The following is a 144,179-nucleotide window of genomic DNA, read 5'->3' as shown; positions in this document are numbered from 1 at the left end:
CGAAAGACTAGTCAGGAGCTATTATTAGCTTTTTGTGTACTGGCAAAAATCTAATTACCCAAATTCAGATAATGACTGAAATCCTTATAAAAATCCTTCAAAACTCACCATCCTGAAAGTTCTATGCCACTTTCCAAAGAAAAGTCAGATACATAAAAAAGAAATGTATAGTTCTTTTCCTTGTGTGAAAAAAATTTAAACATGGTTCAGATATATCAAAAATTACAGGGCTTCCCTGGTGGCGCAGTGGTTGGGAGTCCGCCTGCCGATGCAGGGGATACGGGTTCGTGCCCCCGGTCCGGGAAGATCCCACATGCCGCGGAGCGGCTGGGCCCGTGAGCCGTGGCCGCTGAGCCTGCGTGTCTGGAGCCTGTGCTCCACAACGGGAGAGGCCGCAACAGTGAGAGGCCCGCGTACCAAAAAAAAAAAAAAAAAAAAAAAAAAAAAAAATTACATAGTACACCCCCATCCATCAGTTGGTGTTCATACGGATGGTCAGTGTGAGAAGGCTTGGAAGCTGTTTTCAGTTTAAGATTTCCTTTGAAAACCAGACTTACTCCAGAGTTTTTCCTTGCCGTAGGGTAGGGTTTTATGTGCCCCTTTCAACTAGAAGTCACATAAATGGTTTGATCCAACCACAGCATTTCACAGAGAAGAAAACTGGGGCTTAGAAAGAAATGGTTTTGCTGAGGTCCCCAGAGCGTGAGAGAGCCAGGATGGGCCTGGCTCCCAGCTCCTGGACCACACCATGCACTGTTTGTTTGCTGGTAGGAGGCATGAAACGCAAAAAAGATGGCAGAGAAGTGCAATAAGCCCCGAACTGGCAGCCAGGACACCTTGGATCCACTCTGCCTCTCCAGGCGTTTGTGAAATGAATGTTTGAACGAAAAGCACTAATTCCATCATTCATTCAACAAACGTGAATTATGTGTTTACACTCCGCCAGGCACGGTGTACTCCGCAGTGAGGCTATAAAGCCACACGTGACCTGGTACCGTCCCACAGTCCAGGAGCCAGCTGGAGAACACAGACCGTACATGCAGAACTGCAAAACCAGTGTTCAAGTCCTGTCTTAACCTTTAAGATTCCTTCCAGCTCAAATAATAAGTATTTCATCATCTATTTTTAGCTGCACGTTGTAACAGGGAGCCTTTCTTTCTCCCCTGTATAGATTTGAGCATAGCCAGCTGCTGCTACTCTTGGATGATTCTGTTATGAATTTTCCTCTAGTTTTGCTTTCATAGGTAGGGTCTTTCCTGCTTCTCTTCCTCCTGTGGTGAAAATTGCAGTGTTCCTCAAACTTTGCCAGATCACAACCCGTCTCAGAAGATAAGTAGTAATATTACGTATTTTATTTGTATTTAGTAATGACATCACACATTGTGATAAATGGACCAGGCTGTTCCCAGCCGGTGGCCCAGTGGCCGGAGAGTCACAACAGGAACCCATTGGTAACACACCAGTATGCTGAGCACGACAGTTCAAAACTTCACAACTCTCTCCGTTTTTGTTAGGTCTTTTCTGTTTTAGGCCTTTGTTGTTTGTTCATTTTAGTTTTGAAAGTTCCTTCTCCACAGGACCTTTGATGCCTTTTCTGATGCGATTATTTTTGTTTTCTGTCATTTGAGGCATGTAGCTATATTTTTCCTTCCCTAACATATTCACTTTCATGCTTTCTCCTGCCCAGCCACTTAGATACCATATTTTTGTTTTAAAATTTGAGACTTGATGCTAAATACCGTTTACAAGGGCGTAAAGATAAATGTGTAATAATAACAACAGAAAACTTTAATTGGCACCATGCCTGCTACCCAGTGGGTATTACAGTTATTTTGTTTCCTTTGAATGTCTATTCTTTTTTCTGTAAAACTTTACCCATTTGTTTCTTCATTTTTGAGTGTGCTTTATGTTGTTCCTACATCATTGGTCTTTCTTTTCTTCTCCCCCCCTCAGAGTTATTTCTACCCCCTGAGCAGAGCCCCAAACATCAGCAACTGAAGTGGAAAGAGAAAGGGGGCTTCAGAGGGAGCTCTTTTCGGAGAGTCTTCTAAAGGGGCCCACAGGGTACTTAGATCCTTGAACGCCATCCCCTTATGTTAAAATTGCAGGAGGAAATTGAGGCTCAGAGAGGTTTAGTGACCCTTCTTAAGTCACAGTGTCCCTCTGGGGCAGAGTTGGGACTCAAAACCTAAATCATCCCAGACCAGAGTCTATTTTCCATTTGCTTCTTTCTTACTGCTTCCCAGGACCCTTCTCTTTTCTCCCCAGGGCCACTCTTCTTTCTGGTCCTCCATCTTGGGGTCGGGCCCACAGTTTACTTCCCCTCTTTTCTTCCCTTGCCTTTTATTTGAGAATTTACTTTCTGTTCTTTGCTATTTTTTTTTAATACCTTATTGTGGTTTCTCCTTTCCCATTCACTTGAAGTTGATTTAGTTTAAAGCCTCACCTTGCTTTTTCCCTTCTCCTCCCTTTTCTGTTTGGAGTCTGTTGTTGGATTGTAGCTTTCCCCATTCTTATTATTTTGTGCCTTTCTCTACAATTTTATTGCCTTATATTTTCTTCTCAACTCTCTACAAAATTAATAAAAAATGAAAAGTAATGTGTATTAATCATTTATTATATACCAAGATTTAACATGGTGCTACTTGATTCTTTAAATGAGTGGGTACTATTCTTATCCCTATTTGACAAATGAAAAAATAGCTTGTCCCAGATTAAGAGATCAGCTGAACTCCAGGCTCTTCAAGCTTGGGGGCCCATGCTCTTATTGGTGACCCGTAGTTTGCCCACTTTCTCCCTCTCTGCCCTCCCCATCTCAGTGCCTTGTTCTGAATTGTCCTTCTTCCCTTATTTGGGAAAAAAAGGGAGGAAATAAGGTAAGAAATTGACCCTGAATCTGGCCATGTCTAGCGTATACTAAGCCTCCATATGTGTTTTTCTTTTGATTAAAATTTAGCTCTCCTATGTCCCAAGAGAAACAGTTCCAGCACTTCTAGGGGCTGTGGCTCCCAGTGTGTGTGCGGAGGAGGGGATAATTTTGTGTGTATGTGGGGACGGGCGAGTGTGGTCTGTCACCTGAGCATGGGATCCCACTGGATACTGATGGGCTCATGCCTTTCAGTCTAAGAGAAACTGTGTGGCTTTGACTAAAACCCAGGTATCTGCACCATGAAGTCAGGCAGCCCTGGCCCAAAATCTTCCTCCTCTGGATAAGTGACTTGCCCTCTCTGGACCTCAGTTTCCTCAACTGTAAAATGGGGATACCTCTCAGGAGCGTCGAGAAGACTGAATCGTAAAATCACTGCAAAGGGTGTGGCACACAGTCCATGGCATGTAGTAAGAGTTCTATCTCCCTTGGAGACTAGAAGCTCATCAATGCCTCAGAAGCCCCTCATCTCTCAGGGCCCTCCACCAAGGCAGAAAGTCAGCCCTTATTCCTGTAGACTCTCAGGACAGCACCAGGGACCCGTACCCAGGATTGCTTGATATTTCCCCAAACCAGAGGTCATGCCCACAGCTCTGCAGTCCCCTTTGGGCTGCCTGATCCCCTGGGTCAGGCCAGTTGGCTGTGGTCGGGGTCCTCTAGTATGCCCCACGGCTTTCCAGCATGTTACACAACTCTGGGCATAGTTGGCCAGCTGCATGTGGTGATTTTCCTCTCAGGCTGGCACAGACCTCTGTGGAGCAAGGGAAAATCTGACCCAACGTCCCTGCTGAACTCTGTCATGTGTTCCGGTCCTAAATCATGGGAAGTCATCCAGGCCAAACTGCCCGGTGACACAGTGCAATCACTCCTCTCCCTTTACTGACCTCTTCATGACCCTCTGCTAGGTTGAACCGGCAATTTTTATTATTTCATCCTTAATAGGAATTGGAGCATTTTATTACTTTCAAAGTTTCAAACGAAATTCCTCGAAAGTTAATATAAGTGGAAGCAGTATCCTGCAAAAGAATGAAAAGGCCGTATCTGGACTATGGATCCCCAAAAATGATCCCAGCAGCTGGTAGAAACAGATTTCTCCTCCATTCCTCAGTCTGCTCTCCCCATCCTGCACTGTTTTCTCTCTCTCCCCCTCTCTCTCTCTCTCTCACTGTTTCTCTCTCTCTCTCTCTCAGTTCCCCTTCTGCTCAGAGAGTCCTTGCAAACCTTGCTTCACTATGGGATTCAGCTTGAGTTGTCACTAGATCCTTGGATCCACATTAAAATTTTTCTTCTTAGTCTTCTATTTTCTTCTCCTCCCCCTTGTAATTATATATATTTTTTCCTGTTGCTACTCCATGTGTCCTAAGGTAGAAAAAACTTCTAAACTTTTTTAGCAAATGAGAAGTTTCCAAACCCACAACTGTCCTTTTCCTCTTGAAAGTCATTTCTTGATATAAAACACAAAAGAGTAAAATCAACAGACTTGAAATATATACACATGAGCTATTCTCTAAACCCATAATTATTCTTACAGACTTCTTTTTCCTTAAGTATATACTTAACACAGGTCAGTTTCTAGATGGCAGGATTAAAATATCCTTTGCCACACTACTCTGCATATAATTGATTAGATAGCTATTATTTGATACTTCTTAGAAGTCACTTTTCACATGATAGTCTTCTAATCCCTAACAAATACTACCTGTAGCCCACTCTATTTCTGTCTTCATAATATTACGTTCAAATATCAACTCCCAAAGGTTAATTTAAAAATGTTCTTTAGGCAAAGTTCTAATAGATATATAGAGAGAAAGAGATTAACAGAAAGAAAGGGCTAATTTTCAGTAAGCTTTTCAACATGTCAATGCTTGTCTTAGAATGGATTTAACTAAGTTATAGGCTCTAACCAGTATAATCTCATTTTAAACAAAATGCGCAATATGAAGTTCCACATAATTTAGGTAGTGACCATTCACTTTAGAGTATAGAGTTTATTCATTTAACTAGATTACTAACTCATGGTAAATTTCAAATGTTTCAATTTAGTTTAAATGTCATTTTTGTATATTTTAGGAACATATCTGTTATACTATTTTATCTCTGTTATGGATGGTTTCAGCAAAACTAAATATTTAATTCTAAAATCATTTTTGAATGGTTGACTGTATTTAATTCAAGTTTCAAAGAGAGGGTTCCATTTGAGGCAATTTCTTAAAGTCAGTAGGATGTGTCTAGTAGGTTCAGAAACACACTCACCAAACACATTTTAAAATGTGAACTTCATCATTATTCACACTGAAATTAGCCAAATATTTAAATAAAATGTATTTTGTCATTTTTCTTCCTTCTTTAAGAGCGAGATTTACTAACAATCTTTTCCTTGATTATGTTTGTTTATAGGAGCAAGACAGAAAGATGGACGAATCTTCTTGAATCAGAAGGCTGCCTTGTAAGAGCACTAAGAATTTATCTGGAAACCTTCCTCTACATATGCTATTCTTAGTTTTTGCTTCTATAAACCAAGTGTGTAAGTTCCTATATTTTTCTGAATAACCCTGTTAAGACAGCTTGTGTTATTTTAGTTTTATGAAGCTGATTGAATGGTTGCATTTTTCCTGTGTAAAACGATTTCTTTTTATACTTTAATACAGAATATAAGCTTTCCCTTCATCTTTCCCTCCTGCATTTGTGACTAGGCAAACAATCTCGTACATGTTCTCATAGTTCAGTCAAAACACACAACAGAGTAGGATTGGTTCTGTTGTAAACCAAATGAGCAAAAAAATCAGTCATTTGGATCACAAATCTCGCTGCAGATTCTTGGACTGTATCAGGGCTGGCTGGCAGAGTTGTAGCACTTGTTTGGATTTAAATATGATGGGTCTGCATTTTGGATCATGCCTAGTCATTCTCTTGGTTATGTTTTACATGTTCTTTTATTGGGTTTAGCATGATTTCAAATGTGATTGTGAAAAAGTGGTTTTAACTTTTGTGCCTTGTTTTAACTTTCCCATTGGTACAATGCCATGACACTATTTGTTGCCTTAAAATAGAATGGTTTGAAAGACTAGAGAGCCAGTGGTTGCATTTAAAGTTAAGTTCTTAGTTTCAGAAAGGTATAAAATATCTACTTCTCTCAGAATCCAACCTCTGCTATGAGTGTAGAGGATTCTTTTTCTTCTTCAATGATCCCTCCTTAGTTGCACACTCCTGTCTCTCACGGATTATTTGGAGTCTGAAGAGTGACCTGTTTGGGGCAGTGGAGTAGAAAGTAAACTCTGATTTGGTGGCTCTGATTATCTCCAGCCCCAGCCATACCCACGGCAGTGACCTAGGTTTATATCACTTGCTCTTTATGGTTTTAAGAGATGTCGAGAATCCAAATCACAGAATCTTTCATTGACATTCAATACTGCCTCAGTTGTAGCCCAATTCTGAAGGTTATTTTAGTGAGTGTTCATGGTGAGTTTTGAAGTTGATTGAACAGATAAATATTTAGCTCGTCATAATAATGAGTCAATATATATTCAACAAGTGTTACATTGTAATATTTCTTTACTTTTTAAAACAATAACTTGAAGGTTCTCCCAGGCTTTTTTTTTTTTTTAAAGAATCTCCTCTTATTTACTTATTTGTTCAAAGATAAAGCATTCTGGTAATTTTTTAAAGCTTAATTTTGATTTTAATGATCATCAATATTGGTTTCTGCTTAAAACATCTTCTTGAAACCACAGAATTTTATACTGCTCATAACTGAAGGTGTGAGTAGAAAAACTAAGAGACTGATTTTTGTATGATTTACGTAATCTCATTACTTTGTATTTATGCTTTCCATCTCCGTTGGACTCTTTAAAAAAAAAAACTCAATTTCACATTCAGGAACTTCCTTAAAGGGATCTTACTCTGAAAAGAAGTTCTGTTGGGTAAAAGGAAGGGTTTGAGGCAGGAATAGTCAGTTCTGATCACAATTCAATCAATCATTGAGCTGATGAGCTATGACATGAAGCAATAGCCTCTCTGAGACATGGAACATGAAATATGAAACAGTCTCTGTGTTTGGAAAAGATGCCCTTGTGCCATATTGGGGAAAGCATTATTCCTTTGTCATAGAGGTCTTCTTACCCAAGTACATCAACAGATTCACCCCAGAACTTGCTTAATTTTTCACCACTGGGAAATTTCTCTTACAGCATCAGCCCTTCCTCATTTTCAGTAGCGATGTGCTGGGCAAGAGGTCACCTAATATTGAAACAAGAAAGTAGACTCAATCAAAGATCTTAAACTTATAATACTTAAAGCAGCACCGTGAAGTCTCAAGTATTTGAACACATCTTGTGAAGCTCAGATAGGATTTGGTAGGTAGAACCAGAATTGATAAGACTGTTTTAAAATGACATGTGACTTAGGAAAACCCAGTGCTCGTGTCAAGTAGTCAACGGCTTACCAGGTCTTCAAAATGAGAGACATCTCCTTTCCTAGAACACGTGGTAGAGTTCTTACCTACCAAGGGTCTGGGAGGCCCATAAGCTATTTATCACTATTTATGATTATTTATCACCAGCAGATCTGAGCCTTAAATTCCCACATTGAGGTAAACTAGGACAGAAACTTGGAAAGAAAGGAGAAATTTTCATTTGTCGGTTCTATCAGAGAGGCCGTGTCCTCTGAGAAGCTGCTGTGGATGTAGTAAATGTCCAAGTGGTTAAAATGTGACTTTAAAATAGTATTCTATGAACGCCATATCATCTACTGTTAATTTGATGGCTTTCCATTTCATCAAGCCATAAAAAACCAAATCAAACCTGCCGGGCCATTTACTACCTCGAGTGATAGGGAGGAACATTTTTAAAAACATGAGGTAAACCTAAATCCCCATTTTCATTGTTTTATTTATTGCTTGAGGTTGAATTGATATTTGAATAAAACAGTTGTGCCCTTCCTTTTTCAACCAAAGTTAAGTAGAAAAAAACCAGGAGTCTATGAAGTCTTCCGACCCATAAAACCATTACCCTACCAGTGTCCTTTTAGCTACAGAACTACTCTTTTATGGCTCATGTACACAAAACCATTACTAAAGCATGTAGCATTTCCCATATAGTGCCTGGAGCTTGAATCTAATTAGCATTGCAGTCTGGCATTTGCCGTTTCCTCTCAGGGTTACATGTGTGACTCCGTTTTCCATATGAATCACAGGGCATTGTGTGTAGAAATCTTGACCCATTTCCTGTTTTTCCCTGTTGGTTAAATGGTAAGGTTGAGATATGCTCCATTTGAATTGTTTTTGGAAAACTGAACAAATTTGTGACCCGTACGAAAATTTAAGTCGCCAGAATGTATTTTTCTTAAAAAGCACTCACTGAAATTGCCCTCAGGATGAAATGAAGCCCAGATATGCAGTTAGTAACTTAACATATAGGCTCTCTGTATGTCTGCCTCTGTCTCCGTATGTCTGTATGTGTATGGCTCTCTGGATATTACTGAATAAATAAGCTAAAACAAATTACACTTTGACATCTGTATGATAAATCTTAAATGTTAACACACATTTCAAACCCACCCTTATATCACTAGGAAATATCTAGAGATATAAATTTCTTACTTTCAGATTTGACTTCATCATTCTAGCCTCTTAAAGAGATTTAATGCATTTTAATTATTTTCATATTTCATAGAAATGGAAGTCAGTGTTTGCTGCAAACTGAATGCTCATGCTACCTGAAATAATACTTTGGAGTGCAGGACAGTGTTGATTCTTAAGTAGATTGACTATAATCTCATGATAAGTTTATATTATATGTGCATGAGAAAACACATTCAGTAATAGTCTCTGTTTAAAAACTATCACGGTATACATTTTCCAATGTGGTGCTTGAGGAGTTTCGTTCTACAGTTTACAAGGTGTAGGTTTGCACCCCAAATTCTCAGGGTATGCTGTTTTACCCAAATACTTGAAAGAAAAAGGTGCCCTGTATTTTATCAGTACTGTTGAGGGGAAAAATTATGTGTAGGTTTGTTTTACAAAACTACTTATGAAAATCAACTTCACAAATTATGTTAGGCTTTTACATAATTCCTAAGGAAGTATACATATAGATATGATACATATTTTCAAGAGACTCTTTCTATATTCTTAACTAACTTCTGGGTCCTAAGTAGACCTCACAGGTGCATAAAATCATTAATAAAGCATGTAGCATTTGCTAAATCGTACCTTGAGCTTGAATCTAATTGGAATTGCAGACTCTGGTCCTTGGGGGTGGGGGGGGGAGTGTCCATCTGTGTCACGTGTCATTACAAGGCCCAGGGGAGGATTCTGAAAATTGGACTCATTTGTATGCCCCTTGTCTCAGAAGAGAACTAAATGTTCACAGTAACATTGTTAAGCTGTTAACATTCTTGTTTTATGTTGCAGCTAGAGCATATTATTAGTTATTTTCCTATTTGATTCATAATGGTGCAGAATAAAACACACACACACACACAAAATACATCGAATTTGATTTCTTTTTTAAAGTTTCCTACTTGCTTTTTATAAGCTGGTATTAATGGCAGAAGTGCTATCCAGGGCTCCCTGAAATTACTTGTCATCCCTGTATCTTTTTCTAGAAGGTGGTCCTTTCTTTTTCTCCCCCTTTGAAGATGTAGGTTTCTATATTTACATTGACGTCATCTTATTGTACAGTAAAGACAGTGATGGTTGAAAAGAATGTGAAGACTGAGGAAGTTAGGTCCCAAACAGAGGAGAGTAAATTGTGTGGTAAATGGAGAAAGACATTGGATAACGCTGAATTATACCCCTGACTATGAAAAAAGCCAGTGGGAAATGGAAAGAACATGAACATTTAAACTGCTCTCAGGATAGAAGTCTTCGTGGAAGAGTTCCTACTTGAGGTCTGATGTGATTCAATTATGGAATGCAGTGAGCATGGCCACTGGGACGGTGAATCCAGCCCAAAAGTTCTGAGAATTACTTTGTCAGTGGATTGCATATGGAGAGAACTACTTAGACAAGGACTCTGTGAGACTGACTAGCTTACTTACCTTTAATTGCCAGCATTTGTGATTGTGCGATCTTGTGTAATGGTCCTTTATTTTGACTCTTTTTGAAAAAAAAAATGTGTTGTTGGCTTTTTTTTTTCCAGTAAAAGTAAATGCAAAGAAAACATGCATTCTTTCTCTTTATTTTAACTCAAGAAAAAGCTCTGGACATTTTCATTTTCTCTGTCTTCTAACAAATCCTTCCTTTAACTAAAATACTCTATTATAATGTTTCACATCCAGGTTGTATTAGTTTCTCTTGCTGTGGGAACCACAAACTTAGTGGCTTAAGACAACACAAATTTATTATTTTACAGTTCTGGAGGTCAGAGTCTGGTATGGTCTTTCCCTGTAACCCGGAGTATTTCACCTGATCAACCGAAGGCATCTAACTGCTTACATTTTTAAGTAGCATTGTGAGGGGCACCTACCAAGTTGAGAGATGCTCCATTGACACCAAAGAGTAACCCAGACAACGTGCGTCCCTGAGGGTCCACACTGAGACCCAGAGGAGTAACTGTGGTCTGTCCCCTTCAAAACCTAAATATCTGAAGCACACATTTGGAGACCCACTGCCCAGGGAGGGTCCGTACTGTAAAATGTCAAGCACTAGTGGAAGTCACTATAAACTTTAAGATTGAAGCCCCCAAAAGATTTGAAACCACATTCCACAAGAACATACATCCAGAATCCCTTACATATGTCCAGGGTTTGGGGGTTGTAGGGCAAGAAATTAAGTTGAGGGCTGTTCTAGGCCTTGTATTTTCCTGACTCACCTCTGGCTTCCAGCTCTTATTTCCAGTGAATTCTCAAATTCCATTTTGCCTCAAGTGTGCATTCCTTTACTCTGCATTGCATTACCCCACCAGGCTTCATTGCAGGACACTCATCCCGTCCTGAGTATTCCAGACTTGAGACTGTATATGTGGGGCAGGGTTTTGCCGAAGGCTTAGGTACATGGGATGGAGATTTGCAGGTGCTCCACCCCACGGCAGCCAGCTGCATTAGCAAACACCTCAAACCTGAGCACTGGCATCCCTGTTCTTATACAGTCCCTGCCATCTCTGGCACTAGGTAATCTTGCTGGTTGTTGAGTTCATTTGTGCTTTAGCCATGCTGCCTATGGCCAGAGCCCTCTCCCTCTCTTCACCCTCTGCTTCCTCTGCTCCTTAGCTTACCGGCTCAGAATCCTCTAATTTCCTAGTATTTCTTATATAGAGCAATTTAACCACCTAACAAAGCCCTACTAAAGCAGATCCACTGCACTATGTCCAGAACCATTGTTCTAGTTATGTATTGCTGAGTAACAATCCACCCCAAAATTTAATGGCTTAAAAAACACAAAAATCGGGCTTCCTTGGTGGCGCAGTGGTTGAGAGTCCACCCGGTCCGGGAGGATCCCACATGCCATGGAGCAGCAGGGCCCATGAGCCATGGCCGCTGAGCCTGCGCGTCCGGAGCCTGTGCTCCGCAACGGGAGAGGCCACAACAGTGAGAGACCCGCGTACTGCAAAAACAAAACAAAACAAAACAAAACAAAAAACCACAAAAATCATTTGTTTAAGTTGTGAGTCTGCAAATTGGGCAGAGCTCGGCATGGAAGTTTTGCCTCTGCTTCAGACAGCAGCGTGACTTCCAGGGAGAATCAACTCACATGACTAGAGAGCTGATGATAGCTATCAGCTGAGAGTGCAGTTGGAGCCAGCCAAGGGCCTCAGTTCCTCTTCAGCTGGGCCTCTCCTTGGGCTGCTTGGGCTTCCTCAAAACATGGTGGCTGGGTTCCAACAATGAGTATCCAAGAGACAGGAGCAGATGCTGCCCATTTTTCATGGCCTAGTTCAGGAAGTGACACAGCATCATTTTTAGCATACTCTATTTGACAAACAATCACAGAACCCAGATTCAGCGGGCAGGAACACAGTCCCAGCTCTCAATGGAAAGGGTGTCAAGTAATTTGGAAACTTGTTTTAACCACCATCCTCATTAAGGGGTGTTTGTAAACAGATCCTTTTTTAAAAAGGAGTTTTAAAGTTAGTTCTTAGATTAGTGTAGTCTCGGTCAAAGATTTTAGAAAAAATCTGGAATGACAATGGTCTATACAAGATTTGTTGGGCATGCTTTGTGTGTGTGTTGGGAGTATGCTGGAATCTCAGAGGGCAGAATTTCACTGCTGTATTTCCAGCATGGAGGGAATCAATGTTGTTTAGGAATGAATGAATGCCTGCTATATGCCAGGTGCTCTGATTCATGAAGAGGTTCGGATTTCAGGAAGCCTTTAAACATGGTGAGAATGCCTGATACGCTGATGAAGCTCTCCAGTCTAAGCCTTGTCAAATGCACAGAGATTGAAAGAGGAAACTGGCCAGCAGCCACAAAGAGGAGATCCATGCCAGTGACCCAGCATGGGGCAGACAGGGAGCAAAGAGGTCTAGGTGTGAAGAGAACCAGAAAACCAGTGCAATAGCAAGAGACTGAAAAAGAAAAAGCTGTTTAGTTGTGTAGGGGGCAGGTAGCTGCTGAGGGCAATAAGGGAAGGAGTGTATGGAGAAGTAGCATGGACTAAACCCTTTGGTAGCAAGTTTATCCAACAGAAGTGGTGTGAAAAGATAGTCATCAAAGACACAGCAAAATCGTATATATATTTTTTATGCTCCTTGAAGTTACAACGCAATCAACAGATTGTCCCTTGAGTGTAATCTTCCCTGAAGGCTTATATACCTTCAGTGCTACTGGATAGAGAGGGAAAACAGGTTTTATTATACACATATGTATATTCCACACAAACACACATTAGATACAGTATTGCAGCATAACATTATTATATATAATATGTGACATACTATATATTATTATAAAGAGAGAATTGTGAAATAATATATATTACCCCAACCTGTAGTTGTATTCAAGAAATATTAACTACTACAATATACCTCTCCATTATAACATTTCTGCTCCTGAAAAATTCAAGTTCACTCCTATACAGGTTGTTTAAAAATACTCAGACCAAACCATTTATTGGGATATCTCCTGTTTATAAAAATAGTGAATGTTCTCTGAAGGATATTTAGAAAATGTTAAAATTTCTAAAAACTGAAAAGTAGGGAAAATTCTTAATCACTAAACAAAATGCCTCCAGAAATAAATACTTGCAAGTGTATTTGATACTTTACCTGCTATTTTGTAGTCTATTTTTTTCTTCATAAATTTATAAACCTACCTCCTTATCTTCCAGTATTCTTAAAGGAATGATTTTTAACAGCTATATCTTAAATTTCTTTATATGGCTGTATCATAACATGTTTAATCAATCTCATATTTTTAAGTACTTAGTTTTTATGGTTTGGGGCTATGAAAATAAATGCTACAATGAACATCTTTGAACAAAAATCTTTCCAAGTATCTCTGATGATTTCCTTGAGATAAAGTCCTCTGGGTAGAATTACTGAATAAAAGGACATAAACATTCTTAAAACTTTTCACACAGATGTCTCCCCAACATCCACCCGGAAACATGCAAACACCTCATTTAGAAACTTTATATTTTAGCACTTTTACAAAATTATCCTGACGACTGAGGGATGAGAAGCTCCTTGTGATTTGCTGAAATACATATTTCCCTGCCGAAAATACAAACTCTTACTTTCAACCCCCCAACAATCCCCCCAGATACACACACACACACACACACACACACACACACACACACCGCTTCCAAACTTTAGGAGAGACCTGTGGTCTTCTTATGACTTTAAGTGTCTTCCTTTTTCTCAAGAGCAAGGCTCCCAAAGTGTGACCGCCATCAACAGTGTGCACTTTACTTGGGAAACCTCACCTGTTTCAATGCAAATCCTCAGCACACTTCAGGCCAATTGAATCCAAAATGGGGGGGAGGGGCAGCAATCTGTGCTTTGACAAGCCCTCCAGGTGATTCTTCTGCACACAATTTTGAGACCCACTGCTCTGGACCACAGGGCACTGGCAACCACCAGCTGACCTCTTTCTTGGAGGGAAGCCAGAAGGCTGATGTCCTGAGTGGAGAACTACGTTCTTCACCCACCACGTTAGTGTATTCATCCCCACAGAGATATTCCCCTCCCCATCCTCATTTTCCTCGATGATTTTTTTTTTTTTTTTTTTTGCAGTACGCGGGCCTCTCACTGCTGTGGCCTCTCCCGTTGCAGAGCACAGGCTCCGGACGCGCAGGCTCAGCGGCCATGGCTCACGGGCCCAGCCGCTCCGCGGCATGTGGGATCCTCCCGGACCAGGGCACGAACCCGTGTCCCCTGCATCAGCAGGCGGACTCTCAACCACTGTGCCACCAGGGAAGCCCCCTCGATGATTTTTTTAATGGAGACAATAAATGCCTGTTTCAGGGTTTTGGGGAACATTAAAAAAAATAGTGCTTAAGAAATAAAGCAAAGGTACACATACAAACATACACAAAAACAAGAAAAGCAAAAACTAGGGTCTTTGGGCTGGTTGTTTTTTGAAATAACAAAACATTGGAAACAATTTCAATACCTATAAATAAGAGAATAGGTAAATACAATGAGGCTTATTAGTACAGTGGAACAGAATGATGTCATTTAATGAATGAATGGGAACCACCTGTATCTGCATGAATAAATCTGAAGATCAATGCTGAGAGACAAAATCAAGTTGCAAAATGACAGGTGCAGTGTGATATCATTTATATAAACTCCCAAGTATATCAAACAAAAATGTCTGTTTTATGATTACACAGAAACTTCCTAAGAACCAAAAGTCTGGATAGAAAGATACCAACTTGAGGAGAGCGGCTAGTTCTATGGAGGGAGGAAGGGAGATCAGGGAAAGACAAAAAAGGGGCTTTAACTATACCTGTCTATTTTTTTTTAATATCTGAAGTCAAGAAGGACTTCCCTGGTGGCGCAGTGGTTAAGAATCAAGGGACCGCAACAAGCTCAGTAGTTGTAGCTTGCAGGCTCGGTAGTTGTGGCACACGGGGTTAGTTGCTCCACGGCATGCAGGATCTTCCTGGACCAGGGCTCGAACCCGTGCCCCCTGCATCGGCAGGCCGATTCTTAACCACTGCGCCACCAGGGAAGTGCCAAACCTGGATCTTAAATGCATAGATGTTTCACCCTCTATTTTCCATCTGAAGTATTTTGTAAATAAGAAAAACATTTTATAAAAAAAATTGTGTTTTGACCAGGAGCTTTTGTGAAATCATGTTTACTAAATTGCTTATCATAAGAAAAGAAATATTGCTTTTCTTCCTTTTTGGCAAAGTTAATCTAGCCCTTAGTTTGTTCCTTTATTTTTTTCTTTTGAGGAAAACGTTAGAGCACTGGGCCATGAAGGACATTGCTTCACTCTGGAGGCCCTGACAGACAGCAGGCTCTGTCTGCTTCAAATGTCTCCTTGGCCACTCTGAAGGCAGTCTGAGCATCCTGAAAGTTACAAACGTGCTGACGTCCCTGGGGAATAGCTCAGTAGTTACTGAACACCGGCTGTGCTATGTGGAGGATACTAAGGACATATACGTGGACCTGAGCTTGAGAAGTTCACCCTTCATTTGGGAAAATAGGCTATTTACATAATAAAAAAATTTTAATGACATAAGGAAAGAGAGAAGGGCAGGTTGGTATGGTTAATTCACAAGTGGTGGTATATGTAATAAGTGTACCTGGGAAGCAGGTGGCTCAGTAGCTGGCAGTTTCTATGCATAGGAAATGCAGCGGAAGCTGGGCTTGGGAAGATTCATTTGGGCAGAGGGCAGGTGGAAGGATGAGAGCCAAGGAACCAGAACAGCTGAATGCTGTTGTGTTTGGAGAGTGCACGTGACAGGAACAGGAGGTGTGCTGTTCGTTAAGACTAGTACACATGAGGCTGGAATAAAATGTCGAACTGGAGTGGGGAGAAGAAATTGATTTCCAGGCTTACGAGCTTAGACTGGATCCTGGGTACATGCTTAAACTCTAGAGGGAGACTCCAGGGTTAAATCCTGACTCTGCTCTCCATCAGCTGTGCGATCTTAAACAAGTCACTGAATATCTCTGTTCTTCAGTTCTCCAAACACAAAAGGTGTATAATAACAGTTTCTACCTTATAGGGTTGTTTTGAGAATGAAACGATTGGATACCTATGAAGTGCCTAGAGCAGTACGTGTTGCCTAACAGGTGTAATATAAAATGTTGAGTAAAAAGGGTAGAGGGAGACTGTGGAAGACTTTGGTTAAGCACAAATAATTCTAATTTTTAGGTATTGTCTTCTCATCCCATAAGTGCTTTGTATTCACCAAGGCCCCTCAGATTTTATTAAAGAGCTGACGTCTTCTTCCCTAATTGGGAAATATATTAGAACGTGTCCACTCTTAAGCATCTCTTTGTTTCTCAATCATTTGATTCATCTCATACTGAAATCTTACTCATGACTGTGTTTACATGGTTGATCCTCAGGCAGATTGAGTGGAAGAAATATAAAAAAGTGGGGATAGGTACCTCAAAACAGAATGGAGGTGACTCACTTTCACCAACAAAAGAGTCAGGTAATTTAAACCTAAAGCCTATTCTGAAAAGAGAACGTCCAAACTTTTACATGTAATCCTAGATTATGGCAGGAATCTTTCTAGTAAAAATAGAAGGATGAAAATAGCATACAGGTTTATGTGATGTTCCAAGTCAACTGTGAATAAATTAAACTTTTATTAATAGGAGGGTAGCAAAGGATTACTAACTCATTCTAGCTTAACTGTAATCCCATTATGGAAGGTAAATGATTACCTAATGTACCTCCAATGGCGGACTTTTTATTGATATCAATTTTTATGTTCTTCTCTAATCTCATCAAATAGCATATGCAATTGTGTGGTAGACTTTCTGAGAATGTGAAGTGTCTGCACACTCAAGCTGAAGACAAACAGATCTGACTCCATTTGGGGGTCTGAGATGTCCTGGATAGTAAAGGAAGCTGATGCACAAAGAAGCCAATTCTGGTGAAACAGTAGATGAAGAGAGGTGAAGAAATCATATGGCCTCCTTCAAATTTCACCTCCTTGATGATTTTTTCTTTATCTTTCTCCTCTTTATGCTCTCTTAGGATTGTGAACACGTTTCTTTTACAACATTTATTAATTGTACTAAAATTATTTGTAGTTGTATTGTTTTCCCTAATTCACTGAGTTTCTTGAGTTGAGGCAACCCATCTAAATTTTTTTAACCTAGTATATTTCTTGATCCTAATAGACTTTCCACATTGTAAGATAATTAATTAAAGCAATTAATAAATTGTAGGGGAGAACCCATCATATAAACTGGAGCTAGATTTCTTCCATTTTCTCCTCCAAACCCCTCTCTACCCTTTTCATCTTTGTGGATAGTCTGGGTCCATAGAAACTCTTGCCCTCTGCCTTGTGGCTGGTCTCAGCCAATGGGTACCATAGGCAGGAGATCCAAGGGAGAAAAGAAAGTGAAGTCAGGATGTTTGTTTCCCTGGTTCCCTCCAGTGGAGGTGGTGAGGGCTGCTTGTGTCCCTTAATCCAAGGCCACAGGTCCACATGGCTTAGGCTCTTTGGGTTCCAGTGATCTCCCTTGACCTTTCCTTCTCCCTGTTGTTATGAGCCTGGAGGTGCTGTTATCACCCTTGAGGTTTCCTTATATCCTGCCCTTATCTTTCTAAGGTTTATTAAGCTCTTCTCAAGTTACCCAGTTTGGATGTGCCATCAGTTTTATGCAGTGGCCCTGTTTCCTACAGGGATCCTGACAGAGAAAAAGAAAGAGACAGTGAGGGTGAAAGTGACTAATAATACGCAGAAGTTTAGACACAGAGATGATATCCTGCCCAAGTCCTGAAGAAGGATAATGACTGAGTTGAGATGCAATCTTCTTCCCATATTTTCTTCGTTCTCAAAAATGTTGTACATGTCACTTATGATATGGAGTCCTTCTTACTATTTTCTAGAACTTTCTACCGGAACCTGCTTATTTTAAGGCTGAATTTTTTATTCATTCCATGCTTCCTCATGGAAATACTTATTCTTTTTTCTTGGTAATTATCACATTCACAGAGAACAAAAGCAAAGGAATTTGGTAAAGAAAGGATTGGTGAAATCTGAAGTCAATTTAGGCAAGTAGAGAAACGGATGAAAGTCGTGTTTTTACAAAATATGAGAATAATCTTACAATGTGAAAGTAGCGATTTCATGATAAGCAAATAAATAAGCCTGGTAATCTTCCTAAAACCCATTTTCCTCATGGATGAAAGTCCAGAAAATAGATTCACTCCATAGAGTAGTCATAACGTAACACGTTGCTTTTTGTCAGGAGTTCTATTGGACCACATATTGAAAGTGAATATTAGTGAGCACTTATTAAGTTCTTGCTGTGTACCAGGCGCTGGCGCATAACCTTACCTCATCCTCACAACAACCCATGAGGAGAGGCTCATTTCACAGATGTGAAAGCCAAGAGGCTTGGCAGTTTATATAGCGGGACTATGTGGAAGAGGTGAGATTTCAGATAGACAGGAGTATCTTACTCAGAATCGCCCTCACTACTGTCCTCCCCTGCTTCCCACTTTCCTGGATGCTGCATGTGAGAGGTTCAGATATCCTAGCCATACTGCACCAAGCCCTGAGAGTTAGAGAAGCATGACCACTGTGCTGTCTGACTAGTTGGAAGGTAGAGGTAGAAAGTACATGTAAACAAACCCCATTTTATTGAAACCGATCATAGGTAAATAAGAACATTGCACACCACATCTCTAACATTAAAAACAACATTGATGGACTTCCCTGGTGACGCAGTGGTTAAGAATCCGCCTGCCAATGCAGGGGACACGGGTTTGAGCCCTGGTCCGGGAAGATCCCACATGCCACGGAGCAGCAAAGCCCGTGCGCCACAACTACTGAAGCCCACGCACCTAGAGTCCGTGCTCTGCAACAAAGAGAAGCCACCGCAATGAGAAGCCCGCACACCGCAACGAAGAGTAGCCCCCACTCGACACAACTAGAGAAAGCCCGCGCACAGCAACAAAGACCCAATGCAGCCAAAATTAAATAAATAAATAAAAATTTTAAAAAATTGATGAAAGTGGGAAATAACATTTATCAAATGCTACTGTGTGCTCAACACTATACATGCATTATGTCAATGAATCCTTAAACCAACCCAGTGAACTAGGGATTATCATACCTCTTTTAGAGATGACAGATAGAGTCATATACCCAAAATCATTCAACCAATAGGTAGTAGAACTGGAATTCCAAGCCAGGCCTCCCTGCCCCACTCCCCTGCTGGACCCACTGTCTCAGCTGACAACTAAATTAATGCAGAAGAAGCAACAAAGCTGTGATCAATCTGAGTATGGAACAGACTCTTAATGTCAGGATAGACATCTCGAATTCTGTTCCTCCTCCCCGTACAGGAGTGCATTTAGGCTATTTTGAATGTGTTTTAAGGTTTCAAATAAGTTTTTATGAATTTTAAAATATATTACTTAGTGAAAATAGAACCAGATCATTGCCAAGTGATCTGAGCCTTCCTTTCGGGTTCGGGGGTTATTATTATCCCTCATTACTATCACCCTCACCACCATCTTCACTAGCACCATCATCTTGGCTATGTCCACACTTACCACTTCCATTCAACCTTCAACCTCCAAGTTCAAACCAGGGCAATTAAGCAATAAAAAGAAATTAAAGATATTCAGAATAGAAAGGAAAAAGTAAAACAATCTCTATTTACAGTTGATGTGATCTTTTATATGGAAAATCCTTCTATCATAAGATATTAGAATAAGTGAGTTCAGCAGGGTTGCAGGATACATGATCAAATACAAAAAAAATTGTATTTCTATATACTTGCAATGAACAATCTGAAACTGAAAGTAAGAAAACAATTCCATTTATAATAGCATCAAAAATAATAAAACACTTGGAATAAACTTAACAAAAGAAGTGCAAAACTTATACTCTGAAAATTACAAAATGCAGTTGAGAGAAATTTTAAAAGATTTAAGTAAGTGGAAGGGTGTCTCACATTCATGGGTCAGGAGACTTAATATGGTTAATACGGTAATAGTTCTGAAACTGATGCACAGGTTGAATATAATCCTTATCAGAATCCCAGCTGGCTTTGTAGAAAGTGACAAGCTGATCCTAAAATTCATATGGTAACTCAAGAGACTCAGGATAGCCACAACAATCTTGAAAAAGAACAAAGTAGGTAGACTCACAAGTCCCAATTTCAAAACTTACTACAAAGCAACAACAATCAAGAGAGTGTAGTACTGGGATAAAGATAACATGCAGATTAATGGTATAAAACTGACAATCCAGAAATGAGCATTTACATTTATAGTCAACTGATTTTCAACAAAGGTGTCAAGACAATTTAGTGGGGAAAAAATAATCTTTCAACAAATGCTGCTGGGACAACCAGGTATCCTCATACAAAAGAATGAATTTGGGCCCCTACCACACATCATATAAAAAGATTAACTCAATATAGACCAAATACTTAACTTAAAGCTAAAACTATGAAACTATTAGAAGAAAACATAGGGGTAAATCTTTGTGACCTTGGATTTGGCAGTGGTTGCTTGGATATGACCAAAAGTACAAGCAACAAAAGAAAACATAGATTACTTGGATTTCACCACAATTTAAAACTCTTGTGCTTCAGAGGACATTATCAAGAAAGTGAAAAGACATCACACAGAATGAAAAAAAAATTCGCAAATCATATATCTGATAAGGGACTTACACCCCAAGTATATAAGGAACTCTTACAACTCAATAATAAAAACAAATAATCCAATTTTTAAAAGGGCAAAGGATCTGAATAAACATTTCTCCAAAAAAGATGTAACAATATGTAATGGCTAATAAATACATTGAAGGATGCTCAACGTCATTAGTCATTAGGGAAATGCAGATCAAAACCATAGTAAGATATCACTTCATATCCACTAGGATGGTTATAATCAAAAAGAAAGATAATAAAATTGTAGCTGAGGATGTGGAGACATCAGAACCCTCATATACTGCTGATGGGAGTATAAAATGGTGTAGTCACTTCAGAAAACAACCTGGCAATTCTTAAACAGCTAAACATAGGGTTGCCATTTGACCCAGCAATTCTACTCCTGGGTATATACCCAAGAGAAATGAAAGCATATGCCCACACAAAAATTTGTACACAAAAGTTCATAACAGAATTATTCATAATAGCCAAAAATTACCCAAATGTCCATCAGCTGATAAATGGCATATCTACATAATGGGATATTATTCAACTGTAAAAAAGAGTGAAGTACTGATACTAGCTGCAACATGGAAGAACCTTGAAAACATAATGCTAAGTGAAGGAAGCCAGTCAAAAAAGACCACGTAGTTATAAGATTACATTTATATGAAATCTCCAGGATAAATCTATAGAGACAGAAAGCAGATTAGTAATCGCCTCAGGCTGGGAGATTGAAGAGATTGGGGGTAGGAGCTAGGGGTACAGATTTCTTTTTGAAATGATGAAAATGTTCCCCAATAGACTGTATGATAGTTGTACAACTTTGAAACTCTACTATATTTATATATAATACAAAAAATTGAATTCTACACTACAAGTGGATGAATTGTATGTGATGTGGATTGCATCTCAGTAAAGCTGCTATCCAAAAAATGCACATTTGTTGGTAGCACATTCAGACCTGCCTCCAGGGATGAAGCACCTTTCACGGAGGAAGGACACTTGGCAAAGAAAAATATCGAGACCTGTGAGTGTACAAGGACTTCTGATGCTGTCAGAGAAAGAGACCTAGAACTACAGAGAAAGGACAATGACTCTCAGAACTTTGTAGCATAGCTTAAAGCTTTTTAGCCACTGTTCCAGGCTTGTCATTTTCATAACTACTATTTGTATTCTTTTAGGAGCAAATTTTAAAAACCCAAACAATCTGGGAAATATAGTGGATTCAGAGAGCAGTTTCTGGGGTAAGGCTGCTTATATTTGAATTCTAGTTTTACCATTTCCTAGCTGAGAAAAGGTCTCCTGTGGGGTAAGTTAAATGTCTTCTGTGCCCTGGTTTCTCCATCTGTAATTGTGCTGTCCAATTCAGTAGCCATTAGCCACATGTGGCTATTGAATACTTGAAATGAGCTAATCCAAATTGAGATGTGCTACAGGTGCAAATTATATATCACATTTCCAAGACCTAATCCTCTCCCCCAAAATAGAATATCCTATTTGATATGATAATACTTTGGATATAGTGGGTTAAAAATAAATTATTAGGGCTTCCCTGGTGGCGCAGTGGTTGAGAGTCCGCCTGTCGATGCAGGGGACGTGGGTTCATGCCCCGGTCCGGGAGGATCCCACATGCCGCGGAGGGGCTGGGCCCGTGAGCCATGGCCGCTGAGCCTGAGCGTCCGGAGCCTGTGCTGCACAACGGGAGAGGCCACAACAGTGAGAGGCCCGTGTACCGCAATAAATAAATAAATAAATAAATAAATAAATAAATAAAGTTCATGTCACCTGTTTCTATTTTTTGAATATGGCCACTAGCCATTTAAAATTGCTTATGTTTATATTTATTAACATTTATATTACAAACCTACACTTGTATTTATGGTTATTTTTAAACAGGTTTATATTTATAAACAGAAGTCAAAATTATCTGTTTACATTATATTTCTATTGGACAGTGCCAGTCTACAACATGGAAGTAGTAACGTTCCCCGCTAAATGTGGTTGTTGTGAAAATTAAATAATTTTTAATATACGTAAAATGCTTAAAAATCCCTGACCCTTACAAGCACTAAATAAGTGTTAGCTTTAAAAATGTATTTGAAGGTGGTCAGGTTCAAAGAAGCAGAGGGCAACTTGCCATGGGCAGTACATCTGTGAGAGACAGGGCATGACAGTAGCGCTTTGTAGAAGAACAGCCAGGCTAAATCCTTCAGGTCTGCAAGGAGAGGCTGACTGGGCACAGGGGCTCATGCCAGAGGGTCGTGCAGTTCCCAGACAGCCATCTCTGCAAAAGTCAGCCGTCTGGACACTGGTGTTTGAAACAGGTCAACAATAAGGATGCCAAGTAAGTTTTTCTGGCTCCAATATGTCACATAAAATGTGAAATATCACCCTACTCCTCTAAAATTTGTCTCATTTATCTAGAAAGGAGTTAATGTTTGTTCTATGCTTCAGGTTTCTTTTTTCTTTGGAGCATGTTAGAGTTGGTAAGTACCATCCATTCTCCAAATAAGTGGCCATATTTGACTCAGCCAGGCAGATAAGCAGTTGGGAAATAGCATAACAGTAATACCCGTGACACTGCAGTCATCACTCTTAAGTAAGCTATTATTTTACGTAATAACTAAGTTATTATCACAGAAGCAGCTGTGATTTACTAAGTGTCACATGGATGAGGTTCCTTAGCCCACAGCCTCTTCAGCTCAGTGCCCTGGATCAACTTGCTTTTGCTGCAGCATGAGTATCTCTACAGAACGCTTCCTCCAAGGCCAACGCCACCACCACCATGAGTACCCCTGAAACCCTCCTGTTTTTATTCCTTCTTCTCTTCTCAATAACATAACAGTACGTGTGCAGGTCCAGAGCTTTATAAAAACTGGGCTTAGAGCTTGTTTTTAAGCTTGCCGGTCCTTATGAGCTTCTGACTGCTTCTGCTGTTATTTTCAATAGCGTATTTTCCAAAGGGCTCTGACCACCTATTAGAGCATCTGGCCTGCTCTATAGAGCTTCAGAGGCTTAGCTGTATATGTGTCTGGGCTCAGAAAGGGGCAGGAACAGAGAAATATGGTGCTCGAAATAATGGAAGACAAAAGCAATTCAATAGGAATTCCACATATTTATTTCATCACACATCATTTTAAATTTACAACTAGTGGTGCGCTAGCTAAACTTCCCGTGTGTGTGTGTGCGTGTGTGTGTGTGTGTGTGTGTGTGTGTTTAATGGACAAGTGAGCACCTGTTATCTGTTTTGGGCCTGTCGCTATCCAAACATGTATCTGTTTTATTAGTAAATATTTGAAAATGCTTAACGTGGCTCTTTTAATTTGTACAAATAGAGACACTCTTTTCTTGATTTCATTTTTTAGAAGTCCAAATCCATCAGGTTCTCAAAGCATTATTAAATTCTCTCAGCCATTCTGGCTTTTGTAGACTGCAGTCCAACAGACTGGAATTTCCACCACAAAACAATTGAGTGAAAAATAAAATGATGAATATTTGAGGATGTCCCTTATAAAGGACAGTGGACCACATTATAGTCTCAAAGAGATACAGCACAAGAAAAAATCAAATGGAGTTCCTGAAATTAATATTTCTAATTCTGATATGCTGAGTCCGACATTTTTGTAAGCCAGAAGGCAGAGGACTGATTAGCTTTCTTCTAGCGATCTGACTACATGGCCAGCAGAAAGAAGAGATGGTATGTGTTCATTCTGTGTGCCTCTTACCTCAATACTCAATAAAACTAACAGAAGAGATAAATATTAATTCTTGAAGATGGCTGACAAAAGCCATTAAAAGTCTTATCCCTTTCCTCCCTGCTCCCCTCTCCAAGAAAAAAAGGTCTGTTTTTTCCTGATTGGGCATGTTTCATAGAAACAAGCTGTGTAAGGTTCTACCAAGGGCTTCATATACATTGACTGAAAATTGTTAAAACAAAATTGTGCTCTCCTGAATGTGTGTCTGTGTGTCTTATTTTTTACAAACAGTAGGTTCTTCTTAGGGCAGAACTATTTTCATAGTACTAAATGTGATTTGAGAGAGATACAATAAAACTAAGAATGCTACTAAAAGTGTCACATAGGTTGGCTCACAATGACACTGTAGGTAGTACTGAATGATTCAGGCCCAAGCTTAATTATGTGAGGTTTTTCATTGTTTTTTACAAAACTCTTAAATACAGGTAAATATGTAAACACTGTGCTCTCAGGGAGCAAGTACTTAGGCATGTCACGTCATATCCCTTCCGGGGAGATGGATTCCAGTGAAACAGCCCCATCAGTTTCAAAACCAACCGCTGGAACTACTCTCTGGTTGAGGAGGAAACACCGCCTTGCACATGTCAGAGTTCTCTTGGTGCAGCGGGAATTCAGATCCCGCTATTAGGCTTTCTTTTCTCTTCCGAGAGACATAACCTCTGCCTGTGGACAGCCTTTCATACTTTGTCTCAAATTGCCTGCATAATAACAATAATAACAAAATTACACACATATTAAAGTCACCCCACACCCGTCAGAGCCAAGTTATTGAGTGAACACTTGAAGCTTCTGTTTCAAAGCCATTTGACAAAGGATGTGAGTACCAAAGACGACTAGCTTTCGTTCCCATGAATGGGGTGATTTTTTTCTTCGCATTTCTTTTTACACCAGCAGATACACTCCACGTGCCTGGGATATGGGAGTGCTGCTACTCATTCTTCTGGAATGAGGGACCAAATGCCTCTCAGCTTTCTGCAGAGGCTGCTAAGCTTTGTAGGCCTTGCTATGTCCCCCACCCTCATTCCAGGAGCCCCACCTTTGGAGTATTCCCCTTTTGAGAAAGGAGCAAATCCAACTGGATTTAAGCTGAGAATGCTGACAGGGAAACATCCCCAGAGCCCTGGCCCAAGTGAAATGTGGAACCTAACCAGTTAGCCTTGTGCCTGGGCTGCTGGTCACTGCATTTTGACCATTGCAAGGTTGATTTTCTAAAATGTATTAATGGAGGTTTATTCTAGACATAGGTTAATAAATTAGCAACAGCTTAATGTACAATAATCTATGATCTTTTCTTCTGTAAAAACATAACCTGCTCATATTTGTACTTACATCATCTAGCATTCCTTACATGGATCATGAAATGAAAAAATAAATAAAGAAGGTGCGTAACTCTGCCCTACTTATCAAAGGAGATCATGTAAAACATGGTTCTCTGCTTTAAGTCTACAGATTCCCTTCATGGTTAAGTGTGCATGTCAAGGCGACCTCTACACCCACCACAGAAAAGTCAGTGCTCCCCAGACCCGAAGCAGCCTACTTCCTCACTATAGTATTATTAGAATAATTGTCACAAAATTCAAAGGGCACAGTGTAAATGAAAAGCTCTAGAGTGGATAAGGGGTTGGGAAAACTACATGGACAGTTATATATTTCGTTTCTGGGACACTAAGTACTCTACTAAAAGCTTTTTTTTTTTTTTAATTCAAAATCCCAAAATCTTAAGCTTGAGTCAAAACTTAAACCAGGTCAAGTTGCTGTTATATGGATTACCTAAAAATTGTGATTCATTTGGGCTCTTAAACCATGGTAAATGATTGTCAGATGTTCTGTTTTGAACTTTCTGTCCAAGAGACAACTGTGAAGATAGCTGATAGTAAATATGCATCTAGTGTTTTTGCTGAACCTGTGTGGTAATTCTTACAGTAAATCAAATCCCTTTGTTGCCTTGATAAATTATTTCTGGGCTAGAATATGATATTATCTCCAGAATCAAATGAACTAGTCATTACAGTTTCTTGGTATCCTAGAAACTAACTTTTTTTTAGTCTTATCAATTATTCATTTACTCATTTAAAGAAAAGTCATGTTTCACTGGGTTTTTACCATTTTCCTTTAATTTCTGTAACGGAATGCGCAAAACTGGATGCAAGTTCCTGGTGAACTGGGGCTGGCCCTGGAACATTCCATAAGCACTGCTTCTTACCTGTATGGAACTCCATCCCTGTCCATCTGCAGGCACACTAAGAAGGGGTACTGAGAAAACTGCACCGTGGAGATAAACTCCAAGCCTGCTTCTGCTTCCACACCAATTTCCAGGCCAGCTTTCACAAAAGAGGAGTCCACTGTGATGTCACCAGTTATTACCACAGTTACCCTAAGAATTGAGCAAAATAAGCTGTTAATCACATTTAACTGAGCTGAACTAACAGACCACAGGGTCTGAATTTCTCATGCTGATAACTGGAAAGAAACACTTAAGGGATTAATAGGTGACCTAAATGTGTTTAGAATTCTGTTGGTAACCAGGAACTGGTTTGTCCCAGCAATTGGGCAGTGAAGTTTTGCCCTATTCCTGAGTCCTCCCCCAGCCTTCAATTCTAGATGTGGGAATGAAATGTCTATCAGGCATTAATGTTTGGTATGGGCATACCAAGAGCCATGATGAAAACATGCCTGGGACCTGGTCCTATCAGGAAGTCAGAAATACCTGTGTTATCTTAAAACAAAGTCTAAGCTCACCCAGAAGACAGTTGATGTTTACAACAATTTTCTTGGTAACTATCTCTCTGTTGGCTTCTATGTAGCTACCTCAATTCCATTTCATTACTTTCTCCAAAGGGTCTCTGATGACAGAAGTCTATGGTGGCCAAGATATTTGAAAAATACAGTATCACAAAGAACCCTTCCTACAGCATGTATATTGGGTGCCCCAGAAAGGACAGATGTCATAGGTTCTCCAGTGATCACCTAGACAGATTGGATTGACTCGGATAGAGGCTTGGATGAAAATGAAGAGGATAAACAATCCTAGTAGAAGGCTTACCTCTAGGACTACTCTAATTTAATTGTAGACTTTAGATGAAATCAGAGCTGTATGTTCGTGCTCTTTTAATAGGCTACTAATTTTTGCTGTGCTTCTCACAGCACACCTGCTGCTATTGCCAGTGTAAAAGTAGGTCAGAGGTGGTATCATTTAAATCCCTGAATCCTTTTCCCTGAATTCATTAAATCCCTGACTACCTTCTAATATCTTACACTCAACAAAGGCTTTAGAGATATTTTTTAAATGAACAAATGGAAAATTGAAGATGAATTGGCTATAATGTGGACACTGGCAGATACTTAGGGATATCGTGTCTCTTTTAAAAAGCCAGAAATTTTTGTTGTAGCTGTTGTTGATTTCCTTCTGAAAATAATTCAGTTCAGTTTAATTTGGGTAAACTTCTGTCTAGAAAATACATCAAAAAGATGACCAAGGGGCTTCCCTGGTGGCGCAGTGGTTGAGAGTCCACCTGCCGATGCAGGGGATATGGGTTCGTGCCCCGGTCTGGGAGGATCCCACATGCCGCGGAGCTGGGCCCGTGAGCCATGGCCGCTGAGCCTGCGCGTCCGGAGCCTGTGCTCCGCAACGGGAGAGGCCACAACAGTGAGAGGCCCGCATACCGAAAAAAAAAAAAAAAAAAAAAAGATGACCAAGATGACTGATGCAGTGGGAAGCCCTAAATTATATTGCTTACCACTCTGAAACCCTCTCCCATTTCTCATTCTTTGGTTCCTTTTAGTAACACTGAGGGTCACCTTTCATGTTAAATGTGCCACCTTTTGATTTTTCTCAATTCCTTCATCCATTGTTCAAAATAAACTAAAAATCTAATTTTAGCACTCCTATCTCACTTCTGCCCCACTGTATTTTTAAATATCCAAAAAGGTAAAAATCAATTGCATTTTCATGTTCTTTTCTTCAGTATTACAACAAACAGAAGAATAATTCTTTTGATTATCACATTGGTTCAAAGACATTGTTTTAAGTTCAAAATAAAACACTTTCATTTGATCTGATGGGTCAATTAGAAAAACTAAAGGAGCAGAGAAAATTCTGTTTAGAAAAATGAACACTAATAAAAACATTTAAGGACTCAATGTTTAAGAATTAGATTCTCACAAAAGTGATCATCTTTTTATTTTTCTCCACGGAAGACAGCAAAAGAGGAAAGATTTTAAATCCCAACAAGAGGTATAAGCTAAAAAAATTTGCTTAAAAGTGAAGTCTTCTGACAGCATTGTCAGCTACTAAAGTGGAATACCAAGAGAAGATGACCATCTCATCCACTGTGCAAGCTGTCCATGGATGTCTTTAAAAGCAAAAAGATCCTTGGCTGAGTCATATTAGGTACCTAGCTGCTCATAAGAAGCTATGGAAAGAATGACTTCCCATGGTTACTCCCTACTCTACGATTTAATGATTACAAACAGAAAGCATAGATTTCAAGAAGTCGGAAAGTTAAACAATTCCAAAAACATATCTCTGCATATAGAGAACAGACTTGTGGTTGCCAAGAGGGAGAGGGGGTGGGGGAGGGGTGGACTGGGAGTTTGGGATTAGCAGATGCAAACTATTATATAGAGAATGGATAAACAACAAGGTCCTAGTGCATAGCACAGTATATTTAATATCTTGTGATAAACCATAATGGAAAAGAATACGGAAAAGAACTATATATATGTATAACTGAATCACTTTATTGTACAGCAGAAATTAACGCAACATTGTAAATTAACTATATTTCAATAAAAATTTTTAAAAACCTTATCTCTGTGGTTCTTTGTATAGAGTACTATACATATACTTACCGATTTTTCACTCGGGTCTTAGACTCACGATACCACAGGCTAAACTCCATTGAACCTGAAATATCAATAGCCAGACCACCCTGGACATCCATATTTGCCTTAAGTCCAGATTGCAACAGAAGCTCCTAGAAACAAAAATACAGAATAATAGTTAGAAGAAGAAGAATTAGAAGGAGGAGGAGGAGAGGGGGAGGGGCACAATGTAGCCAGCCCCTTTCCAAAGGCACATTCAACCTCCGGCTGTAGGTAATACCATTTGAGTTGTGTTAACATTGAAGTCTTTCTCTAGGCTTGGAAACACATTCTAACCTTGATCACGGAAGTAGATTATTGATTTGCTAAATTATTTAGTCAATTCAAATACTAAAGAAGTGAAGTGTCAGTTGACAAGGGTGCTTTCTTTCAATCTTTGCCTCACTTTGGGAGGGGCAATGGTTCTCAAAGTGTGGTTCCCTGACAAATAACATGAGCATCCAGGGAACTTGTTAGGAATGGAAGCCCCATACCTACTGAATTAGAAACTCTGAGGGTGGTGCCCAGAACTCTGTGTTTTAATAAGCCCTCATGTGCTTCTGTTGCACCTAAATTTGAGAACCACAAGACTAGGGAAAATGAAAGCATATCCATCAGAAATCCAGTGTGGCTTTGGAGTGGGGGTGAGGGTTTGGGATAGATGATCTCTTGAAGTCCTTTACCACTTCCATAGTTAAATGCTGTGTCAAATATAGTAAACTGCATCCTGCTGGTAAACGAAAGGCAGGATAAAAACGGCTGGTGCAGTATACAAGTTCCAGGAATTGCCTAGGAAAGGAAAGCTAGGAAAGTAAGGCAAGGCAACTTAACTAAGCCATAATACCCTATTGTTTGACATTTGGAATGACATCAAAATAACAAACAAGACCAACATGAACTCCACGGCATATTCCAGAGGGACAGCACTCATTTACAAACATAGTCCATCCTCAGTAATATTGTAGTTGTCTGAAACCCATTGTTTTATGCTGTTTGCCAGCATTTACCCTTTAAGTCTTGCAATTCTATGTACATTAGATGGGGCGATGTTGGCTGAAAAGTTCTCCAGCTGGATTGGAATCAGATTGCCTTGGGACAGTGTTTGAAATGATAACAGTTCTGGGAAAAAGGCTCAGTACCTTTAATTTTGATATTCCTCCAAAGATCTTAGGTCCACAGCAACTGGCAGCATGCCTAACTTCTTTACATAACTGCCCTATTCAGACCAAATAAGCCATGCTTTCGCCAACTATTAATGCCGCAATTTCACTTCCTAGAAAGTACTGTGTTGATCATGGATCCCCCTGAATTTTCTCCAACTTTCGAAAGAGTGTGGCAAGAAATCTCAATCATAGAACTTGTTTTACTAGAAAAGTCTGATTGTGGCATGAAACTACCTTCAGTCTGAAAGACACTTGGATGAAAGCATGAGATTCTCAACACAGAACTCGGGCCACATTAGGAGACAGCCCTAAGGATACTTACTGCTACATTAGGTCCAGAACAAAATGTGGTGGTGGTGGGATGCAGGGCTTACCTCAGGCATCATAACTGATATGAAGGAAGACAAATTATCCTGAGAAAACCACGATAATCATGTCCCAATTGTAACCTATGCCCATGAGCTGCAGAACCAAGATGTGAGTTCTGCATTTGCACTGTTATTGTCATTGTTTCCAAACTGGCCCTATTGTATGCCCTGCCTCAAAAGTACTTCCTTATTTGGATCATATTCTCTATTCCCCATTTGAAAACTATCATTTTGTTAGTCCCTAACTCGGCAGAGGTCTGTGATGTGGACTTTAGCCTTCCCACTGGCCACACATTACGTGGATGTCAAAACACACCAACTGCCATGGAAAAGAACATTTCACGGCTATTAAACAAGGTGCCTTTTGTGGGGAGAGAGCATTTCCACTGCAGTGTGGGTTTTGAGGGGCGCCTTGGCTTTCCGAGAATATTCCACTTCTCTCCTGGGGTGGGGATCGTGGAAGAATTCTTATGCATAGTCACAGAGGAATTTGTTTGCCCCCCCCAGCAATAGAAGGACAGACCACTGACCCCTGTAGAAGGACAAACCACTCTTTCCTTCGTGAAAGGGGCTAAACTACATAGTGCAGTGGTTCTAATTTTTTTTTTTTTTTGCGGTACGCAGGCCTCTCTCTGTTGTGGCAACGGGCTCAGCGGCTATGGCTCATGGGCCCAGCCATTCCGTGGCATATGGGATCTTCCCGGACCGGGGCACGAACCCGTGTCCCCTGCATTGGCAGGCGGACTCTCAACCACTGCGCCACCAGGGAAGCCCAGTGGTTCTAATTTTTGAGGGGTGTTAAGTAAGTAGAACTAACAGCTTTTGAGCACCTACTGTGCCCCCAAAGCTCTACATTTTGTATCTCATTTAATTCCCATACAAATCTTCCATGGTGGGCATTATATCTGAAGACTGAAAAGAAAAATTAGGCTTGGAGGCTGCATGTGGAGCTAGAATGAATACCCAGACTGTCTCTTGTGGGGAGACTTTTCTACTACCATACATGCATGGCTAGCAGGAAATCATAAGTGTCATTTGTCTCCTAGTGTGCAAGGAAGGCTGTTCTGAGAAATATTGCAAAAAAAGATAAAGCATAGGCTTATGTCCTTGTTTCACCAAGAGGACATGTTTATTTAAACTCTTGTTTATGAACCAGAAGAATAAGATACTGGAGCTTTGTATTTATAGCTAATGTGACCCCTTTGATCTTTTACTTTTGGGCCTAAAGGTGTTTCTTAGAGCTCAGACACTGATATTTTGACAACTCATCCCATTGCTCCCATTCAGGAAAATATGTTCTCTGCTGGCTAAAGAGGATCCCCCTGTTCATCTGACTTTATAGACATCCTTCTCTGAAGAGTAATCCAGTTAGCTGCAAAAAGAGAGCAAGAGAGTAAGCACAGAGTAATTCCATCTGCCCTGGCGTTTGTGATGGGTCATCCACTGCCAAAATTTCCTTCAATGTCAGCACTTGACCTAGAGTGGTATGTGCCCCTGAAGCTAGGATGGCATTACTGGAGTGTTCTGCAGAGCCAGGGAGACTCAAACAGCATATTTGTATAATAAACCCAGATCTGCCAAATACTCCAATCTAAATTACACTGGCATTGGGCTATGTTCATAACTAAGGGAAGATCTTTCTCTTAGAATATGCCTGCAGTACCCTAGCTTAATGAAGACAAAAATCATACAAGATAAATCTAGATCAGGGGTTGGCAAACCATGGCCTACAGGCAAATCTGGCCCACTGGCTATTTTTGTAAATAAAATTTTATTGGAACACTGCCATGCTCATATGTTAATATATAATTTATGGCTATTTTCACTCTACAATGGCAGAGTTGAGTAGTTGCAACAGAGACCATATGTCTCACAGAGCCTGAACTATTTACTTTCTGCCCTTTACATAAAAGTTTGCCAACCCTGACCTAGGTTATTACTTATCTTTGCATCAAGAGTTATACCCCGATTCAGACTATTAGGCGTTGCTGTTGGGTAGGAGAGTACATACAGGTGGTACTGAATTGTTATTATTCCTGCATCTTAAAATGTGGACTACTTTCTCAGCACTCTTATGCCTTCTTCAGAGATTCTTTCATTAAGAATACACCTCTCCAGAGGTAACACTTCAATGGAAAAATGCTGATGTAAAATTATAATATAATTTGAGAACAATTTTTCTTCTGTGACTTTGAGGATTAAGGGGCATGAAACGCATTGCTGGTTGTCCTTCTTTTCATTCATATTAACAGAAACACAGTTTTGTTCAGAGTGTCAATACAACCATTGAAAAACTATATTTACCAGCTTCTCTTGCAGCTAGAGATATCCATATGGCAGTTTGGGTCAATAAAAAAGGACTTCTTTTTGTAGACGCTTATCTTTTGTAGAAATAGATAGTACTTGCAGGACAGTTCTTGAAAAAGAGTCTCAGACTCTGCTGCACCTTACCCTTCTCTCTCCCTTCCTGGAATGAGGAATTAGTGCTGGAAGTGCAGTGGCCATCTGATAATCATGAGGGGACAAGCATGAGGTTGAAAACCACAAGTAAAGATGGCCAACCTGAGGAAAAAGAGTCTGGATCCTAACAATATCTTAGGGTTTCCATATCAATCCTGGACTACCTACTTCCAAATACTTGTTACATGATAAAAATCAAACTATTTGGTTAAGCTACCCCAAACTGGCTTTTTTTGTTATATACAGCTATCCTGAACTGTTATGAGGAATAATAAAGATAGGGAATTAGCATCTAGTTTCAACCAATGACATTTTGGTGGAGTTTTAGTAAATCTGATATTTAAGGTCACTCCCAGATCTTAAAATCTATGATTTCATAACCAGAATCCAACAAATCAAGATCCTCAAATTATCTGGCAAAGAACAAAGCTGATAAAAACTGTGAATCATCTGTTCCAGATGCCTCACTTTATGAGTAGCAAATCCTGGTTTAAAGCTATTGAGTAACCTCCCAAGAGCACACAGAAGGTAACTAGTGAAGGCAAAAGTCAAAACTAGGCTATTACTTATGAATTTATTAAACAACAAAAGCAAACTTCCCAAGCAAGTCCTATAGTCTATAAATTTTAATCCAATCTCCTCATATATCATAAATATAAATCAGAGTGCAAGTGATCACTTTAAGGATTTCCCATAAGATCCTTTTTTAGCAAAAATTCCATTTTTATATTGTTATGCTGAGTAAGGCAGGAAATGTCAAGCCATTAAAGAAAAAAATTTTAAGCATCAAACACTCAAACTCAAAGGTTATTCAGATTAACCCTTTTCTGTTTCTCAAAAAATTCCATGAGGCAGCCCACTCCCATCTCACAGTAACTTGGTCACCTAAATCTTACCACACAGAATATAGTATTGTCGTACCTTAGTACAGTAATGTAAGATTTAGGGGTGAAGCAAACTGAAAACTATTCTGAAGAATGCAGGTCAAGTGAATGAAAGTAATCCTATTCTTTAACAATGAGTGAACCATTGTAAGGTTCTGTGAACATGAGAATTTGGGGCAAAGAGTCTCCATTAAGCATGTGGTTGGTGTCAGTGGTTGCTTGTGTCTCTACGAATTTGGCAGGGATGATGCACTATTTGGATCTTACCACTGTTGTCATGATAAATGTCATCAGTAACTATGAAGCCATGTAGTTTAGCTCTTGCCTTCAGAAATCACCTAAGCCCTTGTGCCCGGGAAAGCCAAGTGAAGAGATAAGGCCATCTCTTCTCTGTTGAATCCTAGGTTATTTTCTCCATAATTTCTTGTCTCTGTTCACATCGGTTTCCCACCACTACCGCCTTTTAGTTTTATTGAGATATAAATGACATTGTATTATACTCATATTATGTTGAGTATTTCTTCTTCTGCCTCAACAGTGAAAAGATGTCTTAATCAGATAATATAGACAAAAGAAAACACATTTATCTGTAGCAAAAGAGAAAAAGAGAAAGGGCAATAATACCAAGAGGGTCAAATGCTTTGAATGTGAGTTCCAAGGTGGGTGGAACTTTGTCTTGTATCCTCCAAGCATGGAGTACATTTAAAGCATGCCTTTTACATTCAGTAAACAGTTGCAGAATGAATTACCTGGGAATGATCTATTAGCAGAATAAGTCCTTTCACCACACTCATAGGGTCGCTAGATGCTGACAGCATTTTGGACATCAAATCACTGTATCCACTGAAAAAAGTGACAGGTCTGAGCTGAACATCAAAGAGGAGGGCTGACAAGCCAGCATAGGAGTCAAGGTTCTCCTCTCCTTCATCGGGAGTGGCTGCAATTAAGGACTCCAGTCCTTGGGCTTCAATGACCACCTAGAGAAAACGGATATAGCATTCATGACATTAGCTCCCTGCCTGTTCTGTACGTGATGATGAGCTATAACTAGAACTTTCCCAGGGGTCAAAAACTCAAACATTTGCAGTTGCTAGGCAAAAACAAAACAAAAACAACTCTAGGCCTGAATATGAGTTCGTTTTCTTCATTTAATCCTCACAGCCACCCTTTGAGGTTCATATGATTGTATCCATTTTGCAGATGAGGCCAAAGAAAAAGCTCAAATGGCAGAGGTAAGTCTCAAACCCCTTCTGTCTGACTGCAAAGACCATGAGCTTTCCATTTAATGGCGTCATCCTAGAGACAGTCTCTGCAGAACTGTCATATGTGGTGGATCGGCTATCTTGTAGAGCCCCTAAAAAGAGGTGGAGAAGTGTTGGGACAGTGTGCCCTATGAGAGGGTGTGGAACTCTCTAAGCCATGACTCACCCCTTTCCACATAAAACTTTCTCCAGTAAATGAAAAGATGATGAACGCTATGAGGAGCCTCACACCCTGATCTCCACCACACACAGGAATCCTACAGATTCTCTGTCCTCCACACCCAGCACCTTAGCCACTGGGCATTTGGCATTTCAGAATGCGTATCAGAAAACAGATGGCGATTCCTCAGGACAGAAAGCATGGTATCCTAACTAGAGTCCTACCAAAGGTGTAGTAATACAATATTGATAGGAACTCAAGTTTATATACATTGTATCATTTTTAAAGCTTAAATGAGCTTATTGAGAAGGCTAAAGTTTGATATGCATAAAAACTAAAAAGAAAGTATATTTCACAATTAGGAAGACTTTAGAGATTGTCACCACATTTGGGGTAAAACTAAAGGGACGGAAGTCAGCCAGTTGTCAAATGCCTACACTTTATTCTTTTCTCTCTTAGCAATATTGAAAAAATGTAGATTGACTCTTTGGAGAACCATATTCTATTATGAAAGCTTTTATTATGGGGAATCAGTCTCTTCATAGAAACACCAAGAGAAGGAAATATATTCTATAAATAAATATCTGGAGCTCCAAGGAATATATCTATGGATAAAAATATTTTTTAAAACATACATGAGAAATACTGGCATGACTTCAATTTTGTGACTATGTGTACCTTTGAAAAAACTATGGATGTTTGGCAAGTCCAGTGACTCAAAACACATAAGTTTTCAAGTTCACGTCTGAAACTCTCTCTGGGACTGTAAACCATACAGCCTCTTGCAGATGATGGAATCATGGGCGACATGATAGAGTCACCATTAATTTATGCGTTCTATAGTGTTATCATTAGTATATATTTTATTTTACTGCACACTAACCTCTTACATACTTTAATAAGCAAAATTAATGAAAAATGAGATACCTGGATACTATGAAGAGGATTTTTCCTAACGTACTGAAAGATGTTCAGGTTACTTCTCCTTAGAATGCCAGAACCAGAGTAAAGAATGTCAAGGCTATAAGTAGATGCCGAATGGGGACTACCTAAGGACAAAAAAAAAAAATAATAACCTGTAATTTAACAACAGTTCCAGCAATACTGAGCAGGGGATGGAGCAGGGAGGGAGAACCCCTTTTTGGGTTACGTACGTTCTATGTAGCCAGTATAGGCAGAAGAGGATCCACTCTTGGAGAAACGGTCATAATTATGAGCAAACATTTCCTTCAGAACTCGACGGACCATTTTGCTGTAACACATAAAAGGAAAAAGCTGCACATTCATGGTAATGGCTGTTTCCCAAGTCAGATTTGGAAAGAACCCAAATCCTCAGTGGAAAAAAGAGGGGGCCAAATTTTCCTCATGCCACTCCAAAACTGGGGAGGTGCCAGCTGGAGTGCCAGCATCAGGATTAGGGCTTTCCCCTTCATTCCTCGGATATTTGAAATTCAGTTTGGTATCAAAATGACAGCAAGGCGAGGACAGCCAGCTATGAGATGGCTTAAGCTGGCTGATGGACACACCTCAGGAGTGGAAAACACATGTTCTTTGAATCATCGTGGTTCTATTGTTAAATAGTATATACTTTTAAGGAAAGTTGTACCAAACTGGAGAGGTTGCCCATTATTTCTTTAAATGTTTTCCTACACCCTCTAATGTTATCACTGGCTAATGATATATAACAGCAAATTCCCAGGAATTTCTTCTATATTTGCATAGTTTTCAATGAAAGAAACATCTCAGTAAAACCCAATAGTCTCCTGTAAAGTAAGTCTTAAACCTGACCCCATACCTCTATATTATCTACTTAACTAATTAGTGTTGAGATATTTCCATTCCTGACTACTTAACACTAATCATATCAGTAATAATAAAATTATAACAACTCAGCAAAAAAGAAATCAAAATAATCAACCAAAGAAATCTGGACCTAGTTCTGAGGTAGAACATCACCGAGAGGAAGAATGGTTATCTTATAGGTTTTTCCCCCAGTATCACTAGATTATAAGATTTTAGCCTGAAAAAGGAAAGATGAAGAGTAGTCCTCAAATATTCAAAGGGCCTGCATGTGGGTGAATGATTAGATCTCTTCCACTTTGCTTCAGGAATAAAATCTGGGCCAATAGAAGATTTCAGTTATGCAAAGCAGTAATGGAGAGAGTCTCTAAATGATGACACAAGTTCCCTCAGAGGTGGTGAACCTCCCACCACTGGAAAGGTGCAAGCAAAGTCTGGACACCACCTGTCAGGAGACTAGACCCCCGCACTGGAGAGAGATAGCAAGTGAAGGGGCCTCTCACGTCCCTTCCAACTCTGATGCTTTCAGTTTCGAGAATCTGACCTGCAGTGTTCGCGACGGCTTCCTCATGTTTCCCAGGCTGCTCTCTACCCAGCTGCTTCCTCCTTACTGTCCCCTGAATCACTAGGTTCAGAAGACAATGGCAGTAAATACACCCAGGATCTCCCCCACAGAGTCTCACAAAAGCAAAGCAATAGAAGAGAAATCAAATCCACTTGACCAGGCACACATGGCTGCGGAGAGAATTTGTTTCTTTTCGGCATCTCTGATCTGCTTCGCCCTCCTTCCTTACTTGCCCTGCTCCTTTGTCTGTACTTACTCTTCCTGTTTCTTTTCCCTTCAGTCTCGCTCCTTGTTTCTTTCCTTCGATCTTTCCTGCCTTTTTTTTCATTTCCTTTCTCCTTACCTATTTCCCACCTCCTCCCATGTCTGTTTCCCTTTTCAACTGGGAACACTCAAACATGATCCTTCCTGAAGGCAGTGCTCGGCATGTAACTCAGGGGAAATGAAGATTCCTTCCCTGGCCCTCTGATTTCAGTGAGGAAAAGGGACAGCAGTGAATTTGGGAGAAGAGACTTGGGAACTGGAAGGAGGATGATTCCAATAAGTAACTGAGAGCAATGAAGTCTGCTGATTCCATTCTTCATATTTTGAATAGTCCTAAAACATGGGTCATGTCTAAGGTTTTAAACTCAAATGGTAAATTCATTTAACCTGTGATAAATGAGGCTTCAAAGATTCCTAACATTTGGAAAGTTAAGATGAAAGACCATTTGGTGGGAACCTACCTCATTTTACGATGCTAGCTATAAAAATAGTCCTACTGAAAATACAGTTGGATTTTAAAACATTGCTAACATTTGGCAATATAATGTTACCAGACCGAACGGGAGACCTAGAGTAAAAAGATCATACCCAGAGTTCCAAATCACAGTGCCAAAGTGAAGTTGTTTAATCCGGCCCTCCAAATAGTTTTGGCAAACTCTTTGGTTTTATGCAACATAACCCAGCATAAAGACCACACCATTATTATTAGCCACACATGTACCACATCAATATACAAATAAGCTTGGATAAGCAGAGACGGGGCACTGCTTCATACCTTGCAGGCATTTCAAAACGTAGGATGTCTTGGACAATGGAGAGCATGTATTTATTCATTTCTTTGGGAAGCTCCCCAATAGAGAGGAGGATGTTTTTTACTTCCATGTAGGATGGATTGTTATCTAAAATGATGGCAGCTGCAGTAGTGCGCACAGTCTTTTCGTGAACTTTATGATTCTGGTGGTATATCCTGTTCATAGTCTTCTTCACCTGTTCGTAAGATGTTCAAGCTTAGTTAGTGCGCATCTAGATTTTTTAAATTGATATCGTGCAGGAAGAGTTAACGCTCATAAAATAGACATGTGTTCCAATATTTCCCATATTCTTTTGCAGTTATGTTGGGGTCATAGTTCTGGCTAGTGGACCATGAACAGAATCACTGTGGGTAACTTCTGGGCCAAGGCAGTTAAGAGCTGGTGTATCTTATCCCTCTCTTTCTTCTACTACGGTAGAGAGCTCAGGGCCACATTTTCCTTTAACTACTTTAGCCATAGAGTGGATGAGAAGCTGAGATTTTTGAGTCTTGTTTGTTATTGCAGCATATCATGGTATTCCCTAACAACCACAGAATTTTCAAAGATACGACTGCCACATGGCAAAGGGGCTCTGGAGAGAGATGGCTATATGACCCCACATTTCCTTACAGTGAGGTACCTCAGAAATTTCCCTTCTTTTTTTAAATTAATAGACTATTTTTTAGACCAATTTCAGGTTCACAGCAAAATTAAGCTGAAAGTATAGAATTCTTATATATCTCGTGCTCCCCAGCCCTCCCCTCTCCCCCCAACATACAACCTCCTCCTGTATCAACATCCTGCATCTCAGTGGTACATTTGTTACATTTGAGGAATCTATATTGATAGATCATTATCACCCAAAGTCCGTAGGTCATATTAGAGGATTTTCTTTTTTCAACAAAACATTAACACAAAAGAAAACTTGCCAAAATAATTACATTCTGTGGCAACAAATAATTTCATTGGTCACTAGCACTGCCTAACAATATGCAGTGCTTGGGGTTCTGTATCAGGCATTTATAAATATTTCTTTCAGTTCTACTTTCCTCTGCCTTTTTCTATCTCCCACAAATGTTGACCTTGTTCTCAGGTATATAGGAATTAAGAATCACCTAAGCAAAAACAACTAGGAAAGGACAGAGCCGGAATCCATATGTTGGTCTGTCTATCTCCAAAACTCATGACCCTAATTACCACACTTTGCAGCTTATCAACTTTGACACAAAACATAGTTGCAAACTGGGAACATCATTCTCAGCAGGCAGTTTATCTTACACTTTATAAACATTCTCTGCCCTAAAAAAAAGTTTAGTTGGGATGGCTTCCTGAAACTGCAGCTGTAGGAACCAACATGGTAGTACTTAAGCCAGGTTATTCCAGTGTCAAAAAATTTAAGAGCATCTTAAATCTTGTGGAAGTAAAGACATTTCAGAAAAGAATTTGTTTCTTTTTTTTATTATTATCATTTGGAGTACTTTATTGAATTTTGATACTAATTTTAAGAGGACCACTTGACAACAAGAATTCATCCTGGGGAAGATACTTTGAAATCATATTTAACAGGGAATTGCTGAAGGAACTGGCATTGGTACCCAAGAGGAGAGAGGACTTTGCCTCTATTCGAATACTTGTAGAATTCTCCTGCCAGAGGGGAAGCCAAACTAAGACAAATAAGTGTTAGTCACGGGAAGGAAGATATCACCTTGATATGAGCAAAAAAATTGGACAGTGTGAGTTGTCCAATAATGAAGAAGTCTTGTGAAATATTGAACTTCTAGTCACCAGAAACATTCAAGTACAGGCTGCATAACCATACTGCAGAGATGTTTTCCCTAACTTTTCATGTACCAGTCATTCTGGACTTATTTTTTTTCCTGGAATATTCCACCCTCTTTCCCATTTGTGGGTCTTCACCCATATGCTTTCCCTGCTTGAAAGACTCCCACTTCTTTCTCATATTCTATCCAACACACATATCCTTTCTTCTGCCTGACCGTTTTTCATCTTTTAGCTTTAGATTCAGCTCCCCTTGCTTTATCTTCCTTTCACACTCTTGACTTCCTATATCTTAGCATTATCTATTACATTTGGTGATAAAACAAGAGAATGTGCCTCAATATTTATGCTTCAGGATATAGGACATTATCTATTCAAAATGTGAGGCTGCTTCAGAATAGCCTTAAATCCAATATAAGAGTTATTTCTAACAGGAAAGAGAGATTGTTAGTTTGGAAAGAAAAAATAGGGTGACTTCAGAGAAGTTTGCATGTGACTTGTGATTAGGCATGCTTTTTTCCTTTTGTGAATGTTGCAAACATTCTTGGAGAATTTACCTCATCAGTTATGAAAGGGGCATCATATCTCTGGAGAGTGGTGGTGGCGAGGTGGCTGAGAGACCCCTCTCCTGTCTCTGCGTACTTCAGAAGGAGTGGGATGCCTTCCGGAAGCCGGGCATTCTTCAGAGCCAGCAGGTACATCATTTTGTCCTCCTTTTTTTCTGCTTTTTCAAGTCCTCCCAAGATTAACTTCTTGGCTTCTACCACTCCCTAAAAAATCACATTCTACATCAGTCATATGCATAACCATATATTAAACAAAGCTTGGGTTAGATCAGCTTCACTCTTGTGTCCAAGATAACAGCTTAAAGTTTTAGAAAGTTTTACACTGGTTGCCTGACTGAGGCACACAATGAAAATGAACAAGTAAAGCTTGATAAAGGTGGTGTTGTTTTTTAAAAAAATACATACATTAACATATTAAGAAGCAATGAGTATAATTAATAATGGGCATATTTACTTTTAAACACATTCTGAATGTATAAAGTCATTTTTAAAATTCCCTTGTGAAAAAAAATAATAAATAAAAATAATAATAAAATAAAATTCCCTTGTGATCGATTATTCCTAAAACTGCCCATTCACTGAAATTCTAAAATAATGGTTAGATGGTGCCTAAATGGTGGCACACACCTTTTCCTTAGTAACAACTTCGGTGAAAGCACTTAGCACTCAACTGTAAGGTCTTGTTTTAAATGTTTAAAAAGTGCTTGTTTCCACTTGATTCCAAATTTGATTAATGCTGACATACTGTTCAAAAAACTTTCCTTGAATGCCTTTTATGCAGCATGTACTTTGCTAGGTACTTTTCAAACATATTCTTTAATCAGAAAAGGCCTTTTAGTTTTCTGGCCTAGAAACTATGAACTAGCAAGTTAATAGTTTAATGGAAAAGCAAATTAGAAATAGGGACTTCTAGGCTCTTATTTTACCTTTGCTGCTACGTATGTTTTAGGGGCTTCAGTATCATCTGTAAATAAAGGTTCCTAAGATCTAATTCATCTATAGGATTTATAAACTCTGAAACCAGGCTACAGGTACACACACACGTGCACACACACACACACACACACACACCATGGGAGAGATGGGGGGTAGGGAAGATATAAAAGGCCCCCAAAGAGAATGAAGATGCTAAACTTCAAATGTAATTAAAGAAATACCATTTCTCAACTACCGGATTGATCTTTAAAAATACAAAAGTTTGATAACATACATTGTTATTGAGCCTACAGGGAAATAGGCATTCAGGTGGAAGCATAAAATGCTACAATTCCCATGGAAGATAATTTGGCAAAAGCTAACAAATCTGCATTTTGATCCAATACCCTGGCCCTGAAGCTATATCTCCAAAATTAAGAGAAAGTGTGCCTAAGATTATTCATTTAAGCATTATTTGTAATAGTAAAAATAGTGGAAACCACCTAATGACCGACCATACATGGGAGAATAAACGGTTGTGCCTCAGTGTAACACACAATAGAGTACTAGGCAGTTGTAAAAGGAAGGAGGAAGATCTCTGTGAACCAGTATGGGGTGATTTCCAAGGTATGTTGTTAAGTGGAAAAAAGAAGATGCAAGAGAGTGTATATAGAAGGCTATATTTTGTGCAAGAAAAAAGAAATAAAATGTGTGTGTACATCTGCTTACTGTTGCAAAAAGAAACAGAAAGGAGAACCTAAAACTAATGATACCGCTTACATAGAAAAGGTAGGTGAGAATGGGTGGGAGGGTAGGAAAGGGAATGAGACCTCTTTGAGAATACTTTTAAAATAAAGTCTTGACTTTTGAATCATGTTACTATTCCATATGTTCAAGAAATAAAATGAAGCCAACAAGGATGAAAGGTGGCTAAAATTGATTTCAAACAGAAGCAAATGAACATGATTGTATATCAGAGTAATAACATAACTAAACAGAAGAGAATAAAAAAGAATTAATCCAAACAATGTTTGAACATAGTCCTCTGACTGTATACCTTTAGTGAAATATATTCTAAGGTCAAAAAGACTGTGATGAAGTCTTGAACTTTATTTAAGTCAGTTTGGTTTTTGTAATGACGTTGGTGTAACAATTCCAAAATTATTTTGTACATGTTTTAGGATTGAGCAAATGAATCAGGATATTAACATCCTTGAGAACCAGGGTTCTCACTGTGGGAGAAGGAAGGTATAATTACGGAATGACGGAAGGAGAGGAAGAACCCTGTAGAACTGGAGGTAGCAGTATGAACTCGCAATTTAATAAATGTAAATATATGTATTTTGTCCATTATAAGAGCCTAGATGCAATGGCACTCAAGTAATAAGAAGTAAAGGTCTTTAGGGGTAAAATGTCAGATGCATGCAACTTACTCTCAAAGGGTTCAACCAAAATAATATAAAATGAAATAAAACAGAATGAGATAATGCAAAAATGACAATGCGTTAACAATTGGCAAATCTAGATGAAGCAGGTACACAAATATTAATGGAATTGTGCTATTCTTACAACTTTTCCATAGGTTTGAATTTTTTCAAATATAAATTCGGTGAAAAAAGAAATTAGGATACAGGGAGATCAAAATGTAAGCAAAAAACAAATAGAAAAAAGAAATAGAGGTTTAGTACTCATTGTGACCTGTGTAGCTGCCATTTAGACTGTCATAGCGCAGTAGCTTTCATGCCAGTAAACGCTGAAAAGCTATAGCACTCGATAGCTTCGCAGGTACCTTTTGGACAGTAAGGTATTGTGGATTGTGTGCCCAGCAGATGCCTTACATTTGTATTTAGAATACATCATTTTCTTTCTATCCAGATGTCTTTGATATGGGCAAAAGATAGATGAGTATTCCACAGCAGAAAGTTGAAAAGAAAATTTGAACATTTGCTATGGTCCATTTGGTAGCCAAGTCTCATTATCTTCAAAGATGCATTTTTTTAAAAAGTTGCTCAAAAACATTAACAAAACTGAATGACAGTGATGGATCGTTTACAGCTATACTCATAAGGTAACTTTAAAGATGTGATAACTAGGCTGTCCTATTATTGGAAGAACTTTAAATGTAATCCTTTGTTTTGCTTCCTTCTCACTCTATATGCCTCCCTTGGGTAATCCCATTGTCTCCTAAGGTTTCAGTCACTCTCTATTCCTGGTCCTAACTCTTTTTCTGGGCTACGGATGGATGTGGCCATCTGCCTACTGGACAACTCAAACTGGTGTCCCAAAGGATTCAAACATAGCCAAAACATAGCCAAATTAATAGCTCTACCCTCCTCCCACCCCTAAACCAGGTTCTATAATAAATTTTGCTTAAGTGGTTCACATCACCATACATCTAGTATCCTAACCTGGAAGCTTAACAGTCACCTGGATTCTCACCTCTTTCTCATTCCCCACATCCCATCAGTCACTAAATACTATTGATTCTATCTCCTAAAGGGCTCTTGAACCTGTCTCCTTCTCTCACCGTACAGCACCTACGTTAATTCAGACCTTTATTAATTTGTGCCCAGGCTGTTGCAAACATTTCCGATCAGATCGTACTGGCCCTAATGAAGCTGACCCCCAGTCTATATACCATTTTGCTTCTTCCTAGGTTAAAAAAATCGGCGTGTGTCATTCACCACCTAAAAACCACATTATTCTCCCTTTTCTCTACAGAATGAAGTCAAGACTCCTTAGCTTGCCATTGATAGAGATCCAGCCTACCTCTCCTCTCTCTTCCCTTCTTTCCTTCATCAGCACTCCCACCTATCTGCCCCACAAACATACATATTTTTTGCTCCAGCCCCACAGAATTTCTCACTGTTCTCAAGCATACCAGGCTCATTCTGAGTTTGGGCTTTTTTATACATTATTGTATCTCTCCTAGAATGTCTTTTATTCCACAAAACTATCTCTTCACCTAAAAACCTCTTCTAGGCTAAGCTATTTGATATTATTACTTTGGTGACAGCTTCCCCAGCACTCCCAAACAGAATAGTTTGGTGCATCTTCTGTAGTACTCACAGAGCACTCTTTTTTTTTTTTTTTTTAATTTATATTTGGCTGTGTTGGGTATTTGTTGCTGCATGCGGGCTTTCTCTAGCTGCAGCTAGTGGGGGTTACTCTTCACTGCGGTGTTTCTCATTGCGGTGGCTTCTCTTGTTGCTGAGCACAGGCTCTAGGCACGCGGGCCTCAGTAGCTGTGGCACACAGGCTCAGTAGTTGTGGCTCACGGGCTCTAGAGCACAGGCTCAGTAGTTGTGGCGCATGGGCCTAGTTGCTCTGGAGCATGTGGGATCCTCCCAGACCAGGGCTCGAACCCGTGTCCCCTGCATTGGCAGGCAGATTCTTAACCACTGCACCACCAGGGAAGCCCCAGAGCACTCTTTTTATATTTCAATATTATTATTTATCTGTTTGCATTTGATAGACAGACTAGGAGTTCTTTGAGGATGGTAGAATGTTTTATGTATCTTTATATTAAGGCATTAGCATAATGCCTAGCACAGAGTAAACACTCATTAAATACTACTGAATGGATGTTTTCATATGTGAGTTTTGTGTTTAGCCAAGATATTTGATATATGATTGCTGAAGTAAACCAGCCAACTCAAAAAATTATGGAAATTGAAAAATATAAGAAGTCATAGTCCTTTGATGTCATAAAAACCATACAAATTTGATTTCTGCCCCAATGGTGGGTAGCATGGTAAATGTTAAATAGATTGGTCCGGAATTATAGATACAGTAAATGAGATTGGATTTGCACTTACTTTGAGTTTGCAGCCTTCATTCTGACACAGCTTCCTGACAAGGGCCCCAATGATGATCATAACGGATTCTCTGATGTCATTGCTCCCAAAGGAACCTTTGAACTTACTCTATTAGCCAAACAAGGATAAAATAGTTTACCAAAACATTTAAACATTTCCAAGGGATATTTTAAGTAAAGAAACAAAGTAGCCAAAGCCTGAGGAAATTGTTTTTATGTTCCTAGGTTGCAAACTCTGAATTTTGCTTTGGGGACACTTACAAATTCACTATCTAGCTTTGGGTTCAAGCGTCTTAGAGTCCTTCCAGGTATTTTTAACGTGGATCTGTGAAGTCCTGAGAGGTTTATGGACCGGGCTCATTGGGTCAGTGAATCCAAGAAATGGTCTGTAAAATTTTATGTATGGGTAATGAGGGGTTTCACTGATTTTATCAGATTTTTCAAACAAACCCATTTTCTAAAAAGATTATGAACTATTCCCCTAAATCATAAGTGAATAAGTGCACTTTTTGTTTTTAAACCTTGGATCCAAGAGAACTCTAGCTTTTGCTTCCAATATAATTTTTAATATCAGAGGAATTATATCTTATATATATATAACATGTATAAGATTATACATTACACAAACATGTATAAAAAATGAGAAATTTCTGAAATTTTGTCCTATGTTACATTATATGATAGGTGAACACAATCTTTAAATTTCCATAAAGTATAGTTTAAGTTATTTAGAGGAATTACAGAGAAGACACTATGTGAAATAATCTACTGTACAGTTGATGATCAACAGAAAGAAAATAGTCCAAAGGAATTTGAATATGAATAATCAGAAGGCTCTAGTTTCAGCCTGTATTCTGATGCTAGCAAATTTAATTACTGCCTCGATTCCTAAGAGCAGCCAAGAGCCTTTATTTTTGCAGTTTCCATTTGACTTACAATGAGGGCCCTCAGGAGTTCTTCATCAGGATGGGAGGCAAATCCACAGGCATAGAGAAACCTCTCCTGGAGGATAATGCTACTGTCGCTTTTGAAATCCAAAAAGTCCAAAATGGCATCTAATGAGTCTGGGGTCTGAGCAGAGGTAACAGCATCCACCAGCTGGGGTCTACGAAAAAGGCATAGTCATGGATATCAATGTTTAGGGTGCTTAAGAAATTATTTGGAATCGCTACCATTCATAGACCCCATTGGTTTACGTTTCCTAAAGAAGTGAAAACATTTTTACTTAAACAAAAGAAAAATGAATGAATTTCTCCAAAGACCCTTCCCCATTTTATTTGAAATCTCTCCCTTAACTCCCCTCTTTCTCCTCAATGTATACTCAGAATATACAAATTAATTTTACTGTATTAGCCTAAGCCTAAGCCAAATATAATTTGGAGATTTATAAATAAAATCATATAAATAGTATTATAAATTAGGTTCAAACTCTTTTCTGTATGGGTCATATATAAAAGCTATGGTCCCCAAAGTCAACTCTTTCTCTAATTAGCTTTGCAAATATATACATTTCTCAAATACATAACTTAACTAGGGCAGTATCATTTAATGGAAAGATGGGACATTCTTTTAACTTTCACTTATATCCAAGAGAGACGTTTTTGCTCATTTTTTAAAAAATAAAAAGCACCATGGTATAGTTCAAGTTCAACCACAATGATTAGTTGTGAGCAGAGCGAAACTTCTGCAGGAAAGTGCTAGTTACATATTCTACTCATCAAGAATTTTTGGTTGGCTGAGTCTTGGGATGGTAAAATTTCTGAAACTAGTTGCCATACTAATGAACATATTAGGTATGTACTGACATATATTTTATTCCACATTCACATAACATACCATACATGTATTTAACATGTTATACTTTTTTAAAAAGATATTCTTGCACTCTACCATTTTGATCCTAACAAAAACCCTAGCGAATGAAGCAAACTGAGAGAGAGGTAATACTTATTAAGTGTCTATTATTGCACTAGAAATTTTAGGTGTGCAACCTCTTTTTGCTTTAACTTCTTCATCCGTAACATGGGGCTAAAAACAGTAGTTATTTTAGGATTGCTGGGAGGATTAAATTACATGATCTATGTAAAACACTTAGAATAGCGCTTGGCACATTGTAAATGTTCAATAAATATATGCTGGTATTAATACCATCACCTCACTGAACATCTCTATCAGTTTAATACTAATATTCTCCCTTATATATAAAGAAACAGAGATAACCAGTCATTTGTTCAAGGTCCCATAGCTGGTAAAAATATAGCTAGGATTGGAACTCAGGTTTTTCTGACTGGAGTACACGGTCTTTAATTACAGTGTTTCCTAAAGTGTTTTTCATGCGATACTAGTCCTACCAAATGCTTTAAGAAAAGGGATTTTCAAAGTCCTGTAAGTTTGGAATATGTTTAAGGAAACTTATACATAATATTATCAGATTAAAGATGCTGGATATTTCTGTAGCAGAGAACTGTTTAACTTGGTTTCTCCCAGTGGTTTTCAAACTCAGTTGCTCACAGAAGCTTTTCCTCTTGGCATACTTGTTAATATTCTATAAGTTATAAGATACACATAATAAAAACTTCGGGAAACGTTACATTCCACCACCCTGACTTTCACTATCCTACAATAAATAGAAGGAATTATTCTCTGTATTTTACAGATGTTGAAAGTGAGGCTCAGGGAAGCTAAATGTAAATGACCTACTTAAAGGTTGTATGCTGTTGGAAGTCAGAATTTAAAACTAGGTCTTCTGATATTAGTGCATCCTAGTATCTTTTCTACCGTACTACGTTATGTGTGTGTTACCTATGATATGGTACAATATTGTGTAAATAACCTGATTTAGAAACTATATCATGCAATCATACAAATTACTGCCACCTTAAAATTTTTAGGATACAAATAGGCTAAGGCTTAGTGTAATCTCTGTTCTAAGTAGCTAATTTTTGCACTATTCTTGTCATATTTTTGTTTTTGATAAAAAGATATGTCACTCTAAAGTATATTTTTCCTAAGTTCTATGATTAAAACAGAGTCTGAGAATTTATGATTTTGCATATATTTAACTTCTGGTTTAAATATTTATTTTTGAAGATAGTATCCAATTAACTTTGGTTTGTCATATGGAATTCATATCAATTTTTCTAATGTCCTCAAGATGAGTAAATAAATACAATCTAGAATAAACAGACTTCTCAGAAAAAAAAACTAAATTCTCTTATTCTTGGGTAATTGAGTCCCTTGAACTCAGTGACTACTGCTGCTCTGTGTGTGTGTGTGTGTATGTGTGTGTGTGTGTACATGTGCGTGTGTAACTTGGCCACTTTCTACTTTTTATTATCTTAATGGCTAGTTTCCACTGTTTGTCAAATTAACTGAGCCATGTTCTATATCATCAGTTAGGATAATTCGTGTCATATGGTTGACTTTGTAGTTACAGACAAATTTTATATTACAAGACCAAAACACTTTTACTTAGAAAGTGTATTTGTATTTACAAAGTAAATTTGGTAATTAAGTCAACTCTCTTTACGGTGCATGTCAAATAAAGCATTCTCTCATCAAATATTCAAATAATGTACACATTTCTTTTCTCTGGATTCTTTTGGCTGTTTACCTCAGTACTCAATTTTCTTTTTAAAACACGGCTTCAATGGGGATGATCACATAAAAATGAAAGCACATTTTCAATTGAAAAAATCATATTCGTTTTTCGTTTTTATAATCAACTCTGAAATCTTTTCGAGTGTAAGTGAATAGCTAGGGAACACAATTTCACAACAGTGAGGCAGCACATGCACGGTGGTGTCACAATGAAGCCCTGCCCCCCCCATCTATGTACCAATCCAGACCTGATGTAAACTCATGAATACTCAAAAAACAATGTTCACTCTGAGTCACTACTGAAAACTTGTTATTGCGTGTCTGGTCAATTAACCACTGCATTACTGCACTGAGGTATAACTGTTCAATGAAAATGCAAAACAACAAAACAACTGATTGGAAGGTGAGGCAGTTGGTTAAAAAAGGATCTTACTTGCTTAATAAACAATAACCCAGTAGTGCTTTCCCACAGACAACCCCACACAATGTTCAGGGCACTTACAGTACTTCCTTGTTTTCAGCCTTTAGGATTTGGAGGATCTCTTCTTTCTTTGCAGTCCTGAGGTGCTTAATAAAGGTCAGGAAGCTTCTGACAGCCTCAGCCTTGGAGAGGTTGTCAGGCTGCAGGTGTTTTCTGATGGACTGCCAGTGCTCCGAGAGCTGCAAAACATGGTCACAGGCCCATACCACATTCATAATTCTGAACATCCACACTTACAAAGGATGTTCTTTCCAGAAATAAACTTTCCTTTGTATCTGACAAGCCAAAGAAGCTTTTTGTGTCTTAGCTCAATATATCTGATCGTCCCCTGTCCGTACCACAGTCCTGTGGTTCTCAGAGGCTAACACAGAGGCCTGCTGACTCTGTGTACAATTCCCCTGTAGGAGGACTGTTTTTGTCTATTAGCACTTAGCTCAAAGGACCTCAAGCTTCTGGGCATATGGGTCATTCCATGGTTACAACAAGGGAATTCTACCTGAGGCCAGACTTTGACTACCACAGTGAAATGATGCCAAAATTTCATTAACAACAGGATATTTTGGATGGGAAAAAAAAATTAGAACTGCTGAAGAATTGTGTCAGGTTTCTGATGTAGTGGAACCTTACTGAAAACCAGTTTCTGTAATAATTTGAGCTCCCTATTCTCTTTATTTTACTGCTGTATGAAGTACAAACAATAGTAAATAGTTTACAAACAATAGTAAAACATATTGCTGGGGTCTGAACTGTACATTTCATATATCCATGTTAAGTAGAGTATTATTTAGATAAAGGTAATTCTCACAAACACCATAATTATGCTACTGTGGTTTTAAAAATAGTAAATAGTTCTAATTAATGACATCCTTTGGCTTAGAAATAAGCTAAAAACTTATTTTTCGTGGTTTACCACTTTTCCCCAGTTGTAAAAGAATGTATTAAGTCTCATCAGTGACCTCTAACTCTGAATAATGTCCATGCTGCCAGTTTTTAAATTACTCATTCCTTCCAATAAGCAACAGATATGTATTTTGCTCTTCTTTCAAGTTCCTTTTGGTTACCTAATCTTAAGAGGATATTCCAAAACAAAATTCCAGTTGTACTTAGCTGAAGATTTACTGGGTCATTTCTGAGGGCAGAGAGCATTATCAATGTGAAGTCAGATTTTTTTTTTTTTTTCTGTAAAGGGTTGCACTGGTGACATTATACTGAAGTTGGAAAACAAATTCCTCAAAGACATAAACCTTTCCCACAATAATGAAGAAATAGTTATGAAAAATCTTAGATGGCTTAGAATGTTGGATAACTGTGGGGGAGAAATTAACAGCCTAAGAAAAGATGATTGGTTTCATTAGTCACCTTTCTAAATAATTTCCATCTCATATGACATTAGAAAATTACACCAGAACATGAGATGATTTATGGAAGAAAAACAAAAGAAAAAACCAAGTGTGAGAACCATTATTTTTTGGTCTCATTTTGGTTTTCCCTTCATTCAATTTTGGTCTATTTGAGAAACTAGCAAGGAAGTAGTGCCTCACACTTTAAGCAAATTATGGTATTAGTCCTTGACGTGTCTACTTTTCTCAACACTAATAATAGCCAAGGGTAGAGCATCTTCTGGTAGCTACAAACAGAGCCTGAAGCCAAGGGTTTGCTCTCCTGACAAGAGGTGAAGTAGTAGGAAATGCTGGAACTCAGAGCCATGTCTGTGGCCATACATCACACATGATGCATGCAATAAATGAAATTTCTCTTTACTGGATTAAAAATGTTACGAGATGATCTACTCTTTGCCTTGGGGATATGCTACCTCATTTCTGGCTGTAACTGTACGGGAGGTTGGGGCACGGTACATCAGTGTTCCCAATTGAGACAAAGAGTTTGGTATCCTGTTTTAGTCCTCACAGCGATTCTCAGAACACGGAGGTCAATAAAACATTTCACCTGTGGACATATTACTACCAAATGGCAGAACTTTCAGGATTCAGACCCCTGTCTGTGCTCTTGATGCCATGCTCCCCCTTAACTTCCTGAGGTCCTTGTCCCCACTGCATTCTAAGTGCTGCTTTGAGAAAGCTCTCCTCAAGTCATAACATTTTTTATTTGAAATGAGTGGATGGTAATCATTGGTTAATTACTGTTGTATTATGCATCACCTTAGGTGCATATTATTAGGCTACTGCCATTATAACTCAGTGGTGGCTGGTAGTTCTTTGTAAACTTTCTTTACAAATTAACTGACGCTTCCATTGGAGACAAAAGGAAAACAGAACTTTAAGCCACGATTATTCCACGATTTGGCCACACAACGCAGTTGCTCACACTTACAGAAGGGCATCCTTTGCACTCGCTCTCAAAGACCTGGCCCACAATGGGAATGGCCGTGTATTTCGAATCAACTGCTTTAATGATGTCTGCAACCTGCTTCCCAGGCATCAGTCTTGGGCCTGCTTCCGTTGTCTTCAGCTCTAATTTCTGCCTGCATAACCAAGGAAGAGAAATGTCACATCAGCAGCATTCTTTTGAGTGAACAAGCTACTAATTGTCATTCTTTTGGCAAACAAGATACTAATTTATTCAAATTCTGTAAGGCCATGTCTTTCAAACAGTGATCTCTCCAGCAGTAACAGAAACCTCAAGACAATTATGAAATTTTTCTGGAGCAACAATTTTACTCAAAGATTCGAAAATTTAAGTTTGGAATTTAAAAATATTATGACAAGAGACTATAAGAAAGAAAATTTGCCTGGATATGTGATGTCACCTCTTTTGGATTTAGCCCAGCTCTCTGAAAATGATGTCTTCGGTACAACCACGTCTCACTTATTAACTAAGACAATTAGGAAATCTTGTTTTCCAAAACTGGCCTCAATAATATTTTTATCTGATATGCTCTTTCAGAAGCTTGCCTCTCTCCCTTTAAGAGGTGGAATCTACAGCCCTCTCCTTGAACATGGGCAGGACTCTGTGACTGCCCCGACTCATAGAGGACAGTAGAAGTTTCAATATGTGGCTTGTAAGGCTAAGTCATAAAAGGGAATTCAGCTTTCATCTGGCATGCTGGCAGCACATACCTCGAGAGAATTGAGCTGCCACGTAAGAAGTCTGGCTACCCAAACCTGCCATGTTGAGAGGCCACATGGTAATAAAGAGAGATGCATAAGGAGCCTCAGTAGTTTGAGTCTCCCAGCCCAGACACCAGATAGGTGAGGGAGCAGCCTTTGAACCAGCTCTGGTCAGTGACTGTCTGCAACTGCACAACAGACACCAAGAGAGGCATGCCTAGCAGGACCAAGGCAAGTGCCAGGATTGTGAGTGAGAATAATAAAGCGATTGCTGTTTTTTTATACCACTAAGTTTGGAGTGGTGTGTTATAGAGCAATGGAAACCTGATAAACCTAAGTAATTAAAAATATTAATTTTATATGAAAATATATGAAGACAATATGGATATAGTACAAAGTAGAATGCAAGGTTCTAATCCAGAGGAGACTTCAATAAAATTTCAAGCATTTATGGTTTGAAGCATTTCTCCCAAGATTTTGCAACCATGGACCTCTGACATTAGGGCTACTTCAGAAGAAACATTTGCGAAACAATGACACAAGATAAAACTTACATTTAATGCTAGAGATGTTCTTCTGAATTAAAATTTGAAAATAATACATACTCTTAGATTTGAAATTCTAGTTCTTTAGCCTGTGAGAACTATTCTGACCAGAGAAATTTTCTCCAATTGAAATAATAGGCTCGAATATGTAAGTACTATAAATCACATCAAAAATCCTGTCACATCACTTTAGTATGGAACTTTTCTCTGCTTATTAACAACAAGAACAAAAAATAATCTTGAGGCAAGAACTCACAAATGCCACCATTTTTTAACGCTTACCATTAAAATCATTTGACAGAGAAATTAGAAAATAAATGAGAATGAATCAAGTAGTTTGCCTTTTCAAAATTTAAATTCTATTCAATAAACAATTCATTTTTAATGAGATTCTATTTAAAAACATTAAGGATTTATTACATGCCATATATTACTGTAGATAATATGAAAAATAAAGATGAACAGACATAATCACTGTTTTAAAGGAACTCAGTCAAAATGAGGAAGCACTACATATACATGTGCATGTATATACACACATATATTTTTTACAACCAAGTATAATAATATATCAAAGAACAGTAAAGAAAACTTAAATTCTAACATTATCTTACTTTGATAATATTTTGCCTGCAATTGTTTGTGGAAAATTCAGCCTCAAAGCACGTATCTCTTCTGCGAGCACAGCTACAACAAAGCTGTCTTCTATCTTATAGGTAGTGACAGATGTGGCTTTCGAAGTGACACCCAAGACCTAAATAAATAAATATATGTGGTTGTAACAAGTAATTAGCTTTTTATCTTTGAATCAAGCCAAAGAGTGAATTATCTTCATCTTCGCAAGAACTTCCCCATCACCCACACCTACAATATATTAAGATAAACCTATTCATTTGATATTATATAAAACTAATACCCTAAACTAAAAATTATAAATGTTCCCAAATTATATTGTTACCTTATTCACCTATTATTTTTAAATAATCTCTACAAAAGGTAATTACTTGGTTGCCTCAAAGAAAGTGATAGCAAGCCTACCGGATTTAGGGTTGTAAATCCAGACCTCTCTGTTTTGCATGAATCCAAGGCCTTAATTTTGATCACCTTATCTTGATGAGCCTGGTAGGTCACTTTACAATCTCCAGAGATATCTACCTAAAAAGAAAAGCAAAAATACAATGTTTGGGATTCTCACATGGACCATTTGAATTCCGGTGGGAAGTGGCTTGAAAATTGGGGTTCTAATATGTCATGGGGGACTGCCTTTCTGCCCAGGCTGACAAGTTAGGAGGGCAGAAGAATTCAATGTTTCCTGCAGCGTGTGGATTCTTTTCCATTCCCTTTGTTTGAGTCTTATGAGTGCCTTCGTATTGCCCCAGGAATAATAAAGGATTTCCTACTTCTCTCTAATGTCTAATAGGAACTGGACAAATGGCCTGGTCATAATCAAAACCTCTCGTAAATGGGTAATTGTGTGGCAAGGGGAATTGACTTTTAATGCTGTATGTAGGCTGTGTGTATGTGTGCGTGTGCGTCTGCGTGTGCACACATGCTTTGATGAGCTGAGTATGATTCGAAATCCTCAAAAACCTGTGGGATTAATTCAACTCATTATAAGTCACATCAACAGTTTGAATGTAGGCAAATGTATCTCAGTACAGACTCAGTTTAGCGTCTCTGAGTCTTCCCTCTGGCCTCTACAAGCACCACCCCCGGTCTTCATTCTAGAAAGCTAACCAGCATTCCCTTGGCCCAGCCTTGCCATCAGATTTTCTTACCCACTGATGGACTGGCTGAATTCAGACAAGACAACTTGGACTCAGCTTTGCTTTTGACTCCAGGTATGGTACTGAAGGAGTCACTCAACTTCCCTAGTTCAACCTCGGTTTCTTCATCTATAAAATGAAGAGGGTTTGTATAGACCAGTGGTTTCTCAAACTGACAATACATCTACATTAGCTGAGAAACTGTTAAAATACAGATGCTAATCTACTTAATCAGAATCTCTGCAGTGAATCCAGGGAATCTATATTTTTAATAAGCTCCCCGTGGGATAGTGATGCACAGTGATGCCACTGGAATATTCTCCAAGGTTTTTTGCATCTCTATCATTCAGTCATTCTATAGGTCTCTTTAGTATGACTGATTCTAATTCCTTCTACCTTGTATTCAACTACAAATTGGGGTAAACGGCAATTCGTTTCATATGTAAATGAGATAACCACCCAAGTCACCCTTTCTAAGCATTACCATAGCAGTGACTTTGTTTTTTACTGAATTTCTGCAGATAGAAACCCATATAAACAATTTTGGTAACTTTATTGACAAATACGTTTCTGGATCCTTAATAATATTAGTAAGTACCTCATTGGTAGTTCCAGAGCTTAACTGCATCTGAAATAGACTAGCCAGGCCTCTCTTGAGATTTTCTATGGCTACTGGTTCATCTTGATATGAGTAGAACTCTTTGACCTAGGGAAAAAAAAAAAGGACAAACATAAATAGAGCAAAAATGCATCATTTACCAGATTTGGTTAAATAAATAGCAGGGAAGGTTAGATTCTCATCCCCTATCAATTCTGGGAGAAAGGGATCTGTTAGTCCAAACCTGGGACTTCTTTTTATGTGAAAAGAAGCTATTTACATTACTAAGAAGCTAGACCATCCAAATACGATATTTCAGGAGACTGCTAATGAAGGCTCTGAATATGATGAGCATAACATAGGGAAGGAAATTGAGCACCGATACGGGGTGGGATTTCTGTGAAAACCAGAAGGATTGCCCAAGGAAGAGAAATCAGGAACATTCTCTTCAAACATGTCAATGTACCCTCTACCTGTGATTCTGCTTGAAACAAAAACTAACCAAGGTTTAAAGTAACGTCAAAGAAATAGATTCTTGGAAGAGAATGGCAATCCCCATGCTTGAGACTCCTGAGGCAGCACAGCCTCTAAGGGCTATGATAAGGGCCCACACGTGGCCCAAATGCCCGTGGTCAAAATTCCAGAGGATTGATGTTCTGCCCTCCATAGCATTCATGTTGGCCTTGGGTATAAGGAGACATACAAGGTTGGAAGACTTGAGGTTTAGGGTGCTAACACTGCATGGCCTGCCCCACGCACTGTTTTGAGTTTCTCTTTAGAAGGTGGGAAAAAGAGGTTGGAATGAGGAAGGTGACTGTGATTCGGCTGCACTAGTAAATGGCTTATCTTAGCTTCGTTTCGTCCTTGAGATTTATAGGCACAGAGGTAATAACAATGTCTCATACCATTCTGAACATTTAGCTCATGTTTAGGAAGCAAGGATAAAAATACAAAGAATTTTCTGGAAAGTAGGCTGTCATTTCTTACTCTGTTTTGACTCCAAACATGTCACATGATTTAGAAATGGAGAGGTTGGATATAGCTTCCCTGTAAAAATTCCCAAGGTCTATGATAATTATAGCTGGCATTTCTACCAGAAATATCCTGAATGCCTTCCTATTTCTCTTTAAAACCAACCATGACTTCTCAAGTAAAACTGAAAGCTCAGTCATTATGCAATAAATTCAATTAATACCAATCTGAACAACTTAGTGTACATGAAAACTCCCTCATCCCTTAGAAGAAGAAAATACTTTGCCTGAATTATCCTAACAAGTGCCTCAAGTTTTCGATTTTTATTTTCTACATATACTCTGCCTAGCGATAGATTTATTAGGTACTTCATCTGGCAATCAATTTTAGTCATTACAGTGGATGAACCTATAAATGTTGGAATTGTGTTTGTCCGGCTTAAAAAGGAACTGGAATAGTGATCTCAGTGTCTGAAAATCCATGGCATCATATTCTCAAACAAATCACTGGCAATTTCTCAGAACCAAGGCTGAGTTTCTGATGTTGTATTTTGTAAACTAGGTCTTCTTTCCTTTCAGGAATTATAGTGTAACTTTCTTTTCAACTATTTGAGAGTATGGAATCTGCACATATCAGGACTAATAGAGCTTCACAACTGGATCGCTTGAGCCCATACACAGTCAGAAGGGCTTACTGGTAGCAATACACACATGCCTAAGGCCTGTGACTTTTTTGGTCTGAGCCTTAAATACTTCAGAAAGTGAGAGGAGCCATGAAGTGGGAAAAATGCTTGTACTATCTATCATCAGTATCCTCACTTTGCTTCCAAGCTACAAAATATGCCTGAACTATTTATAAAGTTTTACCTAAAATTTCAGGAAACCCAGGTCTCAAATTTAATCTTTAGACTATGCCTAAGGTTAAATGCTCTCCTGCTACTCCTACTTCTTTTGATCTTGACTGCTAGATACCTAAGAAAATGGTATGCTGAATTTTTTCCTGGAAGGCTGAGCAACGTAAACTGTGAGAGAGAAAAAGGTTTTTTCATTCCTTCTATTAGCTTTTATTATTTCCCTAGAACTAGAAAAGTGGACAAGTCCCCTATTCCTTTGTCTGCCTGCTACATTTGGGGCCTAAATTCTCTTCCTTTAGTACAGAGCAATGAGATCCAAAGTGAAGACAGCACTGGTATCCATATTAGCTAAATGTCAAAACTGTTAGAATCGAGTAGGGTTTTGATAATTCAGAAAATAATAATAAAATATCAGAACTTGGAAGTTTAATCCACACGGCTGACACAACAATAATCTCACATTCATTATTTCACAACAGGAACTAAGTCAGTTTTATTATATTCAGGCCATAAAGCTGATTACTTCATTCAATTCTGAAATGAGCTCTGAACATCCAAGAGTACAGGACTCTTATCTAAATTCACAGTCCCCAAAACTGCCAGAGACCGGCAGCATCATAGACTAGTCACAAACTAAGACTTTAACCCAAGGAAATGAAACATAGAGGGGGAAGGGTGGGTTGTGGGAAAGGAGACTCAGTGCCTCTTCTGGGATAATTTTGAGGGCCAATCTCCCCTTGGAATCAGTAGGGATTATACATTTCTTTTCCTTAGGAAAAAATTACTTCTATATATTCCCTTAATTTACACACTCGTTAAGAATAAGAGAAAGCGAATTTTCATTAACTGGTCAAAGAGCAAAAATAAACACAAAGGATCTCAGCAAACAGAGATTAATCATTTTATCTGGTCTACTTAGCTGAAGCTATGTCTCTTTCATATGTATCTAAGACAGAGCATAGCTAAGAAATGGTACATTGGAAAACAGACAAGTGAAGAAATCTATAAAGAATTAGAAGGTTTTCAAGGTGCCACATTTCTTTTGGAGGTTCCGTGTGTGTACAGGAGCCACACTGCCAGATTCAGAGAGCAAATCAATGTCTAGGAACAACACAAAATAAGGGACAGACTCGGCAGCCACATGATTAATGTAATCAATACTGAGCAAAAACCAGAAATAGAAGTCTGGTAATATTCTAGTTAATTGGATTAGCATTCAACACTGTAACTTGAGGCGTCTTTTGCATGTCAGTCTTAACCAGAAAACTGTCAAATTTCTGACTTCATCTATGATTTGTAGATAAAACTAGAGTCATACCCAAACATTTAAGTAGGGGAGATAAGTAGGCATGGAAAAAAATATGTGCAATAAATATGCATCTAAGTATTTCCATGAGATATCTTTTCCAATGTAAATGTGGGAGCTTAAAACATGGGGCTCTGGGAGGACAAAAATACATGCTGATGAGTATCCTTGAAATCACAGAAATTTCTTAAATTGAGCCTGGGATAGAAAATACTCGTTGAGAAAACAGCAGTACAGTCTTCCCTTTCATAATTTCTCTCATAGTGAAATGCAGTGATAGTTTAAATAATGATCTTTCTGACAATGATGTGGCTAAAAAAGTCCAAGTGGCGTCTTAGTCTCCAGGGTCATGTTTTTTCCGACAAGTACTTTATTGTGTAATTGAAAGATACCACAATGTACTTTGACCTGTAGCTGCAGTAAATCATCACAAGTAATAGCTCCTGTAGAAATGGCATGTTGGAGTCACTGAAATAATGATGTGGCAGCTCCATACCAGCCTTTGAACAGGGAGGGCACTGAGTGCTTTTGTATGTGTAACAAAAGACTTTGTACTCAACCGCTACCCAAGGGGCTATAAAATGATTGGTTTGTCGTTAAGATTATAAATGCAACTAATAGTTTATAAATCAAGCATGTTGCCACATTGGAAGGCCAGAGATGAAAATAACAGTATTTCATGTTGTTAATAAAGTTGTGCCATATGAAAATCAAGTGAGTTAATAGATACAGTGAAGAATAAAAAGAAGACTACAAGGCAGCCAGACTTTTTTTCCCCCCAAATACATTCCAGCTCGAAAAGACAGTAAAATATAAAGGCTTCCGGCACAGAAACCTGTTTTAAATCCCAGCTCCACCACTTGCCAGTTGTGTGACCTTAGGCAAGTTTCTTTACTTCTCTTAACTTTGGTTTCCTCATCTATTACAAGAGGATGAAAAAGCAGCACCTGCTTCCTAGGGCTGTCATGAGGAAAAAGAGAGAATTCATGTAATGCCTTCAGTCCGTGCAGGCATTAAGCACTAAGTATGTTTTAGCTATTATTAAGCAAACAATAGGCACAGACTTCCTCAAAGTCTGGCTCATTTTAGCCCCATATAACCTTATTTGTTCATTCCTTTAATTTACGAACATTTATTGAGTTCCCACTATGAACAAGGTGCTGAATATACAAGATAAAGACACAACTGCCACCCAAGAGAAGCTTACTCTGAATGTGGATGGTAGACAAGTAAAGAGAGAATTACAATACACTGTGATAAATGCTTGGATAGAAAAAAGCTCAGGGGAGTATGGGGTTTGGGAAAAGCTTTCAGAACACCAAGTTGGTCAGTGCAAGGCTTGGTTCTGGGTGCTTTGGGGAGGAAGGGAGTAGAAGGGCTGGAATATAAAGAGGAACAGCAATTTTCTCCACCAAAACCCATAATCTAACAATGAACACAAATGACCAAAAGGAAAGTAATGAGGGGCATGAGTGAGCTATAAAGTGCTAAGAGGGTCCTGAAGAGGAATGGTTATTTCCAGCTGGCTAGAAGGGTGGGAACTTTATAAAAGAAAGGGCCTGCAAGCAAAGCCTGAAGCATGGTAAGTATTTTAACAAGTGGAGAAGGAAGAAAAGGATTCTTGAAATGGTGATTCATGTTTGGTTGCAGGAGAGTGATGATATAATAATCCTTCTTGTGAGTCCCTTTTTAGTACTTTATTAAAAATGAGCATCATGAATAGCAAAATATTTCATGTCTGAAATTTATATTTTGAAGTATTTGTTTTCACTTTTAGTTTGAATCTAGAAATTTTGGATCTAGAGAAATTTTAGAGATTTGTAGTTTTAACTATAATGATCCCTTTCTGTTTTTCTACTTTAGTTCCTAAAAGTAAGCTTTCATCTTATACTAATATGTTTTTATACATGTCAGTATAACATCTATACTTTTCATAAACCCACATATGTAATGCTTGATAATTCACAGATCAAAATTGCTTTTCAATTTCAAACATACTAAGACCATTTTAATAGACTAGACTCAAACCATAAGAAATGCACAGTTACAGAATTTTCAGAGCAAACTTCCAATGTATATTATAGTGTTCATTCATTACCTTAACATATAAAATGCTTCTCAGTCGTAGCTATAAAATAATCTAAATGTTTTTCTAAAGAATCAACTCTATCTTAGAAATGCCATACCCCTTCAAAAGCTTCAATTTTGTACTTAATCCAGTTATTGGTTTCTTATGACAAGTTAATATTATTATCTAAGTTAGATCATTTCATTCTCATAATTTGTCTACTTTCCTGAATTTATCCAATCATCTCTGATGACCTATTGTGTTACAATATCTTTTGGGTTCTTCCTAATTTAATAAGGAATGTACCTTTTAATTATGCCTCTTACCAATAAACATATACTTGATCCTATATAAAGATTTTTCATAAAAATAGGGAACATAAATGGCTAGGAAATATAAGTGAATCCAATGCCTTGATTTACTTCTGAAACATTTAATTTGCAACTTCTGTTTATTAGTTCTTGAAAAATTCCATTTTCCATAAAAGTAGTGACACCATGATCACCTAAAATAATATCTACCGAAGGAGAGGAAAATATGAAGTTGGAAAAAAAAATGTGGAACTCCAAAAATCACTTTTACCTTTCCATGGACTAGATGAAGGAGCACAGGTCTTTGTAGAGCTTCCAAGTTTTCCTTTCTCATGATTTGGGATGGCTTTTTTCCTTTGAAAATGCTCTTCTCTCCTCTCTGTTTATTCACATTTTCAACCTTTACATCTTTTATCTGGAATCATGGAAAGAAACCTATTAGAAAAACTTCCTATGTCTGTTTCCATCAGAGTCTCCTAGAAAATAAAATGGTAAAGCAATAAACAGGGTTGGCCATAATTTCTTCTGTCATTCTCAATTCATGATTCATAGGACCTAACTATCAACTTTAAAAGAATGGAGAAGGTATTAAAAATTAGATTTTTGAATTAGGTAAAAATACTGACATCAAGGAAATCTGTGACTTCAACTCTACCCAATACTCTGTAATGGCCTATATGGGAAAAAAAAATTTTTTTAAGAGTGGATATATGTATAACTGATTCACTTTGCTGCACACTGAAACTAACACAACATTGTAAATCAACTACACTCCAATAAAATTTTTTAAAAATTAAAAAAAAAAGAAATCTGTGACTTCAGGCCTACAATAATTGTGGCTAGAAGATAGCTCTTTTATGTCATTGTCACTCTCTTCATTTATTTTGAACTGCTGCTGTTTGCCTGCTCTCTTCACTTTCTGTACCATTTGTTTGAAAGGAACCCTGCCCCACTGTACTTTATTTGTACATACAAAATTAAAATGAAGAGTCTGATTACTGAACAAAGAGGTACAGAGTGTTTTCTGCAAATTACTGTTCTATTGAGAAATGGCTTAGTGAGGTGGATGATAAAATTTTGATCCAACTTGGAAAACACACACAGCTATTAGAGACAACCAAAGAAGCAAAGATCACTTGATAAACGTATTGCAGTGACAACTCATTATAAAGTATATCAGTAACTACTTATCAGTGACAATGAAGCAAATCTTGGTCCTGTGTACCTGTTTCACACTGACATGTAGAAGGAGAGCTGACTATACTAGAGAAACTATTGCCTTTAGGTCCTTGAAAAGCAAATGTGGACTCACCATATATTGAAACTGGAACAGGCCCCAAAGGCCATATAATTTGAATCTCTTTGTCAACACATAAATCTAAAGCACCATAACTGACCAAACACTGCCATTCAGGGGAGCACCTCGTTCTGTCCTCAAGAAGAATGCAGAAAAGGTTTACTCCCTCATTGGTAACTTTACCTGTTGGATCAAGGAACTCAGAAAAGTTGGAAGGTCACAATTTATCTCCTCCTTCAGTTAGAGTGGTCTCGATTGCTTTACACATAACATGGATTCTAGACTCCTTAGTTTCAGAACACTTCAAATGGATTCTAGTTTAATGTGTCTATTAGTATGACACATAGAACTGGACATCATACTTCAGTTACTCACCCATACACACCTTCGTTTGCCTGCTTCAACAATTTGGAAAGATCAGATCACTTTTGGTTAGCAAAACCTTCAAAACTGTATCTCTACTTATTTCAGTGATGGATAACAAATTCAGTGACTATATGACCAAGAGTACAGACAAGTGCTGTTGAATGGTACACTTCTCAAAGACTGCTGACATCTAATCTTTGCATCTCTCTGGTAGAAAATGCCCACCATAATTTGGATCAGTTGGTCGTCATCACCATCAGGACTCCTCCACAGTAAGACAACATCCACATTGGATGAAATTCGGTAGCCCACGCTGTCTTGGAGGTTTCCTTTGCCCCGATCAAGAAAAACTTCAGTGGAGTATGTGAGTTTGTATAGCCGGTCATTATTTAATGAGAGACCAGTTGTGTGACCTGCATAGAGATAGTGACACAAGTCAAGTCTTAGCTGTAAGGCACCCATCAGGCCAGGGACTGTGCTATCTAGCACAGTGGTACACAGTGGGAGCTTATGTTTGCTAATGGAAGTAAATTTTTGCTAAGTGAAAAATTTCTACTTCTCTACCTGCTGAAATTATTAGCTTGAACAACAACAAAAACCACAACAAAGAAATAAGCTTCCATTTCAGAAAACCTTAGCTTGTATTCTTAATCAGTAATCAGATTATCTAAATATTGCCCTGCTTGAACTATAGAATATTTTTTAAAGAAATATCACTGTATTGCTTTAAATTATATGAATATGATTGCTTCCCTGCCCCCCACCCCAGCTTTACTGAGGTATAATGAATATGATTTCAAGTAGAGATGCAGCCAGAGATTGCTTTATAATTTAATAAAAAATATTTGTTATTAACATATCATTTAAATACAAGAGATCAAAGCCAAAGTAATTTTAGTAGTTAGAAAGCAGTCCCTTACATTGGATATTTTGAGTATTTAAAGAATATCCCTCTAATGCACTTTATCCTATTAATTTAATTAGTAAACTTTTAGTATGAATGTACATTTCAAGGCTACACATATGTAAATTTAAATTAGCTATTCCTGAATAAAACAATGTTTTCCTACATAAAATCCTAGCACAGGCTTTAATCTGGCAGGGACAATTTAATGTCAAATAGTATACAAGTCAGTATTATGACCAAAAAAAATTGATATTTGGAGGAGTTCATACACTCTCCAAGTCAGTTTATTTTAACCCAAAGAAATGTAAAAGAGTAGGATCAAGTCTTTCCCAGAGATGACTTGCAGTTTATGGTTATACAAAGTCTTTGTATGTTTTCTATCCATAGCTCGCAGAAGATAGTAAAAAAATGACTTCAGTATACATTTTTCCTCAGTGCTAACAGGGTAGCATTGCCTAGTTAACTATATAGGGAACCATATCTTTTTTTCCCTCAGGACATATGCACGTGGGAGAGGGACAGGAAAGGAGGTTGAGATGACTAGGACAGAAGTGAGGCAGCTGAGAAAGGAAGTGAAATTACTTGGAAATCCAGAAATTAGTAGACCTCTGAAAAGTCTTTACTATTTACTGTCTCTATCACCTACTATGGCGTCTACTGCCCAGAGGAAAAAAAGGTCAAATACATTGTCTCTGATAAACTGTTCTAAGTGTTTTATACACATTAACTTATTAAATCTTCACAAAAACCTAATGGGGTGGGTACTATTATTAGCCTGATTTTATAGATGAAGAAATCGAGGGACACAGAGATTATACACTTTACCCAAGATCACCCAGGAAATCAGTGGCGGAGCCTCTAACACCCTGTCTGGATCTAGAGACCATGCTCTTACCTATACTATACACATAAAACCTTTAGGTTGAACTCTTCCATTCCTGGGGAGTGAGCTAGGAATTCATTCATTCATTCTTTCATTCAACAAGGATGTACTGAGCACCTACTGGGTAGTAGGCACTTTTCTAGGCTCTGGGGCTATACCAGTTAACAAGCAGACAAAATTTCTACCTTTGTGGAGTTTACCTTTAAATGAGGAAGGGATGGAAAATTTAAAAAGCAAGTACATAAACAAATTGTAAAGTATGTTAGAAGTGCTAATGAAGAAAAATGAAACAGGAAAGGGAACTGGGATGCTAAGGGAAAGAGCTTTGTGAGAAGGTAATACTCTGGGCAGATACTTTAGGTTAGCCACATGGATGTCTGTGGAAAGAGCACCCCCCTTCCCTCCTTCCCCACATTCCTACCCAGCCCCCGCCCCTCTGCAGAGGGAGTAACAAGTTCAAAGGCCCTGAGGAGAGTTCATGCAGGTGTAATGGAGGAACAGCAAGGAGGCCAAAGAGGCTGGGATTGGCTAAGTGAAATACATAGCAGAAGGAGATGAGGTCAAATAGGTACCCATGGGTGGCTGGGAGACTTGGGGGGATATTTGCATAGATTTAGAATTGGTTGAGTGACATGAGGAGCCACTGGAGAGTTTTGCGTGGTGAAGTTATACATGATCTGACAAACCTGCAAAGAAAGGTAATAAGGCGTTTAATAGGAATCAAGAAAAGCCAGGAGAAGGAAGTGTAGGAGGGGGTCTCCAAGTGTGTACACAAAAACAGGCTGTGTCCAAACACCAAGTCAGGCAGAACCTCAGGTATGAGATACAGAAGGCAGACAAAGTCAGGAGAAACCTTGCAGGAGATGAAGTCTGGGACTCCCTCTAGCCTCCCTGATCTCCACCTCTTCTGCATTTTAACTGGGGACACTGTTGCAGGGTCAAACACTGGCTTTCTGACCAGGAAGGTATTTTGGTCAAAGAGGCCTTCTTTTTATGACACCTATCAAATTCCACGTAGGGCAAAAAGGAAATACATGTTGTCTTATCTAATCCTCACAGCAAGTCTGAAAGGTAAGCAGTATATGGCAGCTGAAAAAAGCTGACTCCACATTTAATCCAACATAGCAGATATAATGCAGAATTTGATGTTGGAATATGCTAAAATTCAAGTTTTGTGTACTACCTGAAGGTGTCTTCTGATTAAAATAGCTATGAAAAGTTTGCAGTAAAGTAGCCTCTCTTTAATTCCAAAGCTTTCCAAACTATCATGTTCTTTTTTTTTTTTTCTTTTACTTGACTGGTCAAAAGAACGTGAAAAACGACAATATATATCAGTTCCTGACTATGATTTGGAAGTGATAAAGCACAGGAAAGACTGGGCTTTGTTCTCCTAGAACTTTTTCCTACCTCTTTCAACAGGAGATAAAGCCTAAAATGGTTTAAATAAGTGCTGACAGTGCTGAAGTGTTGTCCCTTTTATCCTTTCCTCTTTGATAATTATTGATATTTCTGTTTCTGTTATTCAGAGATCCGGCAATACTGGGCAGTGGGGGCATGTCCCATTTGTATTGGTGGCTAAATTTCTGTCTTAAGGTGTTGCTCTGTAGAGTATGCAGAATGGCAATTGGAACTAATGGTAGATTAAACAAGAAATCAATTTTAGCCCCCAAAGGAGTCAGTACCTCTTCAAGGTGCCCCTTCAAGTGGAATTTTTAGTCATGTAAAAGGAACAAAACTCTTAATTTTGAACTTTTTAAGAAATACCTGCAAATATTCTTTAATTAAACTTAGATCAATATAATAGTTCATTGACTTAAGCAAAAAGACAAAATAGAGATAAGTTAATAAAGGTGAGGCTTGAAGAGACCTGCGTTGGTGATAAGGAAGATAGGTAATGGGATTTACGAACCCAACAGAAGACTAGAAGGCTGGAAGTAAACGAGTAGGATGAAGGATAAGGGAGAAAATATGGAAGATGATTATTGTGAATGAACTGAAAAGCATGGTAGGGCCAGGCACTGAGAGAAAGACTGGGCGTGAAGGAACAGTTCAGGTAACAAGATTAAATAGAAAGTGTATGGGCAGGTTATCAAAAGGAAAAGCTCTATAAAGAAAACCCAAAGAAGGCACTGAGAATGGACCCACCATTAAAAATGTGATTCAGTAAAAGTAAGGGAAACCTGAGTCTTCCAAACATTCAGTCAGCATATCAGCATATCTCTTCTAAATAGACCCTTTTCCATTCTAATTCTAAACCCCTCCTCCATCCTCTTTATGGTCCAACCTCTCTCAACATCCACCCAGATCTGGGAATTTGCTAAATAGTTGCATTGAGAATTAAATTTGAGATGACTTTTGAAGTGATGCATAACACCGCCAAATTTATAATGGCCTGATTTTAAAGTAAACTCTTCACACGTAGTTCGCTTATTAAATGCCAATCATTGCAAAGGGCAAGGAATCTATAATTAAACCATGGTACTATAATACAAAAAATTACCCCATCTGGGTAAGAGAGAGCTGTCAAGTCCTGTACTTTTTATTCATGGTATTTGGCAAAAGCAGCTTATACCATGATGCTAATAATGCTTAAGCATTGGAGCCCTCACTTACCCAGGCTTCTTCCAAGATCTTGGAAGGGGACCCTAGCATTGTGTACACATGCCATATCTTTTTTTCAGTAACATTTGCAAAAGTAGGATATTTTTGTAAAAAAGTAGATTTTTTTCAAAGATGGAGCATAAATTGCATAAGCTTCAGGTTCTAAAATTCTGGATTTGCCACTGAACTTACACACAAAAAACTGTAGCTATCTGTTATGTTCTAAGTCATATTTCCCTGTATGTCATTGCTCTGTGTGTGTGTGTGTGTGTGTTTAAATCTTTATAAGTGCATGTATTTGAAAACATCAAGTTATCCAATGTTCTCATTTGTAGGATGGGGGGAAGAAAGAGAAGTCCACAAAAACTACTATATCTCAATTATTTTTCTCAAAATAATCATGGTATTCGTTTGATCTCATGGTGTATGAATCATTCATATTTCCAATATTCAACAGTTTATTTGACAGATAATAAAATGTAAGCTTTCTATATAACAATTCTCTGTCAGATATAATTTACAAACCTTTACTTTTTTCTCATTAAAATTTCTTTTCATCCGAGTAAGGACTGTATCTTTAAATACTGAACATTTTAGAATCTGGTAAAAAAAATATATATTATCTTTAGTTCAAGAACCTAACGTGTGATTTGCTTAGGTGAAATAATTTACCCCCCCCCCTTTTATTGCTCCAATAGCAAAGATTGTCTCTTTTCCTCATGTGAAAATTTTCTGTGCAAAAAAATCTTGAGACAAACTTTACCTTATGAAAAAAAGCCATAGTTATCCCAAAAGGCTTTTAAAAGTTTACAGGTGAATTACTTTTTATCACTTACTAAGAGTACACAGTTATTAAAGTTGGACCCTATCATGCTAAGTCTTTTCTTAGGCCAACTGGCTTTGACAGTGAGTCCTCTTAAGAGATTCTAAAAAGTGATGATTCTACAGGTGCAACATTTAGAAATTCAAGGCGTGCATAAACTAGCTGATTTAAAACAAGATTCCATATTAGTACATTTCATACAGCTTTTTAAAATCATTACTCAAAATGTTTGCTCTGAAAGTTATCAATTCATGTGTTTTTTAATCATCTTAAAATAGAAACTATAATGAGCAACACTATTTTTCCAAAGATGTTACTTCTTAAATCTGTCATGTAGTTTTATTTTCTGTAATTCACCAACTCTGATAGTCCTATCACTTCTGAATGGTAATGGAATTAAATACAGCCTTTACCATTTCATTCATAATCCTTTGGCAAGTCAATTGCCTTTTTCATTGGGTCTAATTCTTCTTGATATCACATTGCTAGGCAACTAGAAGGAAATTTAAGAACTGTTTTTTTTTTAATCTACTTTTACAATTCAAATGAAGGAGCTGCATTCATTGAGTGACCAACAGCAGCAGGTAACAATAGTTGGCGTCTTTTTTTCTCCCTTTTAAAAATAAACCATGAATGAGAAAATGAAGCAAGAAGCATGCTAGTCTGAGGGACTGAAAGTAAAAGGAACCTCTGTTTTCTTTATGTAGGAATTTGAATTTGCTTTTCACTCACCAACATTCCAAAGTTACATGGTTTTGAAGATCGCTTAGTTTGGAATTCTTTCACTACACACACACGCACACACACACACATTTTTCTCCCTCAACGATTAAAATTAAAGTTTAGCAGAAAGCAACACAAACTTACCTTTAACAGAAGCTGAATATGAGGAAATGAAGCAGAGAAAAAGCACAGCAAGAAGAATCATATTGACTAGCTACCCTCTAATGCATCCAGTTCCCAGCTAGGAGACACTGAGAAGTGGACTCTTCCAATGGCAGCGAGGGAGTGACCCTTCTCAGAACCTGCAACAATAACGGTTATCTTTTGGGGGAAAGGTCAGATTCCAAACTCCAAAATCAGGACCTAAGTTCACAGAAGGGCTCACTATTAATGATTAATCTTAGGTGGGCTGTAGTTTTCAGTCTCTCACTCTTTTTATTTATTTTTTACTCAATAAGAAAAATCAAGAAATTTTTCACTTTTGAGAGCTAAACTAAACCAGTCTACCATCCTATAAATTTAGAAGTACTGAGGGGCATTCAAGGAAGACTGGTGGTGATACTTTTCTGCTCAGTACATAATTATCATCATGCCTATAACATTAAATGCCTGTCTTCACATTTACCACTTTATGTGGGAGGGTGGTGAGGATTTGCAAACTCAGATAAATTGGAATTTTATTGTCTTGTATGGTCATCTGAATTTTTTTATACCATGTGTATGCTATTATTTAAAAAATCACTGAATTTTAGAATTTAAATTTAAAAATTTTAACTTGTACCACCACCAATCACTTCAAAATAATGTTAGATAAAACATTCAGTTCTGAAACCTAGATGGTTCTCCTTATGTGTGAATCAGCATTGTCTACCATTAACATACTAGCAGGCAATTGAGTTTATCATAGTAGACCTCTAGCTATATCTATGACAGGAAACATTTGTCTGAGTCCCCAGACTGGCTGGCTGGAGTCCCCTGTGCTTTCTGAATCCCATTTCTAGGAAGAAACTCAGAAGGGGGATTCCAGCCCTTAACACTTTTGCTACAGAAAATTAATTATGACACTTCTCTAAAGTGAATACCCTAGTATGGCTAAGGCCACATTAACTAAACCAACTCTGTCCTTGTGCACTTCTGCAAGAGAAACCTGATGTGAATAAAACCTACTAAAATGAGGTGGTTTGGGGGGCACGTGGGGATGTTTTGGCAAAGGAAGGAATAAAGTGCTGGCGAAGGGCTTTTTGGAATGAACTTGAAAATACTTATGGCCATCTTTAACCATAAAATGGGTTCCTAAATCTACCCTCATCTCTCTCCAAACCCTTTTCTAGAATCCTAACCTTAAGCTTAAATCTTCTAGACAACCCCCCCCCTCCACCAGGTAAAAGACAGTCAACCTTATAGACAGGGCCACAAGATGAAATCTAAAATTTAAAAATCTCACAGTTAAGCATATTTCCTCTCGAAATATATTTTTGTATAAAGAACTGAAATGTAAAAATTGTTTGTCTTTATCATCTATTGAGATTAGAACTTCATTTCCTATCATGTTTTATATATAAATCATGACTAAAATACCTATACAAAAATAAAATATTTGGTTATGACAATCACTTTATATATAATGTTATCCTGGGGTAAATAGAAAAGGCCATTCTTAGAAAAATAACTGTTGAAGAAATATAAGTTTTTATGAATAGTGGGTATTATAAATACAAGATAATGCAAAAGTGCTTTATTGCTTTACATTTGAATAGATTTCTATGTATTCCCACAATTTCTTCATTATATACATAGTGACATGAAGCCACTATAGTCACTTAAACTTTACATACTTATTTAAATTAAGAACTAGTTTGAATCTTATGAGAACTTTGTATTTCCATTTTAGGCTCACAGCTACATGTTTGTGGTTAGACTATGTGGTGCATGATACATGTCTATTCAGGTAAAGGACCGTTCATTGTCAGGTGTTTACCAGAATCCAACCAACAAAAGGCATATCACTATTGCCTAACAAAATCTGTTTCATTGAGCATTTGCTTTTCACTAGAAAGCTCCTATGAGTCACTGTATTAAGTAGTCATTTCAACACAGGGTGTTCAAATAACGCTGCTTCTCTTGGTAATAAAAACCATCATCCTTTTATATTTTGCTTGTAACTTTTTACAAAGACATTTGAAAGACTTCTTAAGACTGTTTCACAGAGATGAAATAAGAATGCCAAAGTCTTCATATTCAGTGAATTCTGGGTACCAAAGGAGAGGCATTCTCCTCATTTGCTCTGTTGATCAAGCAAACATTGTACAATATATGTGGGAGATACCTCCAAACCTCATCAAAAGTAAATCAGCTATTTACATGGTATGTGAAGCAGGACAGAAGCACAGCACAATACAAAAAAAAAGAGCTGCCATCTTTGGAACAATTACTATGTACAATACACTATGCTAAGCACTGAACACTTTGTAGTATATCCTAACAACAATCATTTCACACGTTAGCAAAATGACATTCAGATTTATTTAGTAAAATGATTTAGGGACCATAGAAAAACAAGCCTTGAGACCTAGATCCAATACTCTCCTTAAAAAATATTAGAAATAGGAGGTAGAAAAAATTGATTTCTTATGGATGACATAGAATTATTAATTGGGGGTCTCTTTTAGTAAGTTCATCACACTTTTGTATGGAGGCTAAAAGAGCACTTGATTGCTGTTGTTAGATGTTCCAGGCTGAACGGATTGTTCCAAGGGAAAAAATTGATCTGTGCTAGCCAGGTCAAAATCAAATAATAGATTTTAAAACAATGCTATTGCAATGAAATTCCGTTGGTAAGTACATGACACTGTGGAGTGTTTGCTATACTACTATTTTGCAGTGATAATAAGAGACTATGAAATAAAGACAGCTGACTGATTCCAAAGTACAGTAGTGTTTCTCTTGAGTATCAGAGGTTGTTAGGAGTTAACTCATTTCCTAGATTAGAAGATAAATGAACTTCACCCCACTAAAGGTTGGAAGGAAAGGTATTAACCTACTACACATAGTAAGTCAGAATGTGTGGATATATAGACAAAATAAAAAGTCTTTATAACATCAGAACATTTTACTCTGTTCCAGAAAGAACCACGACATTAACGAAAAACAGATTCTTAGAGGGACTCTTCAAGTTATCCCTAAGCAGTCATAATAAAATCTAATAGTATTTTCAATTCAATGAGGGAGTTAGCATTTGCAAGGAATCCTGAAAAAATATTTTTGGTAGGTTAAGAATACAGTCAGGACTTCCCTGGTGGCGCAGTGGTTGAGAGTCCGCCTGCCGATGCAGGGGACACGGGTTCGTGTCCCGGTCCGGGAAGATCCCGCATGCCACGGAGCGGCTGGTCTCGTGAGCCATGGCCGCTGAGCCTGTGCGTCCGGAGCCTGTGCTCAGCAACGGGAGAGGCCACAGAAGTGAGAGGCCCGCATACCGCAAAAAAAAAAAAAAAAGAATACAGTCAGCCTTCTGTATCAGCAGATGTGGAACCAGGGGATACCCAGGAGGGGCAACTGTAAGGGACTTGAGCATCCGCAGTTTGGTAACAGCAGGGGTCCTGGAACCAGTCCCACATGGATACTGAGAGAGAACTGTATTTTTTTTTTTTTTGCCTTTTGCCAGTTAACATTTTCTCAATTTATTTGTTTGTTTTTAATTTTCACTGGAGTATAGTTGATTTACAATGTTGTGTTAGTTTCAGGTGTACAGCAAAGTGAATCAGTTACACATACACATATATCCACTTTTTTAGATCCTTTTCCCATATAGGTCATTACAGAGTATTGCGTAGAGTTCCCTGGGCTATGCAGTAGGTCCTTATTAGTTATCTATTTTATATATAATAATGTGTATATGTCAATCCCAATCTCCCAATTTATGGGACTGTATTCTTATGATGTGATGCTCTCTTTCATTCCAAGGCAAAAATTATAGAATACATATACTATTTTTTAAGGTATTCTTTAAGAATTCACTTTGAGAAAATACAAATGCACTAAATGCCTTTCCTTAGAAAGAGTAAACAAGACTTAGGTTTGAAAAGTTTGGAATCTAAGACTCTCCAGAAGGGATAGTCATTTTCCATAATGGAGTTATTAACCAAACTTTATTTACCTCCACCTCCCATCCCTCCACACACATGTATTTGACAACAACCAAAAAAATCCTCATGGGTCAATAATAGTCACCCTAAGAGGAGTCTAACTTTACACTAATTTTGGCAGCATAAAACCGAATTTCTAGCATTTAAAGGAGAAAATTGACGGCTTTCTTTCAATGAACTATTGTAAAGAAAACAAACTGGGGCCTCCCTGGTGGCGCAGTGGTTGAGAGTCCGCCTGCCGATGCAGGGGATACGGGTTCGTGCCCCGGTCTGGGAGGATCCCATATGCCGCGGAGCGGCTGGGCCCGTGAGCCATGGCCGCTGGGCCTGCGCATCCGGAGCCTGTGCTCTGCAACGGGAGAGGCCACAACAGTGAGAGGCCCGCATACCGCAAAAAGAAAAAAAAAAAAAAAAAAGAAAACAAACTTAAATTTTGATCAGAATCATTTTATTTACTAAGACATTCCAGAGATTTCCCATATAGACTGCATCCAGTTGTCCTCATTAATATCTTACATTAGTGTGGTATATTAATCATTCACAAATTAACTAAAATCCTTACTTTAGATTTCCTTAGTTTTAATCTAATGCTTTTTTTCTCTGTTCCAAGATCCCACCCAGGTTACATTAAAATAGTTGTCATGACAGTTTCTCTGATTTTCCTCATTTAAAAAAAAATTTTATTGGAGTATAGTTGATTTACAGTGTTGTCTTAATTTCAGGTGTACAGCAAAGTGAACCTGTTATACACATACATATATCCACTCTTTTTTAGATTCTTTTCCCATATAGGCCATTACAGAGTACTGAGTAGAGTTCCCTGTGCTATACAGTAGGCCCTTATTGGTTATCTATTTTATATATAGTAGTGTGTATATGTCAATCCCAATCTTCCAGTTTATCCCTCCCCGCCTCTTACCTCCTGATAACCGTAAGTTAGTTTTCCATATCTGCAACTCTATTTCTGTTTTGTAGATAAGTTCATTTGTACTCCCCCCCCTTTTTTTTAAGATTCCACATATAATGATTTTCCTCATTTTTGATGACATTGACAGCTTTGAAGTGTTCTGCAGGATCCGGTCAGGTGTTTTGCAGAATGCTCCTTTTTTGGAGTTTGTGGAATGCTTTTCTCATGATTTGAGTGGGCTTGTAGGTTTGGAGGAAGACCCCAGAGGTCCCATTTTCATCACACTATATCAAAAGTACATACTATCAATGTGATTTATCATTGTCAATGTTGACCTTGATCATCTGGCTGACAAGTGTCGTCAGGTTTCTCCACTGTAAACTTACTCTTTTTTTTACCTTCTTTTCCATACTGTACTCTTTGGAAGAAAGTACTAGGGGCAGCCCGTACTTACGGAGTAGGGAATTATGTTGCTCCTCCTTGAAGGTGGAGCATCTATATAAATTATTTGGAATTTCTCTGCATAAGAGATTTGTCGCTTCTCCCCATTTATCATTTATAGCCATATAAGCACATGACTATTTATATTATATTTGGGGTTATAATCTAATACTACTTTTAAATTTACATCTACAAGTGTTCCAGCTTCAGCCATCAGAAGCTCTTTCAGTTGGCTCCTGTGCTCCTTTGACATACCCCATCCATGTGTGCATGTCTGTTTAAGCATTTCCTTCATTTCTGGCACTACAAGATGCTCCAGGCTCATCTTGTATGTTTTCACTCCCATCCTAGAATCAGCCCTTTCTCCAAGTGGTTCCTTTTACTGAAGAATGGTATTAGAAACCAAGATCTGAGCACAAAGTGTGCTCGTCCCTACAATATTGAGTCTTTTAATCCATGAACACAGAGTATCTTATATTTATTTAGATCTTTATTTCCTTCATCAGAGTTTTGTAGTTTCACTCATATAGATACTGTACATATTTTGTTAGACTTACACCTTTCTTTTTGGTGCTAATGTTTTCTTGAATTTTAAGTTCCAATTGTTTGTTGCTAGTAGATAGGAAATCAATTGACTTTTGTATGTTAACCTTGTCACCTGTGACCTTGCTATAATCACTTATTAATTCCATGAGGGTTTTTTTGGTTGATTTTGGGGGGATGTTTTTCATAGACAATCATGTCACCTGAGAACAGTTTTACTTCTTCCTTTTATTTCCTTTTCTTCTTACTGCACTAGCTCACTCTTCCAATATGATGTTAAATATATATGTGTACTTTTTATATTTCATATTCTTTTCTGAGTTGTTACTGCTCTTCAAATCTTTTTTCCAAGCACTTTATTTCTGAGTTTTTCTGTTTTATGTTGTTCTCCTAGCATTTAAAAAATTTCTCATTTTGAAATATTAGGTTATAGTTTTCATCTATTTTTCTGCTTCATATTCTTTTTTATTATAACAGCTTTAAATAGGATTCAATTACTATTCTTTTCATGGTGTATTTTTAGGCTAAATAAGTTATTCTATATGTGTAAGAGACAGAAGTGGGTAGAATAGCTTTTCTAGCTTCTAGAGCTTCCTTTTCTGAGGTTTTCATAAAATCCTGGTCATTTCTTAGCTCTGTCTCCTCTTCTTTTCTCCCACTTTTATGTGGACCTTTTTTCTTTGCCTCTGTTGTCCCTGTCCTGTTCAATTTGGATTCTACTCCCCGAAGTTTCTTCTTAGTGTTGGGCTTTTTTTCAGGTTCATTAAGTTTTGAGAGTTCTTGGACCCTCACACCCCATGAGCACTTCCAGACCTTCCTGTTCGTACTTTTGTATTCACTCTGAAATTAGATTCTGTCAGTTTTACTGCTAATCTCACATTGATCTCCCTTGCTTTTCAGTGAATACCTGTTGGCAGTTTGAAGTCCTCCCATTCTCATGGCCTTCAGCTGCTCTGTTGTCTTCCCACTATTTCCTCTTACACAGATGCTGATACTAAGTTGGTGGTTTGCTCCCACCTGTTCATAGTTTGAGCTTTATAAGGATTCTTTCTTGTTGTAGCCATGATTTGTTCTTGTAATTAGCGTCGTTCTGCTATCCTAGATGTTCTACCTGTTTAATGAAGAGATTCAGACTACACTGTCTCCATAGTCATCTTCCTAGGGTCTTCAATAACTTAAGCGGGGGGGGGGGGCGGTATAAGGTATTTTTTAAAACATTTTTAAAAACTTTTTCTATATTTCTGAAGGCAACCCAAATGCAAGTTGAAATGATTATAGATGATAGGTTGATTTTAGATACCTTTCACGTCATTTAAAAGAAATTAGGTTCTTTTTGGCTTTCTTAGCCTCAGATTAATTACCCACAAGTGTAACTCTATTCCCAGACCTCCCCAACCTACTGAAGAGTACTCTCAGACTTAATAAAACATCAGAACTCGGCTTAAAATAACTTGTGATGACTGCCCTGTTTTCAGGCCAAGCATCTTAGAGGATCTCATAATTTTATTTATTACCATATTTTTGTGTCCTAAAATTCTGTTTTTATCTGTACTACAATCTACAGTCCAATTTAACAAAGTGGCTGCCAATTGTCTGAATGTGGTCCAAGACATGTTTTGTTTAGCCTGCTCAGTACTTAAAAACAAACAAAATAGTTGCCAACACTTAAAAATCAGATTTCACGTAAAAATCCAGATTTCCGGCTGCTGTTAAAAAAACTGAGATCCGGGCTTCCCTGGTGGCACAGTGGTTGAGAGTCCGCCTGCCGATGCAGGGCACACGGGTTCGTGCCCCGGTGCGGGAAGATTCCACATGCCGCGGAGCAGCTAGGCCCGTGAGCCATGGCCGCTGAGCCTGCACATCTGGAGCCTGTGCTCCGCAGTGGGAGAGGCCACAACAGTGAGAGGCCCGCATACCACAAAAAAAAAAAAAAAAAATTGAGATCTGATGTCATTAGGCCTACTACTTGGAACTTGTACCCTGATTAAACAGAGTATGCTCTCAGGTTTGTGGCACTGTTCTCCTTGATAGCTTTCCTCATTTACCTTCTAGTCCTAATTGACATGATAGGTTTGTAACCCATGGTCTAGCATCTCTGATCTCAACCTCTTGTGTTGGCTTAAAGTACTAAATATGGGCTGATAATTTCTAGATCTGTTTCTTCTTAGATGTTCTGCAGACTCCTCAGAACCCATATATTCAAAACCAAACTAATTTTTCCAACCTAATTTTCTTCCACTATTCTCCAAATGACCCAGTTAACAGAATTACATTCCTACAGTTGTCCAAATTAGAAAAACTCTTAGGGTTATTCTTTCCTCTCTCTTTCTCATCCTACCCACAGCTTATCAGTCATGTACCAAACTATGACATGTCTTTGCTTTCACTGTTCCCAATATTTAATTTAATTTCCCAATATATAAATTTTCCCTTCTTGATCTCTGGAAAACTCCTATTTACTTTCCAAGATGGAGCAAATTATTCAATTTCTGAAACTATGTCCCCCACCTCCAGGAACATTTAGTTGCTCCTTTCCATGTACAGGCATCTCAAGTACATTATATGTTGTATGATTTTTAACACTGGCTCTCCCACTAGACTAGGGATTCCTCAAGAACAGAGATCATTATTTAGTTATCTTTGTATCAACAGTACTAAAACAAACAAAAAATGGAACTCAATGAATATGTCAAATTAAACACGAATTTTACAAATCAATGAAAATAAGATTATTTCATATTATGATTTTTACCTTCCTATATTTTCTGAATGCTTTCTATATCTTTGGTTAAACTGTTGGTTTTGGTGCTTGGTTTGGATTGACACTAGAATCATTTTAAATTTCGCACCCTATGATTATAAAGTTAAATGGCTATGTCAAAAGAAAACATTGACCCCACTGTTACAATATGAGGGTTTTTAAAGTAACTTAAAATTTTTGTTTTAAATATCTAAGGATATCAGGTATTAACGCTGAAAAAATATACATAATTATTCATAAAACAGATCCCTGAGGGGCAACTGAACAGCTGTTGAAAGTTCTGGCACATCACTATGGCCAGCCTGAGTTTAATGACCTACATGTGAAGGGCTACATATCCAATTACTAATCCTACCTCAGCTTACTCGTTGGCCTGATATGGAGGCAGCTGAAAAAAGATGCCCTACTAACAGATCAGAAATGGATCCAGACTTCTCTGCCAATGCTTAGTTAAAAGATCTTTTGGACTGGAGATAATGAAGAAGCAGACGTGGCTTACAACCATGTTACAGCTGACATAGTTTTTCAAGTAAAATTTGATGGTTTAAAGCAAGAGTGACTTCCGTTTTGTAACTAAATTTAGAGAAATTTCAATTCTTTAAGAAAACTCAAATTCAGAATTTAATTTTCTATTCACTGAAACCTTTAAACGTGTTAAAATGTTTTCAAATATCAAGAATAATTTACTTCAGAGTTCTTTCCATACTGAGATGGCAGTCTTCTATTCATTGAGTCAAACAACATTCTTCTCTTCGAATTCTTCGATAATCACCTTTTAGAAGTACGACCAGGGACTTCCCCGGTGGTCCACTGGCTAAGACTCTGCCCTTCCACTGCAGGGCCCGAGGGTTCGATCCCTGGTTGGGGAACTAGGCTCCCACAGGCAGCAAGGCGCGGCCAAAATAAATAAATAAATAAAACAAAACAAAGGAGGACCAAATTAAAAACAAATAGAAAATGACAATCTACCGGATTATGTTTCAGCCCTCCCTCAGTTGACTTGATCTATATATAGCAAAAAGATTACATAAGGTCAGGTATTATAAACAATGAGATGTCACCTGACGTTTTGCAAAATAGCATATGTAAAACCGCTCAAGAAATGAATGGAGAGTAAGACTTGCGGTTGTAAGCAAGAAAAAGATTAAACATTCCAGGTTTACACGCATCTTATTGGGAGTTTGACTCACTTTTAAAATTTAATTTTCCATTTGAGCTGTGTAAAATCATGTGCTACTAACAACCTTCTTCTGTATTAGTTACAAATAGTTTAGGCAAGAGATGCTTTCATCTCCAACACGGAAGAATTAAGAGCCCTTCATCAGTATTTCGCACTTGTAATTTTTAAGAGTAGGAATGTCTTAACATCCCCCGCCATCCCCACAGAAATACGAGTGAATATATGCCGCAGATATAACCTTGCCTTGAAGTGGAAAAACAGACATCAAGCAACTATCTCCCACTCCAGAAACCCTAACTCCAGACCCCGCCCCACATAAACTCCCGCCCCTTTCTCCCCCTGCGGGTACGGAGTTGGCGCAGTTAGCTGACGTAAGACGTAACCTCCGTAGCCTCCTACGCGTAGCTACCGTGTCTGCCTCTGGGAGTTGAAGTTTCCGAAAGAGGACCTTCTGGAGTGGTAAAGACCACTACAAAAAGCTTTCTGTGCGGGCTCTCAGGTTCCCCGACAACTCCTCCGTTCGGTAAGTCTCTTGGCATGGAGGCTATCGCTCGCCTACCCTTTGATATAATCCAAGCGCAAAAGGAGCGCGTGCCACTGCCGCCTTCCACTAGCAGTAGGACTTCCGAGGGAGAGGGGAGTGGGACACTGGAATTAGCAGCCGAGACCCAGCTTCCGAAGGAAGTGACGTCAGAGAGAGCGCCCCCTCGCCTTGCCAAACAGATTTTTGATTCGTCGGCTACAGTTTAATCCCGCCTCTGGAATGCGTCCGCGCTTGGGCGGCCTGTAGAGAAGAGTGGGGCGCGGCTCTGCCCACCAGCGTCGGGCCTGTCGCTGTCGACGTTTGCTTGGGGGTATCGATGCGGTCCCTAGCTTGTGAAGGGTGTGCGCTTCCCAAGAATGAGGGAGAGGGAAATCTGGACTTTGAAGGGCCTGAAAACGAGTTGTGGTTCTGCCACTTGGTGGCTAGAGAGCGGGAGCAAGTCGCTTCGCCTCTTTAAACCTGCCCTACCTCAGTTTTCCAAAGAGGGCTGACGTCGCTGAGCGCTCTGAAATGTGGGGAGAGCCCAGGGCGAAGTTGCTGCAGGTGCTGTCAGCCCCACGGTGGTGAGCTGAGGACGATTTTAAAAGTCCGTGGTGTTACTGGATTTCACTGAAATATTTTGTGTTAAAATTCGGGACTTTTTCTAAAGATATAAAGAGGATAGCGACAGAAGACTTTCTCACTTTTATTTTTCTTTGTTTTAAATCTTGCCCCGTCTCCCCAGCCCGGCCCAGCCCAGCCGTCTGCCTATGGGCCTCATAGCTGAACCGAGCTATGCACATTTGGCCCGCGCGTTTAAAGAAGGGTATTCTTTCTCTATCACCGTCAGGTCATTTAATACCATTTTGCAGTTATTTCGACATTCATTTGGATCTTTCTGGAAGGGAGGCTGTGTCATAAATTATGAAGACTTTAGCCCAATCAATAAAACCATGAATTTTTTTTTTTTTTAAACTTTTGGCCGGTCACTCATTATGATGTATGTCCACCTTGCCGGCAGTTGTGCTAAGAAGTGGGAATACAAGGACGATTGAGATACTATTTTTTAAAGTATTTATCCCATACCAAATTGCCTTAGTCATCCTTATCCAGTTGTTAATTTTATAAGACCATCAGATAACGTGGATCTGCAACTAAATGAAACATTTTTTTTTAAATTCAATGCCCCGGTAAACTAAATTTCACGCAATTATTTCTATAATTGCTACAAAATTTGTTGAACGTGGTGAATGAATGAAACTGAGCTGTGAGTATCACTGCATGTGAGGGAGGAATGCAAAACTCCATGGAGTTTATATTTTGCTTAACAGGTTAATCCAAACAAGCTAGTACATAGTGAAATGCTTATTGTATGTTGTAGGCAGTAGGAGTTGGTACGTATCTTTGTAAAGTATGCTGCAAGCAATAATTTATAGGATCTCAAGCTAGCATCATTTTTGTTGTGCAATGTGCAATGTAACTAGCTTATTCAAAGCTTAAAAAAAATTCTCTTACTACAGTGCATTTTCTTAATTGGGAATAACTTTAAAAATAATAGTGATAATAATGTTGACTAGCTCATGACCTTTTGTATTTGATAGGCTGTTTAAAAACATTAGTATGAATGATAAGCAAATTAGATTTAACTTAGACTTCTTAGATAGGAAAGGCGAAAGCTCCCCCTGGTGTGCATGAGCTGTAAAACATTGCTATACTTTTCTAAAATTTTCACATGATAAAGCGAATCAACACTTGCAGTTTGGAACAGAGTAGAGAACTAGCAAAAAATGCCACTGATAATAGAAATATTCTCTCTTAGAATATTAATCACTGTTTCATGAAGAAAGCAATTTGTTTCCTCTGAATTTTAATTGTGCCTTTACGTTTGCACATTTAGCTTAATGGGCAGGTTTAGCTTATGTTTTCTCCACCCTGTATTGTTTTGAATACATTCATTGCCCATTTTTATTAACGTACTATCTATGGAAAGGAAATAAAAGTGATCCTAGGGGTCACAATATATAGTTAAATTTTTTCTTCTGATCTTTTCAGGCTTACTGTGTTTCTCCTGTCTCCTGTTCCTTAAATTGAATGCTAACCTTATTTTCCAGATTAAAAAAAAATTAGCGAATGCACTCAAGGTTATACATTTACCCTCAGTTACCTTTTTGGCCTGTAGTTCTCTCATCCTGTTATTTGTATCTAAATGCTCGGACATACTATTTTTTCGTTCTATTTTTCTGTCTGAATTCTGAGTTAGATTCTGAGAATGTCTTCTAATTCATCAATTACCTCTTGGACTCCAGGTAATCTGGAGTTTGTCTCATATGTTGAAATTTTTATATCTTCATTTCCTGGTTTCCAAATTGGTTCTTTTTTACACATTCTTGTTTTCCTATTTTTATGCCTGCTTTTGTGTCCCAATTACCTGTTTTGTTTTTATGGTTATTACTCTTCATGAGCTCTGAAAGATTTCAACCAAACTTATTTTAAAGTCATTTTCACATTGCTCTATTCAATTTTTATAGAGTGAATTTATCTCCTTCTTGTTGATTTAGCTGGGGTTTTTTTTCATCATTTCTGTCTTTTTGTAATTTTGCTTTGCAGACTCATCTTGAATGGAATTATAACTTCCCTCTCCAAACTACTGATTTTGTGGTTTCTCCCACCCATGACCCTTTTCAGTGCTTCAGCCCACAGCAGAGCTTATATATGTGGTTCAGAATTCTAATCATGTAATAATATAAGTTCATATGTCACCTCATGCTGGACCCAGGTTGTAGCCAAGAGGCTGTGTCTTGTTTCCTTCAGATTTCCCCCAAGTAGTCAGTTTTGTATAAGCTATAGTCTATAATTTTACCTGTTTTCAGGCTTTTTTCATGGGAAGAGGAGCCCCACCCCTAACACTAGTTTAAGGGTTCACCTTAAACTGTCTCCCATCTTTCTCCCACCCTCAGTCTTGTATTATTCTTCTTCTCTTTACTTTAAAGCTAGGAAAACTAGCTGCCTTTACACAGAAGACCCAGTTCTTAACCTGGATTTTGAGAGAGGCTGTACCTTTTTTGTTTCCCCTTTTTATAGTTTATCTACTGATGTCATGTATTTCAAGATTGGGAGGCAGGGTGCATCAAAACATGAACTTTTGGCAATGATCTCTAGGAAGTCTGTCCCAATTTTTTTGGTACAGAGGCATAAGAATAGAACTGGAGCTATTTTTTTCTCCTTATGTTTCAGTGCCACGGGTCTTTTCAGAGCCCTCCAACAGCAGGGTTAAAGCAACACAGCTCTTTAACATTCTTTGGAAACCCTCATTTTCTAAATAAGACTTTGGATTTCTGGGAGGTGGTAGAGTTTGATGTGGGTTGGAATCTTAGCTCCATCACTTCATTTGTCTATTCATTCAAGTATTTTGAGGACCTACTTTGTGTGACATTTGCTCTAGGTGCCTTGTTTCTTAGGAATTATTTAATAGCTTTCTAACTTTGGGCACGTTATTTAACCTTTGTACCTCTTCCTTTGCAAAGTAGGTATGTACTATCTACTTCATAGGGTTTTTATAAAGAGTAAATTAGGTAATACATTTTTTATTAAGCATAATAAGAATTAATGTTTGCTCTATTTTCATTACTTTAAAAAGTCCTTTGTAATATCATATTCACTCATTTGTTTATTCTACCAATGTATAATAAGCATCTACGAAGTGCCAAGCACTGTATTAGTATTGACAATATAATGTTGGGCAAAATCAGACTTATCCCTTACCCAATGGAGTTTCCAGTGTAGAGTCAAAGTTGAGTTGTCATTTCTAGGAGATGTTCTCCCTAAGGAGAACTGTTTGGTTGGTGGCATAAGGAAAACTTGTGAATTCTTACTTGTATTACTAAATGATTTTTTTCCCCTCTTAGTAATTTTGTGACCTAGTAAAATGCCAGGGCTTTTGCTTCAGCCCCTAAAGCATGCATCTTAGAATTTCTTGTCTTTCAGTCAAAATTCAGTAAACTTTCTAAGTTTGCTTTGGTTATCCCCATATGTCCTGTTATATCATTGCACTTTTAAAGAAAGCAAGAACCATATAATAAAACCACTGCTCAAATTATGTTCTGCAAAGGTTTTTTCCTTCCATTATCTGAATTGTGGGGATTGTTCTTTTTTCTTTTAGATGTTAGCTTCTCTGCACAGACTTGTTAGCTATCTCTGTAAGAGGGAAGAATCATATATTTTTCTATAAGGCCAATAGAACATTTGCAAGCTTCATGCTTAGTCTTTGATAGGGATAAATAACATACATTCTTAAGCTTTGATGTTAAGAATCAATTAAAGAGAAAAGATATCTCATATTTCTAGCCCTTTCCATAATCTGAAAGCAAGTTCAGTTCTAGGCAATGGATATGAAGATGTGGGTGTTTAAATCCAAATAAAGATGTTTGAGTTGGCCCTAAGTATTCCACAGCTGATTACAGAGTCAACTTACATATTTTGTTTTTCAGCTGTGACTTAAGTGGAAAATTGACAATTACATATTTACAATGAAATATATTGGGGTGGGGGCAACCAAAGTTGTTCTCTGCACTGGCCAAAAGATAGAAATATATAGCATGTCTGTTGTCAAAACCCAATTGTTGAGGGTACGCCCAGATAGTGAAAGTAATATTTTTCTTGTATGGACAGCATTAAAGACAAGTACAAAAAGGTGTCTTCCATCTCTTAAAAAATAGTATATTTTTTTATAAAACTATACTTTCATTATATAAAATTTAAAAATGCAGAAAGCCATGGGTGGGTCAGAATTAAAACGTGTGTATGTATTTTTTAAAAACAAAATTGGACATTATGTATTGTTTTTTGCTTTGATTTTCTTATTTAACATAACCATTTCCCTTTATCATTAAATAATTTTGGGAAACATAATTTTTCTTGGCTGTTTAGTATTCTAAGCCAGTGTTATCAATGAACTTTAATTTATATTTAGTCCCCATTTGCTGACATTCAAGTAGTTTCTAATTTTTTATTGTTAAAAATAACAACAGTACATATATCCTTTTGCATGAACTTTGTGTGTATTTCTAATTAATTTACAGGAATTTATTCTAAGGATATAAATTACTATGTGAAAGAGTATCACCACCATTTTGAAGCTCTTCAAACATTATAGGTCTGAGTAATTTTCTGGAAAAATTGTGCCATGGCCACCAGTACTGTATGAAAATATCCCATTTCATCAAATGATCTTTGCCAGTAAATGACAATTAATTGCCCAGATTTGCATTTTTATTCATTACTAATATGGTTTAATTTTAATCACAGCCTTCAGTCTTTTTTTTTTTTTACTTTTTTTTGTGTTTGTAAGTCATCTGTTCATGTCAAAGTTGCTTTTCAATTTTTCAGAGGCATCAAATAATGTCATCTGAAATATTGCCAGCATTTAGTGAGACTTCTAATGTTGAAAGAAAGCAAGACTTAAATGAAGACCAAGAGGAGAATCAGAAACCAGGATTAGGTGAAGGGTTTGAACCAATATCTAAACGGCAAATGAAGAAGCTAATGAAACAGAAACAATGGGAAGAACAAAGAGAACTCCGCAAGTATGTATCAAAATGCATGTATTCTACCCCTATTCACGGGGGTATATTCCAGTATACCCCTATTGGAATGTTGGACCTTGCAGTAGCCCTTTGACATATTAAAAATAATTGTGTTAATTAAAATTCGGGCTCTACATATTGTTAGCTAACATTGTCAATTGGCTACTAAAACTCTATGTGTTTTATTTTTTTAGCAGTGTTGATGAATTTACACTGTACACTTTTCTCACCCAGAACCTATTGTGAGTAGCAGCACAATTTCTAAAATAACTGATTTACAAAAGGGATATAGTTAGCATCCATGTCCTAGATATGGAACAAAAATAACCAACTCAGAAAGATCAAATTTGGGCCTAACATTGATTTTGCTAGAAGAACTATTGCAAGTTTTGGTGAGAGCAGTTAGGCTGAAGCTGTCACTGTATAAAGACAAAATTTACTAGAAGAAAATATTGTTGATGCAGATGAGAGAAAAAAATATGACTTTTTTTTACAAACAATTTTACTTTTAAATGGGAATAGTTTTTAAAAAACCATTTTATTTTATTGAGGTATAGTAATTTACAATGTTGTGTTAGCTTCAGGTATACAGCAAAGTGATTCAGTTATATATATACATGTATAAGTATATACATGTATATATATTCTTTTTCAGATTCTTTTCCATTATAGGTTATTTCAAGACATAGAATATAGTTCCCTACGCTATACAGTAGGTCCTTGTTTATTTTATACATAGGTAGTATGTATATGTTAATCCCAAATTCCTAATTTATCTCCCCACTCCCCTGCTATCCACTCTCATAACCATAAGTTTGTTTTCTATGTCTCTGAGTCTACTTCTGTTTTGTAAATAAGTTCATTTATATCATTTTTTTAGATTCCACATATAACTAATATCATAAGATATTTACCTTTCTCTGACTCACTTCACTTAATATCATAATCTCTAGGTCCATCCATGTTGCTGCAAATGGCAATATTTCATTCTTGTTTATAGCTGAGTAATATTCCATTGTATATATATATCACATCTTCTTTATCCATTCATCTGTCGATGAACATTTAGGTTGCTTCTGTGTCTTGGCTATTGTAAATAGTGCTGCTATGAACATTGAGGTGCATGTCTCTTTTCGAATTAGAGTTTCCTCCGGATATGTGCCCAGGAATGGGATCGCTGGACCATATGGTAACTCTGTTTTTAGTTTTTTAAGGAACCTCCATACTGTTTTCCATAGTAGCTGCACCAATTTACATTCCCACCAACAGTGTAAGAGAGTTTCCTTTTCTCCACACCCTCTCCAGCTTTTTTTGTTTTTGTAGACTTCTTAATGATGGCCATTCTAACTGGTGTAGGGTGATACCTCATTGTGGTTTTGATTTGCATTTCTCTAATAATTGGTGGTACTGAGCTTCTTTTCCTGTGCCTCTTGGCCATCTGTGTGTCTTCTTTGGAGAAGTGTCTATTTAGGTCTTCTGTCCATTTTTTGATTGGGTTGTTTGGTTTTTTTGATATTAAGTTGTATGAGCTTTTTGTTTATTTTGGAAATTAAACCCTTGTCAGTTGCATCATTTGAAAATATTTTCTCCCACTCCATAAGTTGTCTTTTTATTTTGTTGATGGTTTCCTTTGCTGTGCAAAAGTTAGGTAACATTTGTTTATTTTTGTTTTTATTTCCATTACTTGAGGAGATGGATCCAAAAAAATATTCCTTCTATTTATATCAAAGAGTGTTTTGCCTATATTTTCCTCTGGGAGTTTTATAGTATCTGGCCTTACATTTAGGTATTTAATCTATTTTGAATTTATTTTTGTATATGCTGTTAGAGAATGTTCTAATTTCATTCTTTTCCATGTAGCTGTCCAGTTTTCCCAGCACCACTTATTGAAGAGACCATCTTTTCTCCATTGGATATTCTTTTTTTTTTTTTGCGGTATGCGGGCCTCTCACTGTTGTGGCCTCTCCCGTTGCGGAGCACAGGATCCGGATGCGCAGGCTCGGCGGCCATGGCTCATGGGCCCAGTTGCTCCGTGGCATGTGGGATCTTCCCAGACCGGGGCACGAACCCATGTCTCCTGCATCGGCAGGTGGACTCTCAACCACTGCGCCACCAGGGAAGCCCTCCATTGTATATTCTTGCCATCTTTGTCATAGATTAGGTGACCATAGGTGCATGGGTTTATCTCTGGACTTTCTATCCTGTTCCATTAATCTATATTTTTGTTTTTGTGCCAGTACCATACTGTTTTCATGACTGTAGTTTTGTAGTATAGTCTGAAGTCAGGGAGGATGATTCCTCCAGCTTCATTCTTTTTTCTCAAGATTATTGTGGCTATTCAGGGTCTTTTGTGTTTCCATACAAATTAAAATAATTTTTTTCTAGTTCTGTGAAAAATGCCATTGATAATTTGGTAAGGATTGCACTGAGCCTGTAGATTGCTTGGGTAGTATAGTCATTTTAACAATATTGATTCTTCCAGTCCAAGAATGAGGTATCTTTGCATCTGTTTGTGTCATCTTCAGTTTCTTTCATCAACGTCTTAGAGTTTTCAGAGTACAGGTCTTTTGCCTCCTTAGGCAGGTTTATTCCTAGGTATTTTATGCTTTTTGATGAGATGGTAAATGGGATTGTTTCCTTAATTTCTCTTTCTGATATTTCATTTTTAGTGTATAGAAATGCAACAGATTTCTGTGTATTAATTTTGTATCCTGCAACTTTACAGAATTCATTGTTGAGCTCTAGTAGTTTTCTGGTAGCACTTTAGGATTTTCTATGTATACAGAATTACGTCATCTGCAAAGAGTGACAGTTTTACTTGTTCTTTTCCAATTTGGATTCCTTTTATTTCTTTCTTTTTCTTTCTGCCTGCTGTGGCTTGGACTTCCAAAACTATGTTGAATAAAAATTTTACTTTTTTTATATGGTTATAAATGTAACTCAAAAATCATGTAGGAGAAGAATGATAAAAGTAAAATTTATCATAACTCTCAAACTCAGTATTTTAAAAGTTTTGTAAGTACGTCTAACGTGCTAACAATAGTAAATAAAATTATTAGTATAGTTCAAATTTGTGTAAAAAGTACTATACTGTTTTTGCAAACTCATTTATTATGTAAAGCTTTTAGATAGATTATATAAAATTGCTGATGTCTGACAATTTTTGATCCATGGAAGTGGCAATTTTGTTATGGTTTAGTCTGCTAATTTTAAAAAGTAATTGTTTCTTTGTCTATTTAGAAAAGTATTGTAAATGTATGAATATACAAATAATGAAAAGTTATTTTCAATTACTAATTTTAGACAAAAGCGGAAGGAAAAACGCAAGAGAAAGCAATTAGAGCGACAGTGTCAACTGGAATCAAACTCAGAAGGAAGTGACAGAAAACGTATTCGAAGAGATGTTGTTTACAGCCCACTCCGCCTTATCATTGACTGCAGTTTTGATAGCTTGATGGTATTAAAGGTATCATGAATCATTGTCAGAAAAATCCTGTAACTGAACTAGGCTGAATAATTTTTGCTTTAATATGTAATATGACTTTGATATAACTTTATGTGCTAAAATGCATCTTTTTTTTCTTTTAATTGTGGTAAAATACATGTAATGTAAGATTTACCATCTTAACCATTTTTAAGTGGACAGTTCAGTAGTGCTAATTACATTCATGTTGTTGTGCAGCCAGTCTCCAGAAGTCTTTTCATCTTGAAAAACTAAAATTCTATCCCCACTGAGTGAACAACCATTTCCATTCCCCCTCCCTCAGCCCTTGGCACCACCATTCTACTTTCTGTCTCTATGAATTTGACTACTCTGTGTACCTTATGTAAGTGGAATCCTACAGTATTTGTCCTTTTGTGACTGGTTTATTTCACTGAGCATTATGTCTTCAAGGTTCACCCACATTGTAGTGTGTGTCAGAATTCCCTTATGTTTTAAGGCAGAATAATATTCTAGTGTATGTATAGACCACGTTTTGTTTATTCATTCATCTGGTGTCGATCGACATTTGTGTTGCTTCCACCTCTTGGCTATTTTGTTCTTTTTTTGTGTGTGTTTAAAATTTTTTTATTGAAGTATAGTTGATTTACAGTGCTGTCTTACTTTCTGCTGGGCAGTAAAGTGACTCAGTTATACATTTATACATATTCTTTTTCATATTCTTTTCCATTATGGTTTATTACAGGATATTGAATATTATTCCCTGTGCTATACAGTAGGACCTTGTTGTTATCCATTCTATGTATAATAGTTTGCATCTGCTAATCCCAGACTCCCAATCCATCTCTCCCCCACCCCTCCTCCCATTTGGCAACCACAAGTCTGTTCTCTGTGTCTGTGAGTCTGTTTCTGTTTCTGTTTCGTGGATAAGTTCATTTATGTCATATTTTTAGATGCTACATGTAAGTGACATCATACAGTATTTGTCTTTCTCTCTCTGACTCACTTCACTTAGTGTGATAATCTCTAAGTCCATCCATGTTGCTGCAAATGGCATTATTTCATTCTTTTTTATGGCTAAGTAGTATTCCATTGTATAAATATATCACATCTTCTTTATCTGTTCACCTGTTGATGGACATTTAGGTTGCTTCCGTGTCTTGGCTGTTGTAAATAGTGCTGCTCTGAACGTAGGGGTGCATGTTTTGTTTTGAATTATAGTTTTCTCTGGATATATGCCCAGGAATGGGACTGCTGGATCATATGGCAACTCTATTTTTAGTTTTTTGAGGAGCCTCCATACTGTTCTCCATAGTGGCTGTACCAGTTTACATTCCCACCAACAGTATAGGAGGGTTCCCTTTTCTCCACACCCTGTCCAGCATTTATTATTTGTAGATTTTTTGATGATGGCCATTCTGACTGATGTGAGCTGATATCTCATTGTAGTTTTGATTTGCATTTCTCTAATAATTAGTGATATTGAGCATCTTTTCATGTGCTTTTTAGCCATCTGTATGTCTTTGGAGAAATGTCTGTTTAGGTCTTCTGCCCATTTTTTGATTGGGTTATTTTTTTTTATATTAAGGTGTATGAGCTTTTTTTTTTATTTTGGAAATTAAGCCCTGGTTGGTCGCATCATTTGCAAATAGTTTCTCCCAGTCCATACATTGTATTTTCATTTTCTTCATGGCATCCTTTGCTGTGCAAAAGGTTATAAGTTTGATTAGGTCCCAATTGTTTATTTTTGCTTTTATTTCTATTGACTTGGAAGACTGACCTAAGAAAACATAGGTAGAATTTATGTCACAGAATGTTTTGCCTATATTCTCTTCTAAGAGTTTTATGATGTCATGTTTTGTATTTAAGTCTCTAAGACATTTTGAGTTTATTTTTGTGTATGGTGTGAGGGTGTGTTCTAACTTCACTGATTTACATGCAGCTGTACAACTTTCCCAACACCACTTGGTGAAAAGACTTTATTTTCCCATTGTATATTTTTGCCTCCTTTGTTGAAGATTAATTGACCATAGGTGCATGGGTTCATTTCTGGGCTCTCTATTCTGCTCCAGTGACCCATATGTCTGTTTTTGTGCCAGTACCACACTGTTTTGATTACTGTAGTTTTGTAGTATTGTCTGAAGTCTTGGGAGGGTTATGCTTCCAGTTTTGTTCTTTTCCTCAGGATTGCTTTGCAAATTCTGGATCTTTTATGGTTCCATATAAATTTTAGGATTATTTTTTCTAGTTCTGTGAAAAATATCATGGGTGATTTGATAGGGATCACATTAAGTCTGTAGATTGCTTTGGGTAGTATAGCCATTTTAACAATATTAATTCTTCCAAGCCAAGAGCATGGGATATCTTTCCATTTCTTTGAATCATCTTCAGTTTCCTCAGTTTCCTTTATTGATGTTTTATAGTTCTCAGCATATAAGTTTTTTACTTCCTTGGTCAGGTTTATTCCTAAGTATTTTGTTTTTTGGATGCAGTTTTAAAAGGGATCCTTTTTTTACATTCCCTTTCTGAAATTTATGGTTAGTGTAAAGAAATGCAACTGATTTCTGTATGTTAATCTTTATCCTGCTACCTTGCTGAATTCATTTATCAGTTCTAATAGTTTTTGTGTGGAGTCTTTAGGGTTTTCTGTATATAGTATCATGTCATCTGAATATAATGACAATTTTACCTCTTCCTTTCCAATTTGGATACCTTTTATTTTTTTTGTCTGATTGCTGTGGCTAGGATTTCCAATACTATGTTGAATAGAAGTGATGAGAGTGGGCATCCTTGTCTTCTTCCAGTTTATAGCAGGAAGGCTTTCAGCTTTTCACCAGTGAGTATTATATGGCTGTGGGTTTGTCATAAATAGCTTTTTAGATTGGCATGCTTTATATTACCCCATACATCTTATATTGCTTTAATTTTTTTCACTTGGCTTTCTGTTTGCTGTTCTGATTGTGTGATTTCCATTAGTCTGTCTTCCATATTGCTTATTTGTTCTGCATTATTCAATTTGCTGTTTGTTGACTTTAGCTCAGCTTTTGTCTCAACAAATGAATTTTCTAATTTTTCTTGTCTCTTGTTTATATTTTCTAGTTCCTTTTCCTGGTAATCTGCATTTCTGTCAATAGCCTTTCTTACTTTCTTCAGTATTTTCATTATCTCCTTTTTGAACTTGATGTCTGTTAGACTGAAGGAGTCTGTTTCATTGTCTTTGACTGGCAATCTCTTGATCTTTTTATCGGGAGTGGTTCCTCTGTTTTCTTCATTTTACTTATAGTTCTCTTACTCTATGAGTTTAGGAGAAACAATTATTTCCTAAATAGTTGGAAATATTTTTATATGGGAATGTCCCTGTGTAGCCTGCATGGGTTTAATATTTTTGGTGAGAGAGTTGTTTTTTCTATGGATGCCTGCTATTGTCTCCTCGATAGGGGGTGTGACTGGGGTTGTGGTGGCCAGAGCCTGCACTGAATATTGAGCAGGGCCTCCTCTTTGCTCTGTGGTTGTCACAGCCCTATTGGAGGCAAGGTCTGTTCCCCAGTTGTTGGAGTAGAAGCCCCCAGATCCATTTCTGAGCTGTAGTGTGAGGTAAGCAGTATTGGAGCACTCCCACTGGGAGAGGAGCCACTGAGTATTCCTCTGCCAGAGCTGTCCGCTGAGAAGTGTGCTCTGTTGTGTCATCTGTCACCTGTTGTGCAGGCTCACAAAGTACACTATTGTTGGCACTGCCCTCAGCCTCACCTCAACCATGGGAATGCAGGCCGTTGGCCCCGTTGTTCCTCAGGTGCTGGGTTCACAAAGCCACCAGCGCAGATCCGCTGGTGCAGATCCACTGAAGTCAGGTACCAGGACTGCAGTAGTTGCACACCTGAACCTGCCGTGGGAGCTACGGATGGAGCCCAGACCCCGGCCCAACTCCATATGCACACACCCACAAAGCCCAGAGCTGCTAAGGCCAGACCCACCCCAGCCAAGGGAGCACCTGTAGCCCACTTGGATGTTCCGCAGGAACTGAGTTTACAAAGCTGGCAGCAGTGGCCTAAACCCACAGATCACACAGCCACAGGGAGAGGACTCAGATATCAGCCCTGCTTCCTAAGTCACACGGCCCCTGGGGATCAGCTCTGATTTCAGCCCCGCCTCTGTGTGTGGGCAACTCGCTGGCACTTGCATGCTCCCAGAGCTCGTAGAGGCAGCACTGAGCCTGCTGAGAGCTCACTGAGAAAGAAGCAGCGTTGGCAGGCACTGCCCCTTAACAGTGGGGTTTCAGTGGCAGCAGCACACCTGCTGTGAGTGCGCCAAGAGTGAGGCTGCTATGGCGGGCCCTGCCCTTCCCTTTGTGCACCCCTTAACAATGGTGCTTCACTTCTGTGGCAGGCCCGGGCCACAGTCCAGCCCCTTCAGGCTGTCTCCGTGCAGCCAACCCCAGTCCTCTCCCTGCGTCTGTCCTCTGAAGCCCGAGCTTTAGCACCCAGCCACCGTACACAAAAACAAAAGCAGATCTCAGACTGGGGAGTGCAGGGTGGTGGCAGGGACCATTCGTGCAGGTCTCCGTCTGTTCTGCCTGCTGCAAACCAGCTGCTGCACTCTCCTCCAAGCCTCTGAAGCTCCCTTTCTGTCCCAGTTGATCTCCCTGCCAGTGAAGGGGCTTCCCAGGGTGCAGGAACCTTTCCTCTTTCACTGTTCCCACCCAGGGGCTCAAGTCTTGTCCCGATTCCTTTTTTTTCTTTCATCCTACCCAGTTACATGGAGATCTTTCCTGCAGTTTTGGGTGTCTGAGATCTGCCGGTGTTCAGCAGGTATTCTGTGAGAATTGTTCCACATGTAGACGTATTTTTGATGTATTTGTGGGAGGAGATGAGCTCTATGTCCTTCTATTCTGCAATCTTGATTGGAGCCCTCTAAAATGCATCTTTTTAAAAAAAAATTTTGTTGGAGTATAGTTGATTTATAATGTTGTGTTAGTTTTGGGAGTACAGCAAAGTAAATCAGTTATACATATACATACATTCACTCTTTTTCAGATTCCTTTCCCATATAAGCCATTACACAGTATTGACTACAGCTCTCTGTGCTATACAGTTCATCTTTATTAGTTATCTATTTTATGTATAGTAGTGTGTATATGTCAGTCTCAGTCTTCCAACTTATCCCTCCCCCACCTTACCCTCTGGTAACCATAAGTTTGTTTTCTACATCTGTAACTCTATTTGTGTTTTGTAGATAAGTTCATTTGTACCCTTTTTTTAGATTCCACATATAAGCGATATCATATGATATTTATCTTTCTCTGTGTGACTTACTTCACTCAGTATGACAAACTCTAGGTGCATCCATGTTGCTGCAAATGGCATTATTTTATTCTTTTTTATGGCTCAGTATTATTTTATTGTATATATGTACCACATTTTCTTTATTCATTCCTCTGTCAGTGGACATTTAGCTTGCTTCCATGTCCTGGCTATTGTAAGTAGTGCTGCAATGAACATTGGGGTGCATGTATCTTTTTGAATTATGGTTTTCTCCAGATATATGCCCAGGAATGGGATTGCTGGATCATATGATAGCTCTATTTTTAGTTTTTTAAGGAACCTCCATACTGTTCTCCATAGTGGCTGTACCAATTCACATTCCCACCAGCAGTGCAAGAGTGTTCCCTTTTCCCCACACCCTCTCCAGCACTGATTGTTTCTAGATTTTTTGATGATGGCCATTCTGACTGGTGTGAGATGATATCTCATTGTAGTTTTGATTTGCATTTCTCTAATGATTAATGATGTTCAGCATTCTTTCATGTGTTTGTTGGCAGTCTGTATATCTTCTGTGGAGAAATGTCTATTTAGGTCTTCTGCCCATTTTTGGATTGGGTTGTTTGTTTTTTGTTATTGAGCTGCAAGAGCTGCTTGTAAATTTTGGAGATTAATCCTTTGTCAGTTGCTTCATTTGCAAATATTTTCTCCCATTCTGAGGGTTGTCTTTTCATCTTATTTATGGTTTCCTTTGCTGTGCAAAAGCTCTGAAGTTTCATTAGGTCCCATTTGTTTATTTTTGTTTTTATTTCCATTTCTCTAGGAGGTGGGTCAAAAAGAATCTTGCTGTGATTTATGTCATAGAGTGTTCTGCCTATGTTTTCCTCTAAGAGTTTAATAGTTTCTGGCCTTACATTTAGGTCTTTCATCCATTTTGAGCTTATTTTTGTGTATGGTGTTAGGGAGTGATCTAATCTCATACTTTAACATGTACCTGTCCAGTTTTCCCAGCACCACTTATTGAAGAGGCTGTCCTTTCTCCACTGTACATTCCTGCCTCCTTTATCAAAGATAAGGTGACCATATGTACGTGGGTTTATCTCTGGGCTTTCTATCCTGTTCCATTGATCTATATTTCTGTTTTTGTGCCAGTACGATACTGTCTTGATTACTGTAGCTTTGTAGTATAGTCTGAAGTCAGGAAGCCTCACTCCTCCAGCTCCATTTTTCGTTCTCAAGATTGCTTTGGCTATTCGGGGTCTTTTGTGTTTCCATACAAATTGTGAAATGTTTTGTTCCAGTTCTGTGAAAAATGCCAGTGGTAGTTTGATAGGGATTGCATTGAATCTGTAGATTGCTCTGGGTAGTAGAGTCATTTTCACAATGTTGATTCTTCCAATCCAAGAACATGGCATATCTCTCCATCTATTTGTATCATCTTTAATTTCTTTCATCAGTGTCTTACAGTTTTCTGCATTCAGGTCTTTTGTCTTCTTAGGTAGGTTTATTCCTAGATATCTTATTCTTTTTGTTGCAATGGTAAATGGGAGTGTTTTCTTGATTTCATTTTCAGATTTTTCATCATTAGTGTACAGGAATGCCAGAGATTTCTGTGCATTAATTTTGTATCCTGCTACTTTACCAAATTCATTGATTAGCTCTACTCTAGTAGTTTTCTGGTAGCATCTTTAGGATTCTCTATGTATAGTATCATGTCATCTGCAAACAGTGACAGCTTTACTTCTTCTTTTCCGATTTGGATTCCTTTTATTTCCTTTTTTTCTCTGATTGCTGTGGCTAAAACTCCCAAAACTATGTTGAATAAGAGTGGTGAGTGGGCAACCTTGTCTTGTTCCTGATCTTGTGGAAATGCTTTCAGTTTTTCATCATTGAGGACAATGTGGGCTGTGGGTTTGTCATATATGGCCTCTATTATGTTGAGGTAAATTCCGTCTGCCTACTTTCTGGAGGGTTTTTATCATAAATGGGTGTTGAATTTTGTTGAAAGCTTTCTCTGCATCTATTGAGATGATGATATGGTTTTTTCCTTCAGTTTGTTAATATGGTGTATCACATTGATTGATTTGCATATATTGAAGAATCCTTGCATTCCTGGAATAAACCCCACTTGATCATGGTGTATGATCCTTTTAATGTGCTGTTGGATTCTGTTTGCTAGTATTTTGTTGAGCTTTTTTGCATCTATGTTCATCAGTGATATTGGCCTGTAGTTTTCTTTCTTTGTGACATCCTTGTCTGGTTTTGGTATCAGGGTGATGGTGGCCTCGTAGAATGAGTTTGGGAGTGTTCTTCCCTCTGCTATATTTTGGAAGAGTTTGAGAAGGATAGGTGTTAGCTCTTCTCTAAATGTTTGATAGAATTCGACTGTGAAGCCATCTGGTCCTGGGCTTTTGTTTGTTGGAAGATTTTTAATCACAGTTTCAATTTCAGTGCTTGTGATTGGTCTGTTCATATTTTCTATTTCTTCCTGATTCAGTCTTGGCAGGTTGTGCATTTCTAAGAATTTGTCCATTTCTTCCAGGTTGTCCATTTTACTGGCATAGAGTTGCTTGTAGTAATCTCTCATGATCTTTTGCATTTCTGCAGTGTCAGTTGTTACTTCTTCTTTTTCATTTCTAATTCTATTGATTTGAGTCTTCTCCCTTTTTTTCTTGATGAGTCTGGCTAATGGTTTATCAATTTTATCTTCTTAAAGAACCAGCTTTTAGTTTTATTGATCTTTGCTATCATTTCCTTCATTTCTTTTTCATTTATTTCTGATCTGATCTTTATGATTTCTTTCCTTCTGCTAACTTTGGGGTTTTTTCTGTTCTTCTTTCTCTAATTGCTTTAGGTGCAAGGTTAGGTTGTTTATTCGAGATGTTTCCTGTTTCTTAAGGTAGGATTGTATTGCTATAAACTTCCCTCTTAGAACTGCTTTTGCTGCATCTCATAGGTTTTGGGTCATCGTGTCTCCATTGTCATTTGTTTCTAGGTATTTTTTGATTTCCTCTTTGATTTCTTCAGTGATCACTTCGTTATTAAGTAGTGTATTGTTTAGCCTCCATGTGTTTGTATTTTTTACAGATATTTTCCTGTAATTGATATCTAGTCTCATAGCATTGTGGTCGGAAAAGATACTTGAAACAATTTCAATTTTCTTAAATTTACTGAGGCTTGATTTGTGACCCAAGATATGATCTAGCCTGGAGAATGTTCCATGAGCACTTGCGAAAAATGTGTATTCTGTTGTTTTGGGATGGAATGTCCTATAAATATGAAATAAGTCCATCTTCTTTAATGTATAATTTAAAGCTTATGTTTCCTTATTCATTTTGATTTTGGATGATCTGTCCATTGGTGAAAGTGGGCTGTTAAAGTCCCCTACTATGTATGTGTTACTGTCGATATACCCTTTTATGGCTGTTAGCATTTGCCTTATGTATTGAGCTGCTCCTATGTTGGGTGCATAAATATTTACAATTGTTATATCTTCTTCTTGGATCCATCCCTTGATCATTATGTAGTGTCCTTCTTTGTCTCTTCTAATCATCTTTATTTTAAAGTCTGTTTTGTCTGATATGAGAATTGCTACTCCAGCTTGCTTTTGGTTTCCATTTGCATGGAATATCTTTTTCCATCCCCTCACTTTCAGTCTGTATGTGTCCCTAGGTCTGAAGTGGGTCTCTTGTAGACAGCATATATATGGGTCTTGTTTTTGTATCCATTCAGCCAGTCTGTGTCTTTTGGTGGGAGCATTTAATCCATTTACATTTAAGGTAATTATCGATATGTATGTTCCTATTCCCATTTTCTTAATTCTTTTGTGTTTGTTATTATAGGTCTTTTCTTGTGTTTCTTGCCTAGAGAAGATCCTTTAGCATTTGTTGTAAAGCTGGTTTGGTGGTGCTGAACTTTCTCAGCCTTTGCTTGTCTGTAAAGGTTTTAATTTCTCCATCAAATCTGAATGAGATCCTTGCTGGGTAGAGTAATCTTGGTTGTAGGTTTTTCTCCTTCATCACTTTAAATATGTCTTGCCACTCCCTTCTGGCTTGCAGAGTTTCTGCAGAAGGATCAGCTGTTAACCTTATGGGGATTCCCTTGTGTGTTATTTTTCCCTTGCTGCTTTTAATATGTTTTCTTTGTATTTAATTTTTGACAGTTTGTTTAATATGTTTCTTGGCGTGTTTCTCCTTGGATTTTCCTGTATGGCACTCTCTGTGCTTCCTGGACTTGATTAACTATTTCCTTTCCCATATTAGGGAATTTTTCAACTATAGTCTCTTCAAATATTTTCTCAGTCCCTTTCTTTTTCTCTTCTTCTTCTGGAACCTCTATAATCTGAATGTTGGTGCGTTTAATGTTGTCTCAGAGGTCTCTGAGACTGTCCTCAGTTCTTTTCATTCTTTTTTTTTTTATTCTGCTCTGCAGTAGTTATTTCCACTACTTTATCTTCCAGGTCACTTATCCATTCTTCTGCCTCAGTTATTCTGCTATTGATCCCTTCTAGAGTATTTTTAATTTCATTTATTGTGTTGTTCATCATTGCTTGTTTCATCTTTAGTTCTTCTAGGTCCTTGTTAAATGTTTCTTGCATTTTCTCTATTCTATTTCCAAGATTTTGGATCATCTTTACTATCATTATTCTGAATTCTTTTTCATGTTGACTGCCTACTTCCTCTTCATTTGTTAGGTCTGGTGGGTTTTTATCTTGCTCCTTCATCTGCTGTGTGTTTTTCTGTCTTCTCATTTTGCTTATCTTACTGTGTTTGGGGTCTCCTTTTTGCAGGCTGCATGTTCGTAGTTCCCGTTGTTTTTGGTGTCTGTCCCCAGTGGCTAAAGTTGGTTCAGTGTGTTGTGTAGGCTTCCTGGTGGAGGGGACTATTGCCTGCGTTCTGGTGGATGAGGCTGGATCTTGTCTTTCTGGTAGGAAGGTTCATGTCTGGTCGTGTGTTTTGGGGTGTCTGTGGACTTATTATGATTTTAGGCAGCCTCTCTGCTAATGGGTAGCGTTGTGTTCCTGTCTTGCTAGTTGTTTGGCATAGGTTGTCCAGCACTGTAGCTTGCTTGTTGTTGAGTGGAGCTGGGTGTTGGTGTTGAAATGGAGATCTCTTGGAGATTTTCGCCCTTTGATATTATGTGGAGCTGGGTGGTCCCTTGTGGAACAGTGTCCTGAAGTTGGCTCTCCCACGTCAGAGGCACAGCCCTGACTCTTGGCTTCAGCACCAAGAGCCTTTCATCCACACAGCTCAGAATAAAAGGGAGAAAACGTAGAAAGAAAGAAAGAGAATAAAAGAAAAGAAAATAAAGGAAGGTCCGGCTTCCCTGGTGGCGCAGTGGTTGAGAATCTGCCTGCCAGCGCAGGGGACACGGGTTCGAGCCCTGGTCTGGGAAGATCCCACATGCTGCAGAGCAACTAGGCCTGTGAGCCACAACTACTGAGCCTGCGCATCTGGAGCTTGTGCTCCGCAACAAGAGAGGCCGCGACAGTGAGTGGCCCGCGCACCGCGATGAGGAGTGTTTTTTAAATTAAAAAAAATAAAAAAATAAAAAAATAAAAAGAAAATAAAGGAAGGTAAAATAAAATAAAGTTATTAAAATAAAAAATTATTAAGAAAAAAAAATTTTTTAAGTAAAAAAGAAAAAAAACGGACGGATAGAACCCTAGGACAAATGGTGAAAGCAAAGCTATACAGACAAAATCTCACACAGAAGCATATACATACACACTTAGAAAAAGAGGATAAGGGGAACAAATAAGAAATCTTGCTCTCAAAGTCCACCTCCTCAATTTGGGATGATTCATTGTCTATTCAGGTATTCCACAGATGCAGGGTACATCAAGTTGATTGTGGAGATTTAATCCGCTGCTCCTGAGTCTGCTGGGAGAGATTTCCGTTTCTCTTCTTTGTTCGCACGGCTCCCGGGGTTCAGCTTTAGATTTGGCCCCGCCTCTGCATGTAGGTCACTGGAGGGCATCTATCCTTTGCTCAGACAGGACGGGGTTAAAGGAGCAGCTGCTTCGGGGACTCTGGCTCACCCAGGCCGTGGGGAGGGACGAGTACGGAGTGCGGGGTGAGCCTGCAGCAGCAGAGGCCGGCGTGACGTTGCACCAGCCTGAGGCGCGCCGTGCGTTCTCTCGGGGAAGTTGTCCCTGGATCCCGGGACCCTGGCAGCGGCAGGCTGCACAGGCTCCCGGGAGGGGAGGTGTGGATAGTGACCTGCGCTTGCTCACAGGCTTCTTGGTGGCGGCAGCAGCAGCCTTAGCATCCCATGCCTGTCTCTGGGGTCCGCGCTGTTAGCCGTGGCTCGCACCCGTCTCTGGAGCTCCTTTAAGCAAGCACTCTTAATCCCCTCTCCTCGCGCACCAGGAAACAGAGGCAAGAAAAAGTCTCTTGCCTCTTCGGCAGCTCCAGACTTTTTCACCCCTTCAGGCTGTGTTCACGCCGCCAACCCCAGTCCTCTCCCTGCGCTCTGACCGAAGCCAGAGCCTCAGCTCCCAGCCCCGCCCCGCCCCGGCGGGTGAGCAGACAAGCATCTCGGGCTGGTGAGTGCTGGTCAGCACCGATCCTCTGTGTGGGAATCTCTCCGCTGTGCCCTCCGCATCCCTTTTGCTGTGCTCTCCTCCGAGGCTCTGAAGCTCCCCCTCTCCGCCAACCGCAGTCTCCACCCGCGAAGGGGCTTCCTAGCATGTGGAAACCTTTCCTCCTTCAAGGCTCCCTCCCACGGGTGCAGGTCCCATCCCTATTCTTTTGTCTCTGTTTTTTCTTTTTTCTTTTGCCCTACCCAGGTACGTGGAGAGTTTCTTGCCTTTTGGGAGGTCTGAGGTCTTCTGCCAGTGTTCAGTAGGTGTTCTGTAGGAGTTGTTCCACGTGTAGATATATTTCTGATGTGTCTGTGGGGAGGAGGGTGATCTCCGCGTCTTACTCTTCCGCCATCTTTCCCCTCTCTCATCGGTATCTTACAGTTTTCTGAGTACAGATCTTTTGCCTCCTTAGGTATTCCTAAGTATTTTTATTCTTTTTGATGTGATGGTAAATGGGATTGTTTCCTTGATTTCTCTTTCTGATCTTCTGTTGTTAGTGTGCAGGAATGTGTACTCCACCCAGCAACGCTCTCATTCGTATTAGATGGAGAAATCAAATGCTTTATAGACAAGCAAAAGATAAGGGAATTCAGCACCACCAAACCAGCTCTAAAATGCATCTTAAAATTAAGTTTTTCAAAATCTGTGACCCTAAATTAAAGTAGCTAATAAGTTGCTTTTATTTATATGTATATGTATAGACAGAGGGAAAGACAGATACCATAAGAGATTATGAAACTCAGTAACTGCATATTAATCATAAAGAGCTGTGGGGAGTTTGTTATTTATCCTAATCAAAAGGAAGAAAATTAGAAATATGATTGGCTTAATAGAATTATTTCTTATTTAATAGTTTGAGAAACCTGGTTGTTTAAACAATGCTACTAAAAGGAATATGTTTATAACCTTTGATAGTTATAAAAATTGTAATAGCATGACTCTAAGAGAGTTCTTTTTCTGTCTCTTAAGAAGAGTGAAAGTTTTCCTGAACTTGCATTTTAAGTGGCTACAAAATGTGAAATAATGGGTCACTTATAGAGTATTGACTTATGGTAATTATTTAAGAAAACTGAATGGAAATTATCAGAAAGGACTTGTATTTCAAAAGAAAGAATGTCCCTATCTAGTCATCCCTTCTGCTTATTCTATTCCACTTGGATTGTGGAATGGCCATAGATAATTTTGAAAATATTGCTTTAAAAATTGCACTCTTTTATAGGACATTAAGAAACTTCATAAGCAGATTCAACGATGTTATGCAGAAAATCGACGAGCACTGCATCCTGTGCAGGTATGTTTGGGGAATTTAAAACAAACTTCCAGTTTCCTTTTACATCTTCCTTCGGAAAAGGCACAGGTAATCCTCATTGCTTTTATAAGAAAGAATCTTACAGGTAATCTTTCTTAGAGAACAAAATGCCTATTTGTAAAAATGTTTTATTTTTCTACAAAAATAAAATATTTTAAACATTTTTTCATGTCATTCTCAAACACATTGTGCCCATTCATCATTAGTCTTGTACACACTGACCTGTTCACTGCTGTGTAATTGAACATCTTCATTAAAGGACTTATGCATATTTTCATACCAGTTTCTCAGCTCTCAATTCCTTCCTTTCTGGGGAATGGGGTAACTGCCCCTGGCTGATATGTGCCTTTGTGTCTGTTGGCTAGATTTTTTCTACTTAAAGGGTATTGAGTCACTAATAATTTTGAAAGGTACTTTATTAGCTAGAATGAGGAAGTGATTTGTGAGACTAGTTGGCTGCTCTTAAGAGTAGGGTCATTTTTCTTACTGAATTTGTTTGAATTCTAGGTGACCTAAAAATGAATTCTGGCTCACTGATGTTAAAAACCAGAAAATCTTAATATACTTTTGGTTAGATATTTTCTTCTTATCGAGTGATAGTAATATTATATTTTTACATTCTATATTCTTCTCACCCTTGATTAGATTTGAAATAGGTTTCAGGGTTTAGAGTCAAAGCAAAATTATGAAGATTTCGGACTGGTAAAAAATAACTGTAGTGGCAAAAGGAGGGGAAGGGAAACTTCACATGGAAGCAGGAAGTTTATAGTAAGGTGATCATTAAACAAGAGGCAGATTATAACTGCTTAGAAAACAGGGGCTTCCCTGGTGGCGCAGTGGTTGAGAATCCGCCTGCTGATGCAGGGTACACGGGTTCGTGCCCCGGTCCGGGAAGACCCCACATGCTGCGGAGCGGCTAGGCCCGTGAGCCATGGCCACTGAGCCTGTGCATCCGGAGCCTGTGCTCCGCAACGGGAGAGGCCACAACAGTGAAAGGCCCGCGTACTAAAAAAAAAAAAAAAAAGAAAACAGGATGGAAATGTAGATGGAATACAGAAGTTAGTGGGTTAGGAGATACACAAAAATACATGTCGCTTGTACCACAAATTTATTCTTGCATGTTTAAAGCATGCCATAAATTTATTTTTTTCCAGAATGAAAATATTTTGTGTTTCATTGATAATCAGATGAGTGTATGAGGGAATAAAATATTGACTTTAATAGTCATTTGCTCTCTCTTTCTATACCTGCCAATCTCTTTATCAGTTTTACTTGACAAGCCATGGAGGCCAATTGAAAAAGAACATGGATGAAAATGACAAAGGATGGGTCAACTGGAAGGTAACTAAAATAGATTAACTCTCACATAATTCAAGGTATTTTTATGCTTAAAGGTCTACATTTTTTACCTGAGTTCTACACAGTGCTAATAAATATAAGAGTCAGCAGCTACAAACCCTGCATATCACTGTACCTAAGTTTACCAGTGAGAGAAGCTAAGAGCCTTGAGATATAGTCTGTACTTGCTTTCATGAAATCTCACTTGCTATTTTACTGCCAACTTTAAAACATATTTTTTAAAAAAGGAAAAAATTTAAAGGTCTGTATGCAGTCTCTACCTAGAAAACTGGCTATATACATTATTTATAAGAGGAAGTCACTCTAAAATTTGGAAATGTACTTGCATTCTCTTTCTTCTAAATCTGTGCTATACCATATGGTGTCCATCCACATGTGGCTGTTGAACTCTTGAAATGTGACTGGTCTGAGTTGAGATGTGCTATAAATGTCAAATAGACATTAGTACAAAAAAAAAAGAGAATGTAAAATATCTCCTTAAAATTAAAAAAAACCCACAGTTATTATAAGTTGAAATAACATTTCAGGTATATTGTGTTGAATACACTGTATTATTAAACTTAATTTCATCTATTTCTTTTCACTTTTTTTTAATGTGGCTATTAGAAGATTTCAAATTATATATGTGGCTCACATTTTTTTCTATTGGACTAAACTACTCTCAGTCATTTGCAAAGATGACTAATAGATTGGCTTTAGTACCAGTCCCTAAGGAACCTTAACCCTATTCTACTCAGAGAAGTAGTGGGTTATTCCTACACTTTTTTCCTTTCTCCAAGCCAGTTCTCACCGTGACAGACTTTCCCTATCTCACTTACTAATCCCATAATGACTGCATTTATTTTATTAATAGTCCATAGTATAAAACATTTCCAAAGGTTTTTTAAGTTTTAAAGTACAATATATTTACCAAGTTTTATGTTCATGCCTATTTTCCTAAGAAATAATATAATAAGTTAGAATAGGCATACTTTCAGTTATTTTGTGGCTTGTTAAATTTATTATTTCATACCACCAGTTTTCCAGAGACATGTGAGTTCGCTGGTCTCTAATTATGCACATTCCTCTTGGGGCCCTTATTAAGCATAGGGATCAAGTTTATAATATACCATTTTCCAGAAAAATGGCTGTTTATTAATCAAAGGTATACACCTTAGGTGAGAGGTCTCTACTTCATTTTTGATTTCCCCAAAAATTACTGAGAAATGCCACCTGAGCCTGGCGATGCATCTTCCTTTATTCTTTTGGTGCAATTTGCAAAATTCTGACTGCCAACTGTTGTTCAGTCTTGTACCTCTGACCTGACAGTTTTGGTGAAGATTTCAAATGTGTATCTTTGTGGAAGCAGATGCATGGAATTTATTACATCTGTAAGCCCTTTCCTTTAGATGATTCATGTAGATGGAGAAGGAAGTAATTGGAGAAGGCATTCTTTGGCTGGAGAACAATGTGAGCAAATACATGACAAAAATGCATTTCTTTTGTTGGAACAGAGAAAGATAGGTTAGTGCTATATTCAGGAAAGAATTACTAAGTTAAGGAGTTTGAATTTTACTCTACAGATAAAGATAAAACATGATAGTGTTTTCAGAAAATGAGTGCACCATCCGTATGTGGAAGTAAATTGGAGAGATCTGAGGCTAGAGACAGGGAAATAACATCAGGAGGCTACTTAAATAATTGAGATGTGAGGTGAAAAGATGTTGTAGTAGTAGATTCTAAATAAATAATACATTGTTATAATATTCTTTCAAACTTCCTTTCATATATTTTTTGGATAGGTTTCTCTAGGGAAAAGAAAATAATCATTTTTAGCCAATTTTCACAAAATCCTATTAATAACATCTCTCCCCTTGTGTTTTTTTTTACATCTTTATTGGAGTATAATTGCTTTACAATGGTGTGTTAGTTTCTGCTTTATAACAAAGTGAATCAGTTATACATATACATATGTCCCATATCTTTTCCCTCTTGCGTCTCCCTCCCTCCCACCCTCCCTATCCCACCCCTCTAGGTGGTCACAAAGCACCGAGCTGATCTCCCTATGCTATGCGGCTGCTTCCCACTAGCTAGCTATTTTACGTTTGGTAGTGTATATATGTCCATGCCACTTTCTCACTTTGTCACAGCTTACCCTTCCCCCCTCCCCATATCCTCAAGTCCATTCTCTAGTAGCTCTGTGTCTTTATTCCCGTCTTACCCCTAGGTTCTTCATGACATTTTTTTTTCTTAAATTCCATATATATGTGTTAGCATACGGTATTTGTTTTTCTCTTTCTGACTTACTTCACTCTGTATGACAGACTCTAGGTCCATCCACCTCACTACAAATAACTCAATTTCGTTTCCTTTTATGGCTGAGTAATATTCCATTGTATATATGTGCCACATCTTCTTTATCCATTCATCCGATGATGGACACTTAGGTTGTTTCCATCTCCTGGCTATTGTAAATAGAGCTGCAATGAACATTTTGGTACATTACTCTTTGAATTATGGTTTTCTCAGGGTACATGCCCAGTAGTGGGATTGTTGGGTCATATGGTAGTTCTATTTGTAGTTTTTTAAGGAACCTCCATACTGTCCTCCATAGTGGCTGTACCAATTCACATTCCCACCAGCAGTGCAAGAGTGTTCCCTTATTCTCCACACCCTCTCCAGCATTTATTGTTTCTAGATTTTTTGATGATGGCCATTCTGACCGGTGTGAGATGATACCTCATTGTAGTTTAGATTTGCATTTCTCTAATAATTAATGATGTTGAGCATTCTTTCATGTGTTTGTTGGCAGTCTGTATATCTTCTTTGGAGAAATGTCTATTTAGGTCTTCTGCCCATTTTTGGATTGGGTTGTTGGTTTTTTTTGATATTGAGCTGCATGAGCTGCTTGTAAACTTTGGAGATTAATCCTTTGTCAGTTGCTTCATTTGCAAGTACTTTCTCCCATTCTGAGGGTTGTCTTTTGGTCTTGTTTATGGTTTCCTTTGCTGTGCAGAAGCTTTGAAGTTTCATTAGGTCCCATTTGTTTATTTTTGTTTTTATTTCCATTTCTCTAGGAGGTGGGTCAAAAAGAATCTTGGCTGTGATTTATGTCATAGAGTGTTCTGCCTATGTTTTCCTCTAAGAGTTTGATAGTTTCTTGCCGTACATTTAGGTCTTTCATCCATTTTGAGCTTATTTTTGTGTATGGTGTTAGGGAGTGATCTAATCTCATACTTTAACACGTACCTGTCCAGTTTTCCCAGCACCACTTATTGAAGAGGCTGTCCTTTCTCCACTGTACATTCCTGCCTCCTTTATCAAAGATAAGGTGACCATATGTACGTGGGTTTATCTCTGGGCTTTCTATCCTGTTCCATTGATCTATATTTCTGTTTTTGTGCCAGTACGATACTGTCTTGATTACTGTAGCTTTGTAGTATAGTCCGAAGTCAGGAAGCCTCACTCCTCCAGCTCCATTTTTCGTTCTCAAGATTGCTTTGGCTATTCGGGGTCTTTTGTGTTTCCATACAAATTGTGAAATTTTTTGTTTTAGTTCTGTGAAAAATGTCATTGGTAGTTTGGTAGGGATTGCATTGAATCTGTAGATTGCTTTGGGTAGTACAGTCATTTTCACAATGTTGATTCTTCCAATCCAAGAACATGGCATATCTCTCCATCTATTTGTATCATCCTTAATTTCTTTCATCAGTGTCTTATAATTTTCTGCATAGAGGTCTTTTGTCTCCTTAGGTAGGTTTATTCCTAGATATTTTATTCTTTTTGTTGCAGTGGTAAATGGGAGTGTTTTCTTGATTTCACTTTCAGATTTTTCAGCAGTGAATAGGAATGCCAGAGATTTCTGTGCATTAATTTTGTATCCTGCTACTTTACCAAATTCATTGATTAGCTTTAGTAGTTTTCTGGTAGCATCTTTAGGATTCTCTATGTATAGTATCATGTCATCTGCAAACAGTGACAGCTTTACTTCTTCTTTTCCAATTTGGATTCCTTTTATTTTCTTTTCTTCTCTGATTGCTGTGGCTAAAACTTCCAAAACTATGTTGAATAAGAGTGGTGAGAGTGGGCAACCTTGTCTTGTTCCTGATCTTGTGGAAATGCTTTCAGTTTTTCACCACTGAGGACGATGTTGGCTGGGGGTTTTTCATATATGGCCTTTATTATGTTGAGGAAAGTTCCCTCTATGCCTACTTTCTGGAGGGTTTTTATCATAAATGGGTGTTGAATTTTCTCGAAAGCTTTCTCTGCATCTATTGAGATGACCATATGGTTTTTCTCCTTCAGTTTGTTAATATGCTGTATCACATTGACTGGTTTGCATATATTGAAGAATCCTTGCATTCCTGGAATAAACCCCACTTGATCATGGTGTTTGATCCTTTTAATGTGCTGTTGGATTCTGTTTGCTAGTATTTTGTTGAGCATTTTTGCATCTATGTTCATCAGTGATATTGGCCTGTAGTTTTCTTTCTTTGTGACATCCTTGTCTGGTTTTGGTATCGGGGTGATGGTGGCCTCATAGAATGAGTTTGGGAGTGTTCCTCCCTCTGCTATATTTTGGAAGAGTTTGAGAAGGATAGGTGTTAGCTCTTCTCTAAATATTTGGTAGAATTTGACTGTTAAGCCATCTGGTCCTGTACTTTTGTTTGTTGGAAGATTTTTAATCACAGTTTCAATTTCAGTGCCTGTGATTGGTCTGTTCATATTTTCTATTTCTTCCTGATTCAGTCTTGGCAGGTTGTGCATTTCTAAGAATTTGTCCATTTCTTCCAGGTTGTCCAATTTATTGGCAGAGTTGCTTGTAGTAATCTCATGATCTTTTGTATTTCTGCAGTGTCAGTTGTTACTTCTCCTTTTTCATTTCTAATTCTATTGATTTGAGTCTTCTCCCTTTTTTTCTTGATGAGTCTGGCTAATGGTTTATCAATTTTTTTTATCTTCTCAAAGAACCAGCTTTTAGTTTTATTGATCTTTGCTATCGTTTCCTTCATTTCTTTTACATTTATTTCTGATCTGATCTTTATGATTTCTTTCCTTCTGCTAACTTTGGGGTTTTTTTTGTTCTTTCTCTAATTGCTTTAGGTGCAAGGTTAGGTTGTTTATTCGAGATGTTTCCTGTTTCTTAAGGTAGGATTGTATTGCTATAAACTTCCCTCTTAGAACTGCTTTTGCTGCATCCCATAGGTTTTGGGTTGTCGTGTCTCCATTGTCATTTGTTTCTAGGTATTTTTTGATTTCCTCTTTGATTTCTTCAGTGATCACTTCATTATTAAGTAGTGTATTGTTTAGCCTCCATGTGTTTGTATTTTTTACAGATATTTTCCTGTAATTGATGTCTATTCTCATAGCATTGTGGTCAGAAAAGATACTTGATACCATTTCAATTTTCTTAAATATACCGAGGCTTGATTTGTGACCCAAGATATGATCTATCCTGGAGAATGTTCCATAAGCCCTTGCAAAAAATGTGTATTCTGTTGTTTCGGGATGGAATGTCCTATAAATATCAGTTAAGTCCATCTTGTTTAATGTATCATTTAAAGCTTATGTTTCCTTACTTATTTTCATTTTGGATGATCTGTCCATTGGTGAAAGTGGGCGGTTAAAGTCCCCTACTATGAATATGTTACTGTCGATATACCCTTTTATGGCTGCTAGTATTTGCCTTATGTATTGAGGTGCTCCTATGTTAGGTGCATAAATATTTACAATTGTTATATCTTCTTCTTAGGTCGATCTCTTGATCATTATGTAGTGTCCTTCTTTGTTTCTTCTAATTGTCTTTATTTTAAAGTCTGTTTTGTCTGATATGAGAATTGCTACTCCAGCTTTCTTTTGGTTTCCATTTGCATGTAATATCTTTTTCCATCCCCTCACTTTCAGTCTGTATGTGTCCCTAGGTCTGAAGTGGGTCTCTTGTAGACAGCATATATATGGGTCTTGTTTTTGTATCCATTCAGCCAGTCTGTGTCTTTTGGTGGGAGCATTTAGTCCATTTACATTTAAGGTAATTATCAATATGTATGTTCCTATTCCCATTTTCTTAATTCTTTTGTGTTTGTTATTATAGGTCTTCTTCTTTTCTTGTGTTTCTTGCCTAGAGAAGATCCTTTAGCATTTGTTGTAAAGCTGGTTTGGTGGTGCTAAACTCTCAGCTTTTGCTTGTCTGCAAAGGTTTTAATTTCTCCATCAAATCTGAATGAGATCCTTGCTGGGTAATCTTGGTTGTAGGTTTTTCTCCTTCATCACTTTAAATATGTCTTGCCACTCCCTTCTGGCTTGCAGAGTTTCTGCAGAAGGATCAGCTGTTAACCTTATGGGGATTCCCTTGTGTGTTATTTGTTGTTTTTCCCTTGCTGCTTTTAATATGTTTTCTTTGTATTTAAATTTTGACAGTTTGATTAATATGTGTCTTGGCGTGTTTCTCCTTGGATTTTCCTGTATGGCACTCTGTGCTTCCTGGACTTGATTAACTATTTCCTTTCCCATATTAGGGAATTTTTCAACTATAATCTCTTCAAATATTTTCTCAGTCCCTTTCTTTTTCTCTTCAACTTCTGGAACCTCTATAATTTGAATGTTGGTGCGTTTAATGTTGTCTCAGAGGTCTCTGAGACTGTCCTCCGTTCTTTTCATTCTTTTTTCTTTATTCTGCTCTGCAGTAGTTATTTCCACTACTTTATCTTCCAGGTCACTTATCCGTTCTTCTGCCTCAGTTATTCTGCTATTGATCCCTTCTAGAGTATTTTTAATTTCATTTATTGTGTTGTTCATCATTGCTTGTTTCATCTTTAGTTCTTCTAGGTCCTTGTTAAATGTTTCTTGCATTTTCTCTATTCTATTTCCAAGGTTTTGGATCATCTTTACTATCATTATTCTGAATTCTTTTTCAGGTTGACTGCCTATTTCCTCTTCATTTGTTAGGTCTGGTGGGTTTTTATCTTGCTCCTTCATCTGCTGTTTTTCTGTCTTCTCATTTTGCTTATCTTACTGTGTTTGGGGTCTCCTTTTTGCAGGCTGCAGGTTCGTAGTTCCCATTGTTTTTGGTGTCTGTCCCCAATGGCTGAAGTTGGTTCAGTGGGTTGTGTAGGCTTCCTGGTGGAGGGGACTAGTGCCTGTGTTCTGGTGGATGAGGCTGGATCTTGTCTTTCTGGTGGGCAGATCCACGTCTGGTGGTGTGTTTTGGGGTGTCTGTGGACTTATTATGATTTTAGGCAGCCTCTGTGCTAATGGGTGTGGTTGTGTTCCTGTCTTGCTAGTTGTTTGGCATAGGGTGTCCTGCACTGTAGCTTGCTTGTCGTTGAGTGGAGTTTGGTGTTGGTGTTGAGATGGAGATCTCTTTGAGATTTTCGCCATTTGATATTATGTGGAGCTGGGTGGTCCCTTGTGGACCAGTGTCTTGAAATTGGCTCTCCCACCCCAGAGGCACAGCCCTGACTCCTGGCTGCAGCACCAAGAGCCTTTCATCCACACGGCTCAGAATAAAAGGGAGAAAAAGTAGAAAGAAGGAAAGAGAGAAAGAGAGAGAGAGAGAGAAAGAAAGAAAAGAAAAATGATAAAAAAATAAAATAAGGTGAAATAAAATAAAGTTATTAAAATAAAAAAATAATTATTAAGAAAAAAGTATTTTAAAAAGTAAAACAAACAAACAAACAGAAAAAAAACGGATGGATAGAACCCCAGGACAAATGGTGAAAGCAAAGCTATACAGACAAAATCTCACACAGAAGCATACACATACACACTCACAAAAAGAGGATAAGGTGAACAAATAATAAATCTTGCTCTCAAAGTCCGCCTCCTCAACTTGGGATGATTCGTTGTCTATTCAGGTATATTCCACAGATGCAGGGTACATCAGGTTGATTGTGGAGATTTAATCTGCTGCTCCTGAGGCTGCTGGGAGAGATTTCCCTTTCTCTTCTTTGTTCGCACAGCTCCTGGGGTTCAGTTTTGGATTTGCCTCCGCCTCTGCGTGTAGGTCGCCGGAGGGTGTCTATTCTTAGCTCAGACAGGATGGGGTTAAAGGAGCTGCTGATTCGGGGGCTCTGGCTCACTCAGGCCGGGGGGAGGGAGGGGTACGGAGTCCGGGGCGAGCCTGTGGCGGCAGAGGCCAGCGTGACGTTGCACCAGCCTGAGGTGCGCCATGCATTCTCTCGGGGAACTTGTTCCTGGATCCCGGGACCCTGGCAGTGGCAGGCTGTACAGCCTCCCTGGAAGGGAGGTGTGGAGAGTGACCTGTGCTCGCACACAGGCTTCTTGGTGGCGGCAGCAGCAGCCTTAGCGTCTCATGCCCGTCTCTGGGTCTGCGCTGTTTGCCGCAGCTCGCGCCCGTCTCTGAAGCTCCTTTAAGCAGCGCCCTTAATCTCCCCTTGTGTTTTAAAGGATATCCACATCAAACCAGAGCACTACAGTGAATTCATACAGAAAGAAGACCTGATTTATCTTACATCAGATTCACCTAATGTACTAAAGGAATTAGATGAATCAAAGGCCTATGTGATTGGAGGATTAGTAGATCACAACCATCACAAGGTACTATTAAGTTTTTATTTTTGCTTTTGCTCATACTTAAAATTGATATATCAGTTTTCTTGATAGTAATATCAGTTTTCTTGATAGTAAATACGGATAGTTGATGTTTGAGTGCCTACAATATTTCAGTCACCTTTCTAGCTAAGCAAAGCATTTTGCATATATTAGTTTGCTTTATCCTCACTGCAACCCAGTGAGGTCAGTGCTATAAAAATTTTTTAAATAGGGCTTCCCTGGTGGTGCAGTGGTTGAGAGTCCGCCTGCCGATGCAGGGGACATGGGTTCGTGCCCTGGTCCGGGAAGATCCCACATGCCGCGGAGTGGCTGAGCCCGTGAGCCATGGCCGCTGAGCCTGCACGTCCGGAGCTTGTGCTCCGCAACGGGAGAGGCCACAACAGTCAGAGGCCCACATACAGCAAAAAAATTAAAAAATTAAAAAATAAAACATGCAAACTATTGGTTGAGAAATTTAGCTCTTCTTCCTCCTTCACTCTGTGTTTTTGCTCTTTCAGTCCTGATTAGACCCAGGCTTTAAGGAAGAGAGAAAATTTATATTCAGCATTCTTTTAATTGACAGAAAGTGAAAAATAAAATTTATAGGCAGTTGAACATTTTTTTCAATTCAGGTTTTTATTTAATTTGTGTTTGCCATTTGTGCCTCTTAGTGTTACGTAATTGAAACATAGTTTTATCTTTTAAATTTACGGGAAGAATGATGATGCTTCTCTAGGAATTCAGTTTGTGTACTTTAAGAGAGAAAGGCAGTGTGGAGTGATGAGAAGCTATTTGAGTCAGGAGGCATGAGCCAAGTTTTTCCTTTGGTTCTGCCACTGAGGAACTTTGTGATGGGACAGAGAGCATAATGTCTTTGGTTTCCTCGTTTGTAAACTGGTTAAGACAAATGCCAGCAACATTCTAACTATACTTATTGTCAAGAGAATGTTTCCAAATTAGTGGTTAAACGTACACACACACTTTTTCAGATTATATTCTCTTAACTAAATCTTTCCTAAAAATTATTTATTCTTTCATAGACTTTAAATAATGTAATGTTCTAGCCCAAGTTACAGTGTCTTTGTTTTAGGGACTCACGTATAAACAAGCATCAGAACATGGAATTGATCATGCACAGCTCCCCCTTGGAAATTTCGTGAAGATGAATAGTAGAAAAGTTTTGGCAATTAATCATGGTAAGCTATAAGGGGATAAACTGAAAATGTACCTGAGTGGACACTGTGAAAAATAACATTACATTTACATTTTGGACAAGTAGAAAATATACACCTTTGGAAAACACACAATTGGGGGTACAAAATTATAAAATGTAATCATTTATGATTTGTTTGAATAATATATGCATACTTTAGAAAATTTTGAAAATGTACAAAAGTATAAAGAAAAATAAATAGGTGTAATTTCACTATGCAGAAATACTTTGTAGAAAGTTTTTGGTGTGTTTTCTTCTAGTTCTTTTCCTATGCATATATAATATTATTTATTACATAATTGGATTCTTACTCTAGTGCATAAAATGTTATAAATCTGGGGTGTTTACCCCCATTTATTATTATATTTATTGAATCACTGTTAGTGGCTATGTAATTTTCCATCATCTAAATACACAATAATGTAACCATTCTCCTGTTGTTGATTTCTTTTTCTTTTTACTATTGTAAATATCATTGTAATAGACATCCTCAGACTTAAGTCTTTGCCTGGAGTTTTGCTTTTTAAAATTTTTTTAGTAGAGATTTTTGTTAGTACACAACTACTAATGTGGGCTTTTAAAATTTCTCTATAGCAGGCTCTAGGGAGTTATAGAAACAAACTTATTGATTCAAGGAATGAACTTCTTCTAAGACTTTTGCTAAATTAGTGGAAATTACTTTTCTATCATAAAGTAATCCAAATTTACCCCAGCAGTGTATTAAAGTGAAAGGACATTGGAGATAGTATTTAAAAAAAAAAAAAGCAGGCAAGACACTCCCCAGTGTGAGTGGCACTATATAGGAAAGATAGAAGAAATTTAGGTTAATGCTAACCCTTTTTTTTTCTAGTTTTATGTTAGCACATAAAGGATAAAGAAGTGGAAGGAACAAAGAATAGGAAGGAAACAAAAAAGGTCCTCTATTATAATTGACAACAGATAATGGTAAACCTCTGCGTGCTTAAGAACTGAAATGAGAAAAAGCTACAAAAGAGGTAGCAGCCTTGAGAGCCTTAGGCCTATTGGCTCTGACAGCTAATACAGGAGAAAGAAGTAATAAGAACAAAGTAGTTGTTAGAACATACTAGCACCCTTAACACAAAAGCAGTGTGTTTTAAAGCATGCACCATTGTGATGGACTAGGTTAAGAACACATGGAGTTTGTCTTTGTTGCAGTGTTTGAGATTATTCTGGAATACCTAGAAACAAGAGACTGGCAAGAAGCATTTTTCACTATCTTACCCCAAAGAAAAGGAGCTGTTCCCACAGACAAAGCCTGTGAAAGTTCTTCACATGACAAGAAGTTCACCAGAGTTGAAGGTGGATTGAACAGTGATTCCAGTGAGGAGGAAAATAGAAATGAACTAGATTCACCACATAAGGAAGAAAAGCAGGATAAAGAAAATAGCACTGAATCTACAGTGAACTCTATACTACACTAATGTCATTTTTTTTAAGTTGAAGGAAAATTAGGAGAAAATGAATATAGAATTTCATAGAATATTTCATAGAATATTTGAAATGGAAGAAACTTTTTCTTTTATTTCTGTTATGAATTTTTTTAACTTTCTTTTTTTAGAACTGATAAAAAGCACTAAAAAAGCATTTTTTTGTTTTTGCATAAGTTTAAATGTGTAATTTAAAAAAAAATTTTCTAAGCCTCAAATAAGCATTTCTTGAGAATTTTACCTTATTAGTAAACCTTCATTCTCTTTTATTTACAAGATTGTATTCTTCAGAATGTGCCTTCTGACCTTTCAGTTTTATTATTATATGTTTATATCAATGTCTTTCTGATTTATTGCCTACTTATTTATTTATGGAGGCAGATATCCTAAAACTCCTTTAAGTCTACCAAAATGTTCTGTATGGGTGGTTACCTTCTATTTGCAGCTTTTATATTCAATTTAGTTACTTCAAAGGAATATAGTGATTTTAGGAATAAGTATTGGATTGAGAAACTCAAGAATTGATTTCTTTTGGACTACGGAGCCCATCTCTGTTCTTCCTTTGTAATGCCTTTGTGGTTCTAAAGCAATCACTGAAGAGTTAAGATTCTCTTTAATATATTTTCTTAATTTCAATAATGATGGTAAATTATTTCAATTACAAAATTTAATTTTTCAGGCTATATTATTTTAAAAGGCTGTTGAAGGATCAATTTTGTCATTACCCAAATTTAAAAAGAAACAGTTCTTAAAAAAAAAAAAAACGTAGCTCTTAGCAGATATTCTTTTCCTTCCATATGTACTTCTTTACAATAAAATATATTGGTTCTTAAGCAAATAAAGTTAACTTTATATGTGCATCTGTCTACTATCATATAATAATATTCAAGCTAATGTAAATGTATGTTTCTATAAATAATATAAGCATATATGAAAATATGCATGTAATTGTATATACATCTATTTGTCCATATCATGTATGATTCTCAGTTATTAATCAATGATAATAGGATTGAGTTGCCATACATCTGTTTTATTTGTGTGAATGATTGTGCTGAAAATCGCTAAGGAATTTAAATTTCATAAAGTGCAAAAATCCATAATTCAACATTTGTATGAGGGCATTGGCAAGGGAAGATGGGGCTCGAAAGAGATATTTTAGTTCCTACCAGTAAATGTAGAGCAATTACGTTTAAAGTGATTATTCTCTGTCACGGATAAAGTAACATTTCAGAAGCCTTTTCTGAGTTTGCATAATTAAGTTTCTATTCTTTTTACTCATTGGCATCTCAAATTATATATATATATATATTTGGTAGAAAGTTCATTGAATTTAACATTGATGTTCACTGTCTCTTACGTTGCTTTATTCTTAGTGATCTTTATAGTTATCCGTCTAAGGTCTGTGAGCAACCTATGTAAACAAAGAAAAGCCCCCGCAATGGTAGAAGAACAAAGCTTAATGTCTTAAGTTGTATTTTTCAAAGTTCCAGGTTTTTCTGAGTAAATCTAGTTGGTGGCATGGAACATTATGCCTTTTCCTTAAATTACTCCATATGGAATAAGGCACAGTTTAATATTGAAAGGTGGAGAAAGATCATTACAAGCACTACATAGTTTAATTTTCACTGATTATAAAAGCCCTGTAATTGTTTCCTAGGGCTGCCATAACAAACTGTTGCAAACTAGTGGTTTAAAACAACAGAATTTGTTACTCTTTAAAAGAACAAAAACAAAAAAAAGGGACGTGGAAAAATGCTCAAAATCATGAATAATTAGAGACATGCAAATCCAAACAACAAAGAGGCATCACCCCTCATCAGTCAGAATGGCCATCAGCAAAAAGTCTACAAACAAGAAATGCTGAAGGGGTGGTGGAGAAATGCATACCCTCCTATGCTGTTGGAGAGATGTAAACTGGTAACAGCCACTAAGGAGAACAGAACGGAGGTGCCTTTAAAAAGTAAAAATTCCATATGATCCTGCAGACCCACTACTGGGCCTATAACCTGAAAAGACCAGGATGGAAGAGACACAGGCACCCAAACGTCCACTACAGCAAGATTTACAATAGCCAAGATATGGAAGCAATCAAAATGGCCATCAACAGATGAATGGACAAACAAGAAGTGGTACATGTAGCCAATGGAATATTAGCCACGGAAAAGAATGAAACAATGCTGTTTTCAGCACCATAGATGAGCCTAGAGATAATCATATGTGAAGTAAGAACAAGACAAATATCCTATGATATCATGTATAGATGTTATCTAAAAATTGATACCAATGAATATATTTCCACAGAGAAAGATACTCAACGACTTAGAAAACAAACTTATGGTTAGCCAAAAGGAAAGGTGGGAGGAATGGATAAATTAGGATACGGGGGTTAACATACATATACTAAAACAAATAAAATATATAATCACCAAAGACCACCATATACCAAGTGAGGTCTACTCAACACTCTGTAATAACCTATATGGGAACAGGATCAAAGATGAATAGATAAATGTATATGCATAAATGAACCAGATTCTGTACACCTAGAACAAACACAACATTGTAATGGAATTTACTCCGATAGAAAATAAAATTTTAAAAAAAACAAAAGTAATGAGACAAAAGCTTTTGGGGTTTTTTCCTGGCACATTCCACTGTGATTTACAACCTAGGAGCATGTCTTTCAAGAAGGCTCTGTTGCCCTAGTAACCAGAGTTGGGGATGTAGATATTGCGCCGCCTTGTGGCCATTTCCTGCAACAGCCGCTTTAAACCTAGTGCTAATGGTCACTTAACATTCACAAGGGACTGCAGGGCTGTAAATGACACCTGCCCTCCAAAAATGTCCTACAGTCTGAAATAGACAAAAAATTCAACATGGGGCAAATTTTCACAAGGTAAAGTTTACTCACTTTTTTTTATTAAAAGAAAAAGACATGGAAAAATGGTCAACATAATGAATAATTGGAGACGTGCATATCCAAACAACAAAGAGGTATCACCTCACACCAGTTAGAACAGCAATCAGCAAAAAGTCGACAAACAATAAATGCTGAAGGGGTTGTGGAGAAATGCATACCCTTTATGCTGTCAGTGGGATGTAACTGGTGACAGCCACTAACGAGAACTGAATGGAGGTACCATTAAAAGGTAAAACTTGAGTTACCATATGATCTGGCCGACCCGCTACTGGGCCTATCAACCGAGAAGACCAGAATCTAAAAGACACAATCACCCAAACGTCCACTGCAGCAAGATTTACAGTAGCCAAGAAATGGAAGCAACCAAAATGTAAATTGACACATGAATGGATAGAAGTGGTACATGTACACAACGGAATATTAGCCACAAAAAAAGAATGAAACAGTGCCCTTTGCAGAACCATAGACGAGCCTAGAGATAATCATGCTACATGAAGTCAGGAAGAGAAAGACAAATATCCTATGATGTCATTTATAGGTGTTACCTAAAAACGGATACCAATGAACATATTTCCACAGAGAAAGACACAGACTTAGAAAACAAACTTATGGTTAACCAAATGGAAAGGTGGGAGGAATGGGTAAATTAGCATGTTGGGGTTAACATACATATACAGATAAAATAAATATATCAAAAAGGACCTACCTTGGGCTTCCCTGGTGGCACAGTGGTTGAGAGTCCGCCTGCCAATGCAGGGGATACGGGTCCGTGCCCCGGTCTGGGAAGATCCCACATGCTGCGGAGCAGCTGGGCCCGTGAGCCATGGCCGCTGAGCCTGCGCGTCCGGAAGCCTGTGCTCCACAATGGGAAAGGCTGCAACAGTGAGAGGCCCGCGTACCTCAAAAAAAAAAAAAAAAAAAAAAAAAAAAGGACCTACCTCATTGCAAGGGAGGTCTACTCAACCGTCTGTAATAACCTACACGGGAACAGGATCGGTAGACGAATAGATATATGTATATGCATAAATGAACCAGGTTCTGTACACCAAGAACAAACACAACATTGTAATCAAATTTACTCTGATAGAAAATAAAAATTAAATTAAAAAAACAAAGACGTAATGAGACATAAGCTTTTGGGGGTTTGTCCTGGCACATTCCACTCTAATTTACAACAAAGGAACAGGACTTCCAGGAAGGCTCTGTTGCCCTAGTAACCAGAGTGGGGAATTGAGAAATCCTTCCACCTTGTGGCCGTTTCCCGCAAAAGCAGCTTTAAACCTAGTGCTAATGGTCACATAATATTCACAAGGACTGCAGGGCTGTAAATGACACCTGCCCTCAAAAAATGTCCTGCGGTCAGGAATCGACAAGAAAATTCAACACAGGGCAAACTTTCAAGAAGACAATTTCGAGGGGTGAATTCTACTCACACCGTTTTTTTTTTTCATAAAGCACATGAAAAACTGCTCAACATCACTAATTATTAGAGTCAGGCAAATCCAAAATACAAAGAGGTATCACCTCACACCAGTTAGAATGGCCATCAGCAAAATATCTACAAACAAGAAATGCTGAAGAGGTGGTGGAGAAATTGGTACCCTCTTATGCTGCTGGTGGGATGTAAACTGGTAGCAGCCACTAATGAGAACAGAATGGAGGTAGCTTTAAAAGGTAAACATTGAGCTACCATATGATCTGGCAGTCCAATTGCTGGGTGTGTATCTAAAGACCAGAATTCGAAAAGATGCACCCAAACGTGCACTGCAGCAAGATTTACAATAGCCAAGACATGGAAGCAAACAAAATGTCCATTGACCAATGAATGGATAAAGAAAAAGTGGCACATGTCCACAATGGAATATTGTTCAGGCATGAAAAGAATGAAATAATGCCAAATGCAGCAACACAGATGAACCTAGTTGTAATCATACTAAGTGAAGTAAGTCAGAAAGAAAAAGACAAATATTGTATGATACCACTTATAGGTGGAATCTAAAAATTAATACCAGTGAACCAATTGACAAAAGAGAAACAGAATCACAAAAGTAGAAAATAAAATTATGGTTACCAAAGGGGAAAGATGTGGGGAAGGGATAAATTAGGAAGCGGGGATTTACAAATAGCAACTATTACATATAAAATAGATAATCAACAAGGACCTATGTATAACAAGGGAGTTCTACTCAACATTCTGTAATAACCTATATGGGAAAAGAATCTGGAGATGAATAGATATATCTATATGTATAAATGAAATAAATGAAAAAGATTCTGTACACCTTTGAAACACATAACATTGTATATCACTGTTACCCCAAGAAAAAATAAAAATTAAATAAAAGAAGTGATGAGACACAAGTTTTGGGAGTTTTTTCTGGCAGATTCCACTCTAATTTACAACCCCCAAACAGGACTTCCACAAAGGCTCTGGTTGCCAGAGTAACCAGAGCTGGGCTTCGAAGAAATCCTGCCACTCTGTGGCCATTTCCACAGACAACAACTGGAAAACCAGTGCTTAGGGTCACTGCATATTCACAAGACCCTGTAAATAGCACCTACATCTTGGGGTAAGTAATGGAAAATGACTTCAAAACAAGGCAGAATTTCATGAGCCAGATTTGAAGAGGTAAAGTTTACTCAACTTTTAAAAATGACAACATGGAAAAGTGCTCAACATTGCAAATTATGAGGGAAATGCAAATCAACACTACAACGAGGTATCACCTGTCACCAGTCAGAATGGCCATCATCACAGTCTAAGACAAGAAATGCTGGAGAGGGCCTGGAGAACAGGGAACTCTGCTACACTGTTGGTGGGAATGTACATGGCTAACAGCCACTCTGGAGAACACTATGGAGGTTCCTTAAATATCTATAAATAGAGCTACCAGAGGATCCAGCAACTCCACTCCTGGGCATATATCCGGGGAAAACCATAAATCGACAAGATACATGCACCCCAACGCTTGTTGTAGAACTGTTTACAAGAGCCTAGACTTTGAATCAACCAAAGTGTCCATGGAAGGATGGATGGATAAAGAAGATGTGGTACATGTATACAATGGAATATTACTCAGCCATGAAATGAATGAAATAAGGCCATTCGCATCAACTTGGATGGACCTATATACGATCATGCTAAGTGACATAAGTCGGACAGAGAAAGATAAATATCATATGATATCACTAATAGGTGGAATCTAAAAATTGATACAAATGAACAAACTTACAAAACAGAAACAGAGTCAGAGACTTAGAAAACAAAATTATGGCTACCAAAGGGGAAAGGTATGGGGGTGGCTTAAATTAGGAGGTTGGAATTGGTATATAGAAACTTACATATAGAAAATAGATAATCGTCAATAATCTGCTGTATAGCACATGGAACTCAACACACTGTAAATAACCTCAATGGGAAAAAAATTCGAAAAAGAATATATAGACATCTCTGTATAAGTGAATCAAGTTGCTGTACACCAAAAAGAAACAACATTGTAAATCAACCATACTCTGTTATAAAATTAAATTCAATTTTAAAAAAGAGAGAGAGAAATGGTCAATAAATTCGTTCAGGTGTGGTGAAAGGACTGGTGTCACATCCCTGGAGACAGACCCATTTGGGTCCCAAGTCTGGATTGCTGTGGAGCTGGGGGTGCCGGGGAGGATGTTCCAGCCAATGCAGCCCCCTTGGACCTGTACTGCCTGCTCCCCACTGCATGGGGCCACAGTCTCCACATACAGGTGAGTCCCCCTACAGCTAAAACATGCTTGGGGCACTCAAAGGATGGTGGCCCCCTGCTCTGGTTGAGTTTTGAAAAGTCACCTGGTCTCCACATATTCTGGTGGTGTGGTTCCCACCTCCAGCCTTTTTCCTAGGAGTTGCCCCACCTCCGGAAGACAGCGCCCTCAATAGTAGGTTTGGCAAAGCTGGGATATGTCCAGGGAATAACGGGTAAGTCGTGAGAAGGAATGAGACACCAGCCCTTGGGTTTTGGACACGCACATTCCACTGAAATTTACAGCCCAAGAACAAAACTTTCCAAAAGGCTCAGGTTGAAGAAATCCTGCCCCTTGTGGCTGTTTCCCAAAACAACAACATGAAAACTGGTGCTTAGGGGCACTGCATATTCCCAGGGCCTGCAGCACTCTAAATGATTCCTGCTCTCAAAAAATGTCTTGTGGGGCTTCCCTGGTGGCGCAGTGGTTGAGAGTCCGCCTGCCAATGCAGGGGACACGGGTTCGTGCCCTGGTCTGGGAAGATCCCACATGCCGCGGAGCGGCTGGGCCCGTGAGCCATGGCCGCTGAGCCTGTGCGTCTGGAGCCTGTGCTCCGCAACGGGAGAGGCCACAACAGTGAGAGGCCCGTGTACTGCAGAAAAAGTCTTGTGGTAGGTAATCAAAACTGACTTTGAAATAGAACAGATGGGCTTTCCTGGTGGCGCAGTGGTTGAGAGTCCGCCTGCCAATGCAGGGGACACAGGTTCATGCCCCGGTCCGGGAAGATCCCACATGCTGCGGAGTGGCTGGGCCCGTGAGCCATGGCCACTGAGCCTGCGCGTCCGGAGCCTGCGCTCTGCAATGGGAGAGGCCACAACAGCGAGAGGCCCACGTACTGCAAGAGAAAAAAAAAAAAAAAAAGAAATAGAACAGGGTTTCAGGGACCCAATTTCAAAAGGTAAAGTTTACTCACACTGTTTTAAAAAGAGCACATGAAAAGGTGCTCAACATCGCTAATACTTAGGAAGATGCAAAGCAACAATGCAAGGAGCTATCACTTCGCACCATTCAGAAAGGCGATCTTCACGAAGTCTAGGACAAGCAATGCTGGAGAGGGCGTGGAGAAAAAGGATCCCTGCTCCACTGTTGGTGGGAATGTAAATTGCTAACAGCCCCTGTGGAACAGTATGGAGGTGCCGTAAAAATCTAAAAATAGACCTACCAGAGGATCCAGCAATTCCACTCCTGGGTGTATATCCAGGAAAAACCCTAAATCGACAAGACACATGCACCCCAACATTCACTGTAGCACTGTTACCAAGAGCAAAGGCTTGGAAGCAACAAAAGTGTCCATGGAAGGATGAACGGGTAAAGAAGACGTTGTACATATATACAAAGGAAAATTACTCAAGCATGAAGTGAATGAAATAAGTCCATTTGCTGCAACTTGCAGGGACCTAGATACGATTGAAGGAACTGACACAAGTCACACAGAGGAAGATATGTCATATGATATCACTTATAGGTGGAATCTAAAAATTGATACAAATGAACTAACTTGCACCACAGAAACAGAGTCACAGACTTAGAAAATAAACTTACGGGACAAAAGGGAAAGGTGGGGGGAGGCATAAATGAGGGGGTTAAATTAGTACCCATACCCTTATATAGAGAAAATAGATAATCAATAAGGACCTAGTGTAGAGCACAGGGAACTGGACTCAACACACTGTAATAACCACAATGGAAAAAGAATCCGAAAAAGAATATATAGACGCCTCTGTATAAGTGATTCAAGTTGCTCTACACCAAAAAGACACACAACGCTGTAAATCAGCTTGACTCCATTATATAATTAAATTGCAAAAAAAAAAAAAAAGAGAGAGAGATGGTTACTAAATGGCTTGCGGCGCAGTGACCCAACTTGGCAATACATCCCTGGAGCCAGAGCTGGCTTGGGACCCAAAGCTGCACTGTCATGGGGCTGAGCGAGCCGGGAAGGACGTGCCAGCAATTGGAGCCCCCTTGGACTTGTACTGCCTGGTCCCACTACATGGGTCCAAAATCTCCAGGTCAGGTGGCCCCCCCCACCAGCTAAAACATACCTCGGACACCCAAAGGATGGTGGACCTCTGGGCTGGAAGAGATTTGAAAAGATACATGGTTTCCACAACTCCTGGTAGTGGGGTTCCCAGCTCTGGCCTCTATTCCTGAGAGTTGCCCCACCTGCAGAAGACATCATCCTCAAAAGGCAGTTTTGCACAGCTTGGAATTTGTCTGGGGCATGATGGTTAGCAGGGAGAAGGAATGAGACACAAGCTCTTCGGTGTCTGGACAGTCACATTCCACTCTCATTTCCAATCAGGAAGAGGATTTCCCCTAAGGCTCAGGTGGCCCCAGTAACCAGAGTGGGGCATGAAGAAATCCCGCCCCTTTGTGGCCGTTTCCCCAAACAACAACTTGAAAACTGGTGCTTGGGGGCACTGCGTAATCAAAAGGCCCTGGAGGCTGTAAACGACACCTGCGTCTTGGGGTTAGTAATCGAAAATGACTTGAAACAGGCAGAATTTCAGGAACCAGCTTTCAAGGGGTAAATTTCACTCAGTGTTGTGTTTTGTTTTAAAGAAAAAAAAAAAGGTCTATGAAAAGCTGCTCAAGATCCCAAATTAGAGGGAAATGCAAAAAACACAACAAGGAGGTATCACCTCTCACCATTCAGAATGGCCATCACCACAAAGCCTCAAAAGAAGAAATGCAGGAGAAGGCTTGGAGAAAAGGGAGCCCTGCTACGCACTTGCTGGGAATGTAGATTGCTAACAGCCACTCTGAAGAACCCTAGGGAGGTTCCTTAAGAATCTAAAAATAGAGCTACCAGAGGATACGGCAATTCCAATCCTGGTTTTATATACGGGGAAAGCTATAAATCAACAAGACACATGCACCCCCAGCGGTCACTGTCGCACTGTTTACAAGAGCCTAGACTTTTAAGCAACAAAACTGTCCATCAAAGGATGAATGGATAAAGAAGATGTGATACATATATACAATAGAATATTAGCCATGAAATGAATGAAACAAGGCCAGTTGCAACAACTCCGATGGACCTAGATACGATCATACTAAGTGACATAAGTCAGACAGAGAAAGATAAATCATATAATATCATTTATAGGTGGAATCTAAAAATTGATACAAATGAACTAACTTACAAATCAGAAACAGTCACAGACTTAGCAAAGAAACTTATGGCTACCAAAAGGAAAGGTGTGGGTGAGGCATCAATTAGGCAGTTGAATAAGCACACATACGCTTATATAGAGAAAATAGATAATCAATAAGACCTACTCTGTAGCACACGGAACTTGACATAACACATTGTAATAACCAAAAAAGAATATATAAAAATATGTAAGAATCTGAAAAAGAATATATAGACGTTTTTGTGTAAGTGAATCAAATTGTTGTACACCAAAAAGAAACACAACATTGTACATCAGCTATACTCCATTATATAATTATACATATACATATATATACATATACTCCATATACATACATACATATACATATATACAGCTATACTCCCTTATATAATTAAAATTAAATTAGAAAAAGAAGCAGGAAGGTTACGAAATTTATTCAGGGATGGTGACCCAAGCTGGTGTCACATCCCTAGAGCTAGAGCTGTTTTGGGTCCAAAAGCCTGGACTGTTGTGGAGCTGGGGGTGCCGGGGAGGATGTTCCAGCAAATGCAGCCCCCTTGGACCTGTACTGCCTGCTCCCCACTGCATGGGGCCACAATCTCCAGATCCAGGCAAGGCCCGCTACAGCTAAAACATGCCTCGGACACCCAAAGTATGGTGGACCCTCTGGGCTGGAAGAGATTTGAAAAGTCACCTAATCTCCACCCACCTGGTGGCGTGGTTCCCACTTCCAACCTCTTTCCTTAGAGTCTCCAGACCTCCAGAAGACAGCACACTCAACAGGTGGTTTTGCAAGCCTTGAGACTCGTCCGGGGGATGAAGGGTAAGTGAGGGAGAAGGAATGAGACACAAGTCCTTGGGTGTTCGGACAGGCACATTTCACTCTAATTTCCAACAGGAGCAGGACTTTCCCTAAGGCTCAGTTTGCCCCAGTAACCCAAGTGGGGCATGAAGAAATTCTGCCACCTTGTGGCCCTTTCCTGAAACTACAACTTGAAAACTTGTGCTCAGAGGCACTGCATAGTAACAAGGCCCTTGAGGCTATAAGTGACAGCTGGCCTAGAAATATCTCTTGGGGTAAGTAACTGAAAACGACTTCAAAACAAGGCAGAATTTCAGGAACCAGATTTTTTCAAAGGTCTTCTGAATCTATTGATATGATAATAATTGTCTCCATTAGGGTGTTGTTAATGGATATAATTATTTGATTTTAGATTGATGAACCAGCCTTACATATCTGGGATTAATCACTCTAAGTAATGATATACAATTCTCTCAAAACATTGTTGGATTTGATTTGTTAGTATTTTGTTAAGGATTTTTGCATCAATGTTCCTGAGAGATATTGATTTACTCAATAGTAAATAGTTTATTTCCTATTCATATTTTCCTCTCTGTTTTGATGTTGTGATTTTGGTGTCAGACATTCATTTGAGGAAATTCTCAGTCATTTTTTAAAAATATTTTTTGTTCTGTCATCTTTTTTTCTAACATCTTTATTGGAGTATAATTGCTTTACAATGGTGGGTTAGTTTCTGCTTTATAACAAAGTGAATCAGCTATTTGTATACATATATCCCCATATCTCCTCCCTCTTGCGTCTCCCTCCCACCCTCCCTATCCCACTCCTCTAGGTGGTCACAGAGCACTGAGCTGACCTCCCTGTGCTATGCGGCTGCTTCCCACTAGCTATCTATTTTACGTTTGGTAGTGTATATATGTCCATGCCACTCTCTCACTTCGTTCCAGCTTACCCTCCCCCGCTCCCCGAGTCCTCAGATCCATTCTCTACTTCTGCATCTTTATTCTTGTCCAGCCCCTAGGTTCATCAGAACCATTTTTTTTTAGAGTCCATATATCTGTGTTAGCATACAGTATTTGTTTTTCTCTTTCTGACTTACTTCACTCTTTATGATAGACTCCAGGTCCACCAACCTCACTACAAATAACTCAATTTCATTTCTTTTTATGGCTGAGTAATATTCCACTGTATATATGTGCCAAATCTTCTTTATCCATTCATCAGTCAGTGGACACTCAGGTTGCTTCCATGTCCTGGCTATTGTAAATAGTGCTGCAATGAACATTGTGATACATGTCTTTTTCAATTACGGTTTTCTCAGGGTATATGCCCAGCAGTGGGATTGCTGGGTCACATGGTAGTTCTATTTTTAGTTTTTTAAGGAACCTCCATACTGTTCTCCATAGTGGCTGTATCAATTTACACTCCCACCAACAGTGCAAGAGGGTTCCCTTTTCTCAACACCCTCTCCAGCATTTATTGTTTGTAGATTTTTTGATGATGGCCATTCTGGCCAGTGTGAGGTGACACCTCATTGTGCTTCCGATTTGCATTTCTCTAATGATTAGTGATTTTGAGCATCTTTTCACGTGTTTATTTGCAATCTGTATGTCTTTTTTGGAGAAGTGTCTATTTAGGTCTTCTGCCCATTTTTGGATTGGGTTGTTTGTTTTTTTCATATTGAACTGTATGACCTGCTTTTCTATATTTTGGAGATTAATCCTTTGTCAGTTGCTTCATTTACAAATATTTTCTCCCATTCTGAGGGTTGTCTGTTCGTCTTGTTTATGGTTTCCTTTGCTGTGCAAAAGCTTTTAAGTTTCATTAGGTCCCATTTGTTAATTTTTGTTTTAATTTCCATTTCTCTAGGAGGTGGATCAAAAAGAATCTTGCTGTGATTTATGTCACAGAGTGTTCTGCCTACATATTCCTCTAAGAGTTTTAGAGCGTCTGGCCTTACATTTAGGTATTTAATTGATTTTGAGTTTATTTTTGTGTATGGTGTTAGGGAGTGTGCTAATTTCATTCTTTTACATGTAGCTGTCCAGTTTTCCCAGCACCACATTTTGAAGAGACTGTCTTTTCTTCATTGTATATTCTCACTTCCTTTATCAAAGATAAAGTGACCATATGTGCATGGGTTTATCTCTGGGCTTTCTATCCTGTTCAACTGATCTATATTTCTGCTTTTGTGCCAGTACCATATTGCTTGATTACTGTAGCTTTGTAGTATAGTCTGAAGTCAGGGAGCCTGATTCCTCCAGCTCCATTTTTCTTTCCCAAGATTGCTTTGGCTCTTTGGGGACTTTTCTGTTTCCATAGAAATTGTAAAATTTTTTGTTTTGGTTCTGTGAAAAATGCCATTGGTAGTTTGATAGGGATTGCACTGAATCTGTAAATTGCTTTGGGTAGTATAGTCATTTTCACAATGTTGAGTCTTCCAATCCAAGAACATGGTATATCTCTCCATCTGTTTGTATTGTCTTTAATTTCCTTCATCAGTGTCTTATAGTTTTCTGCATACAGGTCTTTTGTCTCCTTAGGTAGGTTTATCCCTAGTTATTTTATTCTTTTTGTTGCAAAGGTAAATGGAGTTTTTCCTCAATTTCTCTTTCAGATTCATTGTTAGTGTATAGGAATGCAAGTGATTTCTGAGCATTTATTTTGTATCCTACTACTTTACCAAATTGATTGATTAGCTCTAGTAGTTTTCTGGTAGCATCTTTAGGATTGTCTATGTATAGTATCATGTCATCTGCAAACAGTGACAGTTTAACTTCTACTTTTCCAATTTGGATTCCTTTTATTTCTTTTTCTTCTCTGACTGCCATGGCTAAAACTTCAAAAGCTATGTTGAGTAACAGTGGTGAGAGTGGGCACCATTGTCTTGTTCCTGATCTTAGAGGAAATGGTTTCAGTTTTTCACCATTGAGAATGATGTTGGCTGTGGGTTTGTCATAAATGGCTTTTATCATGTTGAGATATGTTCCCTGTATGCCAACTTTCTGGAGAGTTTTTATGATAAATGGGTGTTGAATTTTGTCAAAAGCTTTTTCTGCATCTATTGAGATGATCATATGGTTTTGTCCTTCAATTTGTTAACATGGTGTACCGCATTGATTGATTTGCATATATTGAAGAATCCTTGCATTCCTGGGACAAACTCCACTTGATCATGGTGTATGATCCTTTTAATGTGCTGTTGGATTCTGTTTGCTAGTATTTTGTTGAGGATTTTTGCATCTATGTTCATCAGCGATATTGGCCTGTAGTTTTCTTTTTTTGTGTTGTCTTTGTTTGGTTTTGGTATCAGGGTGATGGTTGCCTCATAGAATGAGTTTGGGAGTGTTCCTCCCTCTGCTATATTTTGGGAGAGTTTGAGAAGGATAGGTGTTAGCTCTTCTCTAAATGCTTGATAGAATTCACCTGTGAAGGCATCTGGTCCTGGGCTTTTGTTTGTTGGAAGATTTTTTTTTTTTTTTTTTTTTTTTTTGCAGTACGCAGGCCTCTTACTGTTGTGGCCTCTCCCGTTGCAGAGCCATGGCTCATGGGCCCAGCCGCTCCGCGGCATATGGGATCCTCCCAGACCGGGGCACGAACCCATGTCCCCTGCATCGGCAGGCGGACTCTCAACCACTGCGCCACCAGGGAAGCCCTGTTGGAAGATTTTTAATCACAGTTTCAATTTCAGTGCTTGTGATTGATCTGTTCATATTTTCTATTTCTTCCTGGTTCAGGCTTGGAAGGCTGTACTTTTCTAAGGATTTGTCCATTTCTTCTAGGTTGTCCATTTTATTGGCATATAGTTGCTTGTAGATCCTTTGTATTTCTGCAGTGTCAGTTGTTACTTCTCCTTTTTCATTTCTAATTCTGTTGATTTGAATCTTCTCCTTTTTTCTCTTGATGAGTCTGGCTAATGGTTTATCAATTTCATTTATCTCCTCAAAGAACAAGCTTTTAGCTTTATTGATCTTTATACTATTGTTTCCTTCATTTCTTTTTCACTTATTTCTGATCTGATCTTTACAATTTCTTTCCTTCTGCTAACTCTGGGGATTTTTTTGTTCTTTCTCTAATTGCTTTAGGTGCAGGGTTAGGTTGTTTATTTGAGATTTTTCTTGTTCCTTGAGGTAGGATTGTATTGCTATAAACTTGCCTCTTAGAACTGGGTCATCATGTTTTCATTGTCATTTGCTTCTAGATATTTTTTGATTTACTCTTTGATTTCTTCCATGATCTCTTGGTTGTTTAGTAGCGCACTGTTTAGCCTCCATGTGTTTGTTTTTTTCCTGTAATTGATACCTAGTCTCATAGCACTGTGGTCGGAAAAGATACTTGATATGATTCCAATTTTCTTAAATTTACCAAGTCTTGATTTGTGACCCAAGATATGATCTATCCTGGAGAATATTCCATGTACACTTGAGAAGAAAGTGTATTATGTTGTTTTTGTATGGATAGTCCTATAAATATCAATTAAGTCCATCTGGTCTAATGTGTCATTTAAAGCTTGTGTTTCCTTATTTATTTTCATTTGGGATGACCTGTCCATTGGTGAAAGTGGGGTGTTAAAGTCCCCTACTATGATTGTGTTACTGTCGATTGCCCCTTTTATGGCTGATAGCATTTGCCTTATGTATTGAGGTGCTCCTATGTTGGGTGCATAAATATTTACAATTGTTATATCTTCTTCTTGGACTGGTCCCTTGATCATTATGTAGTATCCTTGTCTCTTGTAGTAGTCTTTATTTTAAAGTCTATTTTGTCTGATATGAGTATTGCTACTCCAGCTTTGATTTCCATTTTCATGGAATATCTTTTTCCATCCCCACACTTTCAGTCTGTATGCGTCCCTAGGTCTGAAGTGGGTCTCCTGTAGATAGCATATATACAGGTCTTGTTTTTGTATCCATTCAGCCAGTCTATGTCTTTTGGTTGGAGCATTTAATCCATTTACATTTAAGGTAATTATTGATATGTGTGTTCCTATTACAATTTTCTTAATTGTTTTAGGCTTGTTTTTGTAGGTCTTCTCCTTCTCTCATGTTTCCTGCCTAGAGAGGTTCCTTTAGCATTTGTTGTAAAGCTGGTTTGGTGGTGCTGAATTCTCTTAACTTTTGCTTAGCTGTAAAGGTTCTAATTTCTCCATCAAGTCTGAATGAGATCCTTGCTGGGTAGAGTAATCTTGGTTGTAGGTCTTTCCCTTTCAACACTGTAAGTATATCCTGCCACTCCCTTCTGGCTTGCAGAGTTTCTCCTGAAAGATCAGCTGTTAGTCTGGGGATTCCCTTGTATGTTTTTTATTGCTTTTCCCTTGCTGCTTTTAATATTTTTTCTTTGTATTTAATTTTTAATAGTTTGATTAATATGTGTCTTGGCGTGTTTCTCCTTGGATTTACCCTTTATGGGACTCTCTGCACTTCCTGGAGTTGATTGACTATTTCCTTTCCCATGTTAAGGAAGTTTTCAACTATAATCTCTTCAAATATTTTCTCACAGCCATTCTTTTTCTCTTCTTCTTCTGGGACCCCTATAATTCGAATGTTGGTGTGTTTGATGTTGTTCCAGATGTCTCTGAGACTGTCCTCCATTATTTTCCTTCTTTTTTCTTTATTCTGCTCTGCAGCAGTTATTTCCTGTATTCTATTTTCCAGGTCACTTATCCATTCTTCTGCCTCAGTTATTCTGTTATTGATCCCTTCTAGAGAATTTTTAATTTCATTTATTGTGTTGTTCATCATTAACAAAACTGCATGGAGAAAAAGCAAAAAAGCAATAGTCGAACACTTCAATACCCACTTGTAAACATTGGATAGATCATTCAGAATGAAAAGTAATGAGAGAACATTGACCTGCATAACACTTCAGAAAAGTAAACAGAACAGATATATACAAAACATTCCATCCAAGGACATCAGAAAACACATTCTTCTCAAGGGCACAGAAAATATTCCCTAGGATATGTCATTCCTTGGCCACAAAGCCACCCTTAACACATTTAAGATTAACATCATATCTCATAACTTTCCAACAACTATGATATGGAACTAGAAATCAATAGGAGAAAAAGCTGAAAATTTTACAGATACATGGAAATTAACACAATCCTTAATAACCAAAGGGTCAATGTAGAAATTGAAAGAAAATTTCCACAGTATCCTGAGAAAAATAAAAATAAAAATTCAAACTACCACAATTTAGGAAATACATCAAAAGTAGTTATGTGCCTACATTTTATTTATTTAAATTTTTTTTCCTATTTTATTTATTTATTTATTTATTTATTTATTTTGGCTGTGTTAGGTCTTCACTGCGGTGCACAGGCTTCTCATTGCAGTGGCTTCTCTTGTTGCAGAGCACGGGCTCTAGGCGCACACGGGCTTCAGTAGTTGCAGCACGTGGGCTTAGTAGTTGTGGCTTGTGGGCTCTAGAGCGCAGGCTCAGTAGTTGTGGCGCACGAGCTTAGTTGCTCCACAGCATGTGGGATCTTCCCGGACCAGGGCACGAACCCGTGTCCCCTGCATTGGCAGGCGGATTCTTAACCACTGCACCACCAGGGAAGCCCCATGTGCCTACATTTTAAAAAATGAAAGTTTTCAAAAAAATAACTGAACTTTGTCCATCAAGGAAGCAGGAAAAAAAAAGAAGCACAAAATTAGGAGAAGAAATGACAGAGCAAAGATTAGAGAATAAACAGTGGATAGAAAGACTAAAAAAAACAGAGAAAAAAATCAACTAAAAGTTTGCTTTTTAAAAAATAAAGCAACTTGACAAACTTTTAGCTATGCTAACCAAGGAAAAAAGAAAGAAGTCCAAAAATCTGATCAATAAGAGACATCAAAGAAATACAAAGGACCATAAGAGCTTAACAATTATACAGCAACAAATTCGATAAATTAGAATAAATGAATAAATTCCCAGAACTACCAAGACTGAATCACAAATAGAAGCCAGACCAGACAAATAATAAATGAGGACACTGAAACAATAAACACAAACCTCCTGACAAAGAAAAGCCCAAGACCAGGTGGTTTCACTGGTGAATCCTACCAAACATTAAAAAAATAATGCCAATCATTATCAAACCCTTCCCAGAAAACTGAGGAAAAGGGAACGCTCACAAGTTCTTTGTGAGGACAGCATCCCACAGACACCAAAGCCAGATAAAGAACACTACAAAAAAATAAATCTATAGGCAGATATGCCTGAGGAATATAAATGCAAAATATCTCAGCAAAAGTCTAACCAAACTCAACAGCAAAATAAGAAGATCATACACCATGATTAAATGAAACTTAACCCTGGCATGAAAGAATGGCACGATATCACTCTATTATATATAATTATATATAACATAACATATAAATCAATATAAATTATATATATATAAATTGATAAGGGTGACCTGCAATGATAATAGAAAGAAGAATAAATATGTGACCCTTTCAATGGATGCAGAAAAAGAAATCAACAAAATGCAAAACAGTTTTATGACAAAAGCTCTCAACAACTTGGGAACAGAAGGAGCATACCTCAAAATACACAGACTAATGCACACCCACTACTAACCCTGTACCCAATGATGAAAAACTGAAAGCTTTGCTTTTAAAATCAGGAACAAGATAAGGGTATCCACGCTCACTATTCTTATTCAAGACAGTACTGGGCTTCCCTGGTGGCGCAGTGGTTGAGAGTCCGCCTGCTGATGCAAGGGACATGGGTTCATGCCCCGGTCCAGGAAGATCCCACATGCCGTAGAGCGACTGAGCCCGTGAGCCATGGCCGCTGAGCCTGCGCATCCGGAGCCTGTGCTCCAAAACGGGAGAGGCCACAGCAGTGAGAGGCCCACGTATCGAAAAAAAAAAAAAAAAAAGAAAAGAAAAAAAAGACAGTACTGAAGTCTGAGCCAGAGCAGACTGAAACAAAAACAAGAAATAAAAAGGTATCCAACGTGAAGAGGAAGAAGTAAACTTTTCTCTCTTTTCAGAAAACATGGTTTTATGTATGACTCCCCCCCAAAACGGTAGAACTAATAGATTAATTCAGTAAAGTTATAGGATACAGAATCAACATACAAAAATGTGTGGCATGTCTATACCCTTAACCACACATTAACTGAAAGAAATAAAGAAAATAATTCTACTTACAATTGCATGAGAAGAATACGTAGAAATAAATTTCACTGAGAGAGTGAAAGACCTGTGTACCAAAAACCACAGGATATTAAGGAAAGAAACTGAAGACAACACAAATAAATGTTAAGATAGTCTTTGGTCATGAATTAAAAGAATTAATATTGTTAAAATATCCATACTTCCCAAAGCAATATACAGATTCAATGCAATCCCTATCAAACTTTCTAAAGCATTTTTCACAGAAATAAAACCAACAGTTCTAAAATGTGCATGGAACCCCAAAAGAATCCAAATAGCAAAAGTAATCATGAAAAAGAAAAAAAAAACAAAACTGGAGGTTTCATGCTTCAAGATTTCAAACTCTATGACAAATCTATGGTCCCCAAAACAGTATGGTATTGACATAAAAACAAACACATACATCAACGGAAACAATAGCACGGAAATAAACCTAAGAGTATATGGTCAATTCATTGAAGACAAAGAAGCCAAGAATATACAAGGGGGAAATATTAATAATCTCTTTATTAAATGTTGGGAAAGCTAGGCAGCCCCATGCAAAAGCATGAAACTGGACCACAATCTTCCACCATACACAAAAAATAACTTCAAATGGGTTAAAGACCTGAAATTAAAGAGGGAAAACCATAAAACTTCTAGAAGAAAACACAAACACGGCAAGTTCCTTGACAGGTCTTGGAGGTGCTTTTTTGAATCTGACAAAAAAAAGCAAAACCAACAGAAGCAGAGTAACAAAAGGGAGGACATCAAACGAAAAAGCTTATTTACATCCAAGGAACCATCAACAAAATAAAATGGTAATCTACTGGAAAAGATGAATAATACCTTAATAAACCTACCTTTGGAAAAAACTTTGTAGCAAGATTAAATGAATCTTACACCAAAACTCTACTGTTTTGGTTGTTAGGAAATATATTAATATAACTCATGAAATTATATTGATACATTTAGGAAGGGCATGTGATCAACTTCAAAGATGCAGACAAAGGAGCATGGGAGAATTCTACAGGTAATAATGATAAAAATAAAGAAGATATTAATGCATAGGTACTCAAAGAAATATCACATACCCCTAACATTAGTTCACCTACAGAGAAATAATACATTTATTTCCTCTAATTGTCAGAAAGATCACTAGGAGATATGAACACCTAACTGATTTAGCACTTTGAGGTATCAGTAAAACAATTAGTATTGGAAAAGAAGGATTAAAATCATCTCCATTTGCAGAGCATATGGATATATGTATTTAGTAAGCCCAAAGAGTCCATGGAAAATTCTTACAGAAATTAAGACAATAAAATATTGTGAAGATTATAACAGAAGCATATAGTACAGAGTTCATATAGACACATCCCAAGCAGTTACAATGTATATGTAAAAATAGGCTGCAATTTTAGGGCTTCCCTGGTGGCGCAGTGGTTGAGACTCTGCCTGCCGATGCAGGGCACACGGGTTCGTGCCCCGGTCCGGGAAGATCCCACATGCCGCGGAGTGGCTAGGCCCGTGAGTCATGGCTGCTGAGCCTGCGCGTCCGGAGCCTGTGCTCCGCAACGGGAGAGGCCACAACAGTGAGAGGCCCGCGTACCGCAAAAAATAAATAAATAAATAAATAAATAAAAATAGGCTGCAATTTTAAAAGAATAAAATAAAATAAAATGAAAATCTAACAACACATGTGAAAAGTCTATATGAATAAAAATTATCACAAACTCCTTATACAGATAATGCAAACTTGAAGAAAAGAAAAATCAAACTATTGATATTTCCTTAAATAAAATAATAAAACATATATAGAGAGGTAAAATGTACCAATACATATATTTGCAATGTACATGTATACATCTGTATGTATGTTGGTGTATATATATGTGTGTGTGTGTGTGTATATATACACATATGTATATACACACATATAATATATAGAGGTATATATTTGTACATATATGTATGTATATATACACACAAATATTTTTCTGGGGATAGATAATTTATTGTTTACATAAAATAATGAGAAATATATATAAAATGTATGTAAAATAATGAAGAAATTTATGAAATTAAAGATTCATTATTATTTACTTCAGTATATTTTACATACAAGATACTTTATATAAATTTCGTGGAAACTACAAACAAAAAATTCCTTTATCATAGTTACACAAATGATAAAGAAAAAGAATGAACACATACCATATCAAAAAACAAATTATAAAGGAATTAGAACAGCAACAGTAACAAATAGAAAACCAAGAAAGGGGGACTTGCCTGGTAGTTCACTGGTTATGAATCTGTGCTTCCAGTGCAGGGGGCACAGGTTCCATCCCTGGTTGGGGAACTAAGATCCCACATGCCATGTGGGCATGGCCAAAAGATTAAAAAAAAAAAAAAGGGTAATTGTAAATCCTTATCAACAATTAAGTTAAATTTTAATGGACTAAATTCTCCAATTAAATGACAGAAAGTGGTTGAATTAATTTTAAAAAAAACCTACAATATGCTGTCTACCAGATACTCACTTAAACCTTAAGGACATATATAGGTTAAAGTGAGAAGATGTAAAAAGATATTCCAGCAAATGGCAACCAAGACCATACTTATATTAGAGAATACATATTTTCAATCAAAATGAGTCACAAGAGACAAAGAATGTTGCTATGCAGTGATTAAAAGGTCAAATTATCAAGACACTATTCCAAGTATAAATATATATGCACCCAACACTGGACCATGTAAATATTTAAAGCAAATATTAACAAAATCACATGAAGAAAAAGCAAGAAATTAATAGTAGGGCACTTCAGTAACCACTTGTAAATGTCAGATAGATCATCCAGACAGAAAATTACTGAGAAAACTCTGACCTGCATAACACTTCAGAAAAGTAACATAACAGATATATACAGAACATTCCATCTAAGAACACAAGAAAACACATTCTTCTCAAAAGCACATAAAATATTCCCCAGGATAAGTCATTTCTGGGCCACAAAGCCACCCTTAACCCATTTAACTTGAAAATCACACCTCATTGCTTTCCAAATAGAAGCAATACTCTCAATATAACTAACAGTAAGTATTTCTCCTTGCATAAGCTTATATCAGAACAGATAACCCACTGATGGTTAACAATAAAATAAACCTAAAGTAATACTTAATCTAGTCAAACATCGTTAACCCAACACAAGTGTGCATTCAAAAAAAGATTTTTTTAAGAAGTAAAAAGTACTCGGCAATCACAAACCCTGCCTGTTTATTAAAAACTTTAACTCTAGCACATCTGGTATTAGAGGCACTGCCTGCCCAGTGACATCTGTTTAATGGCTGTGGTATCCTGAGTGTGGAAAGGTATAGTAGTCATTTGTTCTCTAAATAAGGGCTTGTATGACTGGTCACACAAGGCTTTTACTGTCTCTTTTAATCAGTGAAATTGACCTTCCTGTGAAGTGGCGGGAATAATATAAGAAGAGAAGAACCTATGGAGCAACAATTAACTAATTAATCCAGAAAAAAAAAACAACTGAACTTTAACATAGCTTTTAATGAATTAACAGTTTTTAAAGCAACTATAGTCCAATAAAAATTAATTTTAAAAAAGTGGGCAGAAAAGAAAAAAAAAACAATTTTGGTTGAGGTGACCTTGGAGAATAAAAACACCTCTGAGTGATTAAAATTTAGACCAACTAGTCAAAATGCTTTATCACCTGTTGTTCTAAAACACTGATCAACCAAACAAGTTATACTAGGGATAACAGTGTGATCGTATCCTAGAGTTCATATTGACAATTCGGTTTACGACCTTGATGCTGGATCAGGACATTTCAATGGTATAACTGCTATTAATGGTCTGTTTGTTCAACGATTAAAGTCCCACATGATCTGAGTTCAGACTGGAGTCATCCTGGTCATTTTCTGTCTATTATAGATTTCTCCCAGTACGAAAGGACAAGAGAAATACAGCTTACTTTACAAAATGTCTTCAAACTAAATGATATAATCTACATTCAATTAATTTATACATACCCTACTGTAGAACAGGGTTTGTTTCAGTGGCAGAGCCCAGTAATTATGTAAAACTGAAACTTTTATCTGCAGTGGTTCAAGTCCTCTTCCTAGGAATATGTTTATAATCAACATTCTTTCACAAACTACCCAATTTAACTCACCATAGCATTCGTCATATTAACTAAATGGGAAATCCTAGGCTATATACAAATCCAGAAAGGGCCAAAAACCATCAGCCCCTATGGATTATTACAACCCATTGCTGATGCATTCAAATTATTTATTAAAGAACCACTATGATCATCAACATCATCAATTTATATATTATTGCCACAATGCTGGCCTTACAACATGAATTCCTCTTCCCATATCTTATCCATTAATTAGTATAAATGTAGGCATACTATTTATATTAGCCATATCAAGCCTAGCAACTTATTTTATCCTCTGATCTGGATGAGCTTCAGATTCAAAATACTCACTCACTGGAGCTCTACGGGCAGTAGCACAGACAATCTCATATGAAGTCATGTTAGCAGCAACTCTCTTCTCAGTCCTAATGATAAATGGATAATTTACACTTTCAACAGTAATTATTACACAAGAACATCTATGACTAATTTTCTCCTGACCACTACCCAGAATTTATCTGTATACTAGCAGAAATCCAACGAAACCCCACTTGATTTAACACAGTAGAATCAAAGCCTGTACTTGGCTTCAATGTAGAAAACATAGTGGGCCCATTCACCCTGTTCTTCCTAGAGAATATGTCAATATCATTATAATAAACATTTTCACAACAATCTGTTTTTAGGAGCATCTGACAATCCCTACATGCCAGAATTATACACAGCCCAAGTCATCATTAAAACACACCTAACAATCTCCTTTCTATGAATTCGAGCATCCTACCCACAATTTTTTTTTTTTTTTTTTTTTTTTTTTTTGCGGTACACAGGCCTCTCACTGTTGTGGCCTCTTCCGTTGTGGAGCACAGGCTCCGGACACGCAGGCTCAGCGGCCATGGCTCACGGGCCCAGCCGCTCTGTGGCATGCGGGATCTTCCCAAACCGGGGCACGAACCCGTGTCCCCTGCATCAGCAGGCGGACTCTTAACCCCTGCGCCACGAGGGAAGCCCCTACCCACAATTTTGATATGATCAACTTATACATCTCTTATAAAACATTTTTTACTACTAACATTAGCCCTATGTATATGAGAGTTTTCACTACCTGTCATCATAGCAGGCAACCCACCAGAAACTTAAGAAATATGTCTGACAAAAGACTTTGATAGAGTAAATGATAGAGGTTTAAATGCTCTTATTCTTGGAATTGAACTTATTCTTAAGAATTTTACATTCTCCATGCTACCACATTACACCACATGCTATAGTAAGGTCTGCTAAGTAAGCTATCAGGCCTGTACCCCCAAAATGTTGTCGTATATCCTTCCTGTACTAATAAACGCTATTGTTTTACTATCATTCTACTGACTATTATCTCAGGAAATATAATTGTATAAGAAGCTCACACTGGTTAATGGTATCCCCATTCTAATAAAAAACAGGAACCCATAAGCTACAGAAGCATCCAACAAATATCTTCTAAAACAATCCTCCACATCAATACTGCTTATAATGGCTATTATCATTAATCTAATATACTCTGGTCAAGGAACACAATGAATTACAAAAACCTTTAATCCAGCAGCATCCACCCTCATAACAATCGCCCTTGTCACAAAAGTAGGACTTTCCCCATTTCACTTCTGAGTGCCTGAAGTCACACAAGGCATCCCATGAACAGCAGGCCTGATACAGTTAATGTGACAAAATTGGACCCCGATCAGTTTTATACCGCATGTCACCATCCATCAACCTAAACATACTATTAATCACAGTGATATTATGAATCACAGCTGGAGGCTGAGGCAGACTTAGCCATACTCACCTGGAAAAAATTACACCCTCCTCATCAATTGCCCATATAGGACGAATAACAGCTATTATAATGTATATTCAGATTATAACAATCCTAAACATACTAATTTATATCATAACAACACTATCTTCTTCTTATTTATGTCCAGCTCATGTACTACAAGAGTATCATCACACACATGAGGTAAAACACCTCCCGTCACAATCCTTTTCCTCACCATTACAGTATCATTAGGACATCGCCCACCACTATCAGGGTTTTTACCCAAATGAATAATTATCCAAGAGATAACAAAAAAGATAACATCCTTCTACCAACACTAACAGCCATCATAGCAGTCCTCAGCATATATTTCTACTTGCAGCTAACATACTCCACATCACTAACTATGTTCCCTTCATTAAACAACACAAATATAAAACAATTTGAACATACAAAACAAATAACCTTCCTATCATTACTAATCATAATAGCCACACGGTTACTACCCTTAAAACCCATTCAATCAGTGCTGGACTAGGAACTTAGGTTAGTTTAGACCAAGAGCTTTCAAAACCCTAAATAAGTACAATTTACTCAATTCCTAAAAATAAGGATTGCAAGACTTTTCTACATCAATTGAATGCAAATCAAACATTGTAATTAAGCTAAATCCTTAGCAGATTGATGAGCTTTGACCTCAGGATATTTTAGTTAACAGGTAAATCCTCTAGTCAACTGGCTTCAATCTACTTCTCCCACCTTCAAGGAAAAAAAGGCAGGAAAATCACTGGCAGAACTGAAGCTGCTTCTCTGAAGTTACAATTCAATTTACTGATTCACCACAGGGTTTGGCAAAAAGAGGGCTCAATCTCTGTCTTTAGATTTATAGTCTAATGCTAGCTCAGTCATTTTACCTCTGTTCATAAACTGCTGATTATCTTCAACAAATCACAAAGATATCGGCATTTTATATTTACTATTTGGTGCTTGAGCTGGAGTAGCAGGCACCACCTGAAGTCTATTAATCCAGGCTGAGCTATGCTAACCTGGAGCGCTACTTGGAGATGCCCAAATCTGTAAGGTAGTCAGAACAGTCCCTGCACTTGTAATAATTTTCTTTATAGTTGTACCCATTATGATTGCAGGCTTTGGAAGCTGACTTGTCCCACTAATAAGTGGGGCACCTGACATAGCATTTCCACGAATAAATCATATACACTTTTGACTACTAACCCCATCATTCTTACTCCTATGAGCATCACCAATAGTAGAAGCTGGTTCTGGTACCAGTGGAACCATATATTCAGCTCTAGCCTGCAATCCGGCCCATGCAGGAGACTTTGTCGACCTAACCGTTTTCTCCTTACTTTTAGCAGGTGTCTCTTCAATTCTTGGTGCTATTAATTTTATTACTATAGTCTTTAGTATAAAACCAGCAGGCATACCCCAATACCAAACACCATTATTTGTTTAATCTGCCCCAACTATAGCCATATTGCTATAATTATCACTCTCAGTCCGAGCAGCCAGAATTTCCATACTGTTAACAGATAGAAATCGAAACATTACTTTCTTTGACCCTGCAGGAGGAGACCCAATCCTATACCAACACCTAATTTTGAGTCTTTGGTCACCCTGAAGTCTGTATTCATAGCCTACCAGGGTTTGTTATAATCTCACATATCATTACATACTATTTAGGACAAAAAGTGCCTTTCAGCTATTTGGGAATAGTATGAGTCCTGTCCACTGCTTTTTAGGATTTAACTTGTGGGTCCATCATATGTTTACCATAGGGATAGATGTCGACCAGTGAGCATACTTTGTATCAGCTACCGTAATTACTTCTATCCCTACAGGAGTAAAAATATTTAGCTGATGAACAACTCTTCATGGAGGTAATATTATATGTCCTCCCACTATATTATGAGCTTTAGGCTTTATTTTTCTTTTTGCAGTAGGTGGTTTGACAGGAATCATCTTAGCAAATTCATCCCTCGACATTGTCCTCCACTTCAATTACGTAATGCCAATGGGAGCAGTCTTCACTATGATAGGCTTCCTACACTGGTTTCCACTATTCTCCGGTTATACACTTAACATGAGCAAAAATTCACTTCACATGTATATTTGTAGTAATAAATATGACTTCCTGCAGCACTTTCTTGGCCTCTCAGGGATGTCACCACGTTACTCCGAGTACCCTGAGGCACACACAACATGAAGTATTTTGTCTTTAGGCCCATTCATCTCAGTAGCAGCAGTAATGCTAATAATCTTCATACTTTGCTTTTGCATCCAAACGAGAAGTCTCAGTAGTGCAAACTGCTACTCCTAACCTAGAATGGTTACATGGATGCCCTCCACCATATCCTATGTTTGAAGATCCTACCTATGTAAATGTAAGATAAGGAAGGAAGGACTCAAGTCCTTTTCAACCAGTTTCAAGCCAACACCATAACCATTATGTCTTTCTCAATAAATGAGGTAAAAGTAAAAAGTAACTTTGTCAAAGTTAAATCATAGGCTAAAATCCTGTATATCACTAAGGCATATCCATTTCATCTAGGCTCTAAAGATTCAACATCACCGATTATGGAAGAACTTTTACGTTTTCATAATCACACATTAATAATCATTTTTAAAATAAGTTCTCTAGTCCTCTATATTATTTCACTAATATTGACAACTAAACTCATATACGTACAATAGATGCACAGGTAGAGAAAATTTGAACAATTTACCAGCCATGATTGTAATCTTAATTGCCCTATCATCATTGTGAATCCTTTACATGATACATGAGGTCAATAACTCTTCCCAAACCATAAAAACTATGGGTCAGTAATGATCCTGAAGCTACGAATACATAGATTATGAAGATTTAAATGTTGACTACTCTATAATCCCCACATCAGAGCTAAAACCAGGAGAATTATGACTAATAGAAGTCAACAACCAAGTAGTATAGAGACAGTCACTGAAACTGTTGTACACTCCTGAGCTGTTCCTTCCTTAGGCCTAAAAAGAGCTGCTATCCCAGGACGCCTAAATAAAAGAATCCTAATACCGACAGGACCAGGCCTATGTTGTGGACAATGATCAGTAGAGGTCGTTTTTCTGCGTTCAAAGACAGGACCGAGGGATATGGCTGAGATATGGGGTGAATCTGGAGCCCATGGGGATGCATTCTCTGAGCTCCAGGATAAGAATGGGGCCTCTGGGGTCCCAGGCCACCCACCACGCCCTCCCGAGCAGGATCCTGGCAACATTCCCTGTCAGTGATGAGGCAGCCCTAGCACTTGTGATGCCACTACGCTGTGTCCTATGTGGGCCCCATGCTCCTGGGACCACACCCCACACTCTGCAGGTCCACGCTGCAGGGTCTTTCGTGCCGCAGGAGTAGAGACCACACAGCAAGCAGTCCCCTCCCCAACCAGCAGGAGGAGGGGAGGAAAGCAGGGACACCAGGGGAATCTCACTCAGACAACAACACCCCAGGGGCGCCAGCAGGGACAGTGATGACGCAGATGAGGCACAGACCAAGAGATGGGACCAGAGGGTCAGGTCCTGGCACATCTGCACCCCGGACACCTTTGTCCCTCATACACCCCCTTCCTCACCCTCTCCTTAAATGCACATTCTTCAGAGGCAAACAGGCAGAGCTTCAGACTGAAAGTCAGCTCTTCCAAAGTGACCCGCCAGCAAACATTGCAGGATTCCACTCCAGCGGGGGCCCTGGAGTCGACAACTCATGGACCGAAGTGGACGTCGGTGCCAGGGGCAGTGGGAGGGGATGGGGAGTGAGACTGTCATGGTTGTGGAATTTTGGTTTTGCAAGATGACAAGCTCTAGGGATGGTGGTGATGGCTCCACGAGAAGGTGAATAGATCTGATGCCTCAGAAACGTGCACTTAAAATGGTGATGATGGTAAAGGGTATGCGACATGTGTTTTATTTCACTTAAAATAAATTCTTAATGTCTTGTTGAGATTTTGACTCCCCTTTATAACAAATGTGGGAGGCCCAAGCACAGTCCCCCACCCCAGCGGCCATCATGGTGCCCTCCCATGGCACATGGGGGACCATTCTTAGGGGGGCTAGTCTGTGCTCACCTGAGGTCTGTCCAGGGGAAGCCAGACAGTGGTGACCCCCATGGATTAGATACATGATATGCTATGATATTAATATGATACCACCAAGGGCTGTCACTCACCAGAACACAGAGCAGCAACCCATTCAAACGTGCCTGACCTCATATGAATGTGATAAGATTAAGAGAAGAAAAGGAACCACAGGTTAATCAGGGCAACCCCCTCAATTCAGATGCTGGAAATCTCAGAGGGGATAAGAACCACTGCAGGCAAAGAGCAGATATAGGGTCTCCCTGTACACATGATCCTGACACATGCAGAGGGGGTGAGACCCACACAATCCCCAGACCCTGCACCTGGGGTCAAACAGCCACACTCACCAAGATGACCCCACCTCCCCAGACCCTGCACCTGGGGTCACACGTCCCCTTGGTCAGGACACCATGACTCTGCTGGTTGCTCCCCTAATGTGGAAACAAGCTGGGCTCCTGGGACCTCCTGGGATGGCAGAGAGAAGTGTAGGGTCGGTCTCCCCTCCCCACACTTGTCCCAGAGAAGTCCTCCTCTTCTCACTTTGGTTCTGTGTGACTTTACCTGTTTTTAAAGCTTTCATGCTAGAGTCGAACACACGACCTTGGTTCTGGCAGGCGCAGTCCTTTCTCGTCTCACTTACATATTGAGAAAACTCACAGGACAGCAGGGCTGAACGCCGAGGGGCAGCTCTGGACGCTGCTGAGTAGGGACGGCAGACTGGAAGGAGAGCTCCGCAGCAGCCTCAGCTGTTACCCATCGGCCTTTTGCCCGATCTGCGTGCCCTGCAATCAATTCACCAGCTAAACCTGCCTCCCTACGCACCATG

At 38.3% G+C, this 144,179-nt stretch overlaps 3 protein-coding genes across 10 annotated transcripts in view; 2 read left to right on the top strand and 1 right to left on the bottom strand.

The window, feature by feature from the left end:
- The window catches only part of LOC308608094 (uncharacterized protein C4orf54), a 16,849-nt gene extending 10,321 nt beyond the window's left edge, over positions 1–6,528 (top strand). The window contains exon 3 of the mRNA XM_081220773.1: positions 5,324–6,528. The gene's annotated coding sequence lies outside the window, so the exon portion shown is untranslated. The remainder of the gene's footprint in view (positions 1–5,323) is intronic.
- A 17,267-nt stretch (positions 6,529–23,795) lies between these two features.
- MTTP (microsomal triglyceride transfer protein) lies at positions 23,796–69,540 on the bottom strand. Its single transcript, XM_081242137.1, has 18 exons — positions 69,413–69,540; positions 63,557–63,744; positions 61,940–62,083; positions 56,159–56,266; positions 54,833–54,949; positions 54,409–54,548; positions 52,513–52,663; positions 50,203–50,360; positions 47,037–47,205; positions 46,102–46,209; positions 41,360–41,572; positions 39,008–39,219; positions 36,758–36,855; positions 36,531–36,652; positions 34,931–35,158; positions 29,295–29,419; positions 26,647–26,817; positions 23,796–25,141 (listed from the first exon to the last, which is right to left on the bottom strand). The coding sequence occupies exons 1-18, from the start codon at positions 69,471–69,473 to the stop codon at positions 24,970–24,972; spliced, it is 2,685 nt and encodes an 894-aa protein (XP_081098263.1). The 5' UTR covers positions 69,474–69,540; the 3' UTR covers positions 23,796–24,969.
- A 10,121-nt stretch (positions 69,541–79,661) lies between these two features.
- Positions 79,662–115,372, top strand: TRMT10A (tRNA methyltransferase 10A). Of its 8 annotated transcripts, none has more exons than XM_081224588.1 (9): positions 80,018–80,349; positions 84,844–84,917; positions 85,151–85,347; positions 88,651–88,813; positions 101,850–101,921; positions 103,206–103,280; positions 111,684–111,833; positions 112,918–113,023; positions 114,217–115,372. In XM_081224588.1, the coding sequence occupies exons 3-9, from the start codon at positions 85,163–85,165 to the stop codon at positions 114,480–114,482; spliced, it is 1,017 nt and encodes a 338-aa protein (XP_081080714.1). In that variant the 5' UTR covers positions 80,018–80,349; positions 84,844–84,917; positions 85,151–85,162; the 3' UTR covers positions 114,483–115,372. The 8 variants fall into 8 exon arrangements, with proteins under 8 accessions (XP_081080712.1, XP_081080714.1, XP_081080719.1 ...); XM_081224590.1 differs by having other exon boundaries at positions 80,049–80,096; XM_081224589.1 differs by lacking the exon at positions 80,018–80,349 and adding an exon at positions 80,356–81,032.
- Positions 115,373–144,179: the final 28,807 nt, after the last annotated feature.

Source organism: Mesoplodon bidens (genome assembly GCF_964165515.1).
Source record: "Mesoplodon bidens genome assembly, chromosome: 1".
Taxonomy (NCBI): domain Eukaryota; kingdom Metazoa; phylum Chordata; class Mammalia; order Artiodactyla; family Ziphiidae; genus Mesoplodon; species Mesoplodon bidens.
This window is presented reverse-complemented; position numbering and strand designations above follow the sequence as displayed.

What these genes read in the sequence shown, in the direction of transcription:
- MTTP (XM_081242137.1), bottom strand. Translation starts at nt 69,473, where the DNA reads ATGATTCTTCTTGCTGTGCTTTTTCTCTGCTTCATTTCCTCATATTCA. An exon ending in ACCAACTGATCCAAATTATG is followed by an intron (nt 62,084 to 63,556) that starts GTGGGCATTTTC and finishes CCATGATTCCAG; the next exon opens with ATAAAAGATGTAAAGGTTGA. An exon ending in GCAGGCAAAATATTATCAAA is followed by an intron (nt 52,664 to 54,408) that starts GTAAGATAATGT and finishes TTGGTTATGCAG; the next exon opens with GCAGAAATTAGAGCTGAAGA.
- TRMT10A (XM_081224588.1), top strand. Translation starts at nt 85,163, where the DNA reads ATGTCATCTGAAATATTGCCAGCATTTAGTGAGACTTCTAATGTTGAA. An exon ending in GAACAAAGAGAACTCCGCAA is followed by an intron (nt 85,348 to 88,650) that starts GTATGTATCAAA and finishes TACTAATTTTAG; the next exon opens with ACAAAAGCGGAAGGAAAAAC. An exon ending in GAGCACTGCATCCTGTGCAG is followed by an intron (nt 101,922 to 103,205) that starts GTATGTTTGGGG and finishes TCTCTTTATCAG; the next exon opens with TTTTACTTGACAAGCCATGG.